General features: G+C 41.4%; 3 protein-coding genes across 3 annotated transcripts; all 3 read left to right on the top strand.

Annotated features, from left to right (window-relative positions):
• Positions 1 to 19,300: 19,300 nt before the first annotated feature.
• Positions 19,301 to 49,315, top strand: LOC311207311 (ovostatin-like; the record flags this gene model as incomplete). The annotated part of the gene is made up of 35 exons (XM_084283293.1): positions 19,301 to 19,450; positions 20,333 to 20,516; positions 21,237 to 21,393; positions 22,290 to 22,342; positions 23,232 to 23,252; positions 24,107 to 24,275; positions 25,502 to 25,586; positions 26,285 to 26,402; positions 27,126 to 27,246; positions 27,466 to 27,575; positions 28,198 to 28,356; positions 29,126 to 29,353; positions 29,568 to 29,625; positions 30,861 to 31,006; positions 31,479 to 31,628; positions 32,407 to 32,577; positions 33,154 to 33,283; positions 34,659 to 34,746; positions 35,465 to 35,693; positions 36,278 to 36,404; positions 37,232 to 37,353; positions 37,974 to 38,025; positions 38,316 to 38,399; positions 39,416 to 39,592; positions 39,898 to 39,979; positions 40,838 to 40,994; positions 41,458 to 41,532; positions 42,831 to 43,000; positions 43,616 to 43,832; positions 44,280 to 44,495; positions 44,635 to 44,759; positions 45,052 to 45,142; positions 46,721 to 46,792; positions 48,082 to 48,184; positions 49,263 to 49,315. The coding sequence occupies exons 1-35, from the start codon at positions 19,386 to 19,388 to the stop codon at positions 49,313 to 49,315; spliced, it is 4,365 nt and encodes a 1,454-aa protein (XP_084139419.1). The 5' UTR covers positions 19,301 to 19,385.
• A 13,468-nt stretch (positions 49,316 to 62,783) lies between these two features.
• Positions 62,784 to 95,448, top strand: LOC311217469 (ovostatin; the record flags this gene model as incomplete). Its single annotated transcript, XM_084299540.1, has 36 exons — positions 62,784 to 62,795; positions 63,620 to 63,747; positions 64,285 to 64,468; positions 64,835 to 64,991; positions 66,467 to 66,519; positions 67,448 to 67,468; positions 68,505 to 68,673; positions 69,212 to 69,296; positions 70,099 to 70,210; positions 71,189 to 71,303; positions 71,508 to 71,617; positions 72,236 to 72,394; positions 72,966 to 73,193; positions 73,689 to 73,746; positions 74,266 to 74,411; positions 75,560 to 75,709; positions 77,211 to 77,381; positions 77,647 to 77,779; positions 79,706 to 79,802; positions 80,305 to 80,533; positions 81,790 to 81,913; positions 82,253 to 82,371; positions 82,829 to 82,880; positions 83,665 to 83,748; positions 85,118 to 85,294; positions 85,800 to 85,881; positions 86,350 to 86,506; positions 86,931 to 87,005; positions 89,922 to 90,087; positions 90,372 to 90,592; positions 91,243 to 91,458; positions 91,858 to 91,982; positions 92,335 to 92,425; positions 93,940 to 94,008; positions 94,923 to 95,028; positions 95,384 to 95,448. 36 exons carry the CDS (start codon positions 62,784 to 62,786, stop codon positions 95,446 to 95,448), a joined length of 4,446 nt encoding a protein of 1,481 aa, XP_084155666.1.
• Positions 95,449 to 105,798: 10,350 nt separating this feature from the next.
• Positions 105,799 to 143,545, top strand: LOC311217390 (alpha-2-macroglobulin-like; the record flags this gene model as incomplete). Its single annotated transcript, XM_084299418.1, is given in 38 exon segments — positions 105,799 to 105,858; positions 105,862 to 105,957; positions 105,959 to 106,059; positions 111,382 to 111,565; positions 112,513 to 112,669; positions 113,204 to 113,256; positions 113,967 to 113,987; positions 117,021 to 117,189; positions 119,071 to 119,155; positions 119,853 to 119,976; positions 120,689 to 120,803; positions 120,939 to 121,048; positions 121,890 to 122,051; positions 122,361 to 122,588; positions 124,243 to 124,306; positions 125,592 to 125,734; positions 126,075 to 126,224; positions 126,422 to 126,598; positions 127,293 to 127,392; positions 129,430 to 129,556; positions 129,738 to 129,966; positions 131,112 to 131,238; positions 131,828 to 131,949; positions 134,768 to 134,819; positions 135,528 to 135,611; positions 135,739 to 135,915; positions 136,411 to 136,495; positions 137,036 to 137,192; positions 137,484 to 137,558; positions 138,285 to 138,450; positions 139,272 to 139,495; positions 140,087 to 140,305; positions 140,598 to 140,725; positions 141,080 to 141,170; positions 141,758 to 141,832; positions 142,270 to 142,372; positions 142,525 to 142,566; positions 143,520 to 143,545. Coding segments are annotated over 38 exon segments (4,608 nt in total).
• Between the last annotated feature and the right edge of the window lie 634 nt (positions 143,546 to 144,179).

Below are 144,179 nucleotides of genomic sequence, written 5' to 3'. Positions count from 1 at the left end.
ATAAACTATAGGAGAATAAATTCCTTTGTTTATTCCAATGTGGAAAAAGAAATGGAAGGACAACAGATAATATTGTGTATTTCACTGTTGCTTTCAGTAATGTCTTCTGCCTGAGAGAAAACACAGACTCAGACTGCATGTTGTCTTCCTCCTAAACACATAGTTGAGCAGGTAATTGTGCATTATAGTTCTGTGTGCAAAATGTAGATCCTGCAACAGGCTTGTGGATATTGTACCAACAAAATATCAGGTTGCCTGAAATTGGTTGTTAGATTTATCATAGAATCATAGAATGATTTTTCTTGGAAGGGATGTTTAAGATCATCTAGTTCCTTCCAACACCCCACCCTCCCTACCCTGCCATAGGCAGGGACACCTTCCACTAAATCAGGTTGCTCAAAGCCCCATCCAACCTGGCCTTGAACACCTCCAGGGATGGAGCATCTGTATCTCCTCTGGGCAACCTGTGCCCACCACCCTCAGAGTAAGGAATTTCTTCTGAATGTCTAATCTAAATCTACCTTCTCATTTTAAAGCCATTACTCATTGTCCTATCACTATACTTCCTGTTAAAGAGGCCCGGTCTAGCTATCTTGTAGGCCTCCTTGATGTACAGGAAGACCACTGTAAGGTCTCTAAGGATTGCAGGACCTCGCACTTGGCCTTGTTGAACTTTATGAGGTTCACAAAGGCTCACCTCTCAAGTATGTCAAGGTCCCTCTGGAAGGCATCCCTTCCCTCCAGCATGTTGACAGCTCCACACAGCTTGGTGTTATTAGCAAACTTGCTGAGGGTGCATTCAGTCCTTCAGTCCATGTCACTGACAAAGATGTCAAACAGTGCTAGTTCCAGTACTGACCACTGAGGTATGTCACTTGTCATTGGTTTCCACTCGGACATTGAGCCATTGACCACAATTCTTTGAGTGTGACCATTCTGCCAACTCCTTACCCACTGAATGGTCAAATTCACATTGCTCCAATTTAGAGACAAGGATATAATGTGGGACAGTGTCAAATTCTTTGCAGAAGTCCAGGTAGATGACATCAGTTGCTCTTTCATTATCCACCAGTGCAGTAAACCCGTCCTAGATGGCCACCAGTTTTCTCAGGCATGTTTTGACCTTAGTGAAACCACTTTGGCTTTCACCTATTACTTCTTGGTCTTCCATGTGCCTTAACAGTTTCCAGGAGGATCTGCTCCATGACTTTGCTGGACACAGTGGAGAGACTGACCAGTCTATACTTCACCAGGTCTTCCTTCTTCTATTTTTAAAAATGGGGGTTATGTTTCCCCTATTCCAGACAGAGGGAACTTCATCAGACTACAAAGACTTCTCAAATATGATGGACAGTGGCTTAACAATTTCATTTGTCAGTTCCCTCAGGGTCCATAAATGCATCTCATCAGGTCCCATGGACTTTCACATTCCTTAGATGGTTTCAAACCTGATCTTCTCCTATGGTGGGTGGTTCTTCATTCTCCCAGTCCCTCCTTTGCCTTCTGTAACTTGAGCTGAACTCTTTCCAGTGAAGCAAAAATGCCATTGAGTACCTTCTCCATATCCCAGGAAATCAGCTTTCCCATTTCCTTCAGGTGAGGGCCCACAGTTTCCCTAGTCTTCCTTTTATCACCGATGTACCTATAGAACCCCTTCTTCTTGCTCTGGACATTAGCTTTCCTAACCTCATCCCAGGTTGCTCAGATGATTTCTCTGTATTCTTCCAGGCTATCTGTCCTTGCTTCTACCCTTTGTAGGCCTCCTTTTTCTGCCTGAGTTTGTCCAGGATTTCTTTGTTGATCCATGAATGACTCCTGGCATTTTTGCCTGACTTCATCTTTTTTGGGGATGCTTTTCTCCTGAGCTTGGAGGAGGTTATCCTTGGATATTAACCAGCTTACTTTGACCCCTTTGTCACTGACACTGGCATCAAACTGGCAGGAATGGTATGGATTGAGGTTCCACTCCTCCAGTAACTTTAGTTTAAAGCCCTCTTGACCAGTTTGGCAAGCCAATGACCAAAGATGCTCTTCCCCTTTTCTGATGGATGGATCCCATCAGCCCCCAGCAGACCAGGTTTCTCAAAGTGTGTCCCATGGTCTACGTAGCTGAACCCCTGTCTGTGGCACCAGCCCTGTAACCATCTGTTGATTTGCCAGATTTGACTGGCCCTTTCAAATCATTTTCCTTTAACCAGGAGGACTGATGAAAAAACTGCCTGTACTCCTGAGTCCCTAACTGCTGCTTCCACAGCTCTGTAATCTGTATTGGTACTCCAGGATACTCCATTTAGCAGACTTCTTCAAAACAGGTGGATGTTGACACTGAGTAGCCTGTGCTGGAAAAAATCTCTTTGCTACATAGCCCAATAGTAAGAAGCTAGAAAATGGACACATATATAAGGTACTTGATAACCAAATTTCATCTGTAGACTAACACCAGAAAGCTGCCATCCCACGGCCAGTTTAAATTGCTAAAAGCAGTTGCTGCTTACCCTTGTGTCATGGCTTTGTCTGAAAGAGTTAATTGTCTTTGTAGAGGCTCGCATAATTCTGTTTTGTATTTTTGATGAAAATAGTGATGATAATACACCAATGTTTTTAGTTGTTGCATAGAGTACATACAGAGACTCAAAGACTTTTCTACTGATGCTGCCCTGCCAGCAAGGAGGCTGGGAGTGCACAAGGAGCTGCGAGGGGACACAGTCAGGGCAGCTGACCCAGACTGACCAAAGAGACATCCCATATCATACGATGTTGTGCTCAGCAATAAAAGCTGGTGGAAAGAGGGAGGAAAGGAAGGCATGTTCAGAGTGTTGTTGTTTATCTTCCCAATAAACCATCACATGTGATATGCCCTGCTTTTCTGAAAGTGACTGAAAATCTGCCTGACAATGGGAAGCAGTGAATGAATACCTTGTTTTCATTTGCACACACAGATTTTACTTCACCTAATAAACCATCTTAATCTAAGCCTGTGAGTTCTCTCACTTTTAACTCCATCCTGCCATGGAGAGAGGGAGAGAGCAGCTGTGAGGTACTTAGCTGCCTGCTGGGGTTAAATCACAACATCTTGTGTGCCTCTACAAACATTCACAAAACTACAAAATTAATTGCATGCTGTATTGCTGAACTGATTGAACCTAGAACTAAGCTACAAGATTTCATTTCATCCCATATCACTCCACCTGGCTAACTGAGTGGTCATATGCAAATTCATGTGCACATACATGCAAATACACAGTAGAAGGTCAGCAGGTCAGTTCTGGTCACAATGCTCATGTCAGAAGTTACTCCACATAACTTGATTCCCAAGGTGTCATTTCGACAGAAATACTTTGATTTTTGGGGGCCACATCAATGTGACTGAAGAGTTACATTTGGGACACAGCAGCAATATTCAATCATGGCTGAAATGAGCACTTACGAAAGAGCAGGGTGCAATTATAAAGATCAAATTCAAGCCTTCAATAAAGCTGGATGCACATTTGGCAGTACGGATTCAGATTTTCAAGAAAAATGGTCAGACCACTCAAGGAATAATAAAGCCTTATTTCCTTTGAGCTGATTTCTCTTTTACTTCCTTCCAAAGCTACCTGTTTTCTATAAGTCTTTGCCTTCTGTTTCTGTACTGAGAATACCTATGCCTAGTATATATGCAGAACAGTCCTACGGCAGAGCTCTGAATTGTAAATGGAACCACCTTATTGAAGAATTCAGAAAACATGGAGTATTTGAGGATTAAAATAAGAATATTCATTCATCTTTTGGAGGTTTGCACTGTCTCCATGAAAACTAAGAAAACTCACACCTTTGCACATACATGGGCACAGTGGCTTGAACGCTTGCAGTAGAAATGGAATTCTGCATCAAATCTAAATAAACTTTCTTCTCCACTGAAAACAAGGTTAAAAACTGTAAGCATTTGATCTCTACTATTTTTTAAAATTATTATTATTATTTAAAACAGTGATTCCAGCTAATTCTAGTTGATCATGCATGTATATGCACATTCCTACTCGAACCATGCAAAAATGTGACCCTTTTTCTGCAGAAAGTCAGAAGAACAGCATTAAAGTCCAGAACCTGCCTCTGAAATTCAGGCACAGTGTAACTTGGTCATCTTACCAAATCATTCGTCCCCCACTAATATGATAAGACTGCATATTTGATTTATCTGCAGCACCCAAGTGCCCTTAGCTTAGGGATATGGTTTAGTGGGGACTGTTAGCGTTAGGTCAGAGGTTATACTCGATGATCTTGAGGTCTCTTCCAACCTAGAAATTCTGTGGTTCTGTGATTCTGTGATTCTAATACCTTTACTTCTTTGAGTTCAGCTGAGACTGCAAACCCAGCCTACATCATTAGCAATGCTCAGTGTTTGACTGCCAAGAGAGGCCTGGAGCAATCCAGGTAGGACAAGCCTAGTTCTGCCTCAACTTGTCCTGAGAACAGCTGCTTCACATGGGAGCAGTACATGCATGTCCCCTGCCAAGACTTTTTCACAATTGCATTCAGAAAACCAGATATGAAAGGCAGCAGTTTCTGGAGTACTGAAATGACTGAGGAGCCCAACTACCTTTTCAAAGGAACCCTTTTCACTTACAGAGTTCCTTTCTGAAAGTTTTCTGAATCTAGCAACTGATTATTGCCACACATGTTTACTTACTTCTTTAGATGAATGGCATGCTATTCAAATAGGAAAAATACCCAGAGCATGGGAAAGTTGGAAAATAATATTTTCCTTTTGTATTAGAGCAGAAGAGGAAGAGAAAAAGTCAATAATGATAGTCAATATAAATGAATATTTCCATCCACTTAGCATCAGTGACAATAATCCCAGTTAGTCTGATCTCAAAAAGCACCTGGCACACGCTGTTTCTGTGAGTCTTGTTATTGTTCTTGGCCCTGGGGTAAAAACAGCAGTCTCTGTCCATCAGTATAATCTTTTTATCCTGAAAGAAGAGCAAAGAAAACAGAGGTTTCTTGGCATTTATCTCTACCTGTATCAGACAGTCCCTCACCTTTTCAATTTTATTATGTCTTTCCTCCTCCAGTCATTTTTTGCCATTTTTTTCCCAGAAACTGATGCCAATTTGTGCTATAGGCCAAGATAACAACTGAAACTTCTTACACTGAAATTTTATACAAAATACGGGTCTTTTAATTAATCACATTGTGGAGACTAGGTCCAGGGAAATAGAAGGGTTTGGTACCTCTATTTCTGCTCTCTCCCTCAGTTTGATGCATAAATAGATGCTATTTTAAGAACAGTATTTGAATGTGCAAATATTTAGGATGTACTGTAATGTTGCTAATGAGCACATCAGACCAACAGGACTCACAGAAATATCAGTCTGCATCTAACACTTTAATTCCTGTCTGAAAGAGATGAATCTGACTCAATAATGTTTTCTGAACAACAGCCTACGTTCATCATGATTGAGAAACTAAAGAGCCAATTGAAATGCAAAGTTTTCAAAAAACGTAGCTCCTAACTTTAAATCATGTTGTGATTCAGTTCCATCAGTCACTCAGGGAGGAGGCAGTATCTCTAGGATCAAAATATACCAGCACAAGAGGTATCATATATTTGAGCCTTGTACATACATGCTGTTATTCCACTTCCTGGATGTCAGCAATTATTCTAAACCAAAGAGTCTTTCAGTGTCCCCCAACTGTGAAATACCTAGGATACACTAGGATAAGAGGAGTAGTAATAGACAATTCTCTTCGAAACCTGCCTTGTCAGAAGAACAGAGGAAGCTTGAGTTGAGAGTTGAATTTCAATGCCAGTGTGGAAAAACAGTTCTGTCTCACCCAGCATTTGACCCTCTTGGGTAAGGTGGAACAAAGTCTCTCTTGTCCATGTTGAAATCAGGATAACAGAATTCTATCTCCAAGGGAGAGAAAAACCTTCCCATACTCAGGCAGGTTTCCAACATGACCACTTGTTATCCAAGAATAAACATAATCCCTGTCTATCACTGATATCAAGACTGCAGGTGGTATCAAATCACTGTGGAACTCTGAAAAAAAAAAAAAAAAAAAAAAATCACTGCAAGAATATTCTTCTGTAATTCAGCTCAAACTGTTTCTCTGTCATACAAAGGGACTACACAAGGAAAAAGAAATGGTTACTGTCTCAACATTACCAAACACACATCTGTAGGGAGACAACTGCAAAACAATCAGTTGGGTACTTCATCCTGGTGGCAGCGATCTCCAGCAGTTTAGAGATTCTCTGTGCAATGATGGGTTAGGTCACACAGAACATTTCTCCATTTCTCCAGAACATCTCTCCAATTTGAGACTTGTTTCCAAACCTCACCATAAACTTTCTAGACAGCCAAGAGGGCAGAACAGAACATATAATGGCAATGTCCACCTAGCTTTTTGCAGCAAGGAAACTGTTACACCAAGAAAGAAATTAAGATGATAATGCTCATCTGCTGGCCCGCTGCAGGTATTTTACCTACAGCACTATGATTTTCACAAACTTATGGGAAAGGTGGGACTCCATTGTAAATACTACATCCCCCTTTTAAAGAAAATAGGAGATTGACGTCTTCAAAGTCTGATTTAATATAGTACATGTTTTCAGAAGGAATAAAAGCATATGATATAACAAAACTACTGGAGTCACATCCTGCCCCTACAGGTCATGCTGATGCAGAGATAGTAGCTGAATGCTGGATCATCTATGTGCACTGAAGAATCAGATATCCTCAGCTACGCTCCTTTTGACTCGTGTAAATACAAGTGCAGCTCAGACTGCAAGCCCAGGACAGTAAGCATCACTCAGGTGTTGATCTGTATCCACCCCAAAGTCAAGCAGTAGCAGAGTGGAACAGCCTCCCTTGTTGGATGCTAGTACTTTAAGACAGTGACAAAAAGATGTCAGATGAGCAGTTTTGTCACTGTGAAATCATTTCAAAGAAGACAATATTGCAATTATGCAAAATTCAGAAAGGAACAAATCTAAAGTCAGTGCCATAGAGATTGAATCAGACATAGCAGATTTACATTCAGCAGATACAGGCAGCATACAGAACACATTTCTTTCATTTACTGATAAAACACTGACAGTTTTAGATAACTGGTTACTTTAATTAAAATTTGAAACATGAGGGAGATTTGAAAACCTGACATTTAATAAATGAGCCAGGTATTTGAGAAGTGTCATTGCTTTCAGCATGTTGCAGTTACCATAACCTTGTTACAGTTACTCTCTAGTTCGTAGAGACTGTGACTTCATTCAACTCCACATGTCAACTAATTGTCAAGTAGTGCTATGTGTTGAAAACAGGTACAGTGACTTGGACATACTCTTACAGCTGGTGTTTAAACATCAGAGCTCAACTAACTGACATGCAAGTTTCCCTTTTCCAGCAGGCTGAAGAGACTGGACTCTAGAACACAACTCAGTTTCATTAAGTCCCTCTAAAACCATATTTGCATGTTAAACAGATTACAGAAATAGCTTTTAATTAAAATATGCTTTGAATCAGCCACAAGACAGCACATCAGAATCCAAGCTGTCCAAAACAAAGAAGTCAACATTTCTTACAGACTACAGGAAGCTACTAAGTTGGAAAAAGAATTCACTATCTTCCCTCAAAACACTGCTAGTAAGAAAGGCTGTGCTATAAATCTCGAGAGAAACTAACTGGTCAACTTCTTATATCTGCCCTTCCATGGGACCAAAAGGTACATTTTGATATAGTTCACTTTACTGCTCACTCCTCCAGAGGAGTAGCACATCCCACTGCAATTCAACTGCATAGAGGAACACTTGCAGTTCATATCAAGTTGCAAATTCAACATTCAATAAAAAATTCAGAGCTGGCTTGGCAAAAGCTGCATTATTCCATCTCATCTGAGAAACACCACTGTGCTAACTCAGCAAGAGAGGGAGACCATTTGCAAGAGACAAAATCTAAAATTCAAGGTCTTTTCAAGATATTAAATGTTAAATAAATAAATAAATAAGTAAATAATCTGATGTGAATTCTGAATCGGCAAAGGCCTGAAAAAACTCATTCACTTGGAACAATCTCTACTTGTGGAAGGTGAAAGCAGGGAAACCATTGTGACCCAGAAGGAACCAAGTGTCCTTTTAAGGATGCCCAAGAGTGCAGAGCTAGGCTTCAGGAAAAAATGCACACATGGAAACACTAATTTCCTAACTCAACTGCAGATTATTAATTTCAGTAGACTGCAGTAGAGACTAGTCTCCACTTTTAATTTTTGTTTTTGTTTTCTTATTAATGGCATGCTTTTAGCCTGCCAACACATTTTAGTGCAGGATTATGAATTAACAATCAGCTGCCCTTCTCTAAGAGTAGGTGACATAAAGGAGGTCTTGTGAGAGTCTGAATATGCTGACAGAAAGATTTACTAAAAGGTACATCAACAGCAAGAAAAAATTGTAAATGATCTGAGAGCTGATGCTTCCTACTCCACTCACAGCTTTGGAAGTTTTGGTCTGCTTGGTTCTCAGGCTTTTCACTGAAGTGCTTTTTACATTCCTTAACACAGATAATAAATTTTACTTACTTTTTTCTTCAGTACCCATTTTTGGGAGTTTACAGAGCATTTTCCTGTGAGGTACAATATGCTACTTGCCCACTCGTGTAAGAAAGGTGTATTGTAACCTCACTGGCAGCACCTTTGGGTTGTCATTATGGTTTGGTTAGTGGAGGCACAAAAGCTATTTTAAATCTCCTTGTGGCAGGGCAACACACCTGAAGTTGCAGTGAGATGCTTCCATTCCGTGGGTTGATGCTGATGCTGCAAACATCCTCCTTGTCTCTCTGCAGTTACCTTGCCACCCTCAGTCACCTTACAAGTCCCAGGATGCTGGTGCCCCACCACGACAGCTGCTTCCTGCTTCTGACTGAGCCTCTCAGCTCATCCCACCAGGGCCTGGCAGGGTGGCAATGGGCAGGGTGCAGCTCGGGAACATGCCAGCTCCCGACAGCCCTGTCTTGTCAGCAGTGCAAAGGACCGGAACATGCAGAGTACAGAATACTCCCAGACTGTGCTGTCCCCAGCCCTGTTCCCAGCACATCCCTCCCTGCCAGTCCAGGGCTGGGCACTTCCCCTCTGTAGTAGTCATGACAGTCCAGCCCAGGGTCTGGGGGTGCGTGGCCTGGCCATTTTTTCCATGAACTCCATGGGATGCTCCACTGGGATTTGTCTCCTCAGCTCTCCTCAGCCACTGGGAGGGACAGCACTGCAAAGCTAGGGGTTCCCCACAGCCCAACAGCTCCCTTCTGGGGCAATACAGAAGAGAAGTAGATGAATTACTGAGGCTATTGACTCCACATACTGCTATGGCTCATACTGCATAATCTTCTCCCCTCTTCTGGTTGAAAGCTTTGCCCGCTGCCTGGAAAGCCAGAGCTTCTCCATTAGCATGATGCAAGGAGGTTGCAGGTGTCATAGCCTTGCAGAGCAAGTCTTCAGGCAGCTCCTGGAGTCCCTGAGATGTTGGTCGCCCACTGCCCAACTCTAGCCTGCTGACAGAGATACGTCTACAGTCATCCCCACCAACTTGCTGCTGGTTCATCTCCTCTCTCTCCTTAGCAGTCTTCCCCATCTGCCTCTTCAGCATTTGTCTTCAGCATTTGTCAGTATTTGCCTTGCTCTGTTTGACACAGGAGCATCTATCCAGTGTCAGCTTTCCATTTAGTTTCCCTTTGCCTCCTGTTTGCTCATCCATGCACTTCATGCCACGCCTGTGCTCACCACTCCCAATTCCTGGCAGTTGCAAGCATGTCATCCAGAGAGCTGTGTGTGATAGCTCCTTAATTACTGAGTAATCATTCCCAGATTATGAAAACTGTAATCATGGTTTATAATGATGCCACTCTGTACATATTGTAAGGGTATTTTGGCACTGTTGTCTAAGAGCCACAGGGAAAGATCCTATGGCTGCAGCAGCACCACTGTAGCTTTAGTCTGTGGTTGGAGGGTCTCATTCCTCTCTGTCCAGGGCAGTCCTGACTTATGCAGCAGGACTAGTTCTTGTGTTCACTCAGGAACTACGATTTTTACTTCTCTGCAGCCTGAAGAACAAAGGGCAGATGGCTACAACAAAACAGTGTAATCCAGGATTATAATGATTATATGCATAGTGAGGATGGCATTCATTTTAGTTTGGGGAAACCATGTAGTGATCGGTGTTACTGTGGTGGTAAGGGCTTATTCCTTCAGATGCAGGATATCCTTTTACTGTCTGAGTCTCATCTTAGCAGTCTGAATTCAGTAGCTTTTTCCACAGCAGCACCAGTCCCTAGGCATACTGTTGCAGACTGGAAGGTGACACAACTCAGTTCTAGGGATCTTCAGATTTTCTTTCAGTTGTCAGTGTCCCTAAACATTTACTTTCAGTGGCTAGGAGTGTTAATAAGGTCCTTATATTTATATGGATGAGCAGAGAGATACTGGAACACTGGTCCATCTTCCGTTCCTGTTAGGAAAGTTCAAGTTTATACAGAAGTGGATTTCATGTAACATGCTTTTTTTGTCACAAACTCACAATAGCTTGTCTTTCAATGTACTATATTTTGCAGAGACCACATTATTAACACTCTGAAACATGCTTTGTGCAGTAGACAATGTATCATATGTACTGCAGTAAAAACTGAAATGTGGACTCCCACCTTCTGTTTATATAGCCACAGCAGCACACAGACACATTACTACTCCATTTCTATTTTTTCTGCTGTCTTGGATGAATTTGTTAATCTTAATTGAGTTCTGTACAAATGTCACTACCCTTAGCAGTTCCTAAGACAGGTATTTCATGTCTTAGACATTTTCTTTTATGAAGTGTCTTTCCTTAATCAGGATACAGAGCTTTATGTTGTGTTTCAGTATTTTAACATATCGCTTATTGGATACATTTCAAAAGATCTCTCTTAGGGAGGGCAGAATCTGGAAACCCAACAGAGGTGAAGTTGTTGCAGCTCCTTGCTCTCAGGTGCAGCCAGTAGTGAGGCTGAGCATGTTATTCCCATTACACACACAAACACACATACACCATATACATGGCTGCCACACAGATCTACACAGACACATGGAGCACTCACAAGAACACAAACAGTATCAACAGCCTCAATCCTGCTTCCCTCTCTGGCTGAGCCAGATAGAGGTCCACTGGTGGGAAGCACATAAGCATATGCAGAAGGTACCTCCAGCAGCTGGGCTTGGATACTCAGTCTGCCTAGTGATGGGTTTCACACCTGGAACATGGGGGCTGAGACAGCCCTGGGAGGGGCCCAGGAAGGGTGTTCATTCTTCTGAGTCCTTAATTTGTGTTCCCAGATGCCATTGTACCACTGGAGATGGGCCCTTAAAGAGCTGATGGGCCAAAGGTTAGCTGGGATACAGTATAATTTGGGTTCCTCCATCTGCCATTGTTTCTATCTGCTTCTTTATGGATGTGCAGAGGAGCTTTTTGTCACATAAACTAACAATATCCCTTTCCTGCTGTTCATCTTAAAACACAATATTCTGATTGTTATAATGATTTCATGTTGATGTTTCAGTTTCCAAACTCTCTGAAAGGAATTCTCCTCTTAATTTTCTCTGGATAAATCCAAGAACTGTTCTCCATGACAATGTGGATATAATTTTGATCATTAATAGCTTAGGAAAGAGTACCTGTTTTAAGCTTCTGTACAGAAGGAACAAAGAACAGATGTGCCTAGAAAACAAAGATTGCCTTCACTTCATCTAGACAGTTTACTTACATGAAGACTAGTTAACTTTTGTTTCCTTCAATTTACCACTCTCGTGAAATCCAAAATATTATCAAGTCACTTAAAAAAGATAGGCAATGATTTCCATGGCTTGGATATGCTATATAAAGATAGATGAAATTCCGAAAATAACTTTGGAATTAAAAAAAATGCTTTTGATATATTTCTGTCATTTGGTTTGAGATCTCATTGTCAGAAGTAGCTTCTTGTCCTCATAACAGTGAAAATATCCAGCTTTCGACATCAGATGAGTTTTGGTGTTGAGCTCCTTTTGTCATTGAGTGAAGGCAGCTATTAATCAAGTTTTTGTTTTTGCGTCTGATCAGCTGTGATACAACCCAGTGCTCCTCAAACATCAGGTCCTATCCACAAGCTAATTGAGAAAGAAAAATCTGGTAGTTAAAACATGGAAATACGTTTCACATTTTATTTCTGACGCATTTTATTTCTGATGCATTGTGATTAAGATCACAACCCTTGTCTGTACCATGCTTCACTTTCTTTTATACTATAGGCTGAATATTTTCTTTTAGACAATGAAAATAGCATGACCTGTATTGCATTTTGGAGCTTGTGTGTTATCTAAGCAGCTCACACCGAGGTAATTTTTAATCGGCTGCTGGTGGTTACTACCCCACAAGCAGATCTGTAGGGCTCAAATTACTCAGTATGAGCTACAGATTCTCAAGTCACCAATAGGAAAGAGCAACTCCACTAAGAGATGTAAATAGATTGCCTCCACTTCACCAGAGGAAAGTGACCTTCCTCAATATAACATGTCCTGCACTCGTATTTCCTGCTGTAACTAATGGACAGTCAAAAGGAGACAACGGAGACAGTATCTCCACTGCTAAATGCATCTTCCTTAGGGAGGGCTCTCTGGTCAAACCATTTGATGATAAATGCCCTATGTCCACCAACTCAGGGCTCTAGAACAAATTGGTGTCTGTATTGCACAGTCTTAGGCCACTTCTTTTCTGTAAATGCAGAAATAACATGAGGACTTTGCTGCAATCCACGGGTCTATGTGTTATATGTCCTGACATGTCTAATGGAGGCATGTGAAGGTGACTGCAAGTACAAAGCCTACTGGCAAAACAAAAAGCAGACCTAATGTCGATGGGTCCAACCCCTCATGACTCAAGTACTGGTACCTGCAATGAATTATCTACAGAACTGGTTGGCTCATTCCATAATAGTTCACTGAGGTGAATTGATACCATCTAAGGTGGACAAACCAGGAAGTAGGACATGGGAGCCAGGTGATCTGATAGTGCAGAAAATACCCACATACACAGAAAATGAGATTTTGGTGAAAGAGCAGATCATGACCACATGATACATACTTGTGGCAGAGGTGATGTGTGAGAGTATACAGGTGTAGAAAGGTGGTAAAACCCTCTTGGGGCTTTGTAGTATTTAAGGTGTTTCTCCTGCAAAATGAAGGTTCTTCAAGAAGATGAGTGCAGGGTGATCCCATTGTTTAGAAAAGGTGAGGTGGACAAAATAATTTGAGCTGGGTAATCATTGTTCCCTGATCCTTGCAAGAGTGACAAGCTCTTTAGGCAGATGCAAAAGCCTTGTTTTTGCTGCCTGAAGATTTGCTCTTGAAGTATTTTCTAGTTTCTGGTCACTTACAGGTTAGCTTGCTTAGTGTAACCCTTTACAAAGTTACAGTGGGTACCACGGGATGTACATGTGGCAAACTGCAGTTAGGTCATACCATCAGGAAGACATTTTCAGCAGCCTCTAGGCCTTTGTTACAGGAAATAACATGCTTGAAAAAATGTCTTGTACTAAATGGAAGTCTGAGAGTTGAGAAGCGTGCTGTAGCCATTACTCACGCATTACTCAAAAGACTGGGAAAAGCAGGTCTTAAAATACAAAGTGGGAAGTCATCACTTTAAATAGTATCTTTTATTAAAACTAGTGATTTGCCTGAACCACTGGCATCTCATAAGACTTATTAACTAGTTCTTAGCGTATCCATGATGTCATATAGTCTTTGCAATATATACATATATATATGTGCTTTGTAATATAGTCTTTGTAATGTTTTCAATTAACAGTTTCATGATCAAGATGACTGTTTACCTGCATGTGGTAGTTCACTTGGTAGTGATCCATTGGACCAAAGAGCCGGGAAACTGTTGCTCTCTGGTGTCTGTTCTGACTTGATTCTAGCTGATGGTACAGAGTGAGGGTCTGCTCTGGCTCATGGCTCAGCTACAACTTTAAACTGAGCATACCTTGTGAAACCTCTGTTACCAAGGATCATCAGCTTAGGGATATGGTTTAGTGGGGATTGTTAGCGTTAGGTCAGAGGTTGGACTCGATGATCTTGAGGTCTCTTCCAACCTAGAAATTCTGTGATTCTGTGTGATTCTGTGATCTCAAAACAGCAATTTTTTCAGGTGTCAAGCTCTGCTCTCCTGTGATTGCAAAATATTCTTTTGACTTACAGAGTTTGCAGGTTTCCAGGAGAGTGAACACAAGAATATCTCATGAAATGGGTGATTGCTGAATGGGCTAGCGTAGGGGCAGACTTACTGTTCTCTTTGAAAAATTAAATATAGACCCCAAATTAACTCCTTTACCACAGAGAGTGGTAGGTTATTTAAAATCTGAACCTGGAGGAAGTGATTCTAATACATTTTCTTTATAATAGAATGCAAAATCTGAGATGCTGTTTTTTCAAAAAGGAAAGTCTGAAGTCTGTTTCTTTATTTTACCTCAATTACTCTTTGCCTTTTTTTCATCTATCTCCAGCTAAAACAAAAAACAATTTGAGTAAAAGAACAAGGGATATAATAAAGACTGGAAATTTTTTCTGTTGAAGGAAGTTTTTTGTTTGTTTGTTTGTTTTTGTTTGTTGTTTGTTTCTTTCCTTATTTTGGTTGGTTGGTTGGTTGGTTTAGTTTGGTTTGGTTTGGTTTGGTTTTTACCCTTCAAAATGTTTTTTTTTTTGTCCTCTGTGATCAAGTGAAATACATGTTCATGGCTCTTTATGGCAAAAGTCTGTAATAACAAAGCCTTAAGTTAAATCAGTATGCTTTTGTTTGAAGATTTTGAGCTAATTCAGAATGGCAGTGATGTAACTAAAGCATCAGAATTACATTGTCCATAGATTGTTGGCTATTATTTGAAAAATTGATTTTTTATATAAAATAGTTTCTTTAAATGCAGTTATATTTAACACATGTTAGATTAACTAAAACAATAGTGAGTAACAGTAATTGCACTGCTCTTGCACTCTTCTTGACCTTATCTTCTATCCTTTTTGTCATGAGTCTCTGTGGATTCTCTGGCAAAAGAATTCTCCCTATTCCCATTGTTTGTGAAGAAAGATTTATTATTAGTTTTGAATGGTTTTGTTACTCTTTTATAAACTCTCTCTTGGCCTGCCTTGCTACTTTAATGTCCTCTTTTTTTCATGTTTTGGACACAGCAGGCTTTTGTTGAGACATCCTTATATGTTAAATTTTATAGATAAGAAAAATCAATGGTATTTCAAGTGTTTTGTTCCATATGAGGTTGTAAAACATATGTTGACAGCATGCTGATATATTTACTAACAGCCTACCTATAACAAAGATCTTGTAGGAGTTGAACAGTGTTCTGTTTACTTTTCCATATATAGGTGTTACCATGCTTAAGGTTACTTGATCTTTGTTACTACAGAAAACATCCAATATCAGAAAATGTTCCATCATTCAACATGAAATGATGCGGCATACTATATCAATAGCACTACACACCGCCTGCTGCTGGCAAACATATTGACATCAGCTGATAGCCTAAAACCTTGCAGATAAGGATAGGCTTTGGAAGAGTGGAAGGCAATGAAGGTAAATTCATCTAAAACAACTAATCTCTGAGATATATACAACACTATTAAGAGACGTGTTGGCTTTTTAAAACAAAATATTTTGTCATTATATGTGGGTTTGATAAATGTGTCATGGGAAAGCATCTCTCAGATTACAACAGAATTCCTTTAGAAAGCTAGCAAACTGTCTGGAACCTTTGATGAAGGTATTTGCACAAGTGATATGGAAGCTGGGGCTCTGACTCCTGATGTATCTCTTTTAGAGACAAAAATGAGGCAAATTTTTAAAGAAGAAGAAGGAGGAGGAGGAAGAGGAGAAAAAGGAGAAGGAGGAAGAGAAGGAGGAGAAGGAAGAGGAGGAGGAGGAGGAGGAGGAGGAGGAGGAGGAGGAGGAGGGGGAGGGGGAGGAGGAGAAGAAGAAGAGGTAATGCAGTGTAGGTTGGATTGTTTGTCCTTCATCTCAGGTTAAGTCACAACTTAGAAAGTACTCCCAGTTCTTGACTGTTATGCAAATGTAAAGTGGAACTGCCAAAGAGAAGCCAGTAATTACATATTACTCATTCTTCTGGAAAATCCAAGACTTCACTGCTGAAAGCCATTCCTATTTCATTCCTATTGAACTGCTGGAAGCCTTTCATTCTTCCACTGAACATATGTTCACTGTGTTGTGATTTAACCTGGCCAGCAGCTAAGCACCACACAGCCAGCTGTTCACTCACCCTCCCACCTCCCTCTCTGGGTGGGGGAGAGAATTGGAAAGAAGTGAAAATTTGTGGGTTGAGATAAAGACAATTTATTAGGACAGAAATGATGATGATGATAATAATAATAATAATAATAATAATAGTACTACTAATAATTTGTATGAAACAAGTGGTGCACAATGAAATTGCTCACCACCCGCTGACTGATGCCCAGCCTATCCCTGAGCAGCCAGGTCTCCCACCCTGGTCAGGCCCCCATATTAATTGTCCAGCATGACGCCTTATGGTACGGAATACCCCTTTGGCCAGTTGGGGTCAGCTGTCCTGGGTCTGTCCCCTCCCAGCTCCTGCTGCACCCCCAGCCTGCCCGCTGGCAGGACAGAGGGAGAAGCTGAAAAGTCCTTGGCTTGGTGTAGGCACTGCTCTGCAACAATTAAAACATCAGTGTGTTATCAGCACTCTTCTCATCCTAAACCCCAAACACAGCACCATACCAGCTACTAGGAGAAAAATTAACTCTATCCTAGCTGTATTTTCTCTGACACAACAGAAAACAGGCATGACTTCAGATTTATACTGACTGAGAGTTTGAATTCTCCGCTGTTGGAATATGTGGTCTTCTGGGATCAGTAACTTAACTAATGTAATGAATTCAATGTCAAACTTCCAAAGAAGCAGGTGCCCTTTAATTGAACTGAACATAAAGTCATAAAATTTCAGATTTTCAAGTGCCTTATCTTTTCCTTTTTTAAAGTCTATTCATTTACTGCCAAGAACTCTAGAGGCTTGCTGCACTTAAATAAAAGGTGATGTTCTGGAATGATTTGCACCTAAGCCTAGGAATTGATTGCCATTTCCTTCTCCTTCTTTAATTCTTCTTTGTCTATTGCTTAGGAGCCGTGGACTGCTAGAAGTAATACATGGGATCTGAGGTATTTCAAAGCTACAAATGCAAACACATCTCCAACACACTTATCTGCCTTCTGCCCTGATTGCAAACAATGCAGTTGCTTTCCTCACAATGTTTCTGCCCTGTTTGCACATCACCCACCTGCCATGCAGAATTGTCACATTAGTGACAGGACATTCGGGGAAGCTTTGTGCAATGTTTCTTGCTAGGAACTCACTGGGAATAGACAGTAGCTCCAGCAGCACCTTAGGCACTTCTGTTTGTGTCCTAACTTGGTCATCAGAAAGCTTCTGGGAAAGAGGAGCTGGTTAGACAGGAGTAGTTTAGAGTATTGCCTGTGCTGACAGAAATAATAACCCCTGTATGGCTGAGTCATTAGTAAGCATGTATTATATCACGAGAAATAAATTTGATAGGCTTTCAGCAGTTCTACATCCATTTGTACCACATCACTGTAATAGTCCTCATTTCCTTCTTACAACCCTTAGATAATTGCAGGCCCACCCTGTACTGCCTAACCTTTATTTCATTGCCCCTAGCTCTCTTCTGTGTCCCTAATTATTCCTACAGTATACTCAGCTCTCTCTCCCCTTTTATCACTTATTTGGCTAAAGAAGAGGAAGAAGAAGAAGAAAATGTGGGGAAACTGCCTAGGGTAGGCTGCAGTTACACACATGTTGATTAGATACTTTGTTGTTGGTTGTTTTTTTTGTTTGTTTGTTTGTTTTTTGTGTTTTTTGGTTGGTTGGTTTGGATTTTCTTTTCGTACAGAAGAGTGTGAATGCAGTCCCCTACCAACACAGATTATTTAGTTTTCTATGTTCAGGATATATTAGCAAGAGTGTAGCTAACACATCGTGGAAATTCACTCTTCCCCTCCACTCAGCAACTGTGAGACCACAGGTGGAGTTCTGTTTTCAGATTTTGCTCCCAAGTACAAAAACAACATTAGTAGACTGAAGGGAGTCCAGTGGAAGGTAATTTGCATGGTTAGTGTCTGGAACAAAGAAAGAAACTGAGACAGTCTGTTTTACTCAGCCTGGAGAAACAAAAAGGGAATATAATTGCAGTCTTCCACTATGTAAAGTGGAATTATAGAGAAGACATCTTCTCAGAGGTGCATAGCGAAAGGACAAGACACAAAATATAGTAACAGAAATTCTGATTTAAAGAAAAAAATATATAGAGAAAAAATATATATTATATCTATCTATCTATATATCTCTATAGAAAATATATTTTCACAACAATGTATGGTTAAGCATGGGAGCAGATGATGTGGACTCTTCATCCCTGGAGATACTCAAAACTTGACTGGATAAGCTTTGGAGTTAGCCTTACTTAAAATGAAATATTGGACGAGACAACATCAGAAGGTCTTTTTCAATCAAAATTATTTTATGATTATATATATATATAGCTTGATTATTCTAAAACTTCTCCTTCTTGGTCAGATTTACTTAAAATTCACCAACAGGCTTAAAAGTTCTGTGATGAGGGGAGCAGGAGTGGAAGAAAAAAATGACTGACAGAGAGATGAATGAACAAATAAAATAAGGTTATAAAATTCCTTTCCCTAGAGATATACTTGTCCTGTCCACTGACAGGTAGACAATGGTAGACATTTAGCCAACACCATTCCTGAATAGTACTGAGTGCAGTAACAGAGACAGATTAGGAACAGGAGTTTCCTTCTCTGTTGTACTGAATGTTGTATTTTTGCTGCCCAGATCCCTATGTAGGCATACAATAGCCCTGAGTTATGATTACTTCTGTTTGGTGAGATGTTCCTAGGGAAAAATCTTCACAGAACAAGGAAATACTTTAGCAATGGCAAAAATTAACAAGTTGAAACATTAAGCAACCTTCACACAATGACGTTAATCACAGAGCTAAGCTTCAATAAAACAGATTGGCAGGAACCGGTCTGGCTAGCTCACAAAGCTATGTGAAGTATGAGAGCTTTCCTAATCTGTTGTTTGAGAATTCTAAGAGTGTGAGAACATACAGGTGAGAGGAAGATGAACCTATGCAAATTTTATGTAGATATTTTTTTGTTAGAATATGACTGAAGCTGTGAAGGAGGAGCACCATCCCAGGCCAGTTTAAAAGCCAGAAGACAGGCTGTCCACTTGAGATCAGTCTCTCTTCTTTCTTCCTCAAGGACAGAGATGTGGTCAAGGATACTTCTCAGTATTTTCTGCTTGAGTTGGATCACCACAGTGTCTTCTGAACCGTAAGAGATAATACCTTATGTGATTTTATGATACAATATTTCATTTTTTTTCCTTCTAGTTAATTTATCATGGAACATCAATAAGTAATGTAACCTAGATTCTGAAATAAGTTTGAAATTGAAGTAGATAGCAATGAAGTATGGTTTGGAATGATGTTCTCCATCATAAAACTGCTGCAAAAATCTGATTTGAGTGACAGAAACCTAGAACCAGAGTAGGTAAAATCTGAAGTGCATTGAGAGGACATTAAAGACTAGCTTAGCAAGTAATACTAATGATCAGGAAGAGGTACATATTGGCAGTACAGAGTGAGAGTGTCCTACTGGGCAGGTAATGTCTGGTTCCAAGGAGCTATGCTGAACAGTAATCCTGTTGTTATTATTGATATTGTTATTGCTACACTTGCTATGCTATGAGGGCTTATACACCACTGTCAGTGTCTATGGCTTTATGAAAATCAAAGATTTCAGTCACAGTTTTCAAAAGCACATCATTTGAGAAAGGGATTTAACCCTTCTCAAAAGTGCTAAAGGAAAGCACTGTGAAGTGTTTAGCTTTCTCAGATACACTGTTGGTTTTAATTTTTGTTTTAATTATTATTTTAATTTTGATCTTTGAATATCATACATTCTGACTTAAGCAAGTGAAAATAGCAATAGAGACAATATGAGTAAGCAAAAATCGAGGTGGAGGGAAAGGAGGGAATGGATCCAATTACCAAGAAAAGATTGTGATTCATATTGCATTGAAGACCTAAATCATCAGCTCTGTCATGCATTATTTCTTTCACATGTATAGCATTTCTGTGGTGTTTTCCTGTCCTGTTTGCTATTGTTTTCCTCTATGACTGAACTCTCTGAACTGGTCTTGCCTTCTTGCAGTCAGTATGTGCTGCTGGTACCAACAGTAGTGAGGAGCGACTCTCCACAGACCGCCTGTGTGCAGTTCCACAGCCTCAGCGAGCCTTTGTCCCTGAGTGTTGTCCTGGAATACAACAACATCCAGACAACTCTCTTTGAGGAGTTTGTAACAAAGAATGATTTCTTCAAGTGCTGCGAGTTCAAGGTATTTTATCTTTTGAGACTACTAAAGAGGGCGTAGAAGCTGGAAATATTTCAGTGCCACTGTCTTTGTCAGTGAGAGCATAAAGGTGAAAAGTGCAGGCATACAATATGACAAAAAAATAATAATAAACTGTTGGAAAAGCTGACAATAAAGACAGAAGAAAAAAAAAAAAAAAAGATATCTGGGCTGTAGAGGAGAGCTGGAGAAAGGCTTTTCATCTCCATTCATAGAGTGAATAGAAAAACGATTTTAATTGCCATCCCAGGTGCATATGTCCTATGGAACTGTCATAATTGCTAAGGGAGAATTGTCAAGTCACTGGAGAATCCAGAAGGGAAATGCTCATTCCCTTTTCTATGACTCTGCAAGATCAGGACAAATATGACAAACAAGACCCAAGATTATGTCTTCCAGAAGGCAGCAGGAGAAACACATCAGAACTGAGCTGTACAGCTAGGAAGCTTGCCTATAGGCACGTAGCTACATGAGATGAGCAAATGCTTAGGATAGGGCATAGCTTAAAACCTTGCTACATGGTGACAGAGATTTCCACAGCATAGTTTACCAGAGACTATGTCACTGGTAAATGTGGGGTTTCTCATGACTTAGCACAAGCTATTAATGATTCACTTCACAGTCAGTATCTTACTCAAGAATCCAAAGCATCAGCGCACTTCAACATGCCTCATTTAACACTTCTGGGGTTTTGTTTCTCTCCAGGTTCCTCCTGCTGGTTCTGACCCCTTGGCATTCATTTCTTTCTCTGCCAAAGGCTCCACAGTTCACTTAGCTGAAAGAAGATCAGTGGCAATCGAGAATGTGGATAACACTCTTTTCATCCAGACGGACAAACCCATCTACAAACCAGGGCAAAAAGGTGGCTTGGGAGTTTGAGTCAGATAGTGACCTGGGAAAATAAGTGCAAGGGTGGGTCAAGAATGACAAGGACTTCTCTTGTGGAGGAAAAGACTGCAGACTACGAAGGCAGTGTATAGTGTATAATTGTCATCAGATAGTGTGTAATTGTCATCTGACTTTGGGCACATCAAAAGTCAGTGAAAAACAGAACCATTTCATAGAATTGCAAGAAACAAATAGGGTTCATGTGTCTTTTCTGAGTTAATTTCATTTACATAATTTTGAGTTCTGCCAGATTTACTGAGATCAATCATGTAAAGAGCATCCTGAAAAAATACAGAAAATAATAGGTTAAGCTTGGAATTAAAATTCATATAAAAATTATTTGAGCATGTCGTTTCCTGTCAACAGCTCTTTATAGTTAACTGCTAATCTAATTCTTAGAGCTGGTTTAATTACCACAGTTAAATGACTACTGTCTGTGTTATAGTTACTTGTATCTTTTGTTTAAGCAAGTTACAGTGCTGCAGGGTTTAAAATCAGAATAAAGATACCGTCTTCCTTCATTTTGATTGTTTCATTGAAGTGTTTTGTATAGGTAGTTTCTTAGGAAACACTCCAAAGAACTGAATCCTTCAAGAACAACTGATGATAATGTAGGATATTTGTATTCACTTTATAAGTTAATTTAGTCCTGGATGGTCAGTATTAAAGACATTTCAGCTGATAAGTGTTTTGTTTTGTTCTGTCTTGTTTTTCACTGGCTAGGATAAGAAAATGCTTTCTAGTTCTCTAATTTCCAAGTACTTATTAGTTCCTCCTAAAAGCCTGAACAAATTTTGTTTCAGTTATACATTGAAAGTAATTTACCACTGCTAAAGTAAATAATATTTTTTTGTCCTATATATTTTTCAGTGATGTTTCGTGTGGTCAGTTTGGATAGCCAGTTCAGACCTGTTCAGGAGATGGTAAGTAAGAGTGATAGTCAAGATTTTTCAAGCTCTCTCGTGGGGTACCCTTTCAAATAGACTCTCTCATTTGTATATTGAATAAGAAGGGACTGGAACAGGCCTCCTGCTATTTTGGGAGAACTTCTGTTAGTTGACACCTCATCTCTTTCCTGCCTTTATAGAGGGCAAAGTTTCTGAAAGCACTCCTGGAAATCTCTCACAGTGCTCAGATTTTGTAGTCACTCCAAGTTGAGGGATTTTTTGAAACAGCAAAAATCCCATGGCTTGCTGTAGCTGAGCAAACCAAGCTACCACGGCAACTATGAGAAGTTCCCATGACAGTGTTCCCACATCGCCCAATTGAGGAATTTAGAAAAATATTGTTACCAGTAGCTGGCTTCAAGGACAAGGTCTATGTGACTGCTAATCGCAAGGGGGTTGTTTTCTTGCAGGTGGGGTTGTTTTCTTGTAGTTGTTTGTCTGAGTGCTTTTGACCAATAATCTTGTGTGAAACACTGTCCACCCCTGTTAAGTTCACTATAAAAGTTAGGCTATTCAGGCAATAAAATGGAGCATGATCTGACTCTACTGGTGTTTGTCATGCTTTCGGCCGTGCTTCCTGCAACAACTTCACTTCACCTGCCCCAGATCTGTAGAAAGAGATTGGATGCTTCTGTAGAAAATATAAATTCATAAACAAGTTATCCCCCTAGAATTATCTCTTAAATTACAGACATTAATTTCAGATCATTTCCCTGACACAGTCTTCTGTATTCAGAGAAAGGAGTTCACAGTGTTCTTTATAGCCTAGTATTTTTCAAGCTCCACAGTTAATTTCTTGAAGTTTTGATCATTTTTTTCTTTTCTTTTCTTTTCTTTTCTTTTTTTTTTTTTTTTTCTCCTCCAGTATCCACGAATCTTCATTGAGGTAAGAGACACCACATCATTAAAGTGCAAATTTCCTTGGAAAGGCCACAGCCTTTCCAATGCTTCAGCATTCCTAAAACATGGCTTTCTCTTTTGCCATTTCAAATGCATACTCCTCACTAGCCCTTCTGTGAGTACCAAGTATCCAAAACAAATGAAATCTATTTCCATCACGATTTAGGAAACTTGTCATACACAGATTATGGAAGAAGGCTCACAGAAAAGTGTTCCTAGATAATATCAGCTCTAGTATACAAGTAGTGCATTTTCAAATGCTTGTGTGAAAAAGGTTCATGTCTAATACTATGCAAGAATATTTACCAGAATTGTAAATAAAGCTCAGATCATTCATTCTTAATAGAGATGTATTATATTTAAGAATCACAGATGTCAAATGTGTCAAATTTTTGTAAGTCAGAAGATGTGGGTCTTCTTTCCACCTCTATTAAAACTGTTTTAATACAACTTTGAAACTGAAAGTTTTCTCCCAGAATCTTTGGAAGTCAGCATTGATTTAGGTCAGCAAGACTTAATATCTTTAGATGAAGGAAGACGTAGTTTTCACTTTTTCCCATGCACTTTATTACCTTGGATAGAAAATAATTACACACTGCTGTAGAGGTTGCAAGTGGTTCCTTCTCAAGTAATTTTAACAATCATTTTTTAAAAAAACTTAGGCTTGTTTAATGCGCAAAGAGATCTGGAAAACTAATGGTAAATTAGAACACACATCATCAGCCCAAACTCCCATTCATACAGTAATGCACTAAGCCAGCATGCCTGGGTACAAAACTTAAAGAAGACAAAAAAGAGGGTGACAAAGGTTTTCATTTTTCTTTTTATCCCACTCTCCAGGACCCAGAGCAAAACCAGATCCTGCAGTGGTTGGACGTAACATCTACACATGGCATTGTCCAGCTTTCCTTCCCATTAATCCAGGAGCCAATCCTGGGGTCCTACCACATTGTTGTGGAGAAGAAGTCAGGGGATAAAGAGTACCACTTCTTCACAGTGGAGGAATATGGTAAGCAAGTACTGTGAACTTCACTGCATCAGAGGCTGGCTCTGTCCAAGTCAGATGGGAGGTTTTAGTAAAGACTTTAAGATCTTTGAAATATCCTGTTTATGTCTAAGAAAGAAACACATGGAGAGAGCTGGGTGGAGCAAGTGAAGGCAAAAATTTAAAAAGAAATGCTGAAAGAGACAATATTTTTCATGAATTAAGATCCATGTCCTATCACTGAGGTGTTACATTCTTCATTTGTTCAGAGGCAAAATTAATGAGACCTGACTCATTCCTGTCCTGTTTTGTGGAGGTCATCATTGTATGAAGAGCACTAGGATAACATATGCAGCAGAAATCTGAGGAGGTTTTCTATCAGACAGTAGATGATGGTTACCAGGTCATTACTGGGAGACGCTGGATAACCAGTGGAAGTGCAAGGTGGAAAATAATGAGCAGTGGAGGTGCCAAAGCATTCATAGTGATCCCCTTACAGGGGAGTAACCCAATTCATTTTAATTTCACAACTTTTTCATCTTATAGGTTGTGGCAGGTTTTCCCTAATAATGCCTAGAGAAGGCTTAGACAACTCCCAGCCTTTTGTTCTTTTTCTTTTTCTTTTTTCTTTTTTCTTTTTTTCTTTTTCTCTTCCTTTTTTTTTTTTTTTTTTTTTTTATGGCAGTGTAACACCTTTCCTGCTCACCCACCAGATTTCTTTCATACCTGTCAGTCTCCTGTGTACAGGTGTGTGAAAAAAAGGCCTGTTCCAGCTGTGTTTTTGTTATTGCTGGTGACCTGGAATAAAGGATAGGCTGAAAATGGGGTGTGACAAAGGAGTGTGACCTGTTTTATTTTACTGTTTCACTTAATCAGTGACCTTTCTCCTTCAGTAGGGCTGGATTGCATAGTATCTTCTGCTCTACAGGGCTTAACTATATTTAGACATCAGTATTACTCCCACATTTCCCTTGAAGAAAATGCACGCCCAACTAAAGTGATTTATCATAGTTTCTACTGTGGCTATTATCATTATTATGATGATTATTATTGCATTTAAAAGTTATTCATCTTACTGCTTAAGTTAAATTTATTGTCCAATAATATTTTACAGTGAAATCCTAGGTAGACTTCTCTCTCTCATGTTGGTGAAAATGCTTTTGCCAACTACTGTTTTTTACCGTCTTCCTCATACACACCTGCTTATGGCATGCTACTGCTGATCAATCATATTCACCTTGCTTTCCCAGTGCTGCCGAAGTTTGAAGTGACAACTAGTGTGCCTAGGAGGATCTCCTTCTTTGATGAAGAAATCAGGGTGAATGTTTGCGCCTCGTAAGTATTAAAGCTGAGAATAACATATCTGTGAACAAGAAACATGGGAAAGAGGAAGGTGTGACATGCTGTGAAACAAGAAGCCTGCTGCTGATTCATGTATGGACTGTAGGAATTCCTTTAGCTATGGTTTCCATGGCATGAAACATGATGATAACTCCACTCTGCTCCATAGAAGAATTAGAACTGGGAGGATTTGTGTGTGTTCAACAGTCTGAAGGTGTCAAATGGTACATGCTCAATAGCTGTTGATTTTATAGTACAGAGGAGAGAAATAGTACAGGAGGACAGACTATCAATAGGATTTCTGGTTGTAACATTGCCAAAAGACAGAGTGGCATAAGCCTGAGCACCAAGGACTGCAATACGTCCTGCTTTGTGTAAGGCAATAATGAGGAAAAACAAGCAGGAGGGAATAATATCCCAAACCTGAGTCCAACATCCCTTTCCAGCTGCAGGCCTTAAAGAATGGCTGCACCAAATCAATCATTAAGTGGGCTTTTTAAATAAGATGCCAAAGACTGCCTAAAAATATTTGAAGGGAATGCAGGTAGGGCTAACTGGTCCTAATTCCTAGCTGCTCTTCTCACTGTGCTCTGGGTGCTTCTGAGGGATTTAGAGCCTGCAACTCCCCACAGTATTTGCAGGTTTCATGTTAATTTGACATAATTGGATTCTTGCTTCTTCTCCTCTCTTAGGTACACTTATGGCCAACCAGTGCAGGGGAATGCAAGAATCAATGTGTGTCAGGAGCGTTTTTATAGCCCACGATGTAAGCAAAGCCAGAAACCAACCTGTGAAGCTGTCACCGGACTGGTATGATACAGGCCTAAGGCTTTCTTTCTGTTGAACTTTACTACTCAGCATGTAACACAGTGTATGAAGGCCCCATTCATTTCCTGGGGAACACCAGAGAGATAATCCCAGAGGCATATTTTTGTCTCAGTATCTTACAGGCAATGCTGAAAGACCACAAAGGTAGTTTTTGCCAATGACTTCATAAGGAGGCTGGCTTTTGCTGTTCCCCTTCAAGAAAGGGGGAGAAAGGAAATAATTCTTCATTAGAAATTTAAGTTCTGACACTTAAGAGTCAATTGGAGGGATGGAAACTTATAAAACTATGAATTTGTGATTATTCCTAAAATGCTAGATCTGTGTTCTTACTGGGGATAATCAGCAGACCTCTGCTGGGAGTCTTTGAGGACACATTGTTAAACTGATGATTAATTTCTCAACTAGATCAGGTTCAAAGTGCTTTAAAGAAGCTCTTATAATAGAGCTCAAGCATCATACAAGGTGGGTTTGAGAAGGGATGTGAGTGCAGAGAGGATGAGGAGGAGGGAGGAGAGAAGATTCTCCATGAAATGGTGGGGAGCTGGAGGGTAAGAAGTGTAAGGTAGAAGGGGAGTGAGTAAAAAGTAAAAGCTGAAGGAAATGTGAGCAGAGGCATGAAGCTCTTCAGAGATCTGATAATATAGGTTGAGGAGCAGTTTTCCAAACCTTGAGAACAATGGGCTTTTCTATTTGTGCTTTTTTCAGCTTGGGAAGGATGGTTGTCTCAGCACTGTCATCTCCACCAAAACTTTCCAGCTCTACCGCAGCTATGCCAGGATGTATGCCAGGCTCAATGTAGAAACCATCGTCACTGAAAATGGGACAGGTAACACTAAGTGAAGGTTGAGAAGTAGTTGAGTAAGTCTAAAGGGTAATACTTTTTGAGAGGAATCTCCTGGATCCCAATCTGTGCATCAAATGGTGAACAATCACCATTTTATGTGTAGCTCTTCCTCCAGAACACCACTTCTCCATATAACTTTCAAAAGAAACTGTTTTCTGCCCATTTCTGTTTTCTCCCCTTTATACTGGGTGTGTCTTACAGGTATCCAGATAAAAGACTATGACTATGTTGCAGTTAACCAAGAAAATGACAGAGTGATGTTCAGGAATATGGATCTGTATTACAAAAGGGGAATTCCTTACTTTGGTGAGGTGAGTAGCTGAGAAGATACATTTAGAAAGAACTCCCTCAGGTCCAGCATGATTTCTATGTTGCCCTGTTTATGTCTGCCCTTTTAGTATGTACTGATAGCTTCCCTTGATAATGTTGCATAGCAATGATTGCTGCATAGTTCTGACATTATATTAGATGTTCCTAGAAAAACTAAGAAAATTGTATCGATAATGCCCTCAGCCATAATTAGACAATGCCTGAGAGATGTGTAAGTGAAAGGTCATATGTGGTGAAGACAGGTCTGCAAGAAACTACCGCAGCAACAGCAGTGCCTAACTGAAGGCAAAATTTACCCTACATTGCATCACACAGTCATGCGGATGTTTACTTATAGCAGTACAAGTGCTAGAGAACATCCAAATTCTTCCCAACCTGCACATTCAGGATAAACCCAGTCACAGAAATAAGGATGAGCTATTCAGCATTGTCCTTATATGCACTGCAGAAGAAAGGTTGCATATGGATGTCCAGAAGCTTACTGAATTATACTCCCTGAAAATGTCCTTAGTGTTTAAGTTATTATCCTCTGGTGAGCAGAAAATTTCTCACTTTTTTTTTTTTTTTTTTAACCCAAATCCTTTGTGTATTTTTTGTGTTCAGATCAGTGTGACAAATATGGAAGACAAGCCTCTTGCCAATAGGATAGTCGTGCTGGAGGTCAATGGAGAATACCACGCCAACTACACCACTGACAAGAATGGCATTGCTGCCTTTTCCATCAACACGTCTGACTTCTTTGATCCCAGTTTTAAGCTGAGAGTAAGTATGAGCCCCAGTCTAATTCCTGAAAAAATACTTCATCAGAGAGACGAATTAGAAGCAAACAGCGGGTGCTGGCAAATTGTTTCAGGTGGGGAAAGCAGGCACTCAGTCCACCAACACCTGCAACTTGTGCAAAACTAGTATGAGAAAATGTTAATTCCTGAGAAGCAGCAGACTGCACCTCAGGAGCGTTTTGTCTGCAGTGATCTTCATCACCTCCCTACTTTTTCCTCAGCTTAGAAGCCCTTTGTGCTGCCATCTTCCTTCTTTTTATTCTGTGGACTAGAGGACCTTCTTCACAGCCTGCCCTGCCTTCCCCACCTAGCTTGGTAGCACACCCACCTTCTTCCCTGCATTTCTGCTGTCAGATGTCCATGCCCATTACCACAACATGGTCTTCTCATGTTCTCATGCCTTTTTTCTGTTGTGATGGGACGAGGTGAGAATCAGCATGGTGTTTGAGACCAAAGCCATTCCAACTCAACATTAAGTCCTAACAACCTGTTCCAGTCCATCAAGAATCTGAATTACCATTCCTTCTGCAATGTGCCACGGATGTGTGGATATATTGAGGTATCCAGAAATGCTTCCACTGTGGACTCAAGGAACACAAATTTTTCACACCAGCTCTTGCTCTTAGTTTAAACAACCCCACAAAATCAATTTCCCAACAGGTTATTTTAAAGGAAAGATGCCTTTGTCTCACCTGCCAATTTATTATTTTCCACTTTGTTGATTCCTCATGTATACCTCTTCTGCATCATAGGCTACACAGGCACCAGATGACTGTGCAGACTTCTTGATGTGGAGAAATGACAATGAACCCCAAGCTTTGTTCTTTGTCCGTCGCTTCTACTCACGGACCAACAGCTTTGTGAGAATTGAGCCAGTGGAGGAGAAACTAAGCTGTGGCCAGCAGAGAAAGATCAACGTTCACTATGTCCTGAACAGAAAAGGGTATAGAAATGCCAACCACACAAACTTCTACTATGTGGTAAGTGCTACCTCAGTTCTCACAATGCCTCTTTTCTTCCACCTTCTCTTGAACACTATACAAGGCAGAAATCTCCAGGTCAGCCAGTGGCTATAAATCACAGCTTGACTTGATAGCCCCTAAAGCTTCTCAGAATACCACTCAATGCCAATGATTTTGTGGGGGAAGGTAGGAGGTGCTTTTGATTCCATCTCATACATTTTTCTATGCTTAGGTGACGGCAAAAGGAAAAATTGTTCTCAATGGCCAAAAGCAAGTCAGCATCTCTCATGGTAAGTTCTAGGCTGCATTACTGCTGTTACTTCAAAGCATCATTCCTAGCAGCAGAGCATTAGTAAGTTATGTAAGATGAGATGAAAGCAGAAAACTACAGCTAAATCAGATGCTAGTTCTTAAACTTCATCACATTTCACCACTTACAGTATCATTCACTTTTGATGCAGATTCTAACTAATACTCCATATAATAATCAAATTGATCTTGTAAGTTGAAAGATGAAAACAGGAGGAATGTAACCTTTTCTGTTTTATTTCTTCTTTATCTCTTTATTTCAAAGAATATTTACAATTTCAGTTACTCTGTGACATCCAAGCCTTCACCAATTAAATATTAAAAAATTCTGAAGTTTAAAGAATGGGTGTCCCCTTTGAGAGGGATATTTAGCAATTAACTGCTTGGAATTCATTGAAGTTTTGGAAATCTCCAATGAATGAGAAGAATTTAATCCTGCAAATGCAACAAATAGAACTCAATTTTTTTCTTTGTTAAAAACATATTTTCTTGCAGAACCAGGTCCATTTCCAGTCTTCAGTAGGTGTGTTAAGTAAGCCTAACTCCACATATAGGACCTGTAGTTTAGTATTTGTCATCTTTGGTCTTTCTCCGGGTACTCAGGCACTATGGCTGCACAGTATGTATTTCACCACAGTTTACAGAGAGGCAGCCCTGTCACATGGTTCTCCCTTCATTAAATCAGCTTGAAGCCATGCGGTTTTCCCATATTATTGGTGGCTAACCAATAGTAAGGTATGCAATAATGTGTAACTCACCAAAATATATTTGAAAGCTTAGTCCCTGCTCTAGTAGCTGTGATCCATATTGACAAGAACTTCATAGTTCTTAGTGTTAAAGAATGTTCTTTTAGCTGGTCTATATAACTGGTCTATCTCGTCTGATATAGGAGGTTCTAGGTTTGAGATCCAAAGGCAAAGTTTTGCTCTTTTTGTAGAATCATGCACAGATTTTGCTGTCTAGCTTATACCGAGCTCAGAACCCTCTTTGCAAAGTATCTTGCTCATAGCATTGTCTAGTTTGTATCTGGCATTTTGCTGATAGGAGTTTTTCCTCAGCCACTGAAAGATCAATCTCTCAGTATCCAGCATCCCTGTTTTAAAAGTTGCAGGTGTAGGTAGGTTATGAACAAATATGTAGTCCTTCCACCAAAGCTGAGACCATGTCTAATCTCTTTTGTTGGCCTCTCTTCCCCTGTTCCATGCTTCTTCCACAGTTCCCAGAGGTACATTCTCCATTACATTGACCGTCAGTGAGAAGCTTGCCCCCAGTGCTAGACTGTTGCTCTACACAGTGCATCCTCACGGGGAGATAGTGGCTGACAGCTCCTGGATACACAGTGATATATGCTTCAAGAACAAGGTGAAAAACTTTGCTTTCTTATTGAGGGCTACACCTGGTGGTTTTTTGTTGTTGTTGTTTGTTTGTTTGTTTGTTTGTGGTTTTTTGTTTGTTTGTTTGTTTGCTTGTTTGTTTGTTTCCTGAGGGAAGAGTTAGGGAATTACTTCATTATGAACTCTGCACTCAGGATGGCATTTAGGAACGGAAAAGGTACAGACGTGCCTCGTAACTTGAGAAGCTGTCCCTGGAATTGACACATATACTCAAACTCAGACTAAGTTCTCAATGGAGTGGGGAGGAAGAGATGACTAGGGAATTACAGTGACTAGGAATTTTCAGTGAACAGAGATTCAGAAGGGCTGTCTAACAGCAGGAGCTTTGCCCCACAGAGAACAGAGAATAGAATGCATGCTGGTGAAAGGCAAGATTTAGATGCATGTGCCAAGATAATTCTCCTAATTTCTATTTGTTTGTCTGACTTATTCTTTTCCAGCTCCGGCTCAAATTCTCTGAGAAGCAGGGTCTCCCAGGCTCTAACATCAGTCTCCACCTTGAAGCTGCTGCCAACTCCTACTGTGCTCTGAGAGCTGTTGATCAGAGTGTCTTTCTTCTTCAGCCTGAGCGACAATTATCTGCTGAGAGCGTAAGCCACATCCCCCAGGTTGTGTTGTTTTGATCTAGGGACATCCAGAATGACAATTCCAATGCCCACCTCTCTCTCTGTTGCTGACTGCATTTTTCTTTTTCCTATATAAACAGGCACCTCAGTGATTGAAAAAATAAATAAAATAATAGCAGTTGTGCCCTTCAAAGCTGGTAGTGGAATACTTAATTTTGGAATGCACAGCAGCATTATACATTTTAACAGTATGCCGAAAGAAAGAGAGAAGGAGAGAAAGGAGAGAAGGGAGAGAAAGGAAGGAAGGAAGGGAGGGAGGGAGGGAGGGAGGGAGGGAGGGAGGGAGGGAGGGAGGAAGGAAGGAAGGAAGGAAGGAAGGAAGGAAGGAAGGAAGGAAGGAAGGAAGGAAGGAAGGAAGGAAGGAAGGAAGGAAGGAAGGAAGGAAGGAAGGAAGGAAAAGAAAGAAAGAAAGTCCCATACTTTTGAAAAACTATAGAGATCCTGCTCATTTCATGCTTTCAGAGGCAGTTTTGCCTTGAAGTGAGAGAGTGGATACATGCTGCACCATGAGGATGCTTTAGAACGGACTGCTTTGTAAATCCTGTCACATAGTTTTCACTGGACTTACTACACTTTCAGTCTGCACTCATGAAAGTTTTTCATGGTATAACAGACAGAGCCCTTATACTGTATCACTGTGTCTTAGAGCTGGCTCACCAAAGCCCTTGGCTTTGGTGAAGCAGAATTTTGCACCTGCCTGGGACCTTTCCTTGTTTTTACATCTGTTGTTCTCACCTCCCAGGTGTACTACCGGCTTCGTTTGAGTGATTTACATGGCTATTACTACAATGGACTCAACCTGCAAGATGACAAAATCCAGGAGTGCACCCCAGTCAAAACCACCTTTTTTGATGGCTTGTACTATGAACCTGTTAATGTCAGTCGTGATGGTGATGCCTACAAGATTTTCAGGGTATGTGCTCTATGTGGCTCTTTAAGTGAGAAGTAGTCCAGAAGAATTCATGCACATTAGAATTAAACTTTCTCAGGCGGTGGTTCTGATCCTTGGAACTACCTTAAGCCTCCAGTCACACAATTTCTGCCTTCTCAACCCTACATCTTACTCAGGAAGACTGAGAATCACTATTAGACATGTTCACTGGAATCCTGCCCATGTTTCAGTACACATTTCCTAAACAGGACAATGACCTTGGCTCATGACCTCAACATTCCTAGTAAGGATCCAAGTCCATTATGCAGGCCACTGGTTTCCATGGATGTCTCCATGACTTTCCTTGTCCGGTTGCAATGAACCTCTGTCAATACTGCACTTCACAGAACACCAGGTGTCTGCATCATAGAAATGACATAGATGTAGGAGAGAAGAGTGACCTGTGACATTCAAGGTTGAAAGGCTGGCATGTGAGGAGGGAGAAGAAAGATGAGGGATGATAACTCAGATGGGAAACATGGCATAGTATAACATAGCATAGCATGATAACTAGTACATGCACTGAGTGACAAAATTAATTGATTCATTTACATTCAGGATATGGGCCTGAAGGTTTTCACCAACTCTGTGCTGCGGAAGCCAGTTCTGTGCAACGAAGACATGACAAATCGAGGAGATGACCATGTGTATTTAGAACATGGTGTCACTGGTGGTGCCTATGGCGCAGGTAAAAGAAAGTTCATGATGTGTCTCCATTCCCAGTGTGCCTAGTCTTCAAAATTGCTGCATGTAGAAAATACAAGATAGCATGCTGAGTTTTGGAAATAGGTCTCTGTTTCACAGTTTGCCTCTTGTTATCTCTTGCTGACAGTCCTCACAGAAGTGAAGTCACTTCTCTCTCACTTAGGTACAAGGTGAATATGGGAAAGACAGAGAATATTGGGATGCTGCTTTCATAAATTGGTATCAGTTTTTCAAGGTTTTTTTTTTTCACTAACTCACAATTAAATATTTATATATATATATATATTCCTTTTAAATAAAAGGAAATGCCAATGCAGAAAAATGATGCAAATTCCCAATGTTAAGAATTCACACAACATTTAGCATACTTAGCAAATAGTCTCAAAAGCACTTTATAGATCAGCAAATGGTATAGCTATTTTTCCTCCTAGTTAAGTTTTCACAGCAAAAGAGCAAAAGTAATCGTCATAGGTTACCACAAGGGAAATTACTGTTCAACACTAGGAAGAAGTTCTTCTGCATAAGAGCCATGCTGCACTGGAAGAGGTTCTCCAGGTTTTGGGATTTCCATCCCTGTAGGTTTTCAAAACGGAGCTGGACAAGACCCTTGAGCAACATGAGCTGACTTTGAAGTTTGTCCTGCTTCAAGGAGATTGGACTGGAAAACTCCAGAAGTTCCTCCCAACCTATTTTTTTTCTATGATTCTGTGATTCTATGATTCTAATTTCAGCAAAATAGCAAAGTGCTATCATTTCCATGATATAACTGACAAGTCTGAGGAAATTGGAAACACCTCCATGCTACATTGTTTGTTTAACATCTCATCCAAGTCCACAGAACCATGGTCTTAGGTTTTTAATCTCAGTCATGTAATTTGGTCATCTGAATCAAAGTAGTTTTCCAGTTGAGTGGATATTCAGCTCTATTTTAGTTGTCTGGACAGGGTAAAATGATCGAGTTCTAAGGGAGGTTTGTAAAGCTGTATATACTTTGGTGAAATTCTGGCCTGTGTTGACATTTGCAAATCGTAGAGAGCTAGTGATAGAGGACAAAGAAATGCCTTTGTAACTAGATGACGAGACCTTTCGATGTGAAAAAAGGTGAAGTGCCTTGTGAAATATCTACATTTTCCAGTATTTTCCCTGACAAAATAGGTAAAAAAAATGTTCCTTCTTATGCCCTATATTTGTTAGAGTTTTCATTTTTCTTATGGGAAAAAATGGAAAAATGCTCCAATGGAATACTTAGTGTCCATTTATGGTCTCACGCATATTTGATTGCAGTTTAGATCTCATTTAATTGTTTGTTCTGGCCTGACCTCTCTAATAGTATACTTAACCATATACAATCTTCCTAGATGAGTCAAGGATTACTGGTAATAGCCTTGTTAACACTGTTCGGAAATACTTCCCTGAGACATGGATTTGGGATCTGATTCATACTGAGTGAGTATTTTTACCTTCATTTCTTACCTTTTGTGGATTTTTGAGTTGCTGCATCTTGCTCAAATTAATTTTGGGAAGAATCAATGGAATGCATGTCTACTTTGTAGATATGAGTCTCCTTTTCTCATTGTGCTCACAGATCTTTGACATCCCAGTCTTGTTTACAGTATCAAGCTTCCTTGAACCGTGACTCATATCTGTTCTTTTCTCTGCTACTATTATTCTGATGAGGAGAAAGAATAAGGGCTAAGAATAAAATAAGAGAATTTAGACAAAAACAGGAGGAAAACTTGTTATTGTTCATTATATTTTTTATTTCCACCAGCAGAAAACTCAGTTGTTTTTGTTGTTGTTGTTGTTTGTTTTGTTTTGTTTTTGTTTCTTTCCAGGTTATAATAGCTTCTGCAAAGAGAATATCTCTGTCTTAACTATGCATCCATTCTAATTTTTTTTCTTTTTTTTTTTTTTCAGTATGTTCAACATTTACAAATGATATTTCTAAATTTAAAAAAACAAGTACTCTTTCAAGTGTTTTTAAAACTTAGCTCACCAACACCTTCATCTTTACCTCCAACTTTATATCTTTTAAAATATGGAGAGATATCTCATAAAAACTGAAATGAAAACAGAAGTACTAACTCAGCCAGGGGCCTATTCTGTAACTTTCCTTGAAAGTGCCAAAGATAACTTCTTAATCTGTTTTTCTTGTTTTCCTCAGTTCCCGTGGACAGGCTAACGTTTTTTACACCATCCCTGACACTATCACAGAATGGAAAGCCAGTGCTTTCTGTTTGCAGAATGATGTTGGCTTTGGCATCTCCTCACCTGTTTCGCTCACAGCATTCCAACCATTCTTTGTGGATCTCACCTTGCCATACTCTGTCATTCGGGGAGAAAAATTTAATTTAATAGCCAACATCTTCAATTACCTCGACAAATGCATCCAGGTACATCAAGTCTCCTTTCAATTCTGATACGGTTTGCCTGTTTCCCAGAGTTCCTAACATTGCTTCTGTATCCTGCATAACACATTAGAAATACAGAAATAAGTGTTTAACTTATGCCATAGCTTGACACATTACTCTTTCACCCTCTCTGCCAGTATCCATTCTTGATTCATCAGAAAAGGCCAACTAGTCCACAGAAGTTTGCTCCTTATCCCTACACAATTCAGTTATTTTTGCTCTTGAGGAAGGAACTTGAGCAGACAGTATGTGTACTGTGCAGTACAAAACAATACATACAGAGTATGTAGTATGTAGCAGTTAGTCATAAGAAGACCTGACTGATAAAACAAGCACAGACACCTCGGCACACTTCTGTAAAAAACAGCCATTAACAGTGGGCGGAAAAGAAACAGGCTTGCTACCTCCTTAGAGAAACGTGCCATCCCTATTTCCCAGAACCATCCTTCAGAATCAGATGACAAATAGCTTCTCCAGCAAGTAACCATCTCCTGTGACCTGCAGCTTCATTTTAGGGACAGTCTACTTCATTTGTAATCTTCTTGCTCTTTCTCTCTGTTTCTCAGGTCAGTGCCATACTGGCAGAGTCGAGTGACTACAAGGCAGAAGTCCTTTCACCAGAGGGAAACACAGCAAGGGTGTGTGCCAATGAAAGAAAAACCTATATTTGGGCTGTTAGCCCCCTCAGTCTTGGTAAGGTTGTCTTTTGGTTACCCTGATTTATCCTTATTTTATCTTTCTACCTTTGTTGCTCTGACTCTTTAATGAAGCATCAATAATCCACAGGCAAACGTTTTTGGACAACTCCATTAGTTGTGTCAAAAATTTAATATTGGACCTCTGCTAAAGTTCTCTTATATGCACTGAAAAAGCAGTGAGTTGTTCATTTCCTGTCTACTTTAGGAAGAACTGTTCACTTGCGTCGTTATGTATGAAATACTGGCAGGGTTTCATGTGCCTATGATCCTTCAGTTTACAGTTTTACACCTAATGAGCTGTATTCAATAAGAATAAAATTTGCTAATAATTTTGTAGTGGTTTCTCAATAGGCAGAGGATATTGGTCCTTTACAGTTTAACAGTAGTGTCTATTTACACTGCCTTGAAGTCAACATTGTCTTTTAAAAAAAAGCAATCATAGTAGTTTATAAGTTTATATATGTTAGTGCCTCAAAAGCTGAAGTACAAAACAAACAAACAAAACCTTAAATTAGCAAAGATTCTTCTCAAAATGAACTACAGATAGGACTTTTCTTTAAAAGATGGTGAAAAGTGATAGCGAGTACTGTCATTTGTTTAGCCAGGATCCATCCCTATTTCATCCCTTGTACTATGTCCCTAGGAAAGTACTCCTTGCCAATAGTGGACAGATGTGGAGTTTTAATGAAATTTGTTTACATTGCCTTCAGACTGAATACATTTATCAGCTGTCAGTCAGACTAGGAGGAGGCAGTGAAAGCCAGGTGTAACTGAAGATGATGAAAATAACTTTTATTCTTGGGCTGGTGGCTGGCTCTCCAGGTGAGGTGAAATTCACAATTACTGCTGAGGCCAAACTGGATACTACGGATGCCGGAAAGAACACGTCTTCAGAAGAGAGGACAATTCGCAGGGACACCCTGATTCAAACATTACAAGTTGAGGTACAGTAAAAAATTTACAAGGGGTTAATTCTTTTTGGAAAATTCAGTGCCTATGGCTGTGGGTTAGAAGCAGTTAACTAGTGTTAGGAGGCAAGACAGCTGACAGATAGAGCTATGTGCAGTAGGGCGTCTCCTTATGAATCCAAGAGTGGAATTCACAATGATCCATGGCATCCAAGAGCATACATGTCCTGACACTCCTTGAATGTCAGCAGAGCTGTAGCCATAAGGGACATTTAATTCCTTACCTGTATGTGCCTTTCACCTGTGACTGTAATACCAGGGAGGAGAGGACAGATATGAAAGGAATGGGATTTACCTTGAGCATCATAAAGCAGCAGGCACATGACTGTCCTCAAGTCCTTCTCAGAGGCTGGAACTGTCTATTTTATAACTGTTTTCTAAGAAGGATGGTGCTCAGCACAGTTTGTGGTTTAAGAAACAGAGTAAGCCACGGCTCAAGAGATATTGCAGTGGAGATGGCAGGACAGGGTACAGGAGGGTGCATTCTCTGGATAGCCACTTCCATGTAATACTATACACTGCTTAATTGTTCCTGATTTCATAGTGACATTTTAAACTTTTTTTCTTTCTCTGACAACTTCTCTGCAATCAAACAGCCTGAAGGTATCAAAAAAGAATTGACTCAGAGCTCCCTAGTTTGCACAAAAGGTAAGGCAAATTTATTCATTCATTTGAAGGAACTGATGGAAATACCTCACTGCCTTCTTAATTTTCTCCTATGAAAACAGAGATCTTCCCAGGGGAGGAGGGATGGTCTCAGGGTTAAGGAGCTGGGCTTACAATTCAGAGTTTTCAGAGATACCTTAGACTCATTGGGTATGGGCTCTGCAGTGGTTTCTTTACCAAGATAGCAAATAATAACTGTAGTAATGCATAGAAAGTAAAGATCGGGGGAAGGAAGATGTTTTCAACAATTCTTAGCTATATTTTCTTGTCAGGCAAAACAGTTTCAGAACCAGTGTCTCTCAACCTGCCAAGAAACCTGGTGGAGGGATCAGCCAGAGCTTATTTCTCTGTCATCGGTAAGTTTAGTATCTAGACTAAAATTAAAAGTAAAGCATTTTTTCCCTTATGATGAACCCAGAGCCACCATGTATACACATGCAAAACTAAAGTTGAGGAGATACTTCATCTCGATTTAGAGAAAATGTTTTCTACTTTCCAAAATGCCAAAGACAGAAGTTGCTCAGAATTATCTCATATTGTATCAAAAGAGGATAGAAAAAAGCAGTCAGATTATTACAATATATTACATTCCAGGTGATATCGCATTAGCATATAGTGTAGTATGTGTATGTATATGTGTAGTAAAACAGTTGATTCAGCTGAAAATTAAGCTACAGCAGACTTCTCGAAAAAACAAAACCAACACATTTTTATTTCTTGGAAAGAAGACTTCAGAGATATGCTGACAGCACAATTCAAATTTATACTTTTGCATAATGAAAAACAATTGTCAGTTTATAAATACCCATAGAATGAGACTTATACATCCCAATCAGCTCTGTGAACCTTAAAGTCATTATTAAGACCAACAGTTCTCCTCAATGAGGTTCTGAACTCAGATTGCTTTCTAAAAGTAATTGTTTTGCATGTCTGGGTCAGTGTGTGGTGTGCTGGTACTGTGGAATACAGCCTCTGTAGCCCATCAGCAATATACCCCCAAACCTCATTTTCATATGTACCCACCAAATGGGAAGCACATTCTAAAGGCCAGGGTATTCTAACCCTTCTAAACATTCACAGCTAATTCTCAGAAAACATACCAGTCAGCATCAATCATTCCAGTGATTGGTTCCTTCCCAAATTTGCAGTTTTGCAGGCATTCAGCACCAAAAATCAAAAATCAAAATCAATATGGGGGTACTTCGGTCTTTCTTCTAAGCTGTGTCTTTGGTTACTGTGCTTACTATGTATTGGTCATATAGAGTATCATAATAATGAGCTCGTAATAATGTAGAATAAAACAATGTAAAAAAATGTGTAAGAAAATAAAAATTTGAACTGAACTGGACTCCTTATACCTTTCATTCTTCAGGAGACATCTTGGGCACAGCTCTGAGGAATATGGAAAACCTCCTTCATATGCCGTATGGCTGTGGAGAACAGAACATGGCCTTGTTCACACCCAACATCTATGCCCTTGATTATCTGAATAAAACTGGGCAGCTGACTGAAGAGATTAGAGCCAAGGGTACTGGTTATTTAATTACAGGTGAGAGCCTTTCACATTCTTCCATTGTGATCATTGTGATAGTACGCAGTGAACTCTAGACAGTGAACACAGATCTCCGAATTCTAGCACCACATGTACTGCACATAAGCAGTCAATGACAGCACCCCAAAGAAGCAGTTGGTACTCTCAGGAGCAAAAGTAGCTAGAAATCCTAATGGCTGATATTATTCACCAGACATGTAGTACTTAATATTAAATACCAAAGTCTTACTGCTTCAGTTGAATAAACAGCAGGACTAGTCCTTTTCTGTGATAAGAAAGTGTCTTCTTTATTGTACTTTTAGGCTACCAAAAGCAGCTATCATACAAACACCGGGATGGATCCTACAGCTCCTTTGGGACACGAGATGGGGAAGGGAGTGTGTGGTAAGTGGTGACGCTTTCTATTTCCTTAGCTAAGAATCTTTGAAACAAGTTCAAAATTTTAAATGGTTCTTATTTTTAATTGTCTAAATGGACATAGCTCAATTAATTTGATCACCCAGTAAGTGAGATACTAATAAACTGGAGAGAATGCAACAGAACAATTATAAGATGATTATCGACTGGAACACATAATGTTCGAGGAGAGACAAGGAACTAGATTTGTTCAGCCTCTAGAAGAGGAGTCTAATGGATAAACTAGGTGCAGCCCTCCACTACCTAGACCAGAAGATCTATAGAAAAGACAGAGTTGGACTCTTATCAGAGGTACACAGAGTAAGGAAAAGAGTTTTTCCATACAAAATTTACGACAGGGAAAACTGGACAGAATGAAAAAAAGTCTTTCCCATGAGAAGGGTGCAACACTCAACCAGGTGCCTAGGGTGGGTGTGGAAATCTCCATCCCTGGATCCCTGGACTAGACAAGACACTGAGCAACCTGACCAAGCTTTGAAGTTGGCCTTAGTTTAAGCAGATGGTGGGACTGCAGACTTACAGAAGTTCCTTCCCACACAGATTATTTCATAGTTCCATTAGTTATGATAAGAAATTACTATCATCAGTCATCAAGATGTGTCTATGCTTTACCCCTGCTCTGAAGGAATGGCTTTAGCACAGTAATAGAGAAGTTTGTAATACCAGGATTTTAACAATTTATTTAAAATTTATAAAGTACTCGTTTCTTTTACCACAAACGTTATGGAGTTCATTTTATGTTTGCTTCAATGCATATCCAATTGCTGGTAAGCATTCTTTATCTTGTTCACAACTATTTGCTTTCTGTTTCTGGCTCACCTGCAGGCTCACTGCCTTTGTGTACAAGTCATTTGCACAAGCCAAACGATACATCTACATCGACAACAATGTCCAGTCACAAACTTTGATCTGGCTGGCAAGCAAACAGAAATCAGATGGCTGCTTTGAAAATGTTGGGTCACATTTCAACAATGCTTTGAAGGTAACTGAGTTCAGTATATTCTGAAACTTCCAGTCCTGCCACTGGGATTGATTTATATTATTTCTGCCAGACCCAAATTTATTATCACACCCGTACTCTTCCTAGTACCGTTCTCTAGTGTTGCTCGTGTATAAGCTGGGCAAGATTGTTATGTCTTCTATTGATTATTAGGTAGAAACAAGTAGAACTTTCCCAGCTAGAAGTCTCAGCTTTTATTTTCCACCACTGCATTTAGCTCAAGGCTATAATGTGCTTTATTGAAGACATGTAAAAGAAAAAAGACAGCAAAAAATTACAATTTTGGCTTTATCCTGAGAGATCTTTATTTTTCTTGTTCTTGTGCACACAGGGAGACAGAAGTTGCTTCTGGTCTCTACTCTATTATCTAGACCATGAATGAATTCATATTTCATTTCTTTCTAGGATAGCTGTACTGACCTAATTTTGCTTATGTTTTCTTCAGGGTGGAAAAGAAGGTGAATACTCGCTCACAGCGTATGTTGTGGCAGCATTGCTGGAGGCTGGACACTCTGTTGAGGTAGATATTTTATGTTGTTATCTTTTATTAGCCTGGTCAGCCATATACGAAATAATGTGCAAGTCATAATCCTCCCATCCATATTTTTTATGTCTTAGATATTGATTCCAGGACAGTATGGTCAGCTCAGGAAATCTGTCTACAGAACTCTGCAGCTGCCAGAAGCATTTGATGTGTATTATAGATTAGTTATTTATCTAGTTTGTATAAGTTCATCTGAAGGTGTAAAATCCCCAAGGAATCCAACTGTGTTAAACAATCACAGTCTATGTAGGTATAAAATCTGGACTGAATTTGCCCACTCCATCCAGAGTCCAGTCTAGAATTCTCTCTGAATTTGTCCAGTCCAAAGTCCAAGCTATCCAAACCTCCAGTCCTACAACTTTCTCTGTGCCTTTATATCCAAGTTATGTTTCTATATTCCTGTGTGATTGTTAACACTGGAAGAAAACGATGAGATTTTTGAAATACTTAGCTGGCTGGAATACTTAATAGGTTTGGGGGAATGAGAACCGAGTTTTGTTCTCTGTAATACGCCTCCTGTATATCCTCGAGAACCTGGCCCAAATCTTTGTTCTTCCGTACAATAAGGAAGAAGAGAATTGTTCCCAGTCTGACAACTGTATTCTAAGCACACTAAGTTTTACAAGACTAGATGCTGCGAGATGAGGCATCATTTCTGTATCTAAGATAGACAGGATAAAAACATTTTACAGGATGATTCAGTCTTGTGGACTTAGTTCCCAATGTCTGTGAGAATCTCTGAAGCCTGGTGTCACCCCTATAAAGTAAGGCTGCAGTCAGACTACAGTTAACAGTGTGGTGGTGATATCTGAGCTGAAGCAGTGCTCATAGAGAGACTCTGTAAGGCTAAAAGGGTGAAGAGTTTTCTTGATAGCTATAGCTAGCGATGAGTAATAACATTCATCTGAGAGAATGTACTTCATTGTGAGTGATCAATATACTTTACATGACTCTTTAAAAATATTCTCTGTTTTATAAATGGAGCAACCAAGAGTCAAAGGATTCACCTGCATAAGATCATCACACAAGTCAGGAAAAGAAACCATGCTCTGTTAGTCATGCTGCCTCTAAATAAATGCAGAAAGAAGGCAACACTGCTGAAAGACCACATTTTATAGAACACACGCTGCAGGCCTATAAACATGTAATGGATTGCATACATCTTAGCATGAGGTGTCAGTGATGGCAGCTTAAGAAGTGATGAAGATCTTTAAAGAGATGTCGAGACACAAACCCGAGTAACCTGACAACCCTACTATATTTTGTGTTACTAGCGTCCTGTGGTTCAGAGTGGCATGAACTGTTTGGAGACTGCGTTTAGCAATGGGATCCACAACCTGTATAACCAGGCCCTCTTTGCCTATGTTTATGGCTTAGCTGACAAAGAGGAAAAATCCAAATTTTTCCTTGAGAAGTTGGATAAAAGAGCTACCAGAGATGGTAAGTGAAGTATGGCCTTGATGCAGGCAATACAGCTGATGGGAAGGCCTTTGTTATGATGCAATTAGTCTGATGTACAGTATTCTCATTCATGTTGCTCCCTTCTTATTTCCTGTCAGCTATGCTACTGAGTTTACCTCTATGATCTCTCTTCATGTCTTTTGGCCTCACAAAAGATTGAGCTGTGGCCTGGTGTTCTTAGAATTATGAAATAATCTAGGTGGTAATTGATGTCAGGAAGACTCCAGTCCAAGGCAGTGGAAGACTGCACATAGCCTCCTCTTCTACAGGCTGGACAAATCCAGTCTTCCCTTTACTGTGTCATGTGCTCCACTCCATGACCATATTGGCATCCTACTGCTGCACTGCCTCCACTTCATCCCCCACTTTGACTTGTACAGCTTCACTTTATTAATTCCTTTCCCATCCCTTCCTGTGTTCTTTTCTGTACTTAAACTAAAACTCATACAACTCAGAACATTATAGGCTGAAAAAAAAAACCTCTTAGGTAAAGGAAGGTGGGGAATTGTATGCGTATCTCCCATGTGATTCTGCAGTGAATTAATCAGCAAGTAACATTTTCATGCTTTTTACATCCTGCTTTTCTCATTTCAGGTAGTTCAGTTCACTGGCAGAGAGAAAATAAGCCACCAGCAGAACATTACCCCATCTTCTATTCCCGTGCCCCTTCTGCTGAGATTGAAATGACCAGCTATGTGCTGCTGGCGTTGCTCAACAAAGCTGAACTCACTCCAGATGACTTATCATACATTTCTCGCATCGTGTACTGGCTTGTCAAACAACAGAACCCATATGGAGGCTTCTCATCCAGCCAGGTGACAAATGGGTGTGGTAAAAAGAATAGATTCTGGGAACAGTCCAGCCTGCAAGCTGGATCTCAAAAGTATGATGTTTCTTCATCACATATTTGTTTGAATAATATTTGATAAATGGTGCTCATATAAGTCCCCTTGGTAGGGCACATTATGGTCTTCGTAGGCAGCTTCACACATTTTTGAGTTTCAGTAAATGGGAATTTACCCAATTTTCAAGTTAGCAGAAGATAAGGGTAACTGTTGACAGAGCATTACATGTATACCAGAGTTTCTGAGATAATTCAATCCCATTAACCCAGAACTTGTAGCTTCTCTCCTTAGCTCTTTACAAAGGCCTCCTCCTTTTATGACTGATCACTGACAATGGAAAACGGCAATTTTGCTAATTTCATGCTCTATTTCACAGCTGTGTATCTGTCTAATTAGGGATCGTATTGTTCTTTTCAGGACACTGTTGTTGCTCTCCAAGCTTTAGCCAAGTATGGATACCTGACCTTCACTAAGGAAAGCCATAACACAGTCAAGGTCAGCTTCATGCAGTTCCCCAGTAAGGCCTTCCAGGTGAATGACAAGAACCGCTTCTTACTGCAGCAGGCTTCCTTACCCACTGTTCCAGGGAATTACAGCATGGATGTGAATGGCACTGGCTGTGTCTATCTGCAGGTAAGCAAGCTGGAGACTCACCACGACCCTGGTGAGAACTAAGCAGGGGTCCTCTTTACCTCATTTCCTTCTATACCTCATGTCAAAGCCACCAAAATCTGTAGATCTATGACCATCTCATGCTTTCCATCTCTTTCAGACAACCTTGAGATACAACGTGCATCTGCCAAACCAAGTTGCAGGATTTTCTCTCTCTGTACAGACGGCCAATGTATCCTGCACAAACAACTTCCCACCAAAGTTTGACCTTGTCATCTCTGCCAGGTAACTTCCTCTTTTTGATCTACCTTCTTGCATTCTCAGTTTGGTAAAATACCCAAGGGAGGATTTAAGTACAGGCAGTTAACTGTCATTGTGCGCCTGCAGGAAGACAAACGGGACAATATCCTAACTCTCTCATCCTTCACTACTAAATTTCTCTCACTTGCTGTAAACCAGTGGAACATCAGAGCCATCCAGTTTAGAGATTATCTGAGTTGTTTGTGAGTTAGAGCTGAAAATTTCATTCACCGGTCTCCTCTTCATTTGGACATTAATAGAAGTTTTCTCATTTCAGTTACACAGGGAACCGCCACGTCTCCAACATGGCTATTATTGATGTGAAAATGCTCTCGGGTTTTGTTCCCGATAGATCTTCCCTGAAAAAGGTAAAAAATGGGAGCAAAGTGAATGGTAAACCTTGAAAATAGAGGAGGTTGGCAAAAATAGTCACTGATTAGCAAATTGTGAACCAATGGGGATTCTACAAAGTCCCTGGTCACTGTCTTCTGTCACATACTCTGTCAAATTTGCAGCTGTTCATCTGCTGAAGACAAATCTGTTAGGATCTGCCAAATTCAGTAGCTCAAAAAAGGTGAGACTGCATTCTCCAAGTCCAGTCAGCAAGTAAGGCTAAGCATGTGTTCCCAATAGGCACACATGCGCACAATACACCTACACAGCTATAAATGACTGGCCACACAGATCAAACGAGACAGAAAAGGCACATATAGCACAGGTGGCCTTATCCTTTTCCTCTTTCTGTCTGATTAGGATGAAAGCTCATTTCTGGAAGTGATATAGGTATATATGCATTAACATAATGTGGAATATCCTCTGGTAGCTGGCCTCAGACACTCAGTCTGACCAATAGCTGCCCCTGGTTCCTTGGTCTGCCACACACTGCCTTATACTGGCACTTGGACACCTTCAGGGCCTCTCCAGCCACTCCAGTGTCTGGGACTGAGACCTCTTGCACCTACACATATGCATGGTGGGTACCTCCAATACATAGACCTTAGGTACGTAGTCAATAATATAGCTGGACTGGTATGTTTTCCCAGTTGCCTCATGTAGACACATACAGACACAAACACACACAAATAAGTCTCTCTGCTAGCTAGCCCAGACTGCTGGCCTATCCAGTATGTGACCCCAAGACCTTATTAGTGTCTCCAGTAACAGACCCAGACTTTCTGGTCCCTCCAAGTCAGATCCTCTGGTCTCTTCAGTATTTAGCCCAGACTTGTGGCTGCTTCAATACTTGGCTGCCAATCCACATAACTTGTTATTCCTGTTATTCCATTTTGATATACACTAGCAATCATGAAACTTAAACTCCGAGTAAACAAAAAGAACAATGCAATTTATTTTAGAATCTTCTCACAGCTTGGTGCATCTAAAAGCACGTATCATTCAGGCATGATTTTTTGATTTTCTTTTTGTCTAGAACTGTAAGACATTCATAACTTTTCTTTGGAAGATGAAACCCCATGATGATGACATTATTGACATCCCACTCATTGCATCCATTTGGCAAAAATAGCTTGTTTTAACATTATATTTTATTTTATTTTTTAATAGTAAAATAATTTTGTTCATGTAGTTTTCTAAAACTTTTTGGCTCTATTGTAATATTTTTAAAAAATATACTACAGAAAGCAAGTTAGTTCAACCTGCATAAATGATCGTGTGATTGTAAATTCTCGTTGAAATGACACTATACTTAAGCTGATAAGAAGACACACACACCAAACCTGACCAGTAAAACCAGGATAATTTTCATTCAGCTTGCCATTGTATGAAAACACCCAACTTTTTGCATTTTTTATTTTGGCCACTAGATGTCACGGTGGCACAACAGGAGCACAGCAACCACTTTAAACATTTTGCTAGCGTATAGCTATTTGTAAGTCTCCTTGACAAACCTCTTACGTTAAAATTGGTATCACTTGCCTTATTCATAGCTTCAGTACCAAGATTCTGTTGTGGATCGCGTAGACATCAAGAACAACCACATCTTCTTTTACCTTCAGAAGGTAAGTTTGGGAAGTTTCTTTTGGGTTTTATTAAAATGGAAGTTTAAAATAGGCTCCCAGAGAAAAAGAAAAATCACATCAAAAGCAGATTAAGAATACAAACCTTAAAGAATTAAAGGGACTTTACCCTGTCCAACCTCCAGTAAGTAAGTTACCTAGAAATACAATAGTTGTAGTGTACTGTGAAGAGCTTTGTTACTACTTTTAATACATGAAAGAATGCTATGTGATTAAATAACATTTTGCAAACATAGCAAAGTTGCATTCCATGTTGCAAAAAATCATGGTCAACATAATATTCCTGAGCCGCTAAGTGACACTTTTCATCATTTGATGAAAGCTGAAAGTGTATCATATGAAGTCAATATCATCCCCTCCCTTTTAGAGAGAGGTGTGTATGAAAAGAGTGCTCCTCCCACATCAGTGACATTAACAAAGGGAGTGAGGGAGAAGGAAGAAAATCAAAACACAAGGTATCTTAAAATACCAAAAGGGGAAGGAGGGAGGAAGCAAAATTAATTATATCTACCTTTTATACAATAATTGTTATCAGTTGGTCTGCAAGGATCTAGTAAGGAAGATCGGAGGCAGTATTCTGAATTCACAGAGAGCCTGAGATGTTGAGATGGGAAGGTTTACACAGCAGGGCACCAGTATTGCAGAAAGCTCTACAGAACCCCTGTCCATGGCTCCATTCCTATAAAGAGATCAGCAAGATAAAAACAAGAATAAATGGAGAGGAAAGCAGGGTCACAGTCCCAGACATACAGCAGAAAGCTTGAAGATGAAGAAGAGGAGTAAGGAGGAAAGTTTGGGTCTGGCTACAAGAGTATGGATTGAGGAACAAAATAATAGGGGGGGTTGGGAGCCTTGAATTCAATGTGATTAGAGGAAAAAAAAGGGGGGGGGGGGGGGGGAAGGTTCATAGGAAGGTGGTTTTAGCTGGGAAAAAGCAAGGAAATAAAATATCTACCTTTTAGTGAGAGGAAGAATGGTGATGTGCTGAAAGCTTCAGTAATCACAGAATGGTTGTATTATAGGCAATGGAAGTATGAAAAGAAAGAAGGAAAATAGCTCACAGGTTTAGCAACAAAACATATTTAGCAACAAAACATGTTTAGCAACAACATTTAAACAATTGTCTGATTTGATTTAAAGATTACAATCTGGAGAGAAGTGTAGAATGGTACTTTGTCATCTAGTCTGGCCCAGATGCATCTACTCAACCTTAGCCTCAGGACTAGACATGTAAAGAAAAAGTCCTCATCTTTTTGTCTTGCCAATTCCAGCTCTCCCAGAAAGCAATCAGCTTCTCCTTCAGTGTGGAGCAAAGCCTGCCTGTGTCAAATATCAAACCAGCAGCAGTACATATTTATGATTACTATGAAACAGGTAGGTGACCTCAGCAGACACACACGCACACCAAAAAAATAAAATAAAATAAAATAAAATAAAATAAAATAAAATAAAATAAAATAAAATAAAATAAAATAAAATAAAATAAAATAAAATAAAATAAAATAATAATAAAAAATATTTATCTCAGCATTTGCTGGGTGGGACAGTGGATTTTCCCTTACTGTCTCTGTGCAAGCTTCTCTTCATGTTTCTGCTGCTTTTATTTCTCTTTGTTAGAGAAGCAAGCTAGCAATTTTTCTGCTTTCTCTTACCAGACTGCAAAGGGTTTTCAGAAACATAGACAGCAGAAGTCCCCATCTTTTCATTTCTTGCTTCATTTAAACATATAGCAGGTTAGAAAGTGATGTGTCATGAGTTGCTTTCTTGCAAATTACATACAGAAAGTTCCACTTTCTTTCCCCAGTTTGGACATGATGGTTAAAATCAGCAACCCAAAGACAACAGCATTCATGACTTCACTAATCTAGCTTGTCTCATATTTTTACTTTACATGGGCACCGTAAGCTGTGGTCAAAAAACTAGTCTATACTGGAATTCAAATACTTAAGTAGGAATGTCAGTACTGCTGAACTCAACAGAAGCTTAAGCATGTAATTAGAATATTAAGAGCCTGACCACCTTTCTAGATATGTCCTCAAGGAACTACAAATATATCAGGCATTACCCAATTGCGGCAGTTTTGTTATCAAAACTGTGCCTCAGGTTCTCAGAAGCTTTTCTCAAGTATAACCTAATGGTATAACCTTTGGGAACTATCTCAGCAGAATAGCAGCAGTATCCAGAGAATTCTCCCTGGAGTGCCTGTTCTACTACCCGATCCACATCCCATGTCATAACAGTAATGACATGTCCTCACAAACACTGTCAGAGGAGTGCATTAGGCACTGACTGTGCAGACCTGCAACTGAATGCCTTGACAACTGAAAGACCACAGCAAAATTTATAAGATGTTTTCCAATTCAGCATAATGTGTTAATCTTATGCACAGGGACTGGGGTCTGAATGATTTCTTACTCTCATACAACTGTCATCTTTCTTTTTTCCTTTCCAGATGAATATGCCCTTGCAGAATACCAAACACCCTGCTCTGCATCTTCCAACTGAAATCAGATACGTGCCAGAAGAAGTAATGGGTCAGAAGGTATAAAACAAGCATTTGTAGGGGAAGAAGAGGATAAGAGACTTGGTTGTTTATGGGGAGGGCAATGAAAAGTGTATAGAAGAATAAATCCCAATGTGACATCAATTAAAATGACACATTCTGGCCCAGGCTTTAAAAATGTTTTGGGTCAGTGAGGATCAGAAACTGCAAATAAAGTGGTTTTCCTAATAAGGGAGATAACTGTGCAACCACCCATCTTTTTGGAAACTCGTCATATATTTCAATGGTAGCTTTATGTAAAAGTAAACTCCTGAAACATGTATTTTTGGCCACTGATTCCTCTTAAGAAACCTAAAATTAGGAGAATAATCTGTTGCTGCTTCTGTAGATTTTGATTTGTTTTGGTTTTTCCATTTATCCTGAAGGAAAACTCTGAAGAAATGACATTGATTCTCACATTTTTCCATGACAGAGCTTGGAGAATGTTGTTTACAGATGTTAGACTTCTAGTCACAGGAAGACAACTTTATGCAATTTTTACTTCCACTTGGAAAGAGGGATTCTCTCCAGATTAACATCTCATTTTTTACTGTTCTTTGGAATAAAACCTTCTGATTGATAGTCTCAATCTCCACTTCTTGCCGTAAATGGGGACTGTAAGGTTCTTCATAAACTAAATGATTCATATAATTCATAGTCAGTCAGTGACAATGACTTACTGACATCAATGACATCTTCACTCAAAGGGTGGTGAGGCACTGGAACAGGTTGCCCAGAGAAGCTGTGGATGCCCCATCCCTGGAGGTGTTCAAGGCCAGGCTGGATGAGGCCTTGGGCAACCTGATCTAGTGGAAGGTGTCCCTGCCTATGGTGGGTAGGGGGAAGGGAGGTGGAATTAGATGATCTTTCATATTATTAGATGATCTTAAACATAATCAGATGGTCTTCTGTACTCTTTCAGTACAGAAATTTTTCCTAATATCCAACCTATACCTCCCCATTTCCTCTTGTCCTGTCACTTGGTGCTTGGGAGAAGAGACTGATCCCCACCCCACTATCAGTTCCTTTAAGGTAACTGTGGAGTGCAATAAGGTCTCCCCTGAGCCTCCTTTTCTCCAGGCTAAAAGAACCCAACTCCCTCAGCTGCTCCTCATAAGGCTTGTTCTCTAGACCCTTCACCAGTTTCATTCCCTTCTTTGGACACACTCCAGCACCTCAATGTCCTTCTTGTAGTGAGGGGCCCAAAACTGAACACAGTACTTGAGGTGTGGCCTCACCAGACCCAAGTACAGAGGGACAATCATTTCCCTAGTCCTGCTGGCCACACTGTTTCTGATACAAGCCAGGATGCCGTTGGCCTTTTTGGCCACCTGAGCACACTGCTGGCCCACATTCAACCAGAATTGACCAATACCCCCAGGTCCCTTTCCAGCGAGCAGCTTTCCAACCACTCTTTCCCCTACCTGTAGCGTTGCATGGGGTTGTTGTGCTAGAGCGCTCCTACCCTGGAGCAGATCAGTGCTTGCACCTAACTTGGTGTCATCTGCAGACGTACAGAGGGTGCACTCAATTCCCTCATTCAGTTCATTGCTAAAGATATTGAAGAGAACTGGCCCCAGTACTGAGACCTGGGGGACACCTCTAGTGACTGACCTCCAGCTGGATATAACTCCATTCACCATGACTCTTTGGGCCAGGCCACCCTGCCAGCTTTTAACCCAACAAATCATACACCCATCCAAGACTTGAGCAGCTGGCTTCTTCAGGAGAATGCTGTGGTAAAAGGTGTCAAAAGCCTTACTGAAGTCTAGGTAGACCATATCCACAGCCTTTCCCCCATCCACTGAGTGCATCACCTTATTGTAGAAGGAGATCAGGTTCATCAAGCAGGACATGCCTTTGATAAATACGTGCTGACTGTGCCTGATCCCCTTGTTGCCCTGTAGGTACTCTGTGATGTCACTCAAGATAATCTGATCCATAACCTTCCTCAGCACCAAAGGTAGACTGGAAGGCCTGTAGTTTTCCAGATCCTCATTCCAGTCCTTCTTGTAGATGGGCATCACATTTACTAGCTGACAGTTGACTGGGACCTCCCTTGATACCAGGACTGCTCATAAATAATGAGTACTTCCACCAGCTCCCTAAGTACCCTCAAGTGGATCCAATCTGGCCTCACAGACTTGTGTATGTCTAAGTGGAGTAGCAGGTCACTAAGCCTTTCCTCATGGATTGTAAGAGCTTCATTCTGTTCCCTGCCCCTATCTACCAGATCAGGAGGCTGAATACCTGGAGAACAATCAGTCTTGCTGCTAAAGATTGAGGCAAAGAAGGCATTAAGTACCTCAGCCTTTTCCTCATCTCTTGTCACTATGTTTCCCCCCAACATCCATTAAAGGATGGAGATTCTCCTTAGTCTTCCTTTTCTTGTTTATGTATTTATAAAAACTTTTTAAATTGTCTTTAACAGCAGTAGCCAGATTGAGCTCCGGTTAGGCTTTGGCAATTCTAACTTTCTCCCTGCACAACCTCATAACATTTTTATAGTCCTCCTGAGTGGCCCACTCCTTCCAAAGAAAAAAACGTCTTTTTCTTCCTGAACTCCAACCACAGTTATTCCATTATTTTGCTAAGAGTTTATCAGGTCTCAGATCTTTGTACGAGGACTGCATTTCTTTAGAAGGAAGGTTGCAAGGAAACATCACACCTGTGTTGCAACCAAAGCTGCCACTTTCTAGTCTGCAGTCTTCCCATTTTACCTCGTTACTTTCATTATTTTTCTACAGGAGACAGGTCTGGGCTTCAATAATGTTGGTTCCAAACAATTTACTAAAGGAAAGGATGTCATCCAAAGGGACACTGACAGGTTTGAGAGGTAGGCCCATGTGAACTTCATGAAGTTCAACAAGGCCAAGTGCAAGGCATCGGGGCTCTGCATCGGGGCAATCCCAAGCACAAATACAGGCTGGGCAGAGAATGGATTGAGAATAGCCCTAATGAGAAGGACTTGGGGGTCTGGGTCAAAGAGAAGCTTGACATGAGCTGGCAATGTGTACTTGCAGCCCAGAAAGCCAACTGTATCTTGAGCGGCATCAAAAGAAGCATGTTCTGCAGGTCAAGGGAGGTGACTCTCCCCTCTCTTCTGCTCAGTGTGGAGTGGCAACACAGCCTAGGGAAAAAAAAAAAAAAAAAAAAAAAAAAAGTAGAATTCAGAGTAATTCGGCAACATCAGGACCTGGGAAAACTTGGAAACCAGCTGGACAGTTGTTCTAAACAGCGGAAGGTTTGGGCACAGGACCCTAAAGTGACACAATATTTTTGTGAATTTAAATGCAGGCTGATGTGGGATAAGTGCCTTGACACCCACAAAAACCTGAATCCATGCTCTGACTTTATTTTCAACTTTCCAAATATACCACCTGACATTTGAAAGTGCCCAGAATTTGGCAGCTTTTCATGTGGAAACACAGTGCATACAGATAAGTCTGAAGGGGCCCTTGTAACGAAGAATATTTACAAGCACGTCATGTCATATTTTTGGATACTCTCCTGAGAAAAGACAGAAAAGGGGATGGGGATCATTCCTTTGGGTTGAATTTAGGTGCTGCTTTATTGAAGGACAGGAATAAATAGTTCTCTGGCAATTCCAAATGAATGCCATGCAATGTGAATGTTGAGAGCTTCTACACATTTTGAAAAAAATGAATAACCTTTTGAGAAAAAGATTTTGTGAGGTGGTTGGCTTTAACTTCTTCTAGTTCTGCTCAAAACCCAAAAGTCCTGTCCCCGGTATTTCTATCCCCATAAGAAACTTCCCCCTGAGCAAAATATCTGACCTAAAAAGTCACAGAAAACAATGTTTTTGTATTTGTTACAGATGGCCACTTGCTGAGGAATCAGCTATGACTCTGAGGACATTATGGTGCCAAGTTGCCTTTTTAGTGACCCCAGGCTCCTCCTCACTCTCCCATCCCTGTCAGCAGAGATTGTGTGAGCTTAAAGAGTGGTAAATCAGGCTAGTTCAAACCACTTTCTTCAGCTGTGTACACTCAATCTGCTGTAAAACAAAGGCCTTTGTTTAATGCCATTCCAATGAATGGTCAACTGCAAGACTGGTCAGATGGAAACTGATATGAAATGCAGCTTATTTCTAAAGCGCAGCATTTAAATTTTGTTACAAATTACCAAAACACTAGGCTGAGAGGGAGTGGCTGTGACAATGTCAATGGTATCTAGCAAAATCTGCATTTTATAACCTTTTACATCTATAACTTTCCTGTTTTACCTCCAGTACATCTAGTGACCTAAAGACTGTTTCTCACGGAGCTTGCATCATGTGAAGTTGCTGATGAAGGAACTTGGGAGTTCACTCAAATGTAATACAAGTCTGACAAGTTAAACTATATCCCACAGTCTCAATTATTTGAAATTTTAATTTTATTTGTTTGTCATGAAGTAAAAAATAGTGCGTTGGGGTTGTTTCACCTGACTCACTGATATATCTATACAATCCCCTAGCTCACACAGAAAATTTGGGAAACTTGTCTGTCTCTATGTTATGTTGTTTCATTCTTTCTCCCCATATTTCACTACCTAAGAAATTTAATTTTAAATTGATTTATGAGCTCCGTAATAAAGTCTTGATTCTTAAATAATGCAAAAAATTAGATGCTGCATAGAAAACTATGACAGTAACAAGCATGTCATCTTGCAGTCAGTCAGTTGTCCACTAAAATATTTTTCCATATGAGTTCCATATCTTCTCACATGGCTAAGCCACCTAGCTCCTGGTATCTCCTTACTAAAGCAGAATGCTTTCCTGTAGACAGAACTTACAAAAATATTACTTGAAAGAACAGAAAAAGATACAGAGCAAATACAGAGGAAATCTGACTTTATGTCTCTGACTCAGTAACTATTCAGGTGAATCCTTCAGTTCAGTCACCTTCTATAAACTTTTGATCAGTGCTGGAGACTTTGCTGAGCTCATGGTCAATATATTAGCCCTGCCTATTGTCACTCAGAACAAACATATGCAACATTACTAGCAGTGTTTCACATTGAGAGGCGTCTCCAACAATTAAGCTGTAATTTTTTCTTTCCTTTAACTTATTGCTTCCTTCTTGTCACATTCTCTCTGCCTTTATTTGAGAAAGCCAGCTGAATTATATCAGCAAGGAGTCCCTGACCAGAGGCTAATTGGCCAGAGAACTAGGGAGGGAAACAAGAATGAAGAAGGGACAGATAACTCTTCTTCAGTATTTCAAAGGAAGATCTGTGTGTTCCTTCTAGGTAGCCTTCACAGCCTTCAGTATTGCTGTATCTTCTTTGAATAACACCAGGCTGTTATTTAATTTTAGACCAAATCCACAGACTTTTTTCTCTTTCCTCTGGTGTCAGTGGAACAATTGACTGTTGAAGATATTAGCTTTCTCTTCACTACCTTCACAATGGGAACCACTGAATAAAACCACTGAACTAATATCTGCTTTGTACTCTGGGTTTTTATTGGGAGAGGAAAATTTTTGTATGTGCTTATATAGTGTCTTCTTGTGTGGACCTTGCTTCTGGAAAGAAGCCTGAACTACTCATTTAACTGTACATCCTTTTTACATCCTATGGCAACTTTAGATCTCCAGCTTGCATGGCTTTACTAGAGAATTTTTATGTGTCTGTTCCATAACTTGTTTTTATTTCACTTGTCAAAGTGAGGCTTGGACTGGTTTTGTCCTAGAGAAAGTATTCCTGGAAGAGACAAAAAATGGTCCATTTAACCTCATCACACCAGGAAAAGTCTAGAATTAAACAGAATTACTTAGCAAGTCTGCTATCTGTAACTTGCGTCCCAGACTGACTACATATCATGAAGCACTTTTTTTGAAATGCACCTAACATCTGAACAGAGTGATGACCTTGTTACTTAAATGGTTGAAATGAACCTTTTCTGAATAGTTTTGACAATTCATTCCAGACCTCTCCAAATGATCAGAAGTAGGAGATGTACATCTAAGAAATAATCAAGGATTACGCCAAATCATTTCATTTAGTTTTAGTCCTCTGTGTCTCTTTCCTAAGTTTCACTTAGTCTTCCCAGACTAAATAGGAAAGCTAGGGGAATGTATGCTTTCACTATTACCACTGTTTACAGGATCACCTCTCAGATCATGCTAGTCCATGACATCTCTCTTTGTTTGATATAGAAACAGTAGGAGTGTAACAAGAACAATGCTAAGTCACTGAATCCCCTCCAAGCATTCATATTCAACCAAACCAAGTGTCAACAAGCATAAAAAACTCATGAGACAACAATGAAAAAAAGTCATGTTAGATGTAAAACTCAGACAAAAGGGTTTAACTCCTGAAAGGCCAAAGGAAAAATGCATTGGGTTCAGTGTCTTGATAGTGATCAAATTCTGGAGGGAGCTGCTATACTCATTACACTCATGAGTCTATCCTCATTTTATACTTGAATAGCTGTAGGATAATGTCATTGAGTTACAGCTTACAGAAACTTGCTGTGTCAGAAGAATGTAGCTTGCTTATCTTTAGCAGTCATCAATTTGAAGCTTATTTTTTAATTCTTTATACTTTTTTAAAACTTAAAGCCTAAGTATAGCTAAGATAAGTGCAGAAGACACTTAGGAAAAGGACTGACCCTACATATTAAAGATTATGAGAAAAAAAAATCCTCTTTTATATTTTCTGAGGCCTGGGGAGCTTTTATTTTCCTTAATTGCTCAAAATTAGCAATTCACTTCAGAAAAACTGTCAACAATTTACTATTTCATGAAAAAAAAAAAAAAAAAAAAAAAAAAAAAAAAAAAAAGAAAGAACCATGTTTTTACTGGAAACAAAGCACTTCCACCCTAGATAGCTTCAAAAATCTTGATTCCCTCCAACAGAAAAGGCTGAGAGTTTTGGTTTGTGCTCTTATTTGTGCTCAGGAGGGACTGTTCTAAGGCTTTTCTGAAGGATTGTTCTTTTTGTGGTTGTATTTAGCAATATCACTTCTACAGCAGGCCAATTTATGCCTGAATAGTGTCCAGAAGGTAGAGTTTTCTACGTCCAAACATCCCTCATATTATAATAAAGAGAAAGCTTGAGGGATATAATTTCCCTCTGTGGTGTCTGTTGAGCAAGTGTCTTTGGTCACATAGATCATTCAATCAACTCACTGAAAGGCAGAGTGCATTGTTTGGCACAGGTATCACTAATGAGTAATATTAAAATGTGGTATTCTAAGAAACACTTCAGGTTCTAGATTTTTTAACATTTTCTGTGCTATTGAAAAACTAGGAACATCTTTAATACTCACTCAAACAGTCTTGATGCTTACTTTTCCCAGTTGTGAATGTCTTCTCTAGTACATCCCAGTAAATAATGAATACCTCATTAAGCCAAAGCCTGGCTTTGCACCTTCACTGCAGAGAGCTCAGGTGAAAAATCACTCTGCTCTTACTTACTCTGCAGGTGGAACCGGTGCAGTAGTCCACTCCTTTTTTGGTTGAGGTTCTAAGAATGTATTTGGAGCTGAAATTGGCAAATGTGCAAATACCTGAAGCTTTACCAAAAACTGCATGTTTTTTTGAAAATGAGCTCCAAAATTAATAGTAAAATAAAATTAAAAATAAAATAAAATAAAATAAAATAAAATAAAATAAAATAAAATAAAATAAAATAAAATAAAATAAAATAAAATAAAATAAAATAAAATAAAATAAAAAAGAAACTTCTGGCCTTATCTGAAATAGATTTGTGGGTGACTCAGGAATTAGTTTTTCAATGGCAGCTTCCTGGACATTGATATTTAGAACAGGAGATTAATAAATAAGCAATTTAATTGTAGGATCGGAAGGTGGGTTTCAAAGCATTAGAGCTCCAGTAACAAGAGTACATATTTGAATAAAAATTAAAATGAACAGTAAAAGAAATGTTGGAAAAAATACAGCGAATGAGCACTCTTGAGGCCCAAAACTGAATGTTTTCCAGATCTATTTAAACATACTAGTCCTAACCACACTCCCATTTCTTTTGCGGATGATTCTTCAAATATAAAGTGCTGCCAGTGTCAGTGGTGGGCTCACAAAATAGGTTGAAGAACTATAAGCCTATCACTATGTAGTTCAGGAAAAAGAAATTATTGAAAGCCAGAGCAAAGGTGATAGTAGAGACTCTGGAAGCTTTCCTCAGAAGTGAGAACTCCCATGCCTTTGCCACTTGGCAGAATTTCTATACAATTCATGTGAAAGCAAAGTGATTGTGCTCTCCTCAAGCTAGCAACAAGGGATGACTTTACACATGGACGTGACTCTTCAGTCTCTTGCTGATGTCCACTCAGGGCTCTCCAGCTCTCCAGCAGACGTTTTTTGCCTGGCACTAGTGTTTTATTAGGTAGTAGCCTTAAAAAACACCTAGTTCTTTAAAAGGGAAAACTAAGCAGCAGGGGCTTTCTCTGACTCACTGTTTGCCTGAAGCTGACTTGTTTCCCCTGAGCCTACTTGGAAGCCTCAAATGCTTGGAAATATAATAGAAGATAATTAGGAATGACAGCACTTCTTCAAGACAACATCCTCCTATATGTTCTGTGCAGTGCTAAACAGTTCAATGTATAGCTGCAGAATACATTAGCACTGGAGAGGAAGCAGAAATAGCCTTTCTGTTTGAGGAATGAGTACAGAACACTTCTCAGGCATAAGGTCAGGGGTGTAAGGCACAAACACAGGCTCTCCCTGGGGGAAATCCTTGAAGTAGTGCAATTATATTGGGTAACACAAGAGTATTGTTGTGCTGCCAAATAGATAATAATAACAGATAAAGGGAGAGAAAGCTGCAGGCTCTGAATTGCATGCCTCCCATAACGTATCTGGAACAAGCTCAATTTCTATTATATCATGGTGGAAAGTTTTTTTTGTTTGTTTGTTTTGTTTTGTTTTGTTTGTTTGTTTGTTTTTTGTTGTTTTCAATAAACAAAATTAATTTGGAACTAGGTATTGGTCAACAGCAAATGTTCAAAGTGGCTCCTATGTATCATAAAGGGACTGTAGTCTCAGACATTTGGTGTTATCATAGAATCGCAAAATCACAGAATTGTAGGGGACATGTAAAATATGTAAAGGCATTACTCCTCCACCATTCCCTCCTCACAGCCCAAGTTGCTGTTCAGAGGGATGTTTGAGGGCTATTGTGTCAAGAGCAGCCACAACTCCATGAAAGAAACTTAGGGGTAGAATTATGTCCATAAAACCTTTTTAGGCTTCACACTCTGTTGGATGACATCCCAAGGGGAAACAAAACTCCTAGATCTCCCCTCTCAAATCATTCCAGAGAAGAAGGAAGCCCAGTCTTGCGAGCAGAGAAAAGTTATGGCAATTTGAAAGCCTCAGACAGCTAATTCTTTCTATGTGGGACTGTTAGTAGTTGTCACTTAAACTTAAAGCAAATGTTTCTACTTACAGAGGGCAAAACTTAGGGCTCAGGAGACAGGAGAGTTATGTGTATCTGTGAAGCAGAAACAAGGAGTCACGATTTTCCTGACGAGCTGAAAAGTCAGAGAATGTGTTTGGCACACGTCAGCGTGCTAAAGAGGGCTTTTAGCTTCAGGTGCCTTGCTAGCCAGGAGAGCAAAGTACACAGCAACATCATGTGCAGCTTGTGTCACAGCATTTTGGTAAACAAGAAAGCCTCTCAGTACCAACTATGAGCTGAGGAGTGTTAGCATGGGATGTTTAAGGAGGGAGCATGCAGTCAGCTCATTGTCTCACCAGAGAATATCAATTAACTAGCTATATTTTTGGAAGTCCATGTCAGAAGTTCCTGTCTTGATGTATCTAATTAATCCCATCCTTCCAAGGAAAGCACTAAAACAGTAAAGTACCTCATGAACAAGTACAGACTGACTTGATAGCCGAGCTGTACTACAATGTCTGTAGCTTAGCCTAAGCTCTGCAAGGTAAGCTATGTATACGTAGGAAACATAATTTCTTTAATATACCATTATCCATTCAGGTTTTTGCAGGATCAGAGACAGTAGTGAGACTCCAACTGTACCCAACTTTGACAGGCATGTTTGCCAGTAAAACTGCATATTAAGGACAGTCTTACTACTTCAGCTCACACATGGTTATGTCTGCTCACCCAGGCCTCATCACACAGGAAGATAAAGGTGCCAGTTTTGAAAATAGGTTCTAGATGATCCATCAACACTCATATGAGTCACGAGTGTAACAGAATCCTTGCAACTGGCTGACTATCGCATAGCACCTTTTAAACCACTGCCTCTTCTGGAAGTGAAAACATCACAGACCACTGAAATGAATTTCAGCAGCCCTCCCTCTACCACATTTTGTTGAATGAAATTCTATTACTCATCAAAATCACTGCTAGCTGTGACAATTCCTCCAGTGATACACTCATTTCCTATAATGGGCTCACTGTTCTTTTGGCTAGCTTTGCTGGTAGGGAACTTTTCCAGGGCTCATGTATCTTAGAACAAAGAAGGAAATCTTGCATGCTTGACTGGAGACCCTATTGGTCAAGCAGGACTTTACCAGCAGTTACCGTGTTTCAACATTGTTCCCCAACCACCTGGGCCAAACCAAGCATTTCGACCTTTAGTATCCTAAACAAATAGTTACAACCTAATCTGCTTACAGAAAGTTTTATAGGAAGCATAGTCAAAGTCACATATTGCTTCAGTGCTTTTCAATTAATTCATGTAGCTGTAATGACTAAGTTTCTTTGTGTTGATCCTCCTGTGAATGCAGCAATTAACTGATTTACAAGAAAAGTGCCAGTGTCTACACCACAAAAATAACAGTTACAGATTTTGTAGGCATATCCAAGTCAGCTTCAGACTGCCAGCTGCTAGCAAGGCAATCATGGAACTCCTCAAACAGGCTTTGCCAGAAGTCATGCCACTACCTCACTACTGCAGTGCTCAGCTAGCCAGTTTAACATTGCTCTGCTGTACTGTGCAAACTCCCAAAGAACTGCCACTCTCCTTTCCTACATTACTTCTGTCAAATACAAAGAATTATTGGAATATGACAATAAACTGCAAAAGAAAGAAGTACTATAATGAAATTAAATGTGAGCAGCTACAAATACAGCAAAATAAAAATAAAAATAAAAAAAAAACACAGAACTCCAGAGACTACTGGAATTTTCCAAGAGCCATTTCATGACTCCCACAGGGAAAAATAAATAAATAAAACATAGGGCTCTGAGCAATAATAATGAGTAAAATTTGAGGTCAGGTCACTCCCTGATGCAGAAGTCACTGTGACCATATCTCTTGGGGGTTCTGGTAGATGAAAGGCTTGACATGATCCAGCAGTGTGGACTTGCAGCCCAGAAGGCCAACTGCATCCTGGGCTGCATCAACAGAGAAGTGGCCAGCGGGTTGAGGGAGGTGATTGTCCTCCTCTGTTCTGACCTTATGAGGCCCCACCAGGAGTGCTGTGTCCAGATCTAGGGCCCCCAGCACAAGAAGGATGTGGGGCTGTTAGAGAAGGACCAAAGGAGGGCCACAAAGATGATCAGAGGGCTGGAGCACCTCTCCTACAAAGAAAGGCTGAGAGAGCTGGGGATGTTCAGCCTGGAGAAGATAAGGCTCTGGGAAGACCTCATTGCAGCCTTTCAGTACTTAAAGGGGTCTTATAAAAAGGATGGAGAAGGACGCTTTACTCAGATAGACAATGACAGAAGAAGGGGGAACGGTCTTAAACTAAAAGAGGATAGAATTAGATTAGACATTAGGAGGAAGACCAGACTAGATAGGTCCTCAGTCCACCTGACATAGTGGTTGGCATCCTTGCCATGGCAGAGGGGTTAGAGTTAGATGATCTTTAAAGTCCCTTCCAACTCAAGCCATTCTATGATTCTATGATTTCTTGTTTGCTTATTTCATAATCACCTTCTCCATTATGATTAGTGGAAAGTTTAAACTAACATAGTGAATTGTTTGGACATAGGATGCATGGATGATTTCTGTCCCACATTTGGTTACCATTCAGAAGGCATATATGCACAGAAGACATTGTGGTTAGTGCCAGTTCTTGAAGATACGCATGGACTTTCTAAACAAAGCCACAATCCGACCTATAAATGGGCAAAACAAACTTCATTATAACAGGAAGTTAAAACTTTCACAGCTAATCTATCCTACCTATACAACATTTGAATGTCACCTAACCCACCTGATCTTTTGTTTACACTTTCAAAATTAGCCTCAGAAAATTATCTGTGCAGGAATACATGACTGCAATAATTATCAGATGGACCTCTCTGAAGTGAATATTTTATTATGGTGCAATAAATTCATAATTACCTGAGAAATTCAGGAAGAACAAGAACATGCAATATAAGCCATTACTTATTTTACAATGTCAACTCTAGTTCAAGTCTTTGATAGTGAGTTTGTTTTTGACAGCTCATGGTATGGGTATCTTGTTACAGAAAAAAAAAATAAAGAAAAAAAATCTTAGTGAAGCTTCTGAATTGTTAACACAGGTAATCCCCTTTAATTGTTAGGACAAGGAACTTGTCTTTCAGAGCAGAATATCAGAATGTTGTCTGTGGTCTAAGCAACCATAGCATGCCACAAACAAAGCTCTGGGTGACCACTATTTGCTGCTGCCCTGTTTCAGTTTTGTATTTTTTGATGCTCTGTGAAAATTTACAGACATAAAGGGAGAAAGTTTCATAGCTGTCCTGGGTGGCACACCCTACCACTCCCTACATCACATTTTAGCAGTAAACAAGAAGAGGCAGTCACAGAGTTTACCAGGAAAACAGAGAAAAGTATGCTTTTTTGAAGATGCCTTTGAAACCATATCTCTCTTTAATAAATTTTACCCATTCTGCTAATATGTAGTGGGGGGTTGACACTTCCAACATTCAAGTACCCACCCTGCCTTTTGCTCAATTCCCTCTCCTGAAGAATGGAGAGAAGAACAGAAGGAAGATAAAAATATTTGATTCAGATAAAGACAGTTAATAAGAAAAGCAAAAATGTTCACATAGAAGTAAAGAAAAAAGAGGAATCTATTCACTAGTTTCCATTGGCAGGCATATGTCCAGCCACTAGGTGGGAAGCAGGGCCTCAGTACACATAGCAGTTTCTTGTGAAGACAAGTGACTTAACTACAAATGTTCCCCCTCCTCCTCCTTTACCCAGCTTTTACTGCTGAGCACGATGTCGCTTTGGTCAGTTGGGTGGACTGTCCTGGCTGTGTCCCCTCCCACTTTCTTGCACACCCCCAGCCTAATGACTTTTTTTTTTTTTTTTTCTGGGAGAGAAAGAAAACCTTGACACTGTGCAAGCACTGTTCACCAACAGCCAGAACACTGTTTTATCAACACTGATTAGCCACATATGCAAAGCACAGCACTATACAAACTGCTCTGTGAAGAAAGCTGGCTTCATAAATTTATCCTAGCCAGACCCAGTATACATACACATAGTACAATATGAATGGGAAGGTAATTTTTCTTCATCCCCCCCCCAAAAAAAAAAAAAAAAAAAGCTCTTTGGCTCTTTGGCTGAAAGTAGATTTTTTCCCCCTAAAAACAAACCAAACCAACCAACCAACCAACCAACCAAAAATACATTACACACATACATACAAAACAAAAACAAGCAAACAAACAAACAAAAACTAAGTAGCTTCCACAGAGGTGTAAAAACTAGAACCCTGAGAAACTCAAAAATGCTACCAACTGGCTAATTTCAGGCTGAAATAAAACAGACTTCAACAATACTGCAAAGTGCTTAATGGACAGAGATTAGTCCATCTCACCAATATTCAAAATATCTAAGAAGGAAGAGAAAAGAGAGGCCAACACATTATTTTAAACAGAATCAGGTGTCAAAGCATAGAAAACTATTCTACTTCTCCCCGACTGGGAATCCAGGAGGTAAATTACAAGAATGAAGGGATAAGCCCTCAAATATTAATGTAGTTTGACAGGCTCCTTCTCTTTTAGGTCATTTCATTGTTTTCTGTTCCAATTATCAGCATAAGAAGAAAAGCCCCTCACCTGAAAACAAGACTGCTAAGGACACTTTGTGCAGACATTCAGAGAAATGCAGCAAAGTGTTGCTATCTGGAGACAGTGGGTTGGTGGTGTAGTTTGCAGTAGGGCTAGGGGAGGTTCTTGAAGGAATTAGGATAGACTAGGATCTCCACCCCTTACTGCAATTATAAAGGCACTAGCATCTAAGGAAGGAACCAGAGAGGAGTTGAAGGGCCAACTCCTTTCATCTGGAGCTCTTGGTGAGGAATGTTGCAGAACTGTTAAAGTAGCAAGCAACGCATTACTTCTTGGGAAGAGAATTTATCTCTTTCTTCTGTTTCCCAGTGAGAAAAATGTGGTTGAAGTTTCTTCTGGCTATTGTCCTCCTGCATGTAACAGCTGGAAAGGAACCTGAGCCGTAAGAACTACCATATTATTACTAATAGTATTCATTGTAAGGCTTTAAAGACAGTGCTAGTTGATGCCACTACTTTTACTGTAAATATTAAATACTGTTATGACTCATCTTTCATATCTGGAGAGCTAAGTTAACCTGGAGTGTGGACATCAAATGAATGGTTCTCATTAAATACCAAGCAGACCTTCCACCTGTTGAAGAAATTCCAGAGAAGTTGATGTTTGTGTTCAGAAAGGACAATAGCAGTAGCAGCAACAATATACTTTGCTAAAAGCAGAAAAGCAGATGATTCCAGGAGTAAGGTGATGGGCTAAAGCGTAACAGTAGGGAGCACTGGCAGAGCTGTGTGGGGAAACAAAGGCTGAACTTGTCGGGAGCTGTAGGGCAGAAGTGGGGGGCACCAGCAAGAGTGTCTTATGTTTTTTCCAAACCAACCAGCAGGTATTGAACAATACAAACTCTTTGCATTTGTTTCTTCCTGTTGAGGCTGTTTCTCGATTCTCTATGATGTGATCACTGTGCTGTTGGATCTCACAGGCAGTATGTTCTGATGGTGCCTGCTGTCCTCCAAAATGACTCTCCAGGCCAGGTTTGCCTACAGTTCCTCAACCTCAATCAAACAATATCTGTTAGAGTCATCCTTGAGCATGGTGCTGTTAACACCACTATTTTTGAGAAAACCATGATGGCAAGCAATGATCTACAGTGCTTCAACTTCACGGTAAATTAATTTTAGTCTATGTCCTAATGGAAAAGTTAACTTGTTGGAACGGTTGATGCCAGAGGCTTATAGGAAATGTAGGGAGGGTCAAGAAAGAGCAGGAAGGGAACAAGAAGCAGTAGAAATAAGACACGTTGAAGAAAAAAAAAGGAAGTGGAGAAAAGGTACGTAGTGACAGACAAGGAGAGATTTTTAATAGACATAAGAAATGTGAAAGGTTCAAGAAAGACATTTCAGATGATGGGAGTGAGATGGGTTTCTCTTTTTAGGAGTCTAGTCCATGGGTAGTCCATGGGTGTTCAACAGGTTCTGGAGCAAATGACTTTGAGACTAGCGTCGTCCCTTTGTTTTCTTGTTTCCTTACAGATTCCTCCTGTCAATTCTGTCCCACTGGCTTTCATTTCCTTCTCTGCCAAAGGCACCACAGTTAACCTGGAAGAGCGGCGGTCAGTGATGATTTGGAATGCAGAGAGCTTTGTCTTTGTGCAGACAGACAAACCCATCTACAAACCAGGACAGAGTGGTGAATATCTGTTTAGTTGATGGCATTTTCCTTACGCAATTTCTTCAGATAAAGTTTTTATGAAGGGTATTCCTCAGGCTGAGCTACAATCTGGACACCTTCAGAATTTCTGTTAAAACCATGCTGGGTGTTTGCTGTGAAGTTCAGAGAGTCATCCTCAGGATGGCAGAAGACTACCGTCAGACAGTCTCTATTCATTTTATTTGTCCCTTCCTCAATTAAGAGAAGAGGGGAGCTTTTACTGCTGTCATTTCATTCCTGGTAACAAGCCAAGCAAGTAGAAAGAAGTGATAAGATCACTATTTATATTGCTGGCTGAAACAATGCTCCCACAGTCTGTGATACTAGTCAGCTTCAAAGACCGACAAAAGACCAAGACCATGATTTAAAAATGAAATACAATTTTTTATTATTTTTTTTTTAAACAAAAGATCATGTTATTTGCCCTCTTAGTTCTCATAGCTTAGGACTTTATATACATATACATATATATATATATATAATTTATTTTTTTCCTGCAAAGTTGAGACATTTATGCTATTTAGCTATCCATACTTCTCATCTTGCTGTAGAGCAGAACTCCACATACACAAAGCCCTATTTATTCCCATCAATTTCTTAATTCACTGCTAGATTTTAAGGTTTCTAAAACAACATTGTGGGAAACACTGAAAGAATATTTCTTTCCAGAGGTAAGCCAAATAACATAGCAGTTAGACTGGATCATCTATATTTTAATTGGGGATGAGTTCTGTCTTAACAGATTGCAGAAAGGAAAGCTTACCAATCAGAATTTGGTTCCACCAAGGTGTCTCACAAACACAGACTGATTATTTGACAGATTGTTTGGCACTGAGGTGGGGGGAAGCAGTAGGTTAAATTGAATGAAAAAATAATGGTTTGTAAGGACATTTTTGAAGCATGCTTGTTTCTGTTTTTTATTGTGTAGTGATTGTCATTCTTTCAGTTCTGCTCTTGTAAAAAAAAAAAAAAAATTAAAAATGTGTACAAGATGAGAACAAACTTACCTAACAAGGATTGTACTGCATTAGGAAAAACTGACACTTTGCTGAGTTGCAGTAATATTAGGAGCTTTCATATGTTCAAAGCAATAAACCTCACTTTAGAGACTGGGTAATGAAGAGGAACAAATTTGCTTACATCACGCAGACAGCCACTGAAAGAATTATGGCAGTCAGTTGAGACTACCTGACCTGCACTGCAGTGCAGCCATCCCCTTTCTCTGAGGTTAAGCAAACTTTCATGAAAGAGTGAGAATACAATGCTGGGGGAAAGTGCACTCAGCAAAGTCCCCATAGCATTCTTTTATCTTCAGATGCATTTTATTACTTACATCCTGTGCAAGTGGGTTTGTTAGAAGATCCAATGAAACTGGAAGTGCTAATAAAAGCAAAAACTCATGCTCAGCTAAATTAGCTCCAGTACCGTTAATGCCTTGTTCCATGTCTTTCCAGTGATGTTTCGTGTTGTTGCTCTGGATTTCAATTTTAAACCTGTTCAAGAGATGGTGAGTGATGTGAAATATTTCCCTGTATTTAAAATTACTGGGACACAAACTCCCCTCAGATTTTAAGTAAACAGTTTGCTGTGGGAAAAAATAAATAAATAAATAAATAAAAATAAATAAATGAGAAAGAGTTTTTGCAGAGATTACATGCGAAAAGTAAACAAGATTTCCTAAGCAGGTGATATGTTCTACCCTTACCTTACAGTCACATGTAACTGGACAAGTCTGTAGCAGATTGCACTCCTGACACCAGACCTCTTGCTACTGCTGGGAAAGAGGCTTTAGAAACCCCCTGCCTTTGTGCTGCAGACATTATTTATAGCTCTGACTAGAAAGCCCACTTGACAGTCTCCTGCTATTACCATTCAGCAATTGTTGCTTGCAAAAATAGGCAAGTCAACCACCTATGGTACTTTGCTCGTTTTAAAAAAGAGGAAATGAAAAGACTTACCATGACTGTTTATTTCATCAGTGACACTTTTTTTCATTGCCAGTAAGCTGTCTTCATGCTAATGGTACATAACACAAGAGATGGAGGGATCTTTACTGGCCTCTTTTCATGTAGTTGTAAAGCAGAAGACAGCACAGTGTTACCAAAAAACCTGGTGCTATATAAACAGAGGGAAGATGTAAGATCAAAGAAGCCCAAATCATGATTTACATGCACCACTGTAACTCTGCATAATCAACTGCTTCTGATTTCCCCTAAATCCAATATGATCAGAGCCTGTCCCAACATTATCATTTCATCCGGTCCGTTGTTGTAATCTACTTATTGATGCAGAATTGCTATGAAAACTGATTATGAGATCTAGAATTATACTTCTTATTAGTTAGGCAGTCCTCACAATCCTGGAGAAAAATAATTTGTGTTTGTTCAGACATCTAATTTCTTCTCCCATTTTTTTTTTTCTTTTTCCTTTTTCAGTACCCCTTGATCGCTATTCAGGTAGGAGATTTTTCTCTTTGTAATGTACCACACTTATAAACAAAAAATCTAGAGCACATATGCTTATATTAGTTTATATTAAGCCATATCCTGCTCATGAATACACTGGCAGAAATTAACAGAAACTCCATAAAATTCCAGGATGCTGTTCAATCTTTACTAACATGGAAAACATATCTACTTTCATCTCAGCAGTTATAAAAGTTGTACTGTTCCTATGCCTGTCTTTGACTCCCTTACACCACGTCCAGTTTGTTCAACTTGTTTTGGAGTATATCTTTTCATAACTCAAAACTGTGAACAAATATAGGCAGTGAGTAAAATTAGTAGCTATACTGGCACTTCCATTGCATTTTGCAGTGGTTTTTAATCACAAAACACATCTAGACAATATTCCTGCAAAATTTTCTTACACTGCGAAATCATGTGATATTAGTTTGTGTTGAATCATAAATATTTGGAGTTTTGTGTGCATTTTTTTTCAGTCTGTGTTGTAAAGAGTTCAAGGAAATTGCACGAGTTAGTATTCTGTAACCTAACTAGCATAAAATACAGTCAGAGGCAAAAGACATTTCAGTATAGAAGAAATGTTCCCTTCCTCCTTCTGGCAGCAGAAAAAAAAAAAGGGGGGGGGGGGGGGGAGGGGAAGGGTCATTAAGGGCAAGATTTGTTTAAGCTAGGGTGAAGGAGAAGCATGAAGAAGGGATTTTCTTTCTTTCCCCCCTTGACACAAAACTAGTAAAATACATGCTAAGAAGCAGGGGAAAACAGTGTAGTGCAACTTCCTCTGATCATTGAGACTAATACCTAGGATTGCAAAGGATAGCCAAATCTGAGATCATCAGATGAGAATCTAGCAACATTAATAACTGGAGTACCAAGGTACAATTTATCTCAATGAGTATTTGCATTAAACAGCTTCTTCAATGAATTAAGAGCAACTTGCCCTATGCTTCTTTGTTTCTGGTTTTGTATGCTAGTTGCAAAAGATTTCTGAGGCAAACAAACTGTGAATCTATATACTTTTTTTCTTCAGGATCCATGGAACAACAGGATCTTTCAGTGGCAAAATGTGACATCAGAGATGAATATTGTCCAGATTGAATTCCCACTAACTGAAGAGCCTATCCTGGGGAACTATAAAATTATTATAGAAAAGAAATCAGGAGATAGAACAAATTATTCTTTCCTTGTGGAGGAATATGGTAAATGCCACCTGCTGGTTTTAATTCGGAGTAGAAAACATTATTAAAGATGAGTCTTATCAGGCAACCCTTATGATTGCTAATACTTCAAACAGCTTCCTGGCAAATGTAACTTCAATTATTTTATTTGTCGTTAAGAAATAGAGGGGGAAGAAAAGTAAAAAGACAACAGAAATTAACCAATTTGCACAGATTCATCTGGGAAAAGAATCTGCATAATAAATCAATAAATTGATAGAAAAATCCACTGTGATGAGCTAACCTTCTCCCAGGCAGGTCCACTAACTTTCTGGCCATAGCTTTGCAAGAGTTCTAGATATCACAGAATTCATCATTCAGAATGGTCATTTTCATCATTCTCATCAAAGCTTTGAATTAATACTTAAACGAACCTTCACTGATCAGGCCATTTCTTGGCTATCTTGACACCCCAGTGCTGAGCTTTCATTCCATCTGTGACTAAAGTTATATCTAATTTCATCTCAGAAGAGACAATATGACAGTGTTGGTTTCTTTGTCTTTTTATTCTTTGTTCTAGTGTTGCCAAAATTTGATGTTATAGTCACTGCACCAGAAAGTCTTACAGTCATGGATTCAGAGTTCACAGTGAAAGTCTGTGGAGTGTAAGTACCAGGTGCAGAGCGATTAGTAAACATACTGAAGAGCAAGAACTTCCCAAAGACTGGGGAAAGAGAAAGGACTTAGAGAACAGACTAGAATAAATAGGGCTTCAGAAGAGGTTGGTCAGGGCTGACTTGATGGTTGGAGTTTTCATTTACTTGTATTCTCCTCTCATTTTATTGTATGAGTATTCTCTTCTCAGTGGTGTTTGGTTGGTTAACCAAATATTTCACGGAGTCCCCTTTTAAAGTACGATGTGTCTTCTCCCAGCAAATCACCTCGGAGGGGGGCCTTTGTTCAGCTTAACACTGTTAAATTCTAACGTGGGTCTTAATGTTTCAGCTGTCTTTAACTTTCCCACTAAGCTTAGTCCTTTGGAAAGACCTTGTTTACTCTAATACAAAGAACTTGTAACTTATAACTGATGGTTGGAATCCTGAACCCCTTAAAATTATGAGGAGTTTTGCTTTGATCTCAGTGAGTCTAGGACTTCTCTCTAAGAAGAAGAATGGAGAAAACAGTCATAATTTGGTTGGCAGTTACGTCTGGGCATCATCCTTACAGGTGTATTTATTTTGACATTTATGGTATGGTTCTGGTTCATGGGTGAAATAAAACTCATCAGTATTTCAACTTGCAATTTGTATTATCTTTCTGTAACAGAAAGAAAGTTAGAAAGAAATTGTGAAATCACCCTAGTGTCTGGCTTGCTAGATCCCTTCTCAAGCTGGGTCTATTCCTGCATAAATTCCTTAAGCCAGTTTTTCAAGCATCCTCTCACTGACATTTTTCTTCTTCCCCTAGGTACACCTATGGCCAGCCTGTTGAGGGGAAAGTCCAGCTGAGCGTGTGCAGGGATTTTGATTCATATGGAAGATGCAAGAAAAGCCCAGTTTGTCAATCATTTACAAAAGATGTATGATGCATAATTATAATTCCTCTTTGTGCTTGCCTTTTCCTCCATGTTCCTGCTTCTCTCTCTGCTCACAACATTTCTTTATTTTATTTCTTTTTTTCTTTCTTCAATGTTTCACTTCATTGAACTCACCTATTCACTTAGATCACTAGCCAGAAACTCTGGGCACTTAATTGTCCTGGTTTTCCACCAGGCCTGAAGAAGGACTGACATGTTCTTTCTTTATGACCCACCTGAAAAGTGTAGGTAGTGGTATCTCCATCAGTTCTATATAGATCAATTCAAAAGTAATGGGAAAAGACTCCTTTTTGAAAGCTATGGAAAATTCTTCTCTTGACTGCTGAGAACTCATTTTAACTGATAGAATTCAGTAACCAATTTTTCCCCATTTTCACTCTGCTGTGGAAGGCCTGGCATTCTTCCAGTAGAAGTATTTCCCAGATGTGGGAAATACATGTATATAGACCCAAGAACTTTACTTTCACTTGTCTCACCAGTTGAATACCCATCTAGTTAAGCAGAGCTGTCTTCATACAAAACTATGCAGCACAGTATTTGCAAAACAGTAGACCAAGAATTTTAAAATTAAAAATGTAAAGAAAAGAGATCATGTGATGCATCAACAGTTGGTTTCACATGCATTAGTAATCTCCCAGGCAGAGTCAAGATCTGCCAGACAAGGAGAGGAAGATGCAGCAACTCTTTGTGAGAGTTTTTTCTCTCCTGTCATGCAGAAACTGACAGGAGTGCCTTTCCTCTCCCATTGCTGCCTGGCAGTTACCTCTCAGGACATTTCAACAGGAGTTTGATGGAACATTGCATGCTGTCCTGGGTCATGGGTGTTAGGCAGTGTCATAGGAAGCATCTGCCTGAAACTTCAGTAATTTTTAAAGATACTACCAAAGAAGGGCATTGTATATTGCCAATATCCTTAGTAAGCTGTGATCCTTGGTAACATAATTTTTCTTCCCTTTCCAGCTGGAAACTGATGGCTGCCTCTCCCATGTTTTCAGTTCCAACATCTTTGAGCTAAATCGCGTTGGTTATATGAGGAATCTTGATGTGAAAGCCATTGTCACAGAGAAAGGAACAGGTAATCCCTTTTAGACAGTCAGAAACAGCAACAGTGGTGTGGTTAGAAAAATACAGTAGAGGATATTCAACCTCTGTCTGCTGAGCACAAGGATGTCTTCCTATTTTTATAAGCATGGCAATAATTTCCAGGTAAATGCTACCTCTGATGTAGCTATATACAAGACAAAGTGTATTTTCTCTTGACTCCAGGCATGTCTTACAGGCCTGCAACTTACAGCTACTCAGTCTATTTCCATAACTCGAGTGATGAGCAGTTTGCAGTTTGAGAATATGGATCGCCACTACAGAAGAGGAATTCCCTACTTTGGACAGGTAAGTGAAGGCACAGATAGTTTGTAGTGAAGGTGACTGATATCACAAGATTGCCAAGACGGGAAAAACTAGGGGACTATTTTGGGGGGATTGTTTTCTCCCCAGGCTTCTTTCTTTACATATAGAGTGCCTTATCAGTAATTCCGAATACTGAAGAGTATAAACTTATTCTGAGTTTGTTTCTGCCAGAAATACTTTGCATCAAAACAATCCATTAATTAGTATTTTTCTAACTTGTGTTTTCAGTTTGATACAAATCACTGCTTCCCCCTTCAGAACTGACCATTACAAATGAGAAAAAAAAATAACACTGGGCAATGAGGGAAGACAGAGTAAAACAAAACAAATATACAAGGAAATATGCAGGAAACAGTTTCTGTCTCAAAAAGCCTTTTCATGATTTTATGTTTGTTGACAAATCCCACATCACTCTGTCAGTGATTTAAAGCGGAGGTATAAATGTATCTTTCTTTGTCTTACATTCAGTTCAGCCTTTTTCAGTGAGGAAAGGATAAGGTCATCTTACCAGCAGCACTGAAAGGAAAGGATGAAAAACATGCATATCTACACAGAGAAAGATAACAAGATAAACATGTCTAGTATTTTCTTCTCCTATAGATCAAGCTGGTAGACAAAGACAACTCCCCTCTTTCCAATGAGGTCATTCAGCTATTTGTCAATAACAAGAATGTAGACAATTTCACCACTGATGTTAATGGCATCTCTGAGTTTAGCATTGACACATCCGAAATGTTTGATCCTGAGATCAGTCTGAAAGTGAGTACAGAATGGGGGCGGGGGGGGGAGATAAGGGGGAGTAAAAAGGAAGGGGGAAGATGTGAGAGAGGGAGAGGGAGAGGGAGAGGGAGAGGGAGAGGGAGAGGGAGAGGGAGAGGGAGAGGGAGAGGGAGAGGGAGAGGGAGAGGGAGAGGGAGAGGGAGAGGGAGAGGGAGAGGGAGAGGGAGAGGGAGAGGGAGAGGGAGAGGGAGAGGGAGAGGAAGGCCAGTCTCAAACTGAACCTCCAAAAGATTGGATGAGGTTTGAATTCTGGTAATAAAAATGTCAATTTTTTGTATTATTTAATATTCTAGAACTCTCAAAAATAAACTCTCAAAAAATAACTCCCAAAAAATAAAAGAAGTGAGGAAAATACCTGAGTTGTTACAATTCAATGGCTTGCTGCAAGGCTGCAAGACCAGTGTGATATTTCTTCCTTCCCAGATTGTCTTAAGATGTTCTTAGATAGTGCATTGTGTGAACTAATCATTTTGATGTGAGCACATGATAACGTTTTCCGTAGTGAGTCATGTTTGTTTTACTTTTCTTCCCCATTACCTCTCCTAATCAGGCAACATACAAAACCAGTGACCAGTGCCACTCTGAAGGCTGGATAGAGCCTTCGTACCCCGATGCATCTCTCTCTGTCCAACGCTTCTACTCCTGGACTAGCAGCTTTGTGAGGATTGAGCCTTTGTGGAAAGATCTGAGCTGTGGGCAGAAAAGGATGATCACTGTGCACTACATATTGAACACAGAAGGATATGAACATATCAACATCATGAACTTCTACTATGTGGTGAGCGTGGGTTTCTTACAGAGTTTCACCGAAAGAGCTTTACTAGGCAACTATTTGGGCAGTGAGCTTTACCCCCAGCAATTATGATAGTGCTTTTCCAGACTCTGGATAGCCAGCCACCACAATGATCCATGAAAAGAAACAGTACTGAGCTGACTTGGCAAAAGTACCTGCTCAGGCAAAATAACCCATAATTTCTGGTTGTGCTACTTAATTTTGTAGCAAGTATCCCCCTTCATATTGGCTTAGGCTATGGTTAATTTCTCTTCTCTACCAGAAACTCTTCATGGTATTCTCTGCCCTACTCCTTTCCCTTCCTTTTTATGCTGCTTCCTTGCCAGTAACATCAGCAGTGCCATATGGCTGATGTTTAAGCATGTGAAGCCATCCCAATGCACATGCTTCAATTGCCATATCAATGTACATTGAACTTGATTGTAATTTTCTTCCTCCAACCTCTACCAACCCATAAATGTATTGTTGTTTTCTGTACAGGGCATGGCAAAAGGCAAGATTGTCCTTACTGGGGAAATTAAAGTTAATATCCAAGCTGGTGAGTCAAGTTGCCATCATGGTTCTGCAATTAAAAAAAAAAAAAAAAAAAAAAAAAAAGACGGGTTAACTGGGGACCAAGACAAGACTTCTTGGAGGTACCCAGCAGCTGTTGAGATGTTAGTATTCCTCTATGCCCATGCACAAGTGCATTACTAGTAAGATCACTATAAAATCATTTAGTCAAGAAACTAGTTTCAGATATAATTCAAGAAATAGTGTCCTGTAAAGATGTCCCCAAAGGATAGTGGAGGGAATGCAGAGAGTCTGTCTTGGGGAGGCTGTCTGAATCTGGTCACCTGTTCAAACTGACAATAAATCTGAGGGCATCTGGGTTTAAGCCCTGACATGTCACCTCCTGGCCACTCCCTGTCACTCCAGGATTTTTCAGTTTATTGTTTGACTACAGGTTGCTCCACTGACAGGTCCTGACGCATGTCTGTCTATGATGGCTACTACAGCAGTAGTACAGCCACCTTTGGGTATGTTTCTTTATTTGTCTCTTCCTCTCTAATAACAGATCAAAATGGCACTTTCACCATCCCACTTGAGGTCAGTGAGAAAATGGCTCCAGCCCTTTGGCTGCTAGTATACACCTTACATCCTGACAAGGAGCTGGTGGCAGATAGTGTCCGATTTCCAGTTGAGAAGTGCTTCAAAAACAAGGTGAGAGACACCGAGACAGAGCGAGTCTTACATGTTGCCAGATAAATACATATTCTTTATGCACACGTTCGCAACAAATTTCCAGTTTTACTTCTCGTTTCCATCTACTTCTCTCAGCATCTCTCTCTTTATTCTCCTTTTTTCTCTTTATTCTTATATCTTTCCCCTACCACCACCTCCTGGCTTTACTGCCAAAAGGCAAATCCGCTTTAACATTAAAAACTACTTTTCTGGAAACACACTACTCCCATATTGTACCCACTTCTCCAGCACTAAACTAGTGTCTTATTTCGTTTTGACAGTCTATGCTTTAACATAGCAAACATACTTTAGTCTTACCCCACTTCACAACGTAATCTAATTTTTTATAGTTTTTCTGTGGAAAAAATGTAGTTTATGTTTACAACAACTAAATACATATAGAAAAGGAAGCAAAAATAAAAATCTTGGGGTCTAAGGTTATGTGTGTTTTTTTTTTTTTCCATTTTTTTTTTCCGGTGAAACGTATTGATTAGCCATTTTGAATTCAGATTTCACTTTTAAGATTTTTCTCATGTTCAGTTTCTGAAAGCTAAAAGATCTCTATCATGAAACAAAACAGAAGAAAAAAACAAACAGTGTTAAGGATAATGTTTTCATTTACCTGATACAGTCTCTTCCCCTCTCCCCCCCTAACACACACACACACTTTTCCCCTCTTATGTAACACAAGTATCAAAAAGATTTCTCTATGACAGGATTCATACCAGATCTGTACTGCAATTCCTAAGGTAGCCCATGGACCTAGTAAAAATATGATTTGCTCATTGTAGTGCTTATTACATGTAGTCAGTGTCATAATCAGATTTGGTTAGACAATAGCAGCAACAGAATCACACTTCTTTTTAAATCAGTTAAGGTAGTCTTCATTTAAGTTACCATAACGTGGGAGTCTTATTGCCTAACACCCCGTTATAGTTGAGGCCTGGTCAACAGAGGCAGTGGAAACCAGACATCACCCTCTGGTCAGACCAGCTGTGCTTTAACAAAAGAGCTTTTACTCTTTTTCTCATCCTCCTTTCACAGAAATCTAGAGAAGCCTAGTAGGGAGGCTGAGTAGCCTGAGTAGTAGGGATTATCCACACCAATATGTGTTTGATAAATTTTAGGTCCAGATGCAATTCTCTGAAAAACGAATGCAATCAGCTTCCAATGTCAGCTTAGTTATAGAAGCTGCTCCTAACTCCTTCTGTGCTGTGAGGGCAGTAGATCAGAGTGTGCTGCTCCTGAAGACTGAGACAGAACTGTCTGCAGAAATGGTAAGCTATCCAAACAAATGCACTGTCTCTTTCTCTGAAGCACTGTTTTCTTCTCCATTGACATGTCTCTCTACTGGAGACTGTGTTAAACATCTACCACTTTTTGCATGTGCTGGCCATGAACCATCTATAATATGTAATACACAGCCTTTGTTTCTTGGCAGTCAGAAGTCCTGTAAAGGACCTGGGATTTGATTTAACCAGTGACTTTAGGACTCATATGCTCACATGGGAAACTTCAGTAGATGATCACAAGTCAACAGGCAGGCCACACAGGGGCAACAGTGCTATCCTGGGTACTATATATACCCAGAATGGCCAAGGACAAGAAAAGAGACTTGATAAAGAGTAAAAACCCAAAAAGGAAGGTAAAGTCCCAGATTACTCTCCAAATAGATATCCCATTATTCTTATCCCATGATTCTCAGCAGCAATCACCCAGAGGGACACCTAGAACAGGTTGCCCAGTACCATGTACAGATGACTTTAGAATATCTCCAAGGAGGTGAACTCCACAACCTCTTTGGGCAACCAGTGCCGGTGCTCAGTCACCCACACAGTAAAGAAGTGCTTCCTGGTGTTCAGAGGGAAGTTCCTGTGCTTTGTTTTATGCCCATGGGCTCCTGTCCTTTGACTGGGCACTGCTGAAGAGAGCCTGGTTCTATCTTCTTTTCACCCTCCATTCAGGTATTTATGTACATTGATGTGATCCCCCTTGAGCCTTCTCTTCTCCAGGCTGAACATTCCTAGCTCTTTCAGACTTTTCTTATATGTAAGATACTTATCTTTGTAGTGTTTTGTTGGACTTGCTCCAGGAGCCCCATGTCTCTCTTGTACTGGGGAGCCCACAACTAGACACAGTTCTCCAGGTGTGGACTCACCAGTGTTGAGTAAAGGGGAAGAATCATCTCCCTCAAGTGGCTAACTACACTCCTCCTAATGTGTTGGAAACCACTGGCCTTCTTTCTTGCAAGGGTACATTGTTGACTCCTGTGCACCAGGACCCCAGGTAGAAGCAGAAGCAGAGAAGCAACACCGCTTTCCAGCTGATAGGCCCCAGGCATATACTGATGCATGGGGTTATTCCTCTCCAGGGGCAGGACTTTGCAATTCTTATTTTTGAGCTTCATGAGGTTCCTGTCAGCTCATTTCTCCAACCTGTAGAAGTCCCTCTGGATTACAGCATGAGCCACTAATAAATCCACTACTCCTCCCAGTTTTGCATCATCAACAAATTTGTTGAGGGTATGCTGTGTCCCATCATCCAGATTATTAATGAAGATATTAAACAGGGTCAGATCCAGTATTGACCTCTGGGGTACACCATTAGTTACCAGCCTCAGACTAGACTCCACTGATCACCACCTTCTAGGCTTGGCTATTCAGCAGCTTTTAATGCAGGAAACAACATTGCTTCAAACAGGACAGCATCTCTGCTCTGGCAATGGCCAGTACATGACCATGTAATGAGGATTGACCTTTGTGTTTCCTTCCTTCATAGATATACAGTCTGCATCCCCTTCAAGACCTGCAAGGCTATATCTTCAATGGGCTCAATCTAGAAGATGATCCCCAAGACCCCTGTGTCTCATCTGACAACATCTTTCACAAAGGCTTGTATTACACACCTGTAATGTCTGGATTAGGCCCAGATGTATATCAGTTCCTCAGGGTAAATGTCCTGTACATTACTTAAATCTGTTAAAGTGAGCTTCCACTTATGTAGCTTTACAGCTTTAATGGTTTGTTAGCAGAACACGTGCATGACAAATGCTCTGCATGGACATCCATTCTCAACTGACTGTGGTGTACTCTGATTTTCTGTCATGTACAGAACTCAAGTCAGTATTCAAAGGCAGTAATGGGAAAGAGGGAGGAATGCAATAAACCTCATCTACCGTATTGTTATGGCTGACACCAAAATATGTCTTTCACAGGAAATGGGCATGAAATTTTTTACCAACTCAAAGGTTCGGCAACCAGTTGTATGTACTAGCGAGACTGTAAGACCTGTGCCATATTTCTTGAATGCAGGATTCACAGCTTCTACACACCATGTCAAATCATCAGGTAATATAGGAAACAGGAGAGAGGTTTTATATTTCTGCTTAAATGAACTGTGGAAAAGACATGGACAGTACTCCCAGATCTCATTTGGCGATGTTCAAACTTTCTGAACTCGTCATTTGAATCCTGGTCTGGCACAGAATGAAATAGCTTATGATGATGGCCAATGGCCAAAAAAAAAAAAAAAAACAAAAAACAAAAACAAAACAAAACAAAACAAAACAAAAACACCTTTCAGCCTTTCAGTCTACACTTCTGATTCATGTCCAGTTCTATGCTAGGAAGTGTTGGCAATTGGGAGAGTGCCAGACAAAAGAGATGCTGTTGACAATGATTCCTTTCTGAACAGAGGTTTTTGAAGAAAGAGTGCAACAGTGTGGCCAGGACACATATCTAAAAGCCAAATGTCCCAAGCCCTAGTCCTAGGTCTAATGTTCATGTATGGAGACCAAGAGCAGTTAAATAAATGTTTTCTTGCTTAATGATGTAAGTTTATACCAAATTGAGAGACACTTATATGGAAATACCAACAGTCTCAGGTAAACATAAATGAGTAAACACTAGTTATCCTTCATACTGGTCCATGTAAATTAAAGCTTGCCCTTTTCTGGAATGAGGATTGATGAAATTTTATGAGGAGTGGCTGAGGTCACTAGGCCTGTTCAGCCTGGAGAAGAGGAGGCTGAGAGGAGACCTCATCACACTCTGCAGCTTCCTCACAAGGGGGAGTGGCGTGGCAGGCCCTGATCTATTCTCTGTAGTGATCAGTGATAGTACCTGAGGGAATGGAGTCAAGCTGAAATAGGGGAGGTTCAGGCTGGATATCAGGAAGAGGTTCTTCACTGAGAGGGTTGTTGTGCACTGGAACAGGCTCCCCAGGAATGTAGTCATGGCACCAAGCCTGTGGGAGTTTAAGTAGAGTTTGGACTCTGCTCTTAGTCATATTATCAGAATTTTTGGGTAGACCTGTGTGGTGCCAGGAGTTGGACTTGACTGTTGGACTTGGAGTTGGACAGGAGTTGGACTTGGAAGATCTGGATAGCCTGGACCGATGGGCTGAGGCCAACTGTATGAAGTTCAGTGAAGCCAAATGCCGGGTCCTACACTTGGGGCACAACAACCCCAAGCAGAGCTACAGGCTGCGGGGTGAGTGGCTGGAAAGCTGCCTGGCAGGGAAGAACCTGGGTATATTGGTTGATAGTCAGCTGAATATGAGCCAGCAGTGTGCTCAGGTGGACAAGAAGGCCAACAGCATCCTGGCTTGTGTAAGAAGCAGTGTGGCCAGCAGAACTAGGGAGGTGATTGTCCCCCTTTACTTGGCTCTGGTGAAGCCACACCTTGAGTACTGTGTTCGGTTTTGGGGCCCTCGCTACAAGAAGGACATGGAGGCCCTGGAGCATGTCCAGAGAAGGGCTATGAAGGCAGTAAGGGGTCTGGAGAACAAGTCTTACGAGGAGTGGCTGAGGGAGCTGGGGTTGTTCAGCCTGGAGAAGAGGAGGCTCAGGGGTGACCTTATTGCTCTCTATAGGCACCTTAAAGGAGGCTGTAGTAAGGCGGGGATTGGTTTATTCTCCCTTGTTCCCGGTGATAGGATGAGGGGGAATGGGCTAAAGTTGCACCAAGGGAGGTTTAGATTGGATATTAAGAAAAAAAACTTTACTGAAAAGGGTTGTTATGCATTGGAATGGGCTACCTAGGGAAGTGGTTAAGTGACCATCCCCAGAGGTCTTTAAAAAATGTTTAGATGTAGAGCTTAGTGATATGGTTTAGTGGAGGACTTGTTAGTGTTAGGTCAGAAGTTGGACTAGGTGATCTTGGAGGTCTCTTCCAACCTACATGACTCTGTGTGATTTTGTGTGTGATCCTTATGGGTCCCTTCCAACTTGGGATATTCTATGGTTCGATGAAATTTCCATTATCTCTTAACAGCTGAAGTTGCTAGAGAAGAACGTGGGAAGAGACTCATCCTTGAGACTATTCGGGAATTCTTCCCTGAAACTTGGATTTGGGATATAGTCCTTGTAAAGTGAGTATTGCTTCTTCTCTCTCTTTGCCTGTTTTTAATGATTACAAAATATGTACCCTGATGTTCTTCTGCATGACTGCAATTTATTGCCACCTCTTCTCACAATTTGGCCTGGAAGAACTATCTTTTTCAGTCATCACCTGATCACCTGCCCTCCCCACTTCCATGATAAAATGTCCCCAGAACATCTATTCCCACAATGTGTGTACCATGACTCATACTCTGTAAGAAGAGGAACACATCTGTTTAAAACATGGTTTTGCAAAATGGGTCTGCAAAGAATTCTAAGTTTTCTTTCCAAAGTCAGGTAAATGATGAGCAGAAGAATTTTCAAATGGACTTATGTCCAAAGATTTAGGTGATAAATTCTGAGGGGACTCAGATATGGGATTTCTACAGACAGAATAGAGCTAGTGTTACTGTGAAAACGTGGAGCCTCTATGGGAACTAAGGTATATGAAACTTCCCCCGTCCAGACTCATTCTTTTTCCATTTCCATCAGCTCTACTGGAAAAGCCAATGTCTCATACGCCATTCCTGACACCATAACTGAATGGAAAGCCAGTGCCTTCTGTGTGGAAGAGTTGGCTGGGTTTGGTATGTCTGTGCCTGCCACCCTGACAGCCTTCCAACCTTTCTTTGTGGATTTGACCTTGCCATACTCTATCATCCGGGGAGAAGATTTCCTACTTAAAGCCAATGTCTTCAACTACCTCAACCACTGCATTAAGGTGTGTACTTCTGCCCACACTATTAGTCCCTACACCATTTCCAAAAAAGACTTTGTAATTTGGAAGGAAAAAAAAAAAAAGGTATTAAAAAGATTGGTGTAGATGACTGGATCTGTCTCTGCTCTTGATCGATGTACTGCTCAATCTATCTGATGATAAATTGTCCTGACTGGATTTGTCTTTCTATGCCACTACAAAGCAGAGGGAGATCTGTGTGAACTGTGTCTAGGACGGGTATGCAAACAACTGTCTCCAGAGGTCTAAACAGGAAAGAAAAAAGTGTTTTGTGGAGGATCATTCACACTTCACAGCCACACAATCCATCAATGTCTTTACTGGGGTCTTTTCTCTAGGGATATGTGTGAAAGTGTGATGAAGTAAAGTGCTTGTGCCTCCCAAACAGAAGTATGTGGGAAAAGCAAGAAGTGGAGAGCAGACAAACTCTCCTTCTCTGGGACAGAAGTTCTCAAGAGTACCAAAACAGGGAGTACCAAAGTCCCAGTACATGCCCTACAGAGTATGTGTCCAACTAGAGACTGTACTGCTCGCAGATGCTGGGTGCTTGTACTCTCAGTACTCTGCACTTTTCTGGTAAAATGCCTCCAGACCACAGGTGCACAGCACCTCTGTATTGAGAGAGCTTACAAACAGTTTAAAACATACTTAAAGAAAGAAAAACAGCTTTTTTTTTTTTTTTTTTTTTTTTGGACTTCTTTCTTATGTTGTATTTGGAATCCTTAAAAGAGAGGCAGGTACAGAGTTTATATTTCTTTTACTTAGTTTGAATGTTGAAAGTTAGCCCTCCAGTCTCACAAGGAGACCACCACAAAAGGAATAAAAATCAAGACATATCTTAGGAATGATCTGTTATTGAGGATTTCATCTCTTGACCTCATTTTTTGGATATTCCTACAACAACAAAAACATAAATATTAGACAGCATTTTTCTTTACAAGTTAGTTCAAAACCATTAGCACCAGGTCAACTGAACATAGCTCAAAATTCTGATCAGGAATCACAAGTACTTGTTGGATATTTAAAATCTCAATGGAGAATGTCATGAGGAGCAAAAGAGAACACTGTCAAGGTTGTATATGATAGATGATTCATCTACACACCAGCATCCAGGGCATTAAATCTCTTCTACACTGTTAATTCTGGACATAAATAGAGATTATCTGACCACCCTCTAACAAAGCACCATTTGCCTATGGTATAAAATCTTCATCCAATCACATTCCTCTTTCTGTTCTCAGATTAATGTTTTGCTGTCAGATTCCCTTGATTATCAGGCCAAACTAATCTCCACAGATGATGATGGATGTGTATGTGCCAGAAAAAGAAAGACCTATGCCTGGAATATTTCCCCCAAAGAAATTGGTAAGCGCCTGTGAATCTATCTGGTTTTCTGTCCTGAGACTACTAATAATCAATTTATGCCTCACCTGAAGACCTATTCTTTTTTTTCACTTGGAGAAATCTGCCTACCCCTATTTCAGGAGGATCAAAAAGTCTATCCAGAACTGCAGTTTGTTTATCATTCCAATTTTCAGAGATCTGTTCGTTTTCCTTGTCTCACCTAGATTGACTGAGCATTCATTATGCTGCACTACTTACTCTACTACTGTATAGACAGTCATTATCAAATGTAATTTCTTACTTTAGTCATAATTCTTTATGAGGGAGGTCAAATTTCCCTCTTTTCTGCTACTATTTAAGGTCAAGTAGCATTCAGAATTACAGCAGAGACCGAAGACGATGGAGATTGTGGAGATGAAGCACCCAGGAACATCAGTATTGGCTACAGGGACACACAGATCAGGACACTGTTGGTTGAGGTACTGCTGACAGCTCTTACTTTTTTCCCTGTACTCCCTTTCATGAGGAAAGGAAAATGCAGCAAAAGTACCAAAAAGAAGTACAAGTTTTTCAGGTTCGGTAAAGAACTTATGGTTTGGCTCCACCTTCGTCTTGCTAGGACAGTGTCCTGCTCTTTGATATAAGACCAAGTCTGTTCCCTTCTTATGTCCTCTTCCATGAGGATCACTGGATATTGGTTGGTCAGTGCACATCTTCCTCCTCTTCCAGAGGAGAAACTGAGAAAGAGGGACTCTCTGATGGGTACTTCGCTTTAGCAGCAGCCACATCAAGTATGAACCTGTAAACTATTCCTTTAATACTGCCGTTTTATGATGCAGAAGGCTGGGTCTGGGTGTGGCCCTTCTGTCACTGCATTACTTCTGCATGCTTTGTTCTCATCTGTTGCATGTGTCTCTTTTCCCCATCACCATCCAGCCTGAAGGAATCAGAAGGGAAGAGACCCAAAACTCCCTCATCTGTACAAAAGGTAAGTGCTCTATATACTGCTGTCCTGAAAGGAAATGAAGGGAAGGCTGGAGTTTCTGCTCTTTCCTGCTCATTGGCACTGTCCCCTTGCTTTTGCATGAGGTGCCTAATGGCAGCCAGTGTGAGTGCTTAACAGTTCAGTTCCCTGCTACAAAATTAATGTGTGATCTGGTGCATGTCACTTAGGTAGTATCTGTGCTGGAGTCAAAAGTGCACAGATACTGAAGGAAGGCTGTTATAAAGGTATCAAAGGGAGAAAACCTTTCTGTGCAAAATCTATTCTGGGCTGCATGCACTCATGTTTGGCTGCTGTCTTCTATTCCAAGGATAACTGTAGCTTGTAGTTTTCCATTTCTAGTGAGAATTGAAGAGGGAATACTAATGTATCCCTCCATCCCATCTTGGTGCTGACTGCAAATGGTTTCCAAAGTTTCCTGGAAGCTGTCTAAAAGATGCACAAGGGCAGCCCTGTCACTCCCCAGTGACAGACTGAAGAAATCCCCAGAGTTCACAGACAATAAATAGTCTGTGAACAGCAGCCTTATCTCATTTAATTTATTTCTGTTGAACAATGACAACTACTGCACCATTTGAGCTGTTTTTCACTAGATTAGTTTAGCTGTGCTACCTTCTCTCCTGATGTTCTTCGTGTCAATAGCGAGTTTCTATCTACTGCTGTCTCTTGTGCATGATTTTGAACTGTGCAATTTCTCCTGAGCATTTCATTTCTATAACTAATGCTCTTACACAAGTGACCACAATGTACTTGATATTATTCTTCACAGATGATGTCATTACTCAAGGTGTTGCTTTAGACCTACCTACAAATGTGGTGGAAGGATCAGCCAGAGCTTCCTTTTCTGTTGTTGGTAAATAAAAAATTAATAAAACATATAAGGAAAGAAAATTTTAAACTACAAGCAGAGCTACAGGCTGGGAGATGAGTGGTTGGAGAGCTGCCAGGCAGAGAAGGACCTGGGAGTGATGGTGGATAGTCGGCTGAATATGAGCCAGCAGTGTGCTCAGGTGGCCAAGAAGGCCAACGGCATCCTGGCTTGTATCAGGAACGGTGTGACCAGCAGGGCTAGGGAGGTGATCGTCCCCCTGTACTCAGCTCTGGTGAGGCCGCACCTCGAGTACTGTGTGCAGTTTTGGGCCCCTCGCTACAAGAAGGACATCGAGGTGCTCGAGCGGGTCCAGAGAAGGGCGACAAAGCTGGTGAGGGGCCTGGAGAACAAGTCCTACAAGGAGCGGCTGAGGGAGCTGGGCTTGTTCAGCCTGGAGAAGAGGAGGCTCAGGGGTGACCTTATCGCTCTTTTTAGGTACCTCAAGGGAGGCTGTAGCGAGGTGGGGGTTGGCCTGTTCTCCCACGTGCCTGGTGACAGGACGAGGGGGAATGGGCTTAAGTTGAGCCAGGGGAGTTTTAGGTTAGATGTTAGGAAAAACTTCTTCACTGAAAGGGTTGTGAGGCACTGGAACAGGCTGCCCAGGGAAGTGGTGGAGTCACCATCCCTGGAAGTCTTCAAAAGATGTTTAGATGTAGAGCTTAGGGATATGGTTTAGTGGAGGGCTGTTAGCGTTAGGTCAGAGGTTGGACTCGATGACCTTGAGGTCTCTTCCAACCTAGAAAATTCTGTGATTCTGTGATTCTGTGATTCTGTGATACAAAATGAAAGATTTGTTGGGAACTTTGGGCTTGGTTACATGACTACATATTGGCTTTGTAGTCACTATATATTGGCTTTGTAATACTGATAATCTTAGCTCATTCTAGAAATCTTTCCTTGAAGTAGCTATTTAGATGTGGCCTATGGTACCTTTACGTAGTCAACGTTCCTTTTCAGCATCAGTTGTTAATTCTGTAATACGTGGTTCAATGTAACATCTCTGGGCTGTTTACCTCTCCTTCTCTAGAAAGTGAAGTTTCCAGGAAGTTCCTCTTTTCAATTCTAATAAAGAACATCAGCTTGAAGTGGCACTAAAATAGGCAGTATTTCTGGCATGGGCAACTTAGCCTAAAAAGAGTCAGTGTAGGGATTTTTTTGTTGACTGCAAAGCAGAACAGAACAAATCACCCAGTAAGCACTGGGAACTTCAGGCTTTTTGGAAAGTTCTTCAGTACCATAGAGGCTTACAAACCCAGCCAGGTTTTTCCATGACTCTCCCTAGTGAATGAAATTTATTGTTTATTTCAGTGTCCATGAACTGTGCTAATCCCCATACACACCTCTTCCCCAGGTGACATTATGGGCACTTCCATGCAGAACCTGCACCAGCTCCTCCAGATGCCGTTTGGCTGTGGGGAACAGAACATGGTCCTGTTTGCACCCAACATCTATGTCCTGGACTATCTGGACAAGACGAGACAGCTGAGTGAAACGATCAAATCTAAGACCATCGGATACTTAGTGAGCGGTGAGCGTTTTTGCTTCCTTTACAGTGTGTGCCAAAATCCCCACTGAGGTCCAGTGAGCAGAAGCAGTAGCATGGCTATCCAAGCTGTATGGCACTGATGCTGTAGCACAGCTCAGTTACCCAGGGGACTGCTGTGACATTTGCTTTCTTTATTTTTTTTTCTTTCCTCATCCTGTTTTACTGAAATGCAGATGTCATGTTTACTTTGAGGTCTGTCTTTTAATCCCTTTTTTCTCTTCAACCCAGGCACAGCATCTATCCTAACCCTGTCAATTTAGGTGGAGCACAAAACTGACACAGAGCTACCTATTCTGTGACTCCATGTTTCTACAGGACAGGATGTTCCATGCCTACATTTAAGCTCCCTCAGGGCTCCCTCTTTGCTTAGTAGATATATATCACCTTTCCACGCTTTCCCACTGTGATTCCGTACAAAACTGGTAGAAAACAAAATTAGGTTTTGTCTTTAAATTAGGTATCAGTTCCTTCTTCCATGTTCTTGCAGGCTACCAGCAGCAGCTATCATACAAACATCCCGATGGGTCCTACAGCATCTTTGGCATCAGAGATAAAGAAGGGAACACCTGGTGAGTGATTTGAAGCAGAAATGACTTAGAAATGAATTTGCATTAAAATCACGTGGTGTAGGTAAATGTTATCTTTGCTAGCTAAATCAGGTGTACAGAGCTGGGTAGGACTGGGACTCTGTAAGTACTAAAAGACATGGTTCTCTACCTCCTGTCAGGGAGTATATGCAGACAGAAAGCTGACTAAAGGCTCAGCTGCCTTTCTGATTCCCACTCTTCCTCTCTCCTGTGGAACCCAATGCACTGCAGTGCTCTGTAGCCAGGACCAGACCCAGAGTGTGCTGGTCTTCCTCTCTGGGTCCCAGCTAGATGTTATTCTTTTTGCTACCCTCTCCTAAGGGAGCACACAAGGACAAAGCAAGTCACCAATTTGTTGGCTGTAATTATTCAGGCTTGTGCCTAACGTGAGTGGAAGGGATGACTTTTTCTGTTCCTAGCTCAGCTCACAGCTTCATGGTTCCCTTGCAGGCTCACTGCCTTTGTGTACAAATCGTTTGCACAAGCTAGTCGCTTCATCTATATTGATGACCATGTCCAGGCTCAAACCCTGATGTGGCTGGCAAGCAAACAGAAGCCAGATGGCTGCTTCCGAAGCGTTGGGACACTCGTCAACAATGTCTTGAAGGTGGTACAGAATTACTTTAGTCAAATTTACACTGTTATCATTAAAAAGATGTTCTCCCATTCCTGCCAAAAACAATACTTTCCTCCAAATGCCTGTCTTCTGCAAAGAGCTCTCTCTCCACATCTTAGGTTTAGTTGCTGAAATATTTCCAGTTCAGTCAGTTTCCTCACACTATCTTTTATACTTCATGCACAACCAAGATAGGATTACAGGATTGCAACCTTGAGGGAATTACTGTTTTGGGGTTTTTGAGGCTTTTGTTTTGCTGTTGTTGGTTGTTTGTTGTCGAGATTTTTTTTTTAATTTTTAATTTTTTTTTTTTTTTAAGCAATGGGTTTCTCTTAGTTTAAGTTCTTTTCCTGATGTGTGTGTGTTTCTCACTCATTCCATTCAATGATTGTTCTTCTCTCCATGTCCTTTTCAGGGAGGAGTAGATGATGAGCTGTCACTTTCTGCCTACATTACCATTGCCATGCTAGAGGCTGGGCACTCCATCTCGGTAAGGAGGCTTTCCACTACTGGTATTCAGCTGGAATTGGTCCCCATTTGTTACCTTGGATTCTGTGTCTGCTACAAATTGTCCAGGTAGTAAAGATGGAGATAGGGAGAGAGAGAGCTCCCAGGGAACATGACCCTGCTCTGAATGTATCCAAACTAGTTGCTGTGATAGAAAAAATCCCCATCTCTACTGCACTTCAACCACTAGTTTTCAAGCAGGAATTCTATACACCTCAGTGGAATTAGATCTCTGTTGGAGAAGCTTAGGATATTAAATGACACCTTTGAGCTACCAGATAAAAAAACTTGCCAGGCAGTAGCCCACACACCATGGCTTAGGCTTAAACATGGCTTAGTCAAGAAGGTATTCCAAGTAAATCTATGAAGTCTACAAATGGGACTGAAAGCTATGTTGGGAAAAGGCCACTTGGGAAGAATACAGGGACATGGTCAGAGGATGCAGTGATGAGACAAGGCCAAGGCCCAAATGAAGTTAAATCTGGCAAGGGATGCCAAGGACAACAAGAAGGGCTTTTTCAAATATATCAATAACAGAAAGAAGACTAAGGAAAATGTGGGCCTGGTGCTTAATAAGGTGGGTGCCCTCATGACAAAGGATAGGCAAAATTGCTGAATGCCTTCTTTGCTTCAATCTTTGCTGCTAAGACCAGCCCTCAGGAATCTCTAAACCTACAGACAAGGGAGGAAGTCTGGAAAAAGGAGGACAAGACAAAGAGATCAAAGAGAATTGGGTCAGAGATCTCTAAGGCAAAATTGACACCCACAAATCGTTGGGCCCAGATGAAATGCACCCACAAGTGCTGAGGGATCTGGTGAATGTTATTATTAGCCCACTCTCTATCATCTTTGAAAGGTCATGGAGAACAGGAAGGGTTCCCAAGGACTGGAAGAAATCCCATGTCACCCCTGGCTTCAAACAGGGCAAGAAGGAAGACCTAGGAAACTACAAGCCAATCAGCCTCACCTCCATCCCTGGAAAAGTGATGGAATCACTCATCCTAGAGGTCTTTTCCGGGGACATGGAGGAGAAGAAGGTGATCAGGAGTAGTCAGCATGGGTTCACAAAGGGGAAATCATGCTTGACCAATCTGATAGCCTTCTATGACGGAATGACTAGCTGGGTGGGTAAGGGAAGAGCAGTGGATGTGGTCTACCTTGATTTCAGCTAGGCTTTCTCCCATACTGTCTCCCATAACATCCAAGCTCAGGAAGTGTGGGATGGATTAATAGACAATGTGGTGAATTAAGAACTCACTGAATGGCAGAGCTCAGAGGGTTCTGATCATAGTTCTGAGTCTAGTTGGAGGCCTGTAGCTAGTGGTGTCCCCAAGGGGTTCATACTGGGTCCAGTCCTGTTCGACCTATTCATCAGTAACCTGGATGATGGAACAGAGTGCACCCTCAGCAAAATTTGTGGATGACACAAAACTGGGAGGAGTGGCTGATACACCAGCGGGTTGTGCTGCCATTCAGAGTGACCTGGATAGGCTGGAGCATTGGGTGGTGAGGAACCTCATGAAGTTCAACAATGGCAAATGCAGGGTCGTAGGGAGAAATAACCCTATGCACCAGTACTGGCAGGAAGCTGATCTGATGAAAGCAGCCTTGCAGACAAGGACCAGGGAGTCCTGGTAGACAACAGGCTAACCATGAGCCAGCAAGGTGCCCTTGTGGCCAAGAAGTCCAACGGTATTCTGTGGTGCATTAGGAAGAGTGTTGCCAAAAGGTCAAGGGAGGTGATCCTGCCCCTCTACTCAGCCCTGGTGAGGTGTCACCTGGAGTACTGTGTCCAGTTCCGGGCTTCCCAGTACAAGAACGACATAGAGCTCCTGGATTGAGTCCAGCAGAGGGCAACAAAGATGATTAGGGGGCTGGAGCATCTCCCAAATGAGGAGAGGCTGAAAGAGCTGGGCCTGTTTAGCTTGCAGAAGAGAAGACTAAGAGGGGATTTTATCAATGTATCTGAAGGGAGGGTGTCAAGAGGATGGAGCGGGACTCTTTCCAGTGGTGCCCAGTGACAGGACAATAGGCAATGGGCACAAACTGAAACAAACTAAATATGAGGAAATGTTTCTTTACTGTAAGGGTGACAGAGCACTAAAACAGGTTACCCAGGGGGGTTGTGGAATCTCCTTCTTTAGAGATTATTCAAAAACCACCTGGATGCAATCCTGTGCAACATGCACTAGGTAACCCTGCTTGGCAGGGGGGAATTGGTCCAGATGATCTCCAGGGATCCCTTCCAATGTCAGCCATTCTGTGATTCTGTGGAAAGGAAGGTCCATGAGAATAAAAAGCAGATTTGTCATTTTAAAAAAGTGACTAGTACAAAAAAAGAGTATAGCTGGGATGTTAGACTTCAATATATGAGTTTGTCTCCAGTTTGTCATGTGCTTTTTGAGGACCTTCCTGGTTAAGGAACACATTAGTGAGGACATGGGGTCCAATGGTGAACTTCTTTCACTTGGTGTAAACCTAGTGCAACACCACAGAATTAAATTAAAATTACAGCAGAGTCACTAAGAATAGACTACCCCAAAATGCTGGGTTTGTTCAAGGCAACAGAATCTTGAACATACAAGTGCAGTGTGAATTGTTAGCATAAAGGTAAGCGGAAGGAATTACGTGTGAAAGAAGCAGAGCAGTCTTTTGTTTATACACCTACATCTTCAAGAACACACTGAAAATCTGCTCTATTTGTATGGTGTTTCCATCTGAAATCCCTCCTTAAGGGGTTTTGGATTCTCTTTCCCAAAGTCACTATACAAACTCAAGTCCCATTCTAGTTGCTATGACAGGATGAAGAATAGGTTTAAAGACACATTCGATCGGGTGAAGACAACTGTTCAGAATTCAGACCCATGTTACATTTTTGCTTTTTTGTTTGTTTTTGAAGTACACAGTAATACGAAATGCCTTTTATTGCCTGGAGACTGCATCTGAGAAGAATATCAGTGACATCTACACGCAGGCACTCATGGCCTATGCTTTCTGCTTAGCTGGCAAGGCAGAAATATGTGAATCATTCCTTAGAGAGCTACAGAAATCAGCAAAGGAAGTTGGTGAGTTTCAGCCTTTTCAAGATTTTGAGAGGCGGGAAGATGGAATAGATCTTACTGATGGCATATGTTCTAACCTTGACAATATCGAGAGTATAGACACATAAATCTTCCACCAGACATCCCAAAATAATTTTGGAGTAAACTTACAGCATATCTGTTGCTCCATAGTAAGTAGCTATGAGAAAGAGACGAGGACATATTCATATTACATCTCTGAGGCAGCATAGAGCAGTGACTCCCATAATCCATTCTCATCGCTCCTTACCCTCTCTTTGTTTCTTCAGGTGGTTCAAAGCACTGGGAGCAGAAGCAGAGATCCCCATCTGAAAAATCCCCCTTCTTCCCTGACCATGCCCCATCGGCTGAAGTTGAGATCACTAGTTATGTTCTGTTGGCATTGCTCTGCAAACCCAACCGGAATCAAAAGGATCTCACACAGGCCTCAGGAATTGTGCAGTGGATCATCAGGCAACAGAATCCCTATGGAGGTTTCTCTTCCACACAGGTGAAGAAATTCCCTTCCACTCCCCAAGCAGTCCTAGGAACTGGGACACTATTTCAGTTTTGTCAGTGGGGCTATGACTACCTAGTCTTATTTCTCTCTTGCTATTGCTGTCTCATACATGCAGAGACCAAGAGTTTCTGATGGAGGGTTACAAATTCTTTTTTCTTTTCTTTTCCTTTTTTTTTTTATCTTCTTTTTAACTTGGTTAACAAAGGTTAAATCCATGAAGGAATGATTTGACTAGCAACAAATAGAGATATTCATGTCAAGAATAAGGCTAAAAAAAACTTTGGTTTTCAGGTTGTCTTTGTTATATGACCAAGGGGTGCTCTGCAGTTCCCTAGGAAACATGCTTTTCCACTTGAAATATCCTGCTGAAAAACTTCAGAAGTGTGCTCTAGTGCTTATATTTTATGTTCTGAGACCTTCATTATGAGAAGAGAGTTTTCTTCCACCCTGAAACATACATGTCAGAATGAATAGGATCCTTCTATATGGGAAATTATACACAAAATTATACTTTAATTAAATTATACACAAGTTCGGGTTATTTTTTAGACAGGACAAAGTGACTTTGATTTGTATTGGAACCATGACTTTGATTTCCTCTGCATCAGTCACACTGTGTAGCTAATTGTCTTTTATTTCAGGACACAGTCATTGCTCTTCAAGCCCTTGCTGCTTATGGTGAGGCCACCTACAATTCTATTACACAAAATGTAGTCAAGATCACTTCCGAAAAGCCTTTTGAGAAGGTATTTACTGTCAACAATGAGAACAGGCTCCTGCTGCAACAGACTCCCCTTCCTGAGGTCCCTGGGAAATACAACCTAACAGTGAATGGCACCGGGTGTGTACTTATGCAAGTAAGTGTCTGCCCTTCTCTTCATTGTGTCCCACATTCTGCATGCCATACAGCCATGTTTCTGATGACTCTCCATCTGATTTCTCTTTATTTTTCCTAATGATTTGATTTTCCTAAACTCTTCAAACAGTCATTTCCTTGTCCCATACTCTGACTCCCATGATGGGATCCCAGAATGGCAAAAAAAAGAGTCTTTTCTGATCATCAACTGGTTTCTCTCTGGGTGGTGACTGGGTACAAGCACCTTTATTGTTAAAGAGCAGAAGTCTGATGAGTCCATCTTTGACATAATCAAGGATCTTCAACGTCCCCAGGAAACTTCACGAGGTCCGATGTTCTTTTTTAGAATTCACAGAAAATCCCTTGGCCTCCTTGAAAAATACTTTTTCTCCTCCTCCAGACTGCACTGAGATACAACATTCACCTTCCTGAGGGGGCCTTTGGATTTTCTCTCTCAGCACAGACATCAAATGCTTCCTGCCCACAGGATCAACCAGCAAAATTTGATATTGTCCTCATAAGCAGGTAACGTACTATCAACAAACCATCTGAACTGTTGACAAGACGTGCCAAGCAGACTGCTGTGTATATTCAGTTTTGCTTAAAGTCATAAACCATGAGCTGATCTGTGCTGGAGAGAGTTGTTGATATCAGCCTATAAGATTTATCCCAAAGGACCTTGTAATACCCCTGGTATTAGCACATATGGTGCTTGTACATACTTGACCCCTTCATACCAGGGGCCTCCCCATTGTATCCCGTACAAGCCAGTCAGTAAGTGCATGTGATTCACTCCAGTTGTATGAGGCCAGAAACAGAAAGTGAGATTTGCTTCCCTTAACACAGTCCAGACTGACAGGGCACTCTGTTGTTTCAGTTACACAGGGAAGCGCAGTAGCTCCAACATGGTCATTATTGATGTGAAGATGCTCTCTGGCTTTGTTCCTGTTAAGTCTTCTCTGGATAAGGTAAACTATAGGAACAAGATTGAATGCGTCATCCCAGGGACAGAGGAGATATCCAGTTGTGACAACAGGAGCTGCATGAAAACATAGGCTTGGTTAAGAAGAATTCACATACAAAGTGCAAGGTTTTCAGATAGCATCAAAGTGGGTGGGAATATTGATCTGTTTGAGGGTAGGAAGGCTCTGCAGAAGGATCTGGATAGGCTAGATGAATAGGCTGCATCCAATCACATGAAATTCAACAAGGTTAATTGCTGGGTCCCACACTTGGGTCACAAGAACCCCACGGAGGGGGATAAACTAGGGTAAGAGTGTCTGGGAAGTCACGCATCAGCAAAAGACCTGGGGATGTTAGTCTGAACATGAGCCAGCAGTGTGCCCAGGTGGCCAGGAAGACCAGTGCCAACCTGGCTTCTGTCAGAAATAGTGTGGCCAGCAGGGCTAGGGAAGGGATTGTCCCTCTGTGCTCAGCACTGGTGAGACTGCACCTCTAGTACTGTGTTCAGTTTTGGGCCTCTCACTACAAGAAGGATATTGAGTTGCTAGAGGGTGTGAAAAGAAGAGCTAGTGAAGGGACTAGAAAACAAGAGTTAGGAGGAGAGGCGGGGAGAATTGGGGAAGTTTAGTCTAGAAAAGAAAAGGCTGAGAGGACACCTCATTTCTCTCTATAACAACCTGAAAGGAGGTTATAGTGAGGTAGATGTTGGTCTTTTTTCTCAGATAAGTGATAGAACATGAGGCAACAGCCTCAAGTTGCACAAGGGAAGGTTCAGATTGGCTCTCAGGAGGAATTTATTCATGGAAAGTGCAGTTAGGCATTGGAACTGGCTGCTCAAGGAAGGGGTGGAGTCACCATCCCTGGAGGTATTTAAGAGATGTGTTAATGTGGTGCTTAGGGACATGGTTTAACAGTAGACTTGATAGGGCTAGGTTGATGGTTGGATTTGATGATCTTAAAGATCTTTTCTACTCTAAATGATCCTGTGATTCTATGAAAACCTGTGAGGTGTCCGTATGGCTGCACCATCTTCATTGCTGTGTGGAGGAATGCCCTACAAGGAGCTGTGAGCATATAACACAGACCTTCACACTTTAAAAATTAGGAAGGGTTCCAGCTAAAGCCGGACAAGCTGGCAACTGCAACTCAGAGCTGGCTAAGTAGGGAAGTACTAAGTAGGGAAGTACTAAGACTACTATTAGGGAAAGAGTCAGAAATCTACCAGGCTAGATTGGAAACCTATATGACAACGTAGGCAGGCAGTTTTCCCTTAAAGAACTGCAGTGCATCCCAACTTGGGAAGTGCTCATAAACTCTGCTAAGTTAAGTGCCAGTTTTTGCTTGGTCCCCCCTATCTATTCAGGAAAATTTGGACTCTAAAAATGTCAGCTGCCAGCCATTAACACCAGACTATGAGCAGAATGAATCCCAAAGCCACAGGGTGGTAGGTTCTAAGATAGCACTTGTTTTTTAATGATTTATTAATATGTCAGTTTATCTCCATTTCCTTATTTTAAAGCTCGTTGATGGCCACACAGTGATGCAAGTAGAATACAAGAAAAATCATGTTCTCCTTTATCTGGAAAATGTAAGTTCTAAATTCTGGCTATTTTATTTACACAAATGATAAAAGTGTTGTGTAATATACACACCTACAGAGAGGATACACTCTATAAAGTGCATTATTATGTTCCCTTCCCCATCAGCTTTGCCCTCTATTCACTGAGCTGCTTGCTCCTCAAACTATGTTATACCCCAAACAGCTTCAAACTGACACCTGAGCTACTAGAAACTAGAAAGAAATTAATCCAAAAAAAAAAAAATTTAAATAAATTAATCAAAAAATCGTTCTCTTTTCAGTAAGTAGTGGATAAACTCCAGTAACGTGGTTCCTTTATGTGTATGTTCCCTTGGTAGGGTCCTAGTACAACTCAGTCCTTCTAACAGGATGCAGAACAATACCCTGATCTCTCCTGAAAAATTTTCCATTCCTTCTCTTATGCCAGTTCATTCCCAAACCTAACTTGTAATCTAACCTCTGGATCAGAATTTGCATATTAAAAGTACATTTGCTTGGAGCCCTGCAGGACTAACAACAAAATTAAATCTCCCAGTGGTGTATATTGGTTCACAGTTTCTTGGTGACACATAATACCTGAAATGGAGGAATTAGAACACCAGACTTGATTGTCCTGACCTTTGGGAGATCCTGGAGAATTAAGCTCTCAATCCTTTGGGAGTTTTTAAGACTCTCTGGCCTGAAGGCAATAAAATGTGTTTAACTTACAAAATAAGGTAATACGAACAGGATAGGAAACACATCTCTTCAGTTTCACTTTGAACTCTCTGAAAATATTTCTTCAGCTTGGCAGGCAGGTAATGTGTATCTGTATGTGGGGCATCATTGGGATTGGAATACATCATTGATCAGATCCCCCTGTCTGCTCCAAGACTGTTATATGAATAGAAAGTCTTATGTGATTCCTGTCCTTCGGTTCCCAGATCTTGCAAAAGAAAAAGAAAGAAATCACTTTCTCAGTTGAGCAGGACTTTGTAGTGACCCATCCAAAGCCAGCTCCTGTGAAGATCTATGATTACTATGAAACAGGTAGGTCTTTTTATTTTAACCAGCATGAAGTGTGGGGAAGGGACAGGGAGAGCAAAATTACTACATGTGTAAGAGACAGAGAACCAACCCTCATGGAACTAACACTCCTCTGAACTGTATTAGGAATTGGAGCTAATGCCAGGGGAAAGATCCATCTCACTTTAGCGAGCTTGGGCTGATGTCCAAGGTGACAAGTGGGCATGACTGGAAAGGTATGAAAATGTATGTCCCAGAACAAAGGAAATTTCAAGAATCTTCAAGGATCTTCAAATTAAGTATATGTAGGGTATATACATCACCAGGGAAATGAACAAGAAGTGGTCTCCAGGAAACATTTCTTTCCCTCTTTTTCCAGAAGAGTATGCTGTTGCTCAGTATATGTCACCTTGCAAAGATGCTGTTGCAGAAATGGATGACTGATTAGTAAAGGTAAGTAAAAGCCAGGAAAAAATAATTAATTAATTAATTAATTAATTAATGAACAATGACAACAAAAGGTGGCAATGAGGATGAAGCACTGGGGAAGGAAACAAGAGAGAACAGTTAGTAAAAAGAAAAGTGAGAAGGTGAAGTATAAAACAACATGAACATAGGAATTGGCCATATGAGAAGAGTGATAACTATACTTTCAGAAAAGGAGCCTTCAACCTCTACCAGGCTTCCCAGAAAGCAGCCAAAGACAGTGACCAGATCCTCTCCCATGCTACATGCTCTGTGGAGTTTAAATAGGTACCTCTGTGCTGTTCAAGAGAAGGCCTCAGCTTCTCTGTAGTGTGAAAGCCAAAATGCAGAAAAACAGAGACACTGTAAAATACCTTCAGGGTCTTCTCAAAAGTGACAGTGCTTAACAAACTATATTCTACCTACAGCCTCCCTTGAAAGCCTCCCCTCCAAAGCCTGTGCTTCATGGGCACAAGCAAGATGTTTCACATGGACTTAAGAAACCACATCCTGGCCAGCTAATGCATATTCTGAGGAAAATATTTGAGATGACATGAACCATGGAGGTGGTGTGTTGACTAGTTAGATATACAATGCTGTCTTACTGTAGGGTAGGTCCAGGTCTGTGTGCTGCTCAGTGTAGCAGTTATGCTGGCTGTTATCTGCTGAAATTCTCTTGGCGCATGGGCAGAGCTTGCTCTCAGTCCTTGGTCTAGCTCTTATCTGCTTTACACAGAATGGACTGCCTATTCAGTATCCTGAAAGTGTATTTTATATCCCGTACCTGCTGTTTGATTTTTTTTTTGTTTGTGTTTGTTTGTTTGTTTGTTTTGTTTTGTTTTCTTATTAAGGTTATTTTCTTTTTTCCCCTACAGGATCATGATGTATGTTCAACAATTGATCAAACACCCTATTTTCTTCTGTCATTAAGTCCCAGAAAGGGCCTTTTCACCTGTCTAAGCACAGTGGGAGTCTGTGATATTGTTTGTACTAGTGGCTGTTTCTTTATTTCCCTTCATGGCATATCTCTTCAGATCTGTATCATAATCATGTATACTTTTTCATCAATAAACCTCCTTTTTACACTGGGTATTGGCTTTCTTTCGGTATCAGAGAACAGTCAGTTTAATGACAATCCACATGTTATGGTGGCTGGCTGGAGAGGAACAAGAAAGAAGCATCTCTGTCCCGCATGTGATATTCAGCCTCCGATGCCAGCTGCAGCTGATAACTACTGGTAACTACTGCAACATGCAGCATGTTCAGACACTCCCAGCCTCTCATGTCAAGTTTAGTCCCTGTTCCACGTGGCTATTGAGCAGCCTGACACTTTTCCCCAGCCCCACTAAGGGGCTGCCTCTGCTCCTTTGACTTAAAAGTAAGGTTTTATGTACAGACATCATGGAGTGTCTTGGCACTGCGCTAAGTAGAACAGTGAGTGAAGAAAGGGGCAGGTTTCAGGTCCCACATCACGGGACATGCATGCATGGCAGGTACCTCCTTATGCTGTAGATGCACCAGGCAGCATGCGATAATGACCGTGACTGTGCTACTTCCTCCTAGTCCCAAATCTCACCCTGCCAAGCCATCCAGTCCACCGGACTGGCCAAGACTTTTTCCAAGAGAAACGGTGAGAGCCTCGAGCATGTTGCCCTGGACTGATACAAGCCACAAGCCCGCTGCCACCCTGCACCTCTCCTCATCGCCCACTCAGCTCTGCCCAGCTCTGCTACACATGGAGCCGCGGTGCTTTCCGCACGGGAGGGCTGGATAAATGCTCATGGGCTGAACCGTGCCAGAGCCACAGCACAGATGGCAACAACGCAAAATACACCTTGGGGCCGCCGGGCTTGGGCCACGGCCGGAGCGAGGCAGCGGCCGCCTCTCTCCGCCCTCGCCCGCCGGGCGGCGCCCGTGCTCCTCGCCGGGCCCCAGCCCGCCATGGCGGCGCTGAGCGCCTCAGGCAGCCCCGATGGAGGGGCCTCGGGGCCCCACTGCGTCGCACAGCAAGAAGCAGGTTTCGCAGGGCAGCAAGGAGCCGCAGTGTCGGAAATAAAAATCACCTTCGGTGCTGGTGGATGGTTGGGAAGTGGGCTAGAAGGCTGGCTGGAAACCAGGTCCGGCCGCCTGGTTTATTTGTGGTGTTTTGTAGGGTCATATTGGGTCTGCTACTGGGCTGTGCTGCCGGGGGCTGACCATCCGCCACACCAGCCTCACTGCTGGCTCCTGGCCTGACACGTTGCCAGGAGTTAGAGCTGCTTGGTGCAGTCTCAGTGGGCATGACCAGCTCCTTTGCATGCACATTCCTCCATCAGAAAGATTTCAGTAAAAATCCTATCACTGATTAAATTCCCTAACAGATCCTGGCCTAGAGAGTTGTCCCAAGTATGTGCTAGTCCCAAATAAAGTGTCAAGTGTAAAACTTGCAAGAAATTAGGCCTGAAATTATGTATGTTGAGGACACTGACATTTTTGAACAAGCGTGTTTAACAACATTCTGTACGATGTTCTTAGCATGCCATGCACCATTTAAACTGTGGCCAGTATTTTCATGCTGAACTCAGTGGACTCCGAAGTTGATAGAGTGATTTGCAGCTTACAATCTACTTTAAAGAAGACCAAAATGGACAGAAGACAAGGGGGGAGAGGACTGGGGGAAAAAAGGACCTGTCATGTAAATAATAATATAAGTGCAGATGAGAACTGTTGAAGTGCTGACGGCTTGTATATATGTTGAAAGAACTGGGAAAGGGATCCATTTCAGTGGTTAATTTGCTAATGATGCGTGTGGAAAATAGAGACTTGGATTTTTTTTTCAGGCAAAATGAATCTGCATGTCAGCACAGAGTATCACCCTTCTCAAACTATTTATTTTTTTTTTCCCCAAAAGGAGCTACGCAATTAGAGAAACAACATGATTTGTGCTTCTGAGTTCAATCCTGAAGAAATCAGATGTCTGAGTCTCCACAGGCAGCAGGCTACCCAAATACTCACAGGATCTATCAGCCATATGTGATTTTCAGAATTGTGAAGGGCTGGCTGTCCAGGATCTGCATGATACTAATGTTATATAAAAAGGCATTTCATTAAGTTTCACAGACAAGAGGAATTTGTGGGCCATGAAATTGCTTTGGGTAGAGTGCAGATTTCTGTGCTGAGTTACAAAATTAAAACTTCACTGGCAGTGGCAGGGAAGCAAGCACAGCTGTGAATTTTGCTGTCCTGGTACACTCCAAACTGTAGCAAATAGGCTTGATTTACATCAGCATCAGACTGCATTAAAGCAAGAGATCACAGCAACAAGGCTGAAAAGGAGAGCAGGCTGAGTGGATGTGGATATAGGAATATATCCCTTTTCTGGGGAATTTGAGGCTAGTTAAGTGAAGACTTCAGTGTTCCACATGGAACTCATGAAAAAAGCCCTCAGGTCCAGCCACATGTTATTGTGCTCAGGCAAACATCATTTTCTGGGAAAAAACAAAGTCCTGAAAAAAAAAAAAAAAAAAAGAGAGAAGTGAAGAGAAAAGAGAAAAGAGAAAAGAGAAAAGAGAAGAGAAGAGAAGAGAAGAGAAGAGAAGAGAAGAGAAGAGAAGAGAAGAGAAGAGAAGAGAAGAGAAGAGAAGAGAAGAGAAGAGAAGAGAAGAGAAGAGAAGAGAAGAGAAGAGAAGAGAAAAAGAGGAGAAAAAAAGAAAAGAAAAGAAAGAAAGAAAGCCTGCATTTTTATCATTCTTGTGGAGCCTTCTTTTTCTCTTAGGCCAAACCTGAACTATTAAAATATCAAAAGCGTATTTCCCACTGCAGACTCTTCCTCTGCATACTGAAAATGTAATATTTATATCCTGATTTTATCTGGTGACTCAAAGAGCTAATTGCCAGTTGGAGTCAGATCTAATAAACATCCCATGCTCAGACTCTTCCTCCAGATTTTTACATATAAACCATGTTCTCTTTGGCTCCTGCTTACACAAAGAACAACAGTATTTCTTAAAGTGCATTCCAGCAACTCCCAGATTTCTGAAACCTGGGTGTCTTGTTTTAGCTATATGCTTCATGGCACATACACAAAATTGAAGAAAGTTTCTTAGTTGTTCACTAGGTAAAGCAGGAACATGCAGAAATGACTGAATGTCATTTCTTCCTTCTTAGTCCAATAATATTGAAGTGTTATATCATTCAATCCTAGCACCTCAGAGAGTGTTATAGGTCTCAAAAGGTCAGAACTACTTTCATTTTGGCAAGATATACATGCTAGGCAAACTGTTTCCCCAAGCAGAAAATCAAGCCCACTGTCCCAAAAGGTGCACTTGGTTTACTGTGCTCAGTGTTGCACAGCACAGCTTCAAAATCTATCAGAGAACAGAGACAGATAGAGGTATCTGCAGAAACTGTTGTACAGGTTTGTGGACTGTCAGAAATGCTGCAAGAAACAGGAAATAAATTCGCTGCAGTGGTCTGCCAGTGCCTTCATGCCTGCTCTGCAGCTTATGTATGTTCTATGGATCTATCCATGCCTCTATTAAAAATGCATTAAAAGCTATTCTGAACTTTGGATTTTTATGAGAAAAAATGGGATAACAAAAGTATAATCACATGAGAATGTCTTTGACTAAAGTGCTCAGTCATGCTTCCCTTTGTGTTTAAGCCTTTTTTGTAGTTTATGTGTGTCATGGGACTTGCTTTGCTGCTTATGTGGAGTTCACAGTGAAGAGTTTGCTAAAGGCTGATGTGACCATTTCTAATGACCACATTTGTTCTGGAACCTGAACATACACTTTTTTACTGTAGACCATAGGTCTCACCCACAGTGCAGGCAGCAGGGTGCAAAGTCTAGAGGAAAAAAAAAAAAAAAAGAAAAAAAAAAAAGGAAAAAGTATCTCACCAAGAAAGATGAGCTTCAGTGTAGCAGTGTTCTCTTGCTGAGGTCTCTCAATTGCTTACCCAGTGCTCTCATTTGGAAAAAGAATCCTTGGTTCAGGGCATTTGGATGCTTCATCATTTGGCTCAAATCCTCTGTGATTCCAGTGATTGCAGTGTCACAAGTTAATAGAGCCAAGCTGTTAACAATGGCACAACTAGAACTCTGTATGACTTCTCTTGTTTTCCAGATCTTGTTCCCTACTTGTTGATACTCAGGTCTTCTCCTGATCACCTCTGTCAAATATTAAGTGTGAGTGATGACCAATGAACTCACTGAAATGTTCAAGAGGAACCTTCTATCAAGGAGCGGTGATGTGCCAAAATGCTCTGAGAAAACAAATCAGCCTTGCTCTCTCATCATTCCTCTGTTGAGTTCATTTGCCACCTTCCTGGTGGGCAGGTACTGCCATGTATGCATCGCCTGACACCTGATTCATCAGACAAGTGGCATGATCACATCAGTGGCACCAATGGTTGTGATAAGGGTAGCATCAGAAAAGGACTTCTTGAGGAACAAGTGAAAAAAATATATATTTTTTTCTCTTTCTCACTCATGTACAATTTGAAATTGTGTATTCAGTGTTAAAATGAAATGTTTTGTATCTCCTCAATTTATTTTTTTTTTTCAAATGGAGAAGAAAAATTTTATCAGCTAGTCCTGCAGCTCAACAGCAAGACATAACTCCTTTCTGATCAGTTTCCTAAAGGGTCACCTTTTGAGGGTCAGGAAATTTTTTAAGCCAGGCATCGTATTGGATACAGGACCTACAAGCCTCCTCCAAGGAAACTTCTCAGTCTTCCCCTCTCTGATCTTCTTGCAAGCTCAACACACCAATTTTCTGATGCCCTTTGATCCTGTCCTGGAGTTGTTCGCTCCTTGCTCCAAAGGTTCCGGTGCTGGGTAAACCTCTCTTAAGAACATGATTCCAGGAGGGCTCCTGGACCCTGTGTTCTCACACTGTGTATATAACCTGGCAGCTGGGAGAGTGAAGAATTCTTACGTGAAAGTGAAGATAGAGTAAATATGAACAAAGAAGGCAGAGGTGGAGGGAATAAAAATCACCATACTGTGTATTGACAGGGCTCTGTGTGCATGCCACAAAGTCCTAACCTTGCACATTTTTTTCTCAGCCTCCCACTCTTTGGCTCAGTACCCACTGGGAGGTGAAGGCTAGGTTATTACCAGAAACAATTGCATAACCACGCCACATGTTTGCCTTTCCAACTTCGCTTTACTGGAAGTGATAAGCTCTAGACCCTACTGGCTTGGGGTATTAGTTGAAACCTGTTCCTCCCATTGCTGTCCCTCCGGTCAAGGCAAGGTGTGTCCACGCTTACTTGCTGACCTTATGCCTATGCCATGGTAAAACTCTTCTAGGAAGTCCTATACATGGAGTTTGAGATGCACAGCTAGATCTGGAATGCACAGCTCTCCTGACATTTTCTGGCTCCTTAGGCAAGGTCCTTGTGCAGTTAGGACTTGTCCTGTTCCCTACCAATCACTTGTGTCCAATGCAGGGTATTCCAAAACATGAGGGAAGTGCAGTGGTGTAATGCAGCCAGGGCAGGCTCTGTAGCAGGATCCTAAATTCAAAAGGAACCTGTTCTCCAGCATCATGGCTTTTACCCCTTTTCCTGACCCAACAGGGTAAATGTGACACACTGCGCTGCCCACCAAGGTGCAATGTGGAGGTGTATGGGAAAGGGTTAACCATAAGAGTATCCTATTTCTTTGCCTAATACTCCATCAGGACTTCTTGTCCTGCTTCCTTGTAGCATCCTCTGTCTCAAAAATCTTTACAGACACATCTTTGGTCTGTACAAAAATCTTTGTACAAATCTTTGAAATCAAATCTTTGACTTGCCTATGCTGTGTTACCATGGTCTTTTTCTGTACTGGTACTTTTGTGCCATGAAGTTTGGACAATCTCCAGGGATGGCAATCCCGTGGCTCCTCTGGGCACGTGTTCTATTGCTGCACCACCCTCGGAGGAAGCATTTTTTCTGTCTGTTCAGTTAGAGTCTCTCTGGACACAGCTTGGCCCACTGCCTCTGTTCATGCCACTGCCTAAGATAAGAGCCTGTCTCTCCCTTGATGCTACCTGCCTTGAACACCAACCTTAGGACCACCAGAACCACCTCAAGAGGTGCTTGTATCTCATCTGAGGAGAAAGGGAGCCTGGATTATAAAATCACAGAGAGAGATCAAGTGAAATTTGTAGTTTTATATGCATTTTGTATGACTTTATGTGGTGAAGTTTTATCTGAAAAGAGAAGACATGAGTCATAAATAGTATTGTTAATTATCTCATATGCTGTTTTCAGACACATTTGTAAATACTTTGGCTTTTCCCCACCCTTTCTGTGCAATAGTCTGAGAAATACAAATGTAATAGCTTTTCATTCTTTACATCAGGGACCGTCTTCATTTCTCTGTAATATCAAAACCATATCTGTCAACATGAAACAGCTAGTTTCATGGTTATATATTTAAAAATTGTTAATATTATTCACTGATTACCTTGGATGGATTTAATGGCGGGATTTTAACAAGTGATCCCATTCCACTGTGCTCTGTAAACATCAGACTGACACACTGCAGATTTCTCATACCATAGGGTTAACAACTTTGGTCGCAGTCTTTTTAGCAACATACAGCATAGGTTTCTTTTAAGGCAAGACAAAAAGTATAAATAGAAGTAATGTTTGTTATAAGAAGTTGGGAAAGGTGGATTAGCCCTACTTCATATAGGGCTTGCACTACCAATGGTCTTGCCTTGCATCACACAAAGTTAGTCACAATCTATTTATAAAACCCAATGCATTACAAAGCACACTAAAATGTGGGTAATTCATTGATGCCTTTACATACCTGAATAGATTTAGTTGTTCATAGGACACCACAGAAATTTATATGAGTTATATTAGACAGCCCGGATGTCTGCACTCAGGAAAGGCAGTTAATCTGCCACCAGAGCCTTCTGTCAAATTAAGATATTCAACAGGCCGCTAAAGTGGATAATCTTTATTTGCTTTAATATTTTCAGTTTAATTTGAAGTTCAGATGATGAAGCCTTTTTATGGGCCTTCATTTCATTGAATATCTTCCTTCATCTGCACGTTGCGACTTGTGTAATGTTCATGCTTTCTGAGTTTTCCTAGTAAGTTTTAGAGGAGCTTCTCTTCACTACAGCCTGTGAAATATTTTGTCTCCCACAAAATAATAAACCCTTTTTTTATCCTTCTGGGTACTGTTGTTAATCCTATTAATATGTACAAATGCTTTTTCTTGTAATGCTTCTTATTTATTTATTTAAAGTAAATTGCTTTGGGTTTGTTTCCTTAGATATCTCTTATCAGATCAGCTACCCTTGCTGGAAGAAGTAAGGTATGAAAAAGAACCAAAAAGCTTTCAAGCTAAGTACAAGTTCAATTGTTCTGCACTTAATGGGATAGGTACCAGATAGACTGCCTCAGTCAGTGCTTGTGGAGCAAGGTGGGCAGCAGGATGTCAGAGATCTATTGAGTGGTTCCTGGGGGACTGAGAAACAGATGTTTTGTGGATGGGAAATAGGTGAGTAGAAGAAAGATCACAGTGAGCAGGATCTCCGCTGAATCCCCACTTCTGATAGTCCTGTAGATCTATGAATTTTAGTTTTACATGCTCATCCTTAAAGCATACTGTACGTGTCCATTCTGCTTTCTTTTTGTTTTCAGTTCACAACATCCTGAGTGAAAACAGAACACGTGGGGTGAGTCATGTTTTCCAACAAATATCCAGGACACAATTGCTTTGAAAACTGCTACTTTGCACAAGTTATTTACTGGAGAAGACGGAAATGGGAGGGAGAGGACAGACAATAGGGGGCATTTTTGGAGAAGGATCCATATGGCTTTTATTACTTTGTAGTTACACAACCAGATTTTATCAATATTTCCATCTCTAGCTGATAATCTGCTAAATCTTTTGGTTTCTATGACTGTGTGTTCATTTCTTTTTCACATTACGCTTATATAACATTTCTCCCCAGCACTGGCTGCCTCCTGTTTGTTTTCCTTATTTTTGTGGTTTATGAAAAGGTATTGAATTTTATTCCATGAGAGACCGTGCCTGATTTTTGAACACAGTTCTTAAATTTCCTTTAATCCTCAGGCATTTCTCCTTATCCTTTGCACTGTTCTTCCCTGCAGTTTTCTGTCAGCACAAGAGTCAAGACACACTATGTAGTTAAACTAACATTCAGTCTTAACATTCACTATATTTCAAAGTTTAATATTCAGACAAACCAATAGTGTTGTTGTGATCTTATAAGTGCTTTTGTGCAGATCAGAGAACCTCTGCCACTAATGTGGCTTCATATAATCACATGCAATATGATTTGTGCTAAAGTATTTTCTCTCCTGAGTATTCATACAAAACAGGGCTCTTCACAGGGGTCTTGAATCTCTAACAAGAGCGCGACCAATCCTTTGATTGCAGAAGCACTGCAGGGCAAGCTGAAGCCCTACAGTTGCAGTTTTTGCAGTCTTCCATGGACTGATACAAATACCCCACGAAGTCAGGCTACTCACGGAGTTCTGGTAGCTTGGACTGAATATTTTATTTCTGTGACCAGCTGGAATGTAGCAATCTTATTTATTTATTTATTTATTTTACTAAATTCAACTTCTGGATAAGCTGCTGCAACCAGACATTCACAGACAACCAAGCCAAGTGAGCAGCGCTGTCTCTGAGTGATTTTCATTATGGATGCAACTCACAGCAGCACAGCTCTCAATCTGGCAAAGGGAAAGGGGAGGCACCTGGAGCACCTGGAACATCTTCACCCCAGACCAGGCAGTCTCAGAGCAGGCAACACAGAATGATGGAAGATGATCACCATGCTGGGGGGGGGGGGGGCAGGAATGCCACCTGATGGCATTGCCTAATATTTATGCATGTTCACAGTGGAAACAACTTATTTCCATATCTAGACCTGCAGCCACCTCACTGTGGACTGTATAACTGACAGGCTAATTGTCTAACCTAGCAGCCCTGTTAGGGGCTTGGTCAGCAAACTACTGCAGTATTCTGTTAATGTAACATGAGCAATGCTTTTCCCTGTGGGTTTCATTTTGATCGTAACATACCTATAAGCACAGCTTTTGACTTCAAAAGATGGCATTACCGGATGTCGGAGTGCTGAGATTGAATGCCACCCTCAGGGAGCAAGCTTGTGTCAAACCTAGTTCGTTTTCCCAAGACTGTGGATCTCTGATGGGTTAAAGAAAGCAGGGTATGAATGGTTCAAAGATTTCTAATATAAGTATTGTCCAATAAACACCCTTCCCCCACATTGAAAGTCTCTAGCCAAATACTGTCCCTCTGCTCCAGCTCCTCCTTATACGCCTCTCGCCTCTCCCCATTTCCGGATGGGTCCTGGCCCTCAGCCCTTATCTCCTCTAGCCCCTGGGCTGTTTGCAGAGAGCAGTTAAAAAGGGGCTGACCCAGCAGAGAGTGGAGGGGAATTACAAGGTGCACAAAAACAACAGCACCAGACCAGACTGGATGTCTGCTTGAGTCACCACAGTCCTGCTCTGCACCATGGGGAAGGACTGGCTCTTTGGCAAACCAAACATCTTCCTCCTTTTCCTCTTCTTCCTCCCTGGAAATACCTCTCCCACTACAGAACCGTAAGCTACACAAATGGAAGGGGGAGGGAGGTCTTAGTGCTCTTTTTTTTTTTTTTTCTTTCTTCTGTCATTTTTCTTCCTTTCTGTCATTCTCCAAACAGCCGTGCCAGTTTCTCCCATTCCTACCCTGCATCCCACTACTAGCCCAGCTCTGACTTTCCTGCACATCTCTGCCAGTGTTGCCTTTTCCCCCCGGTACTCCCCTGCTAGTCCAGCCCTGGTTCAGCACAATATCTCTGCCTAAATATATTCTTACCTAAAAATCTTCAGGTGCTAGGGTTTCTGTGGGCATGCATGTACTTACCTTTCCTGTAGTATCCTTGTTTTGGTCACTGAGTCATTTCTCTGCGTTCTCCTGTTTCTTTCAAGCTGGTTTGTTCCCTTTCTCCTGTTTCTTTCATCCCAGTTTGTTTCCCTTGGCAGCATTAGACGTGCTTGTTCCCAAAGAGGATCTGTGACCTAAATTCCCTTCCGCCAGCATGGAGTCTGGCGCTGGCACCCTCCCCTGGGATGTCCACGCTGGGGCTCTGCAGGTGAGCAGCATGGCTGCAGCACTCACACTGCAGAGGGCCCCATGGAGAAGCTCTGCAAGGGCAGATCAGCCTGGTCTCCTCACCTCAGCCTCACCTGCCAGAGAGGGTTCCGCAGCCTCTACTCTCTCAGGCAGAGCAGTCTCCCTCTTTAGACTCTTGCTGCTGTCACAGCGTGCCTCTTGCTGTCCCACAGTTCTCTCCTCTGTGGTTCTGAAGCTGGTCTTGTGATGCTTGCTAGAGAGCTCATGCCCACAAGCAATGCATGAGCACTAGTAGCTGTAGTAGCAGAAGGTGCAGCAACACTGCTGTTGCTTACTGTGTGGTCAGAGGTAAAGTGGTGACTGGCTCAAAACTGAAGGACCTTTGACTCACACTTCACCATCAGTCCCTCATTCACCTGCCCTATTTGGCTGCTTCTGGGGTAGATAAGCTAGCCAAGTCTGCTTTGGGGTCAGGCAAAGCTCTCCAGTGTCTCCACAGTAATCTCTTGGCATCCCTGCCCAAGATCAGATGGAAACTGCTTGGTCTTTTCCTCGCATAAGCAACATGCTGCTCTTTTTCTCCGAACTGAGCATCATTTTGGGAGAGGAGAAAGAGGAAGGGTTGAGAAAGGTGTGAGGAAGAGAGGTATATTTGGGATGACAGAACAAAGGTAGGAGCTGAGTGCAGTAAGCAGTCAGGGAACAGGTAGGCAGTGCGGTCTGAGTAAATTGCTAGGCAGGTGTGAGAATAATGAATCTCATTCACACTTGGTACCAAGTGCTGCAGGGTTGATCAGATGCTGTGTATAACACAGGAGGGAAGCTATCCTAGAACTGAAGACCTCCAAGTCAAATCAAAATGAAGCTTCCAACCAAGATTTGCTTTCTGCATCTTGCACAGGGAGATAGCTTTGATGAGCAGCAGTTGCTGCTTGTTCTTTTTCAGAAGTGACCATCTGCACAGGAGACACAATTAAAGTTCAGATTAGATATTAAAAAAATAAATAGAAGACTTACTCACAATGTTACTGCAGCATCGGAACAGGTGACCCATTGCAACTTCCTTTTCCAGGAGGGATGTTGGCTTGAGACATCCACATGTCCTTTCCAAACAAACAAACAAACAAACAAACAAACAAATATGTATATATTTATGATACTACAGCATACTGACAGTAGGATTTTTTTTTCTTACTCTGGATCTGTTCTGGAAGAATTCAACAGTAGGCATTGGTCACCTATACTGATATATGGTTGTGCATATAAGCTTTTTTACAATGTAGTATATAATGTTTGGGAATATATTTAAGATACCCAAAAATGCTAGCCGATGATAGTACTTGAATTGACAGATATGGATATGGATTGACAGAGCTGATGAAACTTGGTAGTTTCTTTGGTTGAATGTTTGTTCGAGGAAGCAGCTGAGGGTTGACACATGGAAGTATCGAGGGTCATAGAATCGTGGGTTCTAGGATTCTATAATTCCAAGTTAGTCCCTCTTAAGCTAGAGTATTACCTACTCTGTATAGACAAACTTAGCATTTTTGAGTCAGGCACTTTCTCTAGGGTCCCTTATCCCTCCTTGTTGCCTGCTTCTGATGGAGTCACTGCCTCTGTTTTCAGAATACTGCCAACCTTGCTGGCAGTGAGGCTGGTCAGGTCTCTTCTGGTAGCCCAGAAGCATTTTGTCCTGGAATGGCTATATATGGACTGTGTGACCCAGACTATTTAAAGCTTTCATAGTACTTCAATTCATCTAGCCCTTTTCACCAACACATCTCACAACAGTTGAAGGGAGGTCTATAAACAGCGTATTTCATAACCTTGTTTCAAAGACCGTGAAGATGGTGTAGGGGGAAGTTCTGTGCATTGGCCAAAATTTCAGTGAAACAGTGAACAGGAAGAGGAATAAAGCCAAATTCCCTATGAACTAGGTCACTCTGTCCCTTCAGTAGTCTGGACTTTGCAGTCACATTGCCACTGACAGGATGCAAGGAAAATTAGATTAGGGGACGCAGAGTGAAGCTGTGGTGAGAAGGCTATGGAGGAAGGGTAGTGGTGTAGCAAGCAGCATAATCAAAAGCTGTAAGTCATTCCCTGGGTGGCTGGAGGTCCCTCCTTTCACTGCTTCTGCAGCTGCAAATAGTGGCCAGAGGTGCCTGCTGACTTCTTACTATGCTTTATCCCGTTTTCTGGTTTTGAGGGAAATGGAGGTACTCCCTAGGTCCCACTGCCTTCAGAGTAGAAGTTGGGCACTTTTAGAAGTGCCCAAAAGCTCAGAGCCTGGGCAATAATGTAGCTCCGGAATGTACCCAGCTATCTCTTTCCTCAGGTCCGAAGGGAGACCACTCTATTTCTACACTTCTCACATCAGCTCTGTCTAAATACACTCAGTCCTGAAAGTAACCATTTCTTCATTCTGCTGCCCTGGGCATGATTTCCATCCCTCAGCAAAGCTGCTAGTACACCACCATACTTTTTCCTAGGTCACTTGTGACTGTGTGACCTTTACAAAGTGTTTCTATTAACCATCTGGTAAGGTGCACATTACCCTGCCCCAGTGGATGGTCCATGGCAAAGTGGTTTTAGCAGTACTGACCCAAGGTTTCCTGCCATACAGCGATTAACATACCTTTCAGATTGAATTGCCACCAGGACCTGCTACTGAAAAGCTTGAATGTACACAGGGAACAGGGAATACCAGGTCCATAAAAATGGCCCTGCATCACACAAGAAGTGGTAAGTGATCGGTGCTGAGGGACAGAATAGAGGAGTAAGGCAGGTACTGTGCCTGAGTTTTCCAGCTGCTCTGCCCTTATGGAGCTTCTATTTATCAGAAATTCAAGGTCTTCTTTTAGCAGGGATTACATCTGTGGCCCTATGTTTTCTAGCCCCTTCTGAACAGTGAATTTACCCAGGCCATTTTTGATAACCTTCCTATCAAGAATAGCTGGTCTTCTTGCCTTTATTTGTCTCATAACAAACTTAATGTAACTGGGACCATAGGGCACAAACCATATCCTAGAGTTACCTGCATCTGGGAGTGACAGCTTCTTTCTAAGGGTCTGCACTTGGCTGCACATGCAGGTAGGGTCCTAATTATCAAATTCAGTAGTACCTGCTGGCTCCTTTTGTACTTTACCTAGGGAAGGACAGTCAGCTGCTGTCTATCATATGATGCAGTCTGGGTATATTTGCTCTTCTTGGACTGCGTGAGAACACCAGAAGGTTCAAGAGCCACAGCTAGTCATACCAGAATTATACTTTGGGCTTTATAGTACCTATTACCATTAGATTCCTTTATTTAATTTTGCACCTTAGTGAAGAAGTTTCTGCTTCATTTTATTTTTCATGAAGTGTCAGTTAATGTTTTTACATGGTGTTGTTTAGTACGTGTATTGTTACAGCTGATGAACAAACCATACTTTAGGAATCCTTTGTGCATAAGCTTTCTCTCATTCCTTTTTTTCCAGGCTAAAGAATCTTAATCTTTGTAGTGTCACTTCCTATAAAATTATTCCAGATTTCAGACCATCTTTCATTGAATCTTTCTTCTAAATTCTTTTTTGAAATGGGAAGAAAACAGCATACCATATTCGAGATGTGGATGCAATTATACATTGGCAAAACTGTGTGTTCTGGTTTGTCCTCTATTTCTTTCTTTACGATCACAGATTTAAGGATAGTTCCTTCCAAGCCATTTGTCACTTATCACTGAATGAAAATTTTAGAAGAGTGTTTAGCAGAGTTCATTTCTTAGTGGTAATAGCCCACTTAGTGATGCATGATATACATGATAGTATTGGGGGTATAGTAGTGGGGGTGGTATTTTCTTCCTTGAATCATTCTTTTCCCTTAATGAACAGTTTATTTGACATTTTTGCTATAGTCCCACAATATGATAAAAGTTTTTCACAACTAGTTCACAAGTTTTTAACTTTTCAACATTTTCTTACTCTGGATAATTATCAGAAAAATTTTACTTCCCAGATCACTTAGAAGTAGATTGAACAACAGGGGTCCCTACGCAGACCTTTAAGATTTTCATTGGTGACCTGCTTCTGCTGTACAAATACACAATTTGTTCTTACCATTTACATCCTATCTTCTAAACACTTAATCCACATCAGAATTAATAATTGGATTTATTAACAAAAATTAGTAAAATTATTCCTTTTATTGGAGGGCAGCTTAGTTTATGGGTCTTTTGTGAGGGACCTTTGTCAAAAGCTCTTTGAAGATGCAAGTGCACTTCTGTTGCAATAAACCACTGCTCTCTGAAATCCTTTGTGTGCTCATCTTAATAAGGTCACAAACTGCAAGCACTCACATTTTTGCTCAGCGTGAGAAGGGTTTGGAAACCTGGATAAGCAAAAACAGGAGCAGCCACAGAAGTAGGTGGTTTTTTCAACCCTGTAACTGCTGAATTTTCAACCTTTTTTAGCTAATGCCTTTGAGTCTCAATAAGAGATTGTGGGATACACAAAAATCAATTAACAGCCTGGAACTTTTCACGCCATCCTTACTCCCTGCTGTGAAGCTGAACAAAACAGCCTTTATAAAGGGCTGTCTATTAGCATAGAAATTGTTCCTCTACTGAAAGCATTTTCTTGCTTTTAGGCTAATTAGTTAGGCAATTTAACATGTATAAACCCAAAATAAAATGTATGTGTTCATGTGTATATGCACTGGAGCTCACAGAGATAGTAATGGATTAGGCTTGCTGATTAGTTAATTTCCTTTCATTTAATACTGTTTTCTTAATACCACTTCACAATTCTGATCCTTGCTTCCCCCCTTTCTAGGCAATACATGGTGCTGCTGCCCTTTCTGATACACACTGATGCTCCTGAGAAAGTCTGCGTTCAGCTGACCCATCTGAACGAGTCTGTGACACTGAGTGCCACGCTTGAGTATCAAGGGGAAAACAGGAGCCTGATTGATGATGTGGTGTCGGAGAAGGATATATTCACCTGCATCCCTTTCTCTGTGAGTATCTAATTCCTTTAGGCTGATCCTTTGTGCTTATTGCTAAGGCGTAGTATTACTGAACAGTTCAGAGATGAGAAATAAGATGCTGCAGTTAGAGGCTTCTAACCTAAGCCAAACAAACAAACAAAAAAAGAATTTGATGTGGAAAACTGACTGTGATAGCCTTATGAGGATCAATTTTCCTCAAATTCTGTATCCCACGTGATATTTTTGTGCATGCAGGGCTTAGGGAACTCTTTTGGGATGATTCATCCCAGAACTTTCACTTTAAAGTAGAACATAACCCATCTTGGTTTGATCTGGTTAAGCCTCAGAGGAAAAATACTGATGAAGTGGAATGAGAACCAAAGAAGATGGTGAAGTGGTGAAAGAAAGTAAAGTCCACAAGGTTATATTGTCTCCATCTGGGTCATATTCATTCTGTTTCCTACAGAATGGTGGTTGGTGAGTAGTGTAAGCAACTAGTACCACCGACAAACAATGAATCTGGGCAGATTTTCATTTTAATAAATCGTAGGATGGAGCGAGATCAGTTTTAATATTTCTTTGAGGAAAGCTTATAGATGACGATAGGGAAAGGCTTCCAGTATTGGAAGGACAGGCTGAAGAAGCATAGTGAAAATGCAAGGAAATGGAGAAGAGAACAACCCCAACTCTCAGCCTGTCTTCATAGGAGAGGTGCTCCAGCCCTCTCTATCATCGTTATAGGCCTCCTCAGGACCTGCTCCAACAGGTCCATGTCTTAAACTGGGGGCCTCAGAGCTGAACGTAGTTCTCCAGGTAGGTCTCACTAGTAAGGAGTAGAAGTGGAGAATCACTTCCCTCAATGAGCCCTCCAAGTTCACATCAGAAAGTCATGTCTTACTCTTGTTTCTGGCCCTGTATCTTTGGCTCAGTCCAATGAGATGAATCACTGAAGTAGTAATTCTCTTCATTTTCCTCAGCTCCCAAAATCCAATAGCACATCAGTGGCATTTCTCACTGTGATGGTGAAGGGGGAGACGCAGCAGTTCAGAAGCCGCAAGTCAATGCTGGTCAAGAATTCTGAGAGTTTGGTCTTTGTCCAGACAGACAAACCCATCTACAAGCCCGGACAGACAGGTACAAGGAATTGGGTTGATGTTGACTCTGACAGCAAAAAAATGTCTGAGCTTCATTCCTCAGAGGACTCATACTTTCATTAAAGTTTTCAGACTTCTTCATGGGGGGATTTACAGCCAACAGTAAATCTTGCTTCTTTCAGCTGAGATCTAGGCAATGTGGTACTTTTGTCATTGCTGCTTTCCATCCTCCAGGCAGAGCATCTTATTCAGATGGCACAGAATCAAAAAGAGGCACAAATGTGGGATGACTTCAAAGCACAGTCTCCCATGGCTGCACTTGAATCAACAGAGCAGAACAAGCACCCCCAAGGGACAATTCATTTAAGCCAAGAACTGATTATCCTATCCTATCTATCACTATCTGAAAGAGAGAGACCCTAAATTAGTTGTTTCTATAACTTAGGGATCTCAGTTCAGAGTTTGTTGAACACTGAAGTGAACCTGAGTTATAAGTTATTGAAACATTGACATTTCCTGGTAATGGCTAAAAATCTAACAGTGGAATTTCCTTCTTTTCCATTACACTCTTCAGTTCTATTTCGGATCATCTCTCTGGACAAGGACTTCCACCCACTGAATGAGAAGGTAGAGACATAATTCCTTGTTTTTAACCAGAAGGTGTAATTCCCAGTTAATACCATTACTATCCTCATCCAGAACCACCAAAGAGAGCATTTAAAGCAAATAATCCTTTCTTATTTACACCATCCTTGACCCATCCCATATGTCATATCTGGTCCTGGGACACAATTCATCTGACTCCATTGACTGAGAAACCTCACCCCTTTTTTCAAAGGGATTTAGATGTTTAGAACCAGATTACCAAATGAATGTATGTGGATAAGCAAGCATGTAGGCAGGGATTTCATTAGAGAAAAAATGGGTGAGACAATTTCCATTGAAAGTGACAGATGTGTAGATGTTTTTGGCAGCGGGTGCAACCACATGCTTAGAGACAGAGAGCAGCATGAAAAAGACTTAGTTTGAAGAAACTGGTCATTGGTGTAGTTCACCTTTTAGCTTATTTGTCAGTCAGATCCTCATACAGTTCTTCAGAAACTCTTACTTTATCACATATTCATACTGTGGTAAGACAAAAAGCTGGAGTTCTAAAATATTATAGGAGAGATTCCCTTATCTATCAAGAACTAAGGAAGCAGAGCAAGTACAGAAAAGAACTCAGAGGACCTCTTACGAGGTTGTTTTTACTCCCTTCAGTTCAAATCAGGAAATTGCTTCCATCTGCATGCAACCTGTGTTTCTAACTCTGATTTTCCTTTGTTCTTTCCCCACAGTTTCCATTGGTCTATATTCAGGTGAGTGGATAACTACATGTATGTTATTTCAGCAGAATATGAATGCACAGAGGTATTATTCCCCAGCAGTGGTATTTGTAGGCTGAAGTGCAAGGGAAAAGAGATGGGTGCACGACCTTTTTCCTTTGTGTAAATGACAGCTGATTAGTAGGGCATCAAAATAAGTTCTGACAATGGTTCTTTGATTGAGGAATGTGCTGTAGCACCAAAATAGTTAATGAGTACTAGCCATGCTGTGAACAGAATTACACATGCCTAGAGGTCATATTAGAATGGCTTATTCCTCTTCCCAAGCAGAGCTAGGATTCTCTGTCTGCCAAGTATGACTGAAACCATAAAACTGCATTAAACAAATTAGCAAAATTAAAGAAATAAAATTATGTAAGTAGGCATATCCCCTATCATCCCAAACCTGCCTGTTTTTTTTTATTATTATTTTATTATTATTATTATTAATATTTTATAGTTGAACCTCAGTGATAGACAAAAGTTGAGGGAAGGATGATTCTGTCAGTGAATGAGGTACCCCCTATTTCAGCTGAGTAACCAGAGGTTCCAATTACTATCAGAGACATCTTCTAGCAGAAAAATGATAGGAAGGACCCAGTGATAGACCCTGAAGTCATGACAGCAGCACAAACAGTGATGAAACCAGCATTCACAATCCTCAATTTGGTTTGTGTGATCCTGAATCCTATGTAGTCAGTCCTAGTAGTGCTCCCTGTGGCTTGAGTTTCCTGTCTCCATTCTGCGCTCTCTCTCTCTAAAGCTGGGAGTGTTGCCACAACAGGGGGAGCAGAGCATGGGCTACAAACAGGCTATGTTCTTTTTTTCTACGCTCCTGCCAGAGTGCTCTTATTCTCCCTTCATCTCAGCAAACAACCAGAACAGAATTGCAGAGCTGGTGGGCTACTGACAGTCTATGAATAGTGGGAGAAAACAGGGTAAGAAACTTATGGTGTGGGACAGGAGGATGAGAACATCTCAGAACTGCTTTATGCTGAGGTCTGTCTCCTGGGTGCAGTGCCCCAAAGGAACAAGTCCCCTGAATACAAGAATTTCTTGAAATGAGCAAGAAGAAAGAAAGCCTATGCACTGCCTCTTGAAATCCTATATGTCTTTGTATAAAAACACTAATAATTTCATAACCATTCTTGTACCAGTACCACGAAAAGCTTCTGTTTGAAAATACCAGTAAGGCCTGGATAGCTTTCAGCTCCAGCCTGTGATGCACAGTGTTTGTCAGTATTGTTTAAACCAGCTTGTGTAGGCCTTGTCCTCCATTCCCACCAGCACCTCTCCCTTCCTTACTGCTCCTTTTCAGTCTAGCACTGCTGTTCAGCTTTCACAGACATCTGTGAGACACTCTTACAGAAAGACTGGGGCTTATAGACATAGACTGGGAAACTCACCTGGCAACAAATTCACCATTTGTTTTTCCCTAGGTTGTTGGTTGTGATTGTTTTTTGTTTGTTTGTTTGGTTGGTTGGTGTTTTTTGGTTGGTTGGTTAGGTTGGTTTGGTTTTTTTTTTGGCCAGATCAGATCCACCACAGTTTACCACATTCTTGCATTAAATTTGGACTGGACCAAAGAAAAGGGTGGCAACACTGAAGGAAGGTGACAGCTTTAAAGTTAGCAGGGCTAAGGAAAGGAATGTTCATCATTCCATCCTTAACATAGCTAACTGATTATAGTCGACCACAAAGGCAGATATTAGGATGAGACTATTTCTGACCTGTTATTTTGACATTGCTTCTGTCATTAAAAAATAAAAAGACTTCCTGGGAAAAACACACAAACTGACATTCAGGCTTTCCCCATAAATCCATCACAGAAATGGCAACAAGATTACAAGCCCATCTGTAAACATTTTATGAATTCCTCCCGTAAGGATGCCCAAGTGGTGTTCTTCAAAATATGTGGTGAGCTTTTTTATGATGAAGAGGGTTTGGTCAGAGCCACAGACACTTCACTGATTGTGCCTTCCCTACGCCTGGGAGTGCTTCTTGGGAGCAAGGCTCTGCTGCCCTCCGACTGATGACCTCCAGCTATGACGTTGTTCACATCACATTTTTACTAAGCCCAGGGATAAAATCTCAGTGAAGTAAATGTACCCAATCAGCAGTTACTTACCTTGAGCTATCTAGAGTAAACAGGGTTTTAGTGACAGTCAAGGTACAATGCATAGAGCAAGCAGAAAATGAAAGGCTGTAAACATTAACTGTGCTGCTGAGGGGCCTAGAAAGGGTACATCAAGCTTCAATGCACCATTGCATTAGTTCAGTGACATCTCTGAGAAATTTGTGGCTGTCTTGATGAATTTGGAGCATAGCCTATTGACAGTCAATTCACAGCGAGCAATACTCAGCTGTTACAGTGATGAGGTTTCAGCCCCAGAATTAGGAATGGCCAGAGACAAGGGAGAGGTCTCAGCTGGGTGCACTTATCTGGGATGTACTTTCCCTATTCCTCTGATATTCTCCCTGTTCCTTCCCCCATGTCCCACCCTTCCACAAACTTTGGGCTCTTAAACATGTAGATTTCTCAGTCCCATATCTCATTCCTCAACAGACTATGCACTGGTTCTCAAGCAGACTCTACTCCAGGCACAGAAAAAAAACTTTGTACAAGCAAGTCAAGAAGTCTGTAATGAAACTTCCTTCCTTTCCTCTCATCCTCAATTTATTCCTGCTGTCCATCTTTCTGTTGTGTTACCTTGTCAGTCTTTCCCAGCCTCTGCGCCCCATACTTTGTAAGCATGCAAGTGTTGTTGAGCAGGAGAGAACACAAGACCTCCAGAGTTATAAACTGTCTGCTTTCTTTCATGGTAGCTATGCAGAACTGACAGGTAAGTGCTCGTGGAGTCACACATCCTCACAGATTACTGAGTAATTACAGCTAGGCATTTCCTAGCCTGGATGTATATTTCCTGGGCACTCCACTGCTCTGTCCCTGCGAGCATCCTGCACCAAACTGCCCTGTTTATGTACATAACTTACTGCCTTGTGACTTATTGTTATTCTCACCTGCAGGATCCACAGAGGAACCGTATATACCAATGGCAAGGAGTGGAACTGGAGACCGGCCTTATAGAACTGTCCTTCCCTCTCACCTCTGACCCCATGCAAGGCTCCTACAAAATAGTTGTGCAGAAGAGCATTACCTCCCATGTGGAGCACTCCTTCAGTGTGGAGGAATATGGTAAGGAAAGAAGGGAAGGGCTGCAAGCAGGGTTGACAGAAATGTCTTTTACCATGGCCTCTCAATCCTTTGGGATTTCCTGGGAATGGCATGGAAAAGACAGGGATTCTGAATACATAGGCAATGGAGTTCAGAGGAGCTAACATAGAAGCTGCCAAATACCAGAGGTGGTTGCTTAGTTTATGGCTTGTGATCTCCACCTCAAAAATTGCATCTGAACCCCCCAGTTCTGCAATTAAAACTTGTGTGTGCATTTGAGGTGGCTCTTTGCCCTGTGCTCTGTGCTGGGTCTTCCCTGGGGCTCCCCCAGCTGTATAAAACCTGGAACACCCAGCACATTGCTCAGAACTTGCAATTTCTGGAAAACACAGAGTGCAGAACCAAAGAAGACTGTATCTGAAATGCTTGGGAACTGGCTTATCTGATTTGCAGTTAGTCATTGTGGCTAGTATGAACATGGTGAATAATCTGAACACAAACCAGGTTACAGGCTCCAGCCTGCCATGGTGACAATTGGGCTGTGCCTCCTCCCACAGAGATGTCTCAGACCTCCTCCCCAAAACAAAGATGTATATGCCTTTCCTAGCTTCATGCTAAAATAGTTTTTCTTTTATTCATTCTTTAGCCTTATCCCCATGAACTTCCCCTGTTGCTACACCTGTTAACTCTGTTACACCTTAGGTAGAGTCTTTTGAGGAAATGTATCCTGGGGTTGAATCACTGAGCTGAGGAGGTGCACACCCTCCTTTGTCTTACTCTCTTGTACTGGGAAAAAAAAAATCAAAAATCAAATCAAATCAAATCTCAGGTACAAAGCCTGGAAGCAGGCCATTGTATACTTCAGTGCAGTCCTGGGCTTGAGTAGCTGGCGGGGGCTTAGTGTTGCAGGATACAAAACAGGAAGATGGATGTAACTTAATGAGTGGCTGAGAGAACTGGGTTTATTTAGCCTGGAGAAAAGGAGGCTCGGGGGAGACCTTATCACTCTCTACAACTACCTCAAATGAAGTTGTAGCAAGGTGGTTGTTTTCCCAAGCAACAAGTGATAGGGCAAGAGGAAAGAGCCTCAAGTTGCACCCTGGGAGGTTTAGGTTGGATATTAAGAATTTCTACGCTGAAACAGTTGTAAAGCATTGGAACAGTTTGCCCAGGGAAGTGGTTGAATCATCATCCCTGGAAGTACTTAAAAGATGTGTAGATATGGTGCTTAGGGACATGGTTGACTTGGCAGTGCTAGATTAACAGTTGGACTTGATGAGTTTAGAGGTCTTTTCCAAACTAAATGATTCTGTGATTAATACTGAGGAGTAAAACATGCTTTTTACCTGACACTCTTTATATCAGGCCTTATTGCTGCTTAATCCACTTGAAAATGTAGAACTGATTTTCCATGGCTAGACACAGTAGAAACATATGTACATGGAGGACAGTTTCACATACTACATATCAGTGAGCCTAACAGCAGCCTGGGATCTCCAGAACAGTAAGAAGCAGCCAGAGAGTATCAATGATTTGAGCTGTTTCAAGGTGTTAAATGACACAGGTGGTGAATGTGCTGCTCCAAGACTTAGCTCAAATTATGTGTTTTGAAACATGAAACACAACATACAGTACCGGTATGTCCCTCTGAATAGGCATATGTGAGGGGTCTACACGGCTGTCTGATGACAACAGGATCTCACAAGCATGTGCTGAGGGAAGGTAGGGGCTAGAACAGTCCTTAATTCCCTTTAAACCCAAATGGTGGTGAAGTCTGTAAAAACATAGGAAAGGAGTAGCAGAGCTGTATTGAACACCACACAGATGGTTGATATTAAGCTGATTGTTTGGGTTTCTGCGCACTCTTCATCCTTCTCATCAGACTTTCTCTCTCCCATCTAGTGCTGCCCAAGTATGAGGTCCTGGTGAAGCTGCCCAAGATGATCACTATTGAGGATAAGGAACTTCCAGTGTCTGTCTGTGGTCTGTGAGTCACAGAATTGTAGTAAATCTCTCACTCCTACTTCATTCCTCCTTTCTGCTGAGCACAGAAAGAAGACCTTGGGAAGGCTTTTCATACTATTCTAAGACATCTAGTGCAGGTTTGTTCCACCTTATCTGTTCTGAGCCTGCTACTTGGCCTTAACAGACAATGAGAAGTGGATTCTCTGTGTTCCTTAAAAGATGATGCCAAACCAAGCAGCATTTCTCTCCTCCCAGTTTACTCTACACTCTCTTTCTCATTTTACACTTCTGCAGTTAGAGATTTTCTGCCATTCCTGAACCTTGGAGATGTCAAATCAGACATCACTTAAGCAGGTTGTGCAAACCCAGTGTTGTAATTTTTAATTATTAAATTGATCCACCTGAGCAACCTTTCTGCTTCTTCATTGAACCCTCAACAGTTTGACATACAGGAATAATCCCAGCTGAAATAGTTTTATACAGACAATCTTTTCCTGCATTTCTGCAGATGTCTCCCACCTAGAACAGATTCTAATGTATGATGTAAGAATCTCACCACCAAAATGATGGAAAGATAATCACTAGCATCACTAAAATATCAGATTAGTAGGCTTTGAGAAGAAATTTTATAAAGTCATCCACAGAAGTTCTTAAGGAGCTATGTTTGAATGTGACTCTGACTGGCATCATCCAGTATATTGTTTAACACTTTCTAATAGGTACACCTATGGGAAACCTGTCCCTGGTTTGGTGAATGTCCAAGTGTGCCGGAAATTTTCTCATTCTGGTTCACATTGTTATGGAAAAGATTCAGAAGCTGTGTGTGAAGAATTTGTCAGGCGGGTGAGTTCCAAGATTAAAATGTAGGGGTCTTCCTTATGGGTAATGGGCAATGTTGTCTAATGGAGGGCAAATTTATGACTGTTGTGAGCTGGTAGAACATCAATGATAACACTCTGTCAAGGGAAAAACAGATGTTCTAACAGAAGGATATTCTTAAGAGGTCAGTCATTGAACTGGAAACAGAAATGATGAAGAAAACCCCACAGATGAAATCCTTACCCCATTGGTCACAGGTCTCCAGTTAGCCGCTATGAGGCCCCTGGTATTGATCCCCAAACTAAGGAAAGAATCTGGGAAATAATTTTATAACTGTGGAAAGGACTGGCAGGGATCAAAGAGTGTAAAAGAGGAGGAGAAGACAAGAAAGCAGTATAGTATATGGGTCAAACAAAAGAAGAGAGAAAGGACAACAATGAAGAGAGTAAAGACAATGGAAGAAACAGGAAGAAAAACAGGGCTAAGGTAGAAGGGAAATAACAAGGAAACCACTGCATGGCTTGGAGAACTAAGTATGAAGAGCCTCACAACACAGAAAATAAGTGTGTGAAACACATGGAAATGGGCTGTAAACAAGTGCTGGTGTCGGAGACAACCCCAGAACATGAGGCTGGGATTACGTGAACAGCAGTTAAGCATGTTGGGTTTGTAATACCTATTCCTGTTTCACGAGGCACCAAATTTGTTCCAATTTTCTCTCCAACCACCTGCTTAGGCAGATGCTCGTGGGTGTGTTTCTGATGTAGTAAGGACCAAGATATTTCAGCTCCAGCGCAGCGGATATAAAATGAACATCGAGGTGCAAGGCAAGATCACAGAAGATGGCACAGGTGTGTATCATATGGAGATGGCAAAGTGATGGCACGCCACAACAGGAGGGCCTGGCAAAGATGAGGAACATAGAGTGACATGTCTATAAATGTTGCAGTTCATTAATAATCCCTCTTTACTGTGCTCTTTCTCAGGAATAGAGATGGTTGGAACAGGCTCCTGTGAAATCACATCCATCATGAGCAAAGTCAGCTTCCACCTGTTGGACTCTTATTACAGACCAGGGATCCCACTCTTTGGGATGGTAGGGAACTTCTGAGACCTTGGAAAGTGAATGGCACAGCAGACTTAGCGGTGCATAATCCCATCAATTGGAACAGCAGTGTGTTGCAGAACATAATGCAGAAGACATAGTCCACCTTCCTCTGCCTCTGCTTAGGCAGGCAAATTGGTGTCAGTCAGAGCACCCTGACAAACACATCACTGAACTTTCCAGCAGTCATACCAGTTACATAATAGAAGGCCTTCTGTTCTGACACATGAGAATAACATTAGGGAGCTGCAAGAATGGGCTATTCTACACAGCAAAGTGAGCCAGGAGTAAAAGGTGACCACAACACAGGTAGGAGTAGTGACATCATCACTAGTTGACATCAACCAGACTGGGCAGAGCAGGAGTGTTGACAGTACCTGTTTCCACCAACAGGCCAGTAGTCACCAGATAACATAAGGTGATAAGTCAGGGCTGAGCTCAGTCAAGGAATTCCAGTCAACAAGATGGGAACAGCAGAAGAAAGCTGAGTGTAGATCTAACTCCCATGTAGCTTAGTCAAAGACTGGGGCAAGGCACAAGCCTGAACTCATAGTTCCCGGACGAAGAGATGATACTAAAACCTATTGAAAAACTCAAGGCCTTGACAGATAATTTCCATGGGCCAATCAGATTGTTTTGCTGATGAAGATCTGCTACCTTAGACAACTTAGGACTCACCTGCACATTTCCACATTTCCACGTTCATCTCTTTAGCTCTTCTCCATAAGAAACACCCTGCTTGGCAAGGATGACAAGGGGAAAGGGTTTGTAGGACTTGGGAATTGTTTTCTATTTCTAGTCTAAAACCTGAAGTTTGCTTTTACTTTACTAGGTGAAGCTCGTGGATGGTACTGATGCTCCCATTGCCAATGAAACTATCAGAATTTCTGTGAATGAAGACAGTTACGAAGGCAACTACACTACAGATGAACAGGGACAATCCTGGTTTTCCATTGATACTACCACCTTCACGGAAGCCTCCCTGGAAATCCGAGTGAGTGGCAGAGACAGGGCAGAGAGATTGGGGTAAGCCTCTCTCTCTTCTTGATCAGCAGAGGAATTATCTATCCATGGGTTATCCATGATTCTATGATCAGTCTTTCTGCCAAACAGGAGATATAGCAATTCTTTTGGCAGTTCACCTCTCTTCTCTGTCTCCTGTGCATGTTCTTCTATGTCTATCTCCCTTTAACTTCATCTAAGAATGGGAAAGATAGAACATAGCCAGATTTTTCCCATGCATATTTATGTGATCTGTTACCTGGTTTTGGTCAGCTGTGAACTTTTTATTCTCCTTTATCAGGCTGAACATAAACCTGAACTGAACTGTTATGACAGCGACTGGATCACGCCTTCATATGAGCATGCTTTGCATAGCATAAGTCGGTTTTACTCCCCCAGTAACAGCTTCCTCAAAATTGAGCCCAAGCCTGAGACATTAAGTTGTGGCTTCCCCACAGAGGTCCGTGTGCACTATGTCTTCACACCAGATGTTATTGGAGAGCAGAGGAAAATTGTCATTTACTATTTGGTAAGAATTGTTCCTGGTTACTTTAATCCATGGCCACAGAGAGCGCTGTGGCACTACTTTCCATACAGCAACCACAGCACTGCTATGCAATTAGTCCTTAGCCAGTAATGATAAAGGGAGTTTGAAACTGAAAAAGTGTGGTTTGTGACCATGGGATTTAAACATATTTCCATAGTGTTTCCCATGTTGTCTTCTGTGTGCAGACATGGTTATGTTGCCCATGTTTGATAAAGAACAGAAGAGGGTCAAAATGTTGATGTAGAGACTGTTGTCTTTGGTGCAGCCAACACTCCCATTTAATAATACTCTACTACTAGTGTACCCTGTTCCAAATTCTGGTTCATATATAGTCACAGCTCAGAAACCAGCATCCTACAAGAAGATGAAAGATGAGCTAGAAACCTGCCTCATACTCAGTTCTTTGGGAGACACCTGACCACAGAAACTAGAGCAAGACCTCTATCTACAGTACCAGTACCTGATAAGCTTAGAGCTGTGTTCGTAAATCAGGCAATGATTGAAATTTTGGGATCCCAAAGCAACTGGAACAGACTATACCATGCTGGAATTAACCACGATTTGACTCGTTCTTGGGGGGCAGAGAAGAGAAGCTAACTGAGCTGTGACTGAACAATGATCTATCACTTTTGTTTGGGGGAAGAGAAAGAATCAGATGACTATTCAAATAGAATTTCTTTCCCCCTAAATTTGTTTTCCTGGTTATCCCATTTAATGATGCTAGAATTAAATACAAGACAGAGTACCTTTGCAGAGCTAGAAAACATAAGTGGAACAGACACTTCTGTTCTGATGGATAATAAAGGACATTTAGGAGGAGTTAGACTGAGATTACAAGAAAATAGGAAACTATGGTAGACATGTCTGTGTGCTTATTTTCAAGACTGCTAACCATAAATTGAGCACAAGATTCCTGTTTATCCTAGTGGCTTAGTAAAGCAGATCTTAAGTATATACATGCAGCAGGTAAGAAAACAGTGAGGAAACTTACATTTTTGTAGGTGTGTTTCCCACACCTTGAAATTAAAATATAGTACTGTGGAATAGATATACTGCATGGAGGACAAGATTATACAGTAATTGTATAAAGAACATTTTTGGCTGTGAAAAAGGAAACTATTTCTAGAGATAAGGAAATCACAGCTAGCATTCAGGCTATTGCTTCAAACCTGACTTCAGATACTTTATTCAAATACTTTTTTACAGCCAGTGTTCTTCTATTCAAACTCTATGTGAGTTATAATAATAATCCTGATTCAATCTTTCTCCATCCTGTTTCACAAAGCAAGTGAGAGTGGAGTGAGGAGAACCTTTGATCATCAATCTGTTCCAAAATGTTAGAAATGTGCATGTGACCCCCCAAACTTATGTGTATTCAGAGGTAAAGTGCATTTGAACCTGATACAGTGTGTACAGAAGGTGGAACTGATGAGGAAACACTAGTCCTTCTAGGAAGGCACGTTTCTGCCTCCAAAGACCTAGTAAATTCCAGTTTAGTATTTGCTTAGTATCTTCTTGGTTTTGCTCACAGTTGGCAGTGCTATTCACACACCCTTCAGCTAACCCAATGAACATTCATTCTTCTTCCTTTTGTCATGAGTAACAACAATTATAGGAGTGTTTCTCTGTCACATAGGTGATGGCCAAGGGAAGCATTATGTTAGCAGACACTCATGATCTGACTGTGAATCCTGGAGATGGTGAGCAGAACTATGTATTTTTAGCATGTCTGATGAGATGGTGGGCAGGAGGACTTAGAGAAATTATTGCAATTCAAGCATTCAAGAAAAATTGAATTACATTTTGAAAATTAATTCCTTTTAGATTAAATGGTTTGAGTCAGTTTTGTTTGGTCCGAATTCTGTCTGTTGCTGTACTTTTAACTAGAGTATTTTAGCAAATTCTATAGAAAATATATAGAATGTTTTGATTATTTTTTCCTTGAACCAGTGCTTTCCACTGACCTCCATCACCAATTCTGACTGTGGGTACTTGCCAGTATTTTAAGACCCATGTGTACAGTGAGCAGGAAAAAGATTGTCTCCCTTTCTTTCTCTCTCTCACTTTTCTTCATTTTTGGGGTGTTACTTCTTCCTCATAAGCATGCAAGCTATATATATATAGGTATATATATTTATGTATAGCTTGCATGCTTATATATATATATTATATATATGTATATATTCTAACCAATCTTTTTTTTTTGTATATATACAATGTTCAAAGATTACATAATTGAATGAGACTGACTATGATGCATCTTTAAAAGTCTTTGGACAAGAAGACCAGGAAAATCATTTTAGAAGCCCATGAGAAGGAGTATGCAGTATGTGAAAGTAAAAGATCTTACATGCTGCGTGAAATGATGTTGGGGGTATGACTGAAAGTTCTGCTACCTCACTAGTTGTAGTGATTAAACTAATACCTTGGTTCATATCAAAAGATATATATCAAAAGATTTTCTATCACCTTCATCCAAATTGTGACAAAAAGCTCAGGTCAAGCTAGAATGTGGCATTTCCTACTACAGTTGGAGTGACAGTTTGGTGTTTCAGGTAAATAAATACTAGCTTTGGAGTTATTTTGAGGAGTTATTTTTTCAGTTATTCTGCAACCTTGGCTGCTGCCACCTATTACAGCAGTCCCTTATTTCCATGTCTTTTCCCTCATCTGTTTTTTTTTTTTTTTTGTAAACTGCAGATCTTAGAGCTTGAGGAAGAAAAAGGTTGGGAACAGCAGGAGGTGATTCCAGGTGTTAGCTGGGGAGAGTCTAGAGGACATGTTGAGGCCCACTAAACATCTCATTTGGCTATTACATGATCACTGTTTGAATGCAGGTGTCTTCAGCAATAGGCATAGACATCAGTCATGCATCAGTACTCCTGCCCCTGTTAACTAAAATGTTCAGCATGAGTGAACTTGACTTCTTTATCTGAAGAAGGCAGAACTTCTTGTATATAGCTTAGCATTTCTTCTTTCTGGTAGCTTACGGGATATTTCGGTTGACCTTTCCTGTTGCGGCGACCATTGCTCCCAAGGCACAGATGCTCGTGTATACCACTTTACCCAGCGGGGAAGTCATCGCCAGTTCAGCGGATTTCCAGGTTGAAAGTTGCCTCCCCAATAAAGTGAGTAAGTCAGGTTTTATGTAACCCATGTTTGCTTCATGGCCAGTAGTTCCATTACTAGTTCCAGAATGGAGGCAGAATTCACGTGGAATGGTCTGAACAGATGTTGGCTGAGGATTAGTGACTGAATAAGTTACAAAGCCATAACTATAAAAGTGGAGGAAGACAGAATAAGAAAAAGAATCACTGCTCATTATAAACCACACTAGTCAAAGCTGAATATGTTAGAAGAGCTGTAGAGCACTAGCAGAACTCAGTTCACAAGGCTAGATACTTCAGTATAATAGTATGTAACTGCATCCAGCAAAGTTGCTGCTTTAACCTACTTTTGGGGTTGCAGGTCAGCTTGAGTTTTATTCCCAAGGAGGGTCTTCCTGCCTCCAACACACGTCTGCAACTCCATAGCTCACCAAAGTCCCTGTGTGCTATCCGTGCCGTGGACAAAAGTGTTCTCCTCATGAAGCCTGAAGATGAGCTCTCTCACAGATCTGTAAGTCTTGGCTGTTTCTGGTAATGAACAATACAAGAATCAACTAGGATGGACATAAAGCCATATATTTTTATAGCTGCATTCACTATACCTGTTTTTATAGAAGCTGTCTTTTATCACTTGATCATTAGGTAGTGTCTGTGTCCCCATGAGTACCAACCTGCCACATTTTTCCCTGGTTGTTTGCATTTTCCCAGTTGTATGATCTTCTCCCAGAAGAAATGAAGGAAATCCAGGGCTACAGCTTCAAGGACTACTACTTGGAAGATGACAATGTAAACCCCTGTTTGTCACTTGACAACATATTATTAAATGGATTTGTCTACGTACCCATTTCTCCTGATGGCAAAGGTGATGCCTATGACATTCTCAAAGTAAGCACCAGCCTTTCATTTTTATTAGTTACTCCTTTTTGGAATACAGTATCATCTCCTCCTCTTCCCTGTCCTGAAGGTCTTTTTGAATGAACTTTGGTGTGAGCTTGCTGTGCTGTGTATGCAAGACATACACAGGCCCAGGCCCTGCATCTATGTAGCCTATTGCTCATACCTAAGTGCTTCTCCAAGCCATTAAAACTTTGACAGGTCTCTTCAATGCCAGGACAAAAACCTGTGAATAGGCTCAAATAAGGAAGCAGTACTGAGAAATGACCCCTGGTGCCATAATACTAGAAACCCTTTCCGTAGTCGTGCATGTTGTCTCCCTGTCTGGTGTAGTTAGTGGTTTAATAAAGTGACAGTTACTTTGATAACCCTCAAACATACCTGCACCCATCTACAGAGTCATGCACAAGACTTTTTAGATAGGTACTCTCAATCCTTTCACACATCATTTTTAGTCACATGTCCCCACGGTAGACCTTGACTTTCTGCCTAATCATGCCAGCATTTAGCTTTAGGATGAGTATGTCATGACAAGGCCTCAACATCTGGGTTGAACCAATCTATCGAGTATTTATATATAAACCTTTGCTATTCTGCTCAGTTCCAGACATAAGTATATCTATTCTTGACATAGTAAAAACAGTATAATTTCAAAAGTTGATTGTACTTTCTTTTTGTTTAACAGCTGTTGGGCTTAAAAGTTTTCACTAGCAGCAAGATCCATAAGCCTGAAATCTGCCGGCGTTACAGAGAACACATGATGGAAAGGAATTACATGGTTTCTAGTAAGAAGGCCTGCTTCACTCTACCTCCACACAACTACCTAAAATTTTGCATCGTGCTTCTTTCTTCTCATCTCCTTCTTTGAATATTAATTAGAATCACAGAATCATAGAATATCCTGAGTTGGAAGGGACCAACAAGGATCATGAAGTCCAATTCCAGGGTCCACACAGGACCACCCTATGCCTGGGAGTGTTGTCCAAACGCTTCTTGAACTCCAGCAGGCTCAGTACTGTGACAACTTCCCTTGGAAGCCTGTCCCAGTGCCCAAGCACCCTCTGGGTGCAGAATTTTTTCCTAACATCCATACTGACCCTCTCCTGTCACAGCTCCATGCTGTTCCAACAGGTTGTGTCGCTGTCCCCAGAGAGCAGAGATCAGCACCTACTCCTATACTCCCCTCATGAGGAAGCTGTAGGTCTCCTTGCGGTCTCCCCTCAGTCTACCTTTCTCCAGGATGAACAATCCAAGTGACCTCAGTCACTCCTCATGTGTCTTGCCCTCTAGACCCTTCTTGGTTTTTAGCCCTCCTTTGGCTATTCTCTAACAGTTTGATATCCTTCTTATACTTTGGTGCCCAAAACTGCACACAGTACTCAAGCTGAGGCAGCACTAGCACAGAGCAGACAAGTTGATTCTGCTCTCAGATATGCCAACCTACATCAGGATCATTTCCTTCAGGATACAGTCCTGAGATATGAAACTGATACAGCGCTGTGTGCTTATCTCCAGCTAGTCAGGTATGCCTAGTTAAAACTGTGTGTTCTCAGTGAATCACATGCCAGGCCTGCAGCAGAGATTCTGTAGACACTAAGACCATCTACCTTCGGATGGACTGCCAGCATAAAGTATAAGCTTTGTTCCTCCATCAAAAAAGGCCCATCTATAGAAACCTTAAAAAAAAGGACAGTCTCTACTTCTAGGTAGGTACATTTCAGCAATAACTAGGGGAACAACAATGGCAAAAGTGGACCAAGATAAATGAAAAGGTGGTATGAATCTGTGGGTTTATGTTTTAACTCTGGGGGCTGAAAAGCTTCATTCTATTCCCAGTTCTTCCATTCACGTGATTGTAAACGTCTGGGTAGGTCACTTTGCTGCTGCAGTGACTGTGAAGATAGAAAAAAGATTTTATTTTTTTTTCTAAATAGCTCTGAGATTAGAAAGGCTATATAAAACATTCTCACCTATACCACTTCCTATCACCGACTTTTTAGTGGTACAATATTAAAGTTACTATTAAAAACAATAGTCTTTGGTCAGGTGAAATTTTCTAGCCTTCTAGTTAAAGCATATCAAGTCTTTTGTTTGGGAATGCCAGATCTGTCTTCAGAGCACAGCATGAGACAGCTGGCTGCTTTGAGAAGACGGAAAGTCTTCTGAGACTGATAGAAAGTGTTTTGTAAGGCACAGCACTATGCAACACTGTGAGGAAGAGTTCCCTTTCTCCGGAACTACTTATTTGCTAGTGGCCATACATGTAAAGATACATATTCAGCTCAAAAGAATCTTAGATGGAGAAAGGGAGGGATAAATGTGGCTGCTGTTTCTGGCCATGTATAAACATAATCATTTTTTCAACAAAACTTAATAAATTATATGAAACAAATATCTAGAGGCAGTGAATTCCACATTTGACTTCTCTATTGCAATAGAAACATACCCTTGGTAGCCTCATAAGTTAGCTCCTGGATTTGCTGGCAGTGGAGGAAGAATGATCAACCCCACCCAATCTCTGTAAGAGCAGTAGCTTTAGGAAACATGAAATATTGAGATGACAACAGAGCAATACATTTGTTTTCAGTGGGCAGTCTATATGAGGTTAAGAATGTAGTGCAAGGATCACTGTGATCTGTTACAAATAGAGACAGCTCAAAGTTTGAGTCTGTGAGGTTGGCCATAATCAAGTTTTCTAAGCTGTTATTTAAATTTTAAAATTTTAGCTAAGAATAACCACTAAATGGAAGCAAAGTATCCTCCTTGGTTAGAAATGAGTTTGATATGTCTTTTTCTTTCTTCCTTTCCTTGAGCGGATTTAGGCGGTTCAATGCAACCTTATTATGATTCAGACTATGAAATGATGGAAGAGATGGATGCTGGCCATCCTGTGGAGACCATCCGGAAATACTTCCCTGAGACATGGATCTGGGACATAGTTTCAGTGAAGTAAGTGTTTATGGGAATGTAGAGTGTGGTCACTGGGGCAAAACCTCAGAAGATAGTTAAGCTTTAATGAAAGTGTCAACATTTTGGTGAGAGGGGTCTTTCTAGTAGATAGAGGGATTTTTCAAGGCCACTAAGCATAGATCAAAATACGACTGAAATCTTTCTCTCTGTCTCTTGCCAGCTCTGAAGGAAATGCTGAACTAGATGTGACCATCCCTGACACCATCACCGAGTGGAAAGCCAGTGCATTCTGCACTTCATCAGACACAGGCTTTGGCCTATCCCCAACAGTGTCTCTCAGAGCCTTCCAGCCCTTCTTTGTAGAGCTCACCCTGCCTTACTCTGTAGTGCGTGGTGAGGCCTTCACACTGAAAGCCACCATTTTCAACTACCTAACAGCCTGCATCAGGGTAAGAGATATTCACTACTTTGCTCAATCTGACAGCTTCGGAAAAACTACAATGGGCTATTTATAACATAGTTTCCCAAGCCAGCTGACTGATCCCTGATTATAATTTCATATGGGTGTATGTATGTAGGAATTCTTGATGGATTTCATGAAGGAGGAATAAGTTTTTCCAGCAAAGTTTTGAAAGCTATGTTCGATTCAGAATCTAAAGCTCTGCTAATGAGGCCTCTGGCCTTGACATCCTATAATTATTTTACTGTTCTATACAAACAAGGAACTTGTTATAAGTTATCTTTAGACCATTTAGACTTATAGACCACATAGACTTCATATCCATAAGGTCATCTGTAGACCACAGTGTCATTGCCTACCGATATGGAAAATCCAGGCTCACAAGAGTGGATACACTTTTTTAGCCTTTAGTCTCACCTCATGATTCTGTGATCTCACAAAGTATCATGCCACATTTGCTGGAATATGCTTCCTCTAATTGATTGCATCTAACCTTAAGACACTGAGCAGAACTGTATAGCTTTAGTATTCTTATCTGCATTCTTTCACCATCAAAGGAGACGAGAGAATTTGAGAGGTGATTCTAATGAAATCTCAATCACTTTTGCTTGGTGTTTCACAAACACTGATGTATATTCTGAAAGGAAGCTGAAACAAGGAGGAATACTGATCCAGTCATTCAAATGCTGTATCATTTCCCTGTCTTTCCTGTTTTGTTTGCTATTTTCAGGTTCCTTATTCCACTCTCCCTTGTTACCTTACTAGCTTTCACACTGCTGGAGTTTTACCTCTTCACCTAATTAATTGTGATGGGGGATCTTTAACTCATGGTTTCATTCATAGACATTGCTTTGTCTTTATTCACATAATTGATAAATGCTCTCCATTTTCCTTGAATCAGTTTCCTTTCTAAAGAGTAATACATGTCGTGTTCTCCACATTTATCTCACCAATCTCTTAAAATTTTACTCACCTCAGTCTTTTTCCATTTTATTACCCAGTTCTTGCACTGCCATATCCATGAAGTTCTCAGTCCCACAGTATAACCAGGTCCATGCCCATGCCCATGTACTCCAGTAACTTCAGCTTCTCTGTAATTCCAACCTTCTTGACACTTCTCTGTATAAATGGCAGGTCAGCGTGTCTCTAGCTAAATCTACTCATTTCCTGGCTGCTCCAGTAGAGAAGGAGGAAGAATCCTACTGCATCTGCCTGAATGAAAGGAAAACTGTGGCTTGGGCAGTAACACCAAAATCTCTAGGTAAGAGGCTGGACTACATGGAAATACTAGAATAAGATATCTGTGGATAGCATCAGATCTTTGGTGTGAGGAACTAGGACCCCAAACCTGTCTGGAAGTAACTTATCTGTGCTAGAAGTGGGAAGTCCAGCTCTGAGGCTGAGACACAATATTAGGATGCAGGTCCTAAACAGACTTTCTAAGGATTGTGGCCTTTTCTCAAAATTTGAATAGAAATCACAAATTCCCTTAACACTTGCAAAATGCTTAGACATTCCTGTTGTGGAGCTATGAAGTACCTTAATGTGTCTGGGTCTGAAATATTTAATTCAGAGCTAGCTTTCTCTGAATCATCCCCAATCAAGACTGTTTGATTTAGAAGACCTGCCCCTCCACTGCTCTTCTTGCTGACTGATTAGCACCTGCTTGGGTGGCCGTCACAAAAGAGGTGGTCTAGAAGGCTGCAGCTGGATCAAGATAAAACACTGGCACATATTTAGCTCTTCTCCTGGAAAATCTCTGTAACACAGCTGAGAGTGCCCAGCACAAACACAAACCCCCATTTCCCTTGTGCTGCCCGGCAGGACTGGCTGACCCCTGTTTCCTCCAGGGCAGGTGGAGTTCTCGGTGAGCGCTGAGGCCCTGCAAAACCAGCAGCCCTGCGGGAACGCCATAGTGGAGACCCCTGAGAAAGGACGGAAGGACACAGTCATCAGACAGCTGCTGGTGGAGGTATGGGGGATGCTGAGTTAGGTGGCAGAGAAGAGTAACAATAATTTCACGCTACATAGTAACAGTTGCTGCATGATAAAGATCTTTAAGTCGTGATAGCAGAAATAATGGCTCTTATTCTGCATGCTTCATTAAACTAAGAGTTGATAAATCTCATACAGGCCAACAAATCCTATAACTCATAAAAGCAGTGTGTTACATTACATAAACAGGAAACATAAGCAAACATGGCAGGTTCATCCCAGAGATATCATCTGGGAGAAAAATGAGAACTCCTTGGTGTTGCCTGTAATAAGTCACAGGGAGAGGCTACAAATGGAAGCTTTGCCAGAAAACTTATGTGTCTCCTCCAGTACATGGCCAGTACTCTAGATCATGAAACAGTTGCCATGATCTACATGTATTTCCAAAAAAAAAAAATGCCATCACTGTTTTGAAATGTTTTTATTATACTTTTAAGAATGTTCAAAACAGTATGAACTGACTTTTTTTTTCATTCTTTTCTACATTTTTTTCTTAGACACTATTTTACAATGATTAAACCACAGTTTTTATGATAAATAGGCAGTCATAAAATTTATCCACAGTATTAAGACTCCCTGTGATATTAATGGCAAACAAATAATACTAGCTTTTTGCATAGTGAGTTCTATACTATATCATGTCACAACATTGTCACTCCTATACATGAAAGGAAAGAAATAATCGTACTTAAGAAAATTTAGTCAAGACATCGCAACTCCTCCATAAATTGTAGATATTCCAATTTTCAGTTAGGCAGATCTAGGATTCGTATAATATATAACTTCAGAAAATGTTTTTCTGACCTGTATGTAATGATGGAACAACAGTCCTATTTTTGTCTGTTTTGTTTTATTTTTTAATTTTGCTTATTTACAAATGAATGTGATTGTACAGTGCATTTCATGTATCGGGGCACAAAGAACTATTGAACATTTCAGGAAAAAAAATGCAATTTCATACATGCCTTCAGGAAAAAGAGTAATTACTTTGTTCTTTGAAGATACTGGAAGATAATTGCTTCTGAATTTTAAAAGAGTCTTTTCTCCCAGATGGTGGGAAAGTGAAAATAACTGAATAAGCATTAAAATAACTTCTGTTGGGTTGTCTAAGAGATTACTGGTATCACTCTGTTATTGTAATGAAGTAATTAATCTACCCCATCTAGCCCTGAGTGGATAGAATCAGAGATTAGCATCCAACAATTAATTAGCAGGGGTGGATACAGTGCAACTTGCTTGGGGTGGAGCTTCATTGTCCCAAACACATGGATGTCAATATTCCCTGCAGCAGGTCATGGGACTCTAGGGAGAGCAAAGGGAGATGACCAGAGTCCATGGGGCATTCTCTTGCCCTCAGGAAACCAATCCTTGATGAAAGCTAATTGGGATACAGGATGTTTTTTGTTTTCACCCAAGAATTGCATAGCTGGAAATGAAAATCTTTTGAATAATTAGTTTTGTATATTTTAATTTCCTGTTGAGATGTTCAAAATCAAACAAAACAATGGAACTCATTTAGTTGCATTTCAGGGTGGTACACTGAAACCAACACTAGGCACCTTTGCAAACAAGCATTTAGCTTGGTTGTAGTTTATCCTAATGCTTTCTCTCTTTCTATTGGATTTTGAATTTTCCCCAAACTTTTAATCTCTCTCCATCTCTTTTATATTGAAGAATGAGAGACAACATGTTTTAACTGTGTGAGAATGTCAGGGTAATACCATTTTTTACATACTGGAAAAAAAAAATCTTTTGGCAAAAGCTGGAAACCAGTAATGAAGGAATGGCAAGTCCCCTGTTTGGAGGATAAAAAAATGTTGAGGGGGTCTTACTAAATTAAACTCTGAAAAAAAAATTCTAGTAAAGATTTGATTCCTTAGTTTTATGCAGAATCTTCTAGATCACCTCAACAGAAAATATGTCTTCTTTTCTGACTTTTCTGAAAAACGGGGCTAGAATTTTCTGAAATAGAGGAACAGAAGTTACCCTCATTAAATGTAGTCAAAAATCACCAGTTGAATGGCGTATATTTAAATTTTGGTTTTTCTAATATGTAACTTGTGGGAACATTGGAGTGCTTTAGTTATCACCTGTCAAAACTCTTGCATGAATATCCTGTAGTGTCACAATCAGCTGTAAACAGTCTGAAATGTTCCGCTAGGCTGGACTAAGGAACATACCTGTGTTACAGATGACAAAAGTCATCTACCTGGACTTCTGTAAGGCTTTTGACACAGTCTCTCATTCATGGCCTTTCAATACTTAAAGAGTTCTTATAAAAAGGATGGAGAGGGACTCTTTGCTCATGTATCTATGACAGGACATCGGGGAATGGTTTTAAACTGAAAGAGGGGAGATTTAGATTGGATGTCAGGAAGAAATTCCTTACTCAGAGGGTGGTGAGGCACTGGAACAGGTTGCCCACAGAGGGTGTGGATGCCTCACCTCTGGAGGTGTTCAAGGCCAGGCTGGATGGGGCCCTGGCAAACCTGATCTAGGGGGTGGCATCCCTGCCTATAGCCTGGGGGGTTTGGAACTAGATTATCTTTAAGGTCCCTTCTAACCCAACCCATTCTATGATTCTATGATTCTATCATCAGTTTTGTGTACAGAGGAATGTCTTTGTAAGCAACTTCTAAAGGCTTTGCATTACGATGAAGTAATTACTACAGGAGAATTTGCAAGTTTTTTGTTTTCTTTTTAGTGTCCCTTTTAGTTTCTCTATTGATCATTCTTTTATTTCTTTTTCTGTCTGTTTCTCACTTTTTTCTTTTTTTCTTCCCTCTTCCCCAAAGCCAGAAGGGATGGAGGTGGAAACTACATATAACTCTGTGATCTGTGCATCTGGTAAGAGCTTATTTCTTTCTAGGACTTTTTTTTTTTTCTTTTTTTTTTTCTTTTTTTTTCCATGAAGAAAAGACTAAGACATAAAGAGAAAATGAGGCTTAAAAATTATAAGGATCTAATGAAACTGAATAAGCTACATGGATGTCCAACTGGTAGTGAAATTAATTCTTCCTAAACAGCTGTGATTGTAATAGCTTCTGCAATTGCAGAGCCAGAAGCATAGCTCTTAGGAAGTAAGGCTGCCTAGGTCCCTGTGGGGACAGAATATCTGGTATTTATTAGGGTTATCTCTAATGTCTTTAATTCTATGTAAGTAAAATCACAAACTGAACTCTGCCAGGCCTGCCACCAAAGCAGGAGAGGCCAGAAAAATAGGCTAGAAAGTGTATTTTCCAAACCAGGCCTGCTGATAGTGCAATGTAGAAATCCATAACATTTTGTGTGTGAGAGTATTGCAGGCCTAATGGAAAATGTGCAGGATAGGAGGATTCCACAACAAAAATGCAGATGAATGGATTTGTTGAAGGCAGGAAACCCTTGTGCAGTGAATGGTATCTCAACCCATTAGCTGATACGCATACATGTAGACGTAATCAGGAAGCCTAACCAAACTGATCTGGTTGTTGTTCTTATTGTTTTTGTTTGTTTGTTTGTTTGTTTTCTGTTTTGTTTTGTTTTTGTTTTGTTTTTGTTTTTGTTTTTCCCCAGAAAAGTCTATGTCAGAGACAGTTGCTCTAGTTCTCCCAGAGAATGTGGTGGATGGTTCAGCCAGAGCATATTTCTCAGTGCTAGGTAAGTGAAGTACTCTCAGTGTCACATGCTGTTTTAAAACACTGCCATGTTTTTTTCAACCTGTGCATAGTTGACCTCTGAGCCCTGAATTATGCTAATGTGCCCTTGAAAATCTCTCATTACCCAGGTGACATTATGGGCACTTCCATGCAGAACCTGCACCAGCTCCTCCAGATGCCATTTGGCTGCGGGGAACAGAACATGGTCCTGTTTGCACCCAACATCTATGTCCTGGACTATCTGAACAAGACAGGGCAGTTGAGTGAGGAGATCAAATCCAAGGCCATTGGATACTTAGTGAGCGGTGAGCTGGGACATGGCTTCTCTGTTAATTCCTTTCCTTGGCATAAGGATAAGGACACTTTACCACTGGCATGTATGATCTGTGGAAGGTTTTCCTAGTGCATTCTCTGGAAGGGAACATGATACTGTAGTAGGTTGAGTGCATTTAACACAGTACCTACAAGAAAGAATTCCGTACTCAGGTAGAGGTGCAGGGTGAGAGAGGACAGTGTCCAAACAGGAACATAGAAAAAGTCCAGAACTGGCAATAAAATAACTCTTTTCTATAAGAAAAGGGTTTTATGAAATATATAAATCAGTCTGTAACCAGTAACCTTGGCAGCTGCTTATACTGAATCTCAGGCCCCAAAAGGTCTTTAGAACTGAGATTTCAGAAATGTTCTTCACCTTTGGCTGGGCCTGATTTTTTACAGCCAGAGCAATTTCTACTACATTTCATTTGTATGACTCCTTGAAAAGTACTGAGACAACAAAAATATTCTGCTCTCCATTTCAGGGTATCAAAGGCAATTGAACTATAAACACTGGGATGGTTCTTATAGCACCTTTGGGCCCCAATTTGGGCAGGCTGGGAATACCTGGTAAGACTTCAGTACTACTGGCTTTGTATTTCTGCTCTTCATCCCCTCCCTTTTCTCAGTGTCCTCTTGTGCTTGGTCATTGTGAAAGCTGAAATGGAGGTGTAAGTGAAAGGATAATCATGACATCATAAATAATCATGTGGGATAATGGAACAAGGAAAGATGCTAAGGGAGATCCCCTTTAGGTTTGTAATGCTGCACTGATAGCTATTTACCTCCCCAATACCCTGGTTCAGCTCAAGTAAGGATGACCCTCAGGATCTCAGGATGCCCAAGCAAGTTCTTCTTAACAGATGCTGATGAATCCCTAGAATGCAATTGCCCACCTACCCACAGTCCTCATGTCTGTGAATGGCAGTTACCTTTAGCATTGGTCCCTGTCTCAACAAATTGCTAAGCTAGTTTGCAGTTTCCAACCAGCCCACGTAACCAAGTTTTGGAGCTTCTACTGCTTTCTTCCGGAACAGTGATATCTGCATGGGCCCCATCACCAGTGATGGATACAGGGCTGGTTGTCTCAGGTCCCTTTGTTGCTTTCAGGCTCACAGCCTTTGTCCTCAAGTCCTTTGCCCAGGCCCGGCCATACATCTTCATATATGAGAAGCACATCCAGGATGCTTTGATCTGGCTCACTCAAAAGCAGAAGGAGAATGGTTGCTTCCACAGTTCTGGGACGCTCCTGAATAATGCCATGAAGGTAAAATATCTGCCTGTTTGGCTCCATATCAGCTTTGTGAGGCTGGAAGTTGACTGTAAGTCAGCCTGGGACTAAAAGAGATATATCAGCACTTGGGGATTGGGAAGGAGGGGGAATCTATGTATATGAACTATTAAAAAAGCAGGAAGAAACCAATGGCAACTTCTGAAGGACTTAACGATAAGTAGGAGGCTAGGAAGAATTTGTCCTTGCATGATGTAGATAGCGTAGCACAGGGAGAAGTCAGTGGTGCTCTGTGGGAATGACATCTACTTTTGTGTTTCCCTGCAGGGTGGAGTGGACAATGAGGTCTCACTGACAGCCTACATCACTATTGCATTGCTGGAGATTCCTCTGCCTGTAACTGTATGTATCACCTGAGTCACTATTGGTAGTAATTTACCGTACTAGGCCCCCACAGATTATCAAGCCCCTTTACCTTTTAAAGAGGAAATACTGTCTGAATATTCTTTCTTTTCAAGCCCAGACTGGAATAACATTTCCTCCAGTCTCCTCCTTTGTCCAATCCTGTCTCCCACATAAACATTTCATTTAATCTTTTTCTAAGTTCTTTTGTGAAGGATCTTGCTTTTGCACACTTAAAAGAGTACACCATGGATTAACAGTGAGTTAAATAATATTTAAATCCCAGAAATGACACGGATAGGTTTTCTACATCCAAAAAATTCTCCTTTTCTGTTGAAATTGTACATTCCTACCAGAACACTACTAAGAGCATACTGTGTTGGCACAACACCCCATGCAATCAGTCAGGCAATGAATACTTTCCTAGGCAGAAGGATTAGAGCCCTACTTCCCACTTTTAAAATCAAACTGGAAAAGAAACACCGTAACATGATGTATTAGAAAAGAGAAGGTACTAAATAAGGAACAGCCTCTGGCTGTCCACTTGTTACCTGGGGTAGAAGACATGGAGGGGAAGGAATACATGATGGTACAATCTCCATCAGACAGAGCAGTGGGGTTTTTCAAGGGTCCATGTGTACAGTGGACCTACTCTTCCTGTTTTCCTATGATAGAATTCAATGGGAGAGAGCTTGTTGCCCAGCCTCACTGTCTCCCTCTCCACAGCACTCCGTGGTGCGTAATGCTCTCTTCTGCCTGGAAACGGCAGCAAATGCAGAAGAAAACCACGTGTACACCAAGGCACTGCTGGCGTACGCCTTTGCTCTGGCAGGAATGGAGGAGAAAAGGAAGGCAATGCTTGGCTTGCTTGAAAAGGAAGCGGTGAAAAAGGGTGAGTGTTCCTGGTGGGACACTGCTTTCTTCCAGCCCACAAATCTTACCTTTTCCCTTGAAAAAACGGCTCTTGTTGGTGGGGCAGTGGGTGCAGGAAATGGCTTGTGTGGGTGGGGAAAAGTGTAGAGAGAGGAAACACTTGTGCAAGGTAGTTGCATTTTTGACAGCTCCCTCTCAGTGTCCAGTCCGACTTCTCTGCTCTGAGGGGAGACACAGAACATAGAATGGAGGATGATAAACCAGGGAAGAGAGAGATATGCTGAGACAGAAGATGAACATATGGGTCATTTCAGAGGCCCTAGCGTAAGCTCCGTGTCTTGCAGGAAACCGCATAAAGACTCAGAAGTGTTCTGGTAAAGTCAGCCTGGGCAGTCAGTTTGCCCAAGCACTGTCTGTCACGGTGCTGAAGGAAGCGCCACCAGCACCTTCTGCCTTCTGCACCTGCGGGTGGCTCTCAAGCCCTGCTCCTCACGGAGCTTGTTACTTGCCCCACCCGGGCATCTCTGCTCAAACTGGGACAGTGTCCCAGCCCGGTGCTCCGTGTAGATCTCTGGCTCCATGAGGTGTTCAAGCCTTTAAATGCCTCCATGAGCATGGAGTTTAAGTGGAAGCGGTATCCTGGTGCAAAGACAGGACCTCAGCACTCCTAGACTAGTTGTAACCGTGCAACGAGTGAGGCGTTATTTCTCCGCTCCTGTTTCACCCTGTGGTTGCATGCTGGGGACTCTGTCCTCACCGCAGCACCAACAGGGCCAGTAACTCCTTTGCAAGTAAGTGTTCCCTGTTGTCTTCTTTGCCCGCTCCCTGCCCCCTGTGAAGATGGATCTGTTCACTGGCAGCGGCCTGGGAAAGAGATGGTGGCTGATCTCCCCTACTATCGCTACCGAGCTCCCTCTGCTGAAGTGGAGATGACGGCCTATGTGCTCCTCGCTCACCTCACCACACAGCCGGCGCCTTCCCAGGATGAGCTGTCGTTCGCATCTCTTATTGCAAAGTGGATCATCAGTCAGCAGAATCCCAATGGAGGCTTCTCCTCCACCCAGGTGAGCAACTCCCCTCCCGTGAGCTCACACGTCAATGTCAGGAGAGTGTCAGCGTGTCAGAGAGCAAGGTAGGAGCACGGTAAGGTTTGCCCCGGCAGGAACTGTACCCCTGCAGTTAGCCCTGTAGCGTCTGCCGCAGCTACTGAGTTCCCAAAAGGCTGCAGGCCAATATATATGCCAAGTAGAACCAATGGGAGTGACTGATATTCGGATTCATGTCCTGGCTTTCTTGACGCAGAGGGACAGAATGGCAGTGGCATGAGTGACAGTGCAATTTGGGGTCCTCACCACAGTTTGTGTATGCACATGCAGGTGCTGCTTCCCCCTGTGGAGAATGCTTTTGAAGGCTCCACAGAGCTCCACAACAGGGAGTTGAGGGTCAAGCGAGTGCTGTGCATAGGACACAGCGAGAGCATGGAATCGTATAAAAACTCACCTTTTCCATCTCTCCTTCCTTAAGAGTGGGGAAAATGGAGAGTGGAGGAGAGGGTGCCCACCGCCAGCAAAGGGCAGGCTCTGGGAGGACGGGTTGTGGAAGGGCTGACTGGGCTAACGCGGCCATCCCTGGGTGCCGGGACCCGTCTCTTGCAGGACACAGTGGTGGCTCTTCAGGCCCTGTCTCTGTACGGAGCTGTCACCTACGCCAAGAGCGGAACAGCTTCCCAAGTGACCCTGAGATCTGGAGGGGACTTCCAGCAAGACTTCCAAGTGGACCCCTCAAACCGGCTGCTGCTGCAGCGCGTCCCCCTGCCCCAGGTGCCTGGGGAGTACAGCGCAGAGGTGTCTGGTGAAGGATGCGTCTACCTGCAGGTGAGGGTGGTGGAGGCTGGTGCTGTCCCGGGAGGGGAGCCCCTTCCCCGGGACAGCAGGAGCCAGGGAGAGGACAGCAAGGACAAGGGAGAGGGGAGGCATGTGAGGGAAGGCTGTGGCGGAGGAGAGAAGTGTTGTTGTGCAGGGGAAAAAGAGCAGGAGGGACAGTGCTGGAAGTGTGAGGGAGCTGTGAGAAGGGAGAAGAGGGAGGGCTGGGCAGGTAGGCGACGGTCTCTCTCCTGGGCTGTGCACGCACACCCACGCTCACACAGAGCTGCTGGCTCTCCCCCAGACGAGCCTGAGGTACAACGTGCAGCCCACGCAGGAGGACGCGCCCTTCACTCTCCATGTGTACACCACCCCAGAGACCTGCGAGGACTCCCAGGTCCCCAAGGTCTTTAACATAGGCATAAATGTCAGGTAAGTCCGTGCCTGGTCTGAGCCTTCCTGGGAAGCCATGGGAGCTGGAGGAGCTCTGGTGGTCCAGGGTGAGGCAGTCTGGGAGGGGCAGGGCAGCCCCCACAAGGTGCGCCAGAAGCAGCCGTGCTGGGAGGAGGCTGTGGAGGAAGGGGGCGTCCTGCGGGGTGAAGCTGTGTGAGGAGCCCAGGGCTGCAGTAGTGAGGGGTGGCACAGGTGACTAGGGAAGTGCAGTGGGCTGGAGAAGAAGGTGTTGGGCTGCCAGAAAGCGGTGGGATGTCAGGCGTTAGGGAAGAAGTGGAAGTGCCCCCAGCTTTGACTCGAGGTGCTCTGAATCTTTGCTGCTTGGTTCCTCAGTTACACAGGTGAGCGCAACGTCTCCAACATGGTGATTGTTGATGTGAAAATGCTGTCGGGATTCATCCCTGTCAAGTCTTCAGTAAGAAAGGTAGGCGCCCATGTGAATTATTTCTCCAAGGATATCTGCCCCTAATCCACGCCCTTTTTTGAAGGTGGCCCTAGTTGTTCTGTTATCTTTTCCACTGTTAGCCCTGCCTCACTTTTTACCCTGGTTCTTTTACCGATCTCCTGTCTACTGATCTCCCATGGTGCACGAGGGATTCCAGTAGCAACAGCCCCTTCTCACACCTGTACCACTTTTGGTAGCTTGCGTTAATGTATTGTGTGGACCTGAGCCTGAGAGTTGGGAAGAGATGATCAGGCCCAATTTCAAGTATTCAGGAGCCTCGAAAGATTTTCAATAGCTGTGAAAATGCCATTCCCTCATTACTTTTTTTCTTTTTTTTCTTTTTTCTTGTCAAGGAAGTGCAACAGCATCAGCTGGTCAGAACTGGCATAAGTCTTACTGTGAGAGGCTCTACACAAGAGTATTTGCTGATTCCTATAGGGCATAGTTTTTCCATGTTTTAGTTCTCAGCCTCTACCTGCTAAATGTTTTGTGATAGGAAGAAGTGAGTTGAAGGATGAGTGACATCCCTTCAGAACTGTAACCTCTTCCTTGTATCCTCTTTCCAGCTTTCAAGCATCCAGCCTTTCCAAATCCAAAGAACAGAAGTCAGCTCAAACCACGTTCTCGTGTATATAGCGAAGGTGAGGACAAACTCAGGGTTGCAGAGGGACACACGGTGGAGCTCTGAATTACATTGGCAATAGCATGGACTTCTTTAAGTAGTGGAATGTTAAGCACCTCAAGTCTTGTAACCATGAAACACAAACCTGTTTGCCAGTCTCCTTATCTCTCTCATATGGATGACTCTCCCATCCCAGCCCTCAGCAGGTTTTCTCTCCATGCCTGCACACAGATCAGCCTACACCTGCCCACCAACCACCGGCTCCCCCAGTGTGGGGAAAGGCCCCATGGTTTCCCCTTGCCCCTCAGCCAGGCCTGTAGTCCTACACACACCCCCAGGGCCCAGAGCACTGGTGGCAGGGAGAGCACTAGTGGAATGAGGCCAGTGAGGAGACACCAGGAGAGACCAGGGCAAATGCAGAGGCACCCCTAAGCCTCCACTGCTTCCCTTCCCCAGCTGAACTATGAGACCTTGAGCTTTTCCTTCACGGTGGAGCGGGACATCCCTGTGCAGGGCCTGAAGCCAGCCCAGGTGAAGGTCTATGACTACTACGAGACAGGTAAGTGAGGATCTGGGGGTGCCCTTGGGAACGAGCATGGGGAGTTGGATACGTGGAGGTGCATGGGAGCTCTGGGGACCCACAGCTGCCCCTGGCACCCATCCCTATGCCAGCCAACAGCCCTGCTCTCTCCTTCCCCTTCTGTTTTCCAGATGAGTTTGCCACACAGGAGTACAGCGCTCCATGCACCACAGGTAGGGTATGGAGAGCCCTTCTCTTCTTCAGAGTTTTCTACATCTTCCTCACTGTGCATGAGGTTTTCCATTCAGTGCTTATGTCTGTCTGACAGTTATTTTGAATGAGATTTTCCCAATGCACATGCACAGATTTTGGATGCAAAACTGTGAACACAAGAGGCACAGTGGTGTTGTCTCATTGAAAACTGACTCTCCCTGTATTCTTACAGTCAGGTTCTCCTGGCTTGACTGAAGGTGCCCCATTTCCTTCTTCTTTGAGCTTGAGTTTCTTACATCATTTTTGTTGCCTTGGCATCAGGGTATCTGTTGGTTCTTCCTGAGTGCTCCTGCTAGTGTAGCTATGGGATCTTTCTGATCATGGGACTTGGCTCTTCCAAAACACCTGGCACTCTGCTTGCCAGAAGCGCTCTGTCTAAATCAATAGAACAAATCAAGGTCACCAACATATATACCCCATAGAGCAGCATGTCATGATCTGACCTTCCATGATACCGTACTGTGCTCCAGAACCTCCTGCCCAAGCATGGTATACCTTTCCACCAAAGCTGTAATATGGTACTGCTCGTAGCCCCTCATTTCCTACTCTGAGTATACAGCCATACCTGCAGCAGGAAGGAATCAAGGAGGAATCCTGTACAGCCCTTACTATTGAAGTGGTTTGTCCATTTTAAGAACTTGGGTTTGCCTCCCTCGTATGGTGAGAGAAAACTGCCCTGGTGTACACACAGCCATGTCATTTTATTTTTATGGGGGGGGAGGTGAGGGTGGGAGGAGCATAGCTGTACAATATTGCACCCCAGCCTGCTTAGCAGCTGTATGTGGCAAAGCCCTATGTGCTGCTGGCACACTGCAGCATGATACATCTTGCTCTCTCTTTCTCTCCACTTGAGAGAGGGAACTATCATATCACTCTAACTCCAGTTCCCTTCCATTTTCTCTCGTCCTTGCAGAGGAAGTAGATCAGGGCAACGTGTGAGGAACACTCCAAGCTGCTAGACCCCACCTGCCTCGCTGTCACCACCAGCTATGGAGAGAATAGACTGACATTTGGATAGTGCCTGCAAGGAATGTAAAATGAACTTTACAAACAAATTAACTGTACTGACCAATGATTTTTGAACAGCTTATTCCCAGTTCTGTTTCTTGCTGCTCAATCTCCAGTCACAGCTTTAATCTGTCTGGCTTCTTAGGCTGAAGAGCATCCCATCCAGCCATGCCTGTGTGCAGAACTGTAAGGCTGACAGTTATGAAGATAGAAGATGATTTAAGTCAGGGTCAGCTTTTCTAATGTAGCCTTCTCCGAGATGTTTACTCCGAACTTGTTAGCTGAGATTCTGTCTAAACAATGGAGAAGGACAGGTACTTCTTGAGAGCAATTTCTCTTCCCTGGCTTAGAAACCATGACTTGATTGAATTGCCCTCTGCAGGTGCCTATCCATGTAACTTACCTGGAGGCACTCTGGATGGTCAACTAACGTTACACGAAATAATGTGCCCAGGAGCCACTCCATCCAGGGTTGTTTCTTATTCTTAGAAGTGTGGGAGCAGATACACAGTCTGCCCTCTTCTAAGTTATATATGAAGCTTAGAACATGCAAGGGGTGTTGGGA

Source organism: Netta rufina (genome assembly GCF_964035555.1).
Source record: "Netta rufina genome assembly, chromosome: 1".
NCBI classification, from domain to species: domain Eukaryota; kingdom Metazoa; phylum Chordata; class Aves; order Anseriformes; family Anatidae; genus Netta; species Netta rufina.
The sequence above is the reverse complement of the archived record's forward strand: the minus strand, read 5'-3'. Positions and strand labels throughout refer to the sequence as shown.